Consider the following 144179-nt stretch of genomic DNA (forward strand, 5'->3'; position numbering starts at 1 on the left):
GGAGGGCAGCGTGGAGGGTAAAAATCGTAGAGGGAGACCAAGAGATGAATACACTAAGCAGATTCAGAAGGATGTAGATTGCAGAAGGTATTCGATGAGGAAGCTTGCACAGGATAGGGTAGCATGGAGCGCTGCATCAAACCAGTCTCTGGACTGAAGACCACAACAACAACCAAGGAACTAACACATTAATATGTCTTTCGAGACCATAAGGTGAAAGATGCTGAAGAATGAGGATCACTGCAAAAACTTGGATCTTTTTCACTGGAAAGTTAGCAGAAACATTATCGTAAATATGGGGTTTTATACATGTTGAAGAGCGTCAGATAATTCCTGATGTACTGTAAGGAGCGCTATAAGAGGCTTACTTACTCTGATTGCATTAATGCTCTGAAGATGGGCAGAAGTCAGTTATTACATGTAACTCACTTTATGAGATACTTGTAACAGTACATATGTCAGCTAGTTCTATTAAGTAATTTGTCAGTGAAGATGAAGACGTTTTCCTCTACTTAATCCCTTAGGTTCCATCTTAAACTATATTTTATTAGAAATAAAATTTTGTTTTGGATGCCAGAGAATTATTAAAATGTATATTGTCCAAACAATGATGACACTTGTTGTGATTTCAGTCATAGTAATTTTAAACGCGTTTGAGCTACAGGGGATGGAGAAAAATACGAAAACACCGCTAGAAATTCATGGATGGACATAAAACCAGATGCTAGCCAAGCCTGCACGTTGCGCAGCTGTATTTGAGCACGAACGGCACCTGCGCAACGTCTTCAACACGAAGTGGCGGTCGTCGTCAAAACAGTGTAGTTCTGAGTGCATAATGTCGGAGCTCAATGGATTCGAACGCGGGCAAATTGTTTGTAGACGTTTAGTGGGTTAGTGGGTGCTTCGGTAAACAAAGTAGCCGATGTGTTCGGCGTTTCACGAGGCACCGAACTGAAGATTTATACTGCAGCCAGGAAAGCGGAAAACACCATCCGTCAAGTCACAAGGCGGACGAAAGTTTGTTGAGTGAACGAGGCGGACGGTCATTGAAGAGGGTTGTCACGAAAAATGAAACGGCAGTAGCACAAGTCGCTGCAGGATTGAACGTCGCACTCGCGAATCTTTTCAGTACCAAAACAACACGGAGGGGGCTCCACAAGCAGGGAATTACAGGGCGAACTGGAAATCCAAAAACACATATCAGTGAGGTAAATGCCCTTCACAGGAAAACGTGGTACCGACGCCATAAAACGGGAACTGTGTAACAATGGAAGGAAGTTATTCAGTCGATCAGTCTCGTTCTCCCTGTTTCCAATTTCTAGTAGAGTTCACGTCCCAAGAATGAACAAGGCTGGGCTTCGGTGATGACTGGGGAAGGCATGTCGTGGTGTTTCGTGGGCCCCACAGCACCTCTGCGAGTTCGCGTTACTGCCAAGGATTAGGAATGGTAATGTGTGGTGTTTTTATATTTTTGTCCATCCCCTGTATATTGTATGTATCACTATAAAGTTACTAGCAAAGTAAATTTTTGTGTAATGTGTTAACAGCGTTATATTAACGTCCCTCTGAAGCAAGGAAGTTTGTATTTCCTTCTGTGAATGACAGGTGTTTTAATTTACGATCACATATTCTATTCAAAGTGATTCATGAAAGTACAAACGTACTCTTAAAAGCAGTTGACAGTGTCGCATACGAGTATGTATGATAGGCACTGTATCATCACGTGGGAAGGTAGGATCCTGTATAGATGTGCATTATTTGGAAAACAATGAGCCGACTTATACTTCACTCTCATAGTAAAATAGTGTATTTTATCATAATGTAATTTAATTTTAACATATTGCAACAATGTAAAGCTAAAAGAGCAACTTGATAAGCTCTGAAGCAATCCACAGCGTTACTTTGATATGATATCTTGGATCCATTCAATGTGAACGTCGTTAGAATCTCTTTTCAAGTCGTAGCTGGATGCCACTTTTAGGCATCAGTATAATGGACATAGAACTGTACTCGAGGTTCGTCACCGTTTTTTCCGTGGTCCGAACGTTGTACCTCGACAACAGGTAAGCGAGTCCCACCTTGACTTGCAACAGACCGAGCCTCATACCTGAAATAGAAAGACAAGTAACGTAAGGAGGCTGTGTATTAGGCAAGGCAACAGAGTAGTTAACTAAATCTCTATGTTATTGAAAATTAAACAAGATTACGAGAGAATTCTATTTTTGTTCCAATGCACCTGTGTATTCATGATACTGCGTATATACAAATGTTTAGAAAGACAGTTGGACAAATATCAAACACTTGAAAGTAAAACCGATAAAATGGAAACTACAAAGTCGATGACATCAATAATAACAAAAAAAATTCACCATATACAGTTACTTCATTTTAAAAGGCTTCGTAATTTCTCAAATAATGGGGAAAGTGGAGCTTGAGCTTTTCCCATCTATCGTATATCGTACAGGAATGCAGCAGGGTAACGTTCTCGACAGACGGTGGTATTTCTAGGGGTGAACACTTCGTCGTTTTCAAGGTACGAATCCTACGAGAGATCACCGTTTACTGCATATGTGCTGTGAAAACGATGCCGTGCTCAGCTATCGAAATTTGGCAGTCTCGAAGACGTTATTTGGCTGCAGTCCCCCAGGGTTACTTGAATAATGAAGGAAATGTAGGTCTTGGCCATCACCGGAAACTGCAGCCTATGGAATAGTTCGAGGAATACAGGCTGTTTCAGAGAGAACAATAAATATTTTACAATGTGGTTCTGCAGACTAATTCGAATGAAACATGTGTCCAGGTTTTATTGGTAGCAGAGGTACAGCTGTTGGAATATAACCCACACAAATATGCACAGAAGGTACTGGGCCAAGTAAAGGCAAGTGATATAGTACACATCTGATTTTCATAAGCCCATCTGCAATTTCATTGCACTTTCTAATCCTCTTGAAAACAGCACACGCTGTTTTTCTGAGTTCGTCTTGGCGTTTATTTGTAAAGGGAGCGCTGTTCGTAATCCGAACAGTTACTTAGTCTAATGTGTTTACTTTGTACACTCCTGGAAATTGAAATAAGAACACCGTGAATTCATTGTCCCAGGAAGGGGAAACTTTATTGGCACATTCCTGGGGTCAGATACATCACATGATCACACTGACAGAACCACAGGCACATAGACACAGGCAACAGAGCATGCACAATGTCGGCACTAGTACAGTGTATATCCACCTTTCGCAGCAATGCAGGCTGCTATTCTCCCATGGAGACGATCGTAGAGATGCTGGATGTAGTCCTGTGGAACGGTTTGCCATGCCATTTCCACCTGGCGCCTCAGTTGGACCAGCGTTCGTGCTGGACGTGCAGACCGTGTGAGACGACGCTTCATCCAGTCCCAAACATGCTCAATGGGGGACAGATCCGGAGATCTTGCTGGCCAGGGTAGTTGACTTACACCTTCTAGAGCACGTTGGGTGGCACGGGATACATGCGGACGTGCTCTGTCCTGTTGGAAGAGCAAGTTCCCTTGCCGGTCTAGGAATGGTAGAACGATGGGTTCGATGACGGTTTGGATGTACCGTGCACTATTCAGTGTCCCCTCGACGATCACCAGTGGTGTACGGCCAGTGTAGGAGATCGCTCCCCACACCATGATGCCGGGTGTTGGCCCTGTGTGCCTCGGTCGTATGCAGTCCTGATTGTGGCGCTCACCTGCACGGCGCCAAACACGCATACGACCATCATTGGCACCAAGGCAGAAGCGACTCTCATCGCTGAAGACGACACGTCTCCATTCGTCCCTCCATTCACGCCTGTCGCGACACCACTGGAGGCGGGCTGCACGATGATGGGGCGTGAGCGGAAGACGGCCTAACGGTGTGCGGGACCGTAGCCCAGCTTCATGGAGACGGTTGCGAATGGTCCTCGCCGATACCCCAGGAGCAACAGTGTCCCTAATTTGCTGGGAAGTGGCGGTGCGGTCCCCTACGGCACTGCGTAGGATCCTACGGTCTTGGCGTGCATCCGTGCGTCGCTGCGGTCCGGTCCCAGGTCGACGGGCACGTGCACCTTCCGCCGACCACTGGCGACAACATCGATGTACTGTGGGGACCTCACGCCCCACGTGTTGAGCAATTCGGCGGTACGTCCACCCGGCCTCCCGCATGCCCACTATACGCCCTCGCTCAAAGTCCGTCAACTGCACATACGGTTCACGTCCACGCTGTCGCGGCATGCTACCAGTGTTAAAGACTGCGATGGAGCTCCGTATGCCACGGCAAACTGGCTGACACTGACGGCGGCGGTGCACAAATGCTGCGCAGCTAGCGCCATTCGACGGCCAACACCGCGGTTCCTGGTGCGTCCGCTGTGCCGTGCGTGTGATCATTGCTTGTACAGCCCTCTCGCAGTGTCCGGAGCAAGTATGGTGGGTCTGACACACCGGTGTCAATGTGTTCTTTTTTCCATTTCCAGGAGTGTATCTGCAGTCTTTGCATTCCAACTATTGCCATAGGCATAAAGCGCTGGAACATTGTTGGTCAAAGAACTTAGTCATTTCTATCGATCTATCTTCTGCTGAATGTTAGGTTTAGATTATGTGTTACTTGACGTCTATAATGGTAGGATCGCCGTCATGCTGGAAGAGCATACCCATGCTTGCAGTCAAAAAGGATCTCTTCCAATAATGAAGGAAGCTCTCTTTCAGGGAATTCTAGCTAATGGGGCCTGTACGAGGATGCGTTAGGCAAGAGGCCCAATTAGCTGATTGTCTCTCATACCACAACACGCATATACAGAGAAGTCTTGTTGAAAATATGTCTTCAATACGGCATGTCGGCTTTCGTCGGACCACCGATGTTACTGAGGAGTGTTATTGACAGCATCACGAATAAAAGTGGCTTTAGCAGCAAACAATACCGATGGCAGTACTCGGAGATTTGCAATTAGCCAACCACAAAATTCCAATCGTCTACCTTCATCTGTTTCTCCAAGTGGTCGAATATGCTACAAATGAAAGGACAGAGTCCGTGAATACGCAGTGTCCGCCGTATGTTTGAATGTGAAACACCGATGTGTACAGAAATTCTGCGTTGGCGTGTTTGAAGGATTACGTTCTACGAGCTGAATAATTCATGAAATGTATTCGCAGTTGCCAATATGGACAACCGTAAGTTCTATAATGGAATGAAGACAGTGAAAATTTGTCCCGGATCGGGATTCGAACCCGGATTTCCCACTTATCGCGAGAGGTCGCTTATCCGAGCACGACTCACAGCCGACCCGAACTTCCATAGTTATGTCGTCAACTGAATAATGTCTTCTACTTCATTTACTCTCTGTTCATTTATATATTCAGATGAAAAATGAGTGTCGCGCGCTGCACCAGTCTCACACAGTTTAGTGAAAAGACGAGTAAACACTCATGAATGAAGTTAGGAAATCGTCTACCGTATTTCTAACAAGCAGCAGCAGTGTTTCCGTTACAAAACAATACATAAATACTACATCGGCATACATCACATTCGTGAATACGTGCAGTGTCAATCGCACAACAAATCACAATCACGAAACAATTCAAAAATTCAATTGTCTAAGCTCAAGCACAACTTTACGTTAACTTCAAAATTGAAATGAAAATCGGAAAAGGAAGTCGCAGCTACTTGAATACCGACCCGCGAAATGAAAACTTATCTCCGTAGGCATTTGTATCTCAGTAACCACTAACATTACACACATGTTACATGGAATAATGTATTAGAATTAGTCTATGTTACCAGCGTCTAAAATGTCTACTGTTCCTCATGAAACTCCCTGTATAGCAAACCGCGCTGGCTAGATCAAGTAAACCAAACAGATCCGTCCTTTTCTCATATTAAATTAGAGCACTTGCCCGCGAAAGGCAAAGGTCCCGAGTTCGAGTCTCGGTTCGGCACACAGTTTTAATCTGCCAGGAAGTTTCATATCAGCGCACACTCCGCTGTAGAGTGCAAATTTCATTCTAGATACATTTTAATTAGTTACAGTTAACATAAGACATCAAACTTTTCAATTTATTTTAGTGTTCCGTAATTCTCATAATACCGATACGTGTACCTTTAAGTAGTAATTTTCATACATAATGAACATTATATTCTTACTCTTCGTATTACTGACTTACAATTCACTAACATCATCATCATAATCATCATCATCATTATCATTAGCTGCAGCACCAAACTGGCACACAGTGCTGCATACAGGCCCGCTCTGCACTTCTTCGTGTCTTACAGTCTTCACTCACAGGCCTCTACACATTTGTGTCAATGCAGTCTGCCCACCCTACATCAGGTCGCGATCTCTACCTTCTGGCATTTCCTGCAATCCAACTAAACCGTCCGTGGTCCCTGCCAGCCGGCAGCCGTATTACTGGCACTATTTCCTACCGATCGCTATTTTGTTTCCATTACAACCTGTTCCCTGATCATTTTCTTCTCTTTACTGTCTCTCCAAGCAATCTGGACAGGAATCAATCCGTTCCGAGCTGAGAGGCACTCGGCTTTCGAATGGTTTCCGCATCTAAGCTCCATCTCTCAGTGCCATAAGGCAAAACTGCTAACACATGCTGATTGCTAACTTTGTATTACAGATAAACTGGAAGTTTTATTTTCAGAATTTTATTTAGTTTACAGGAAGCGCTTCAGATCAATTTTTAGTCTTCTGCTCTTTCTTGGTTGTGCATCCAGTCGTCTTCCTCAACAGTGATAGATACACTAACACAAAAACTGCATTATTAAACTGTACCATCTTCTTTTCGATATGCCGTTTATGCGTTATTTATGTCTTATTACAGCTGATTTTACGAACATTTTTAAACTTGCTTAATTAAGGTCTTTCATTAATTAAATGCACTAGAAACAAACTTTGCAATTTCATTAGAAAAATTAACGGTGGTTCAGTTACGTTCTATTTATCCATACTCTTTGTTTTTCTAATTTAAGGATAAGACAAGTTACTCTTGTGCTGTGTCCTCGGGGTCTTTAGCGGCTACATGACTGACGAAACTGTTCGCGGTTTAAAAGCTTCGTCATTTCGAAACGAACGGCTTGTAAGCCGAGAAGAGTTTGTTTACCCTTGCACTATTGATAATTTGGGTGATATAGCACCTCCCTGTTAGACTCCTCTTTTAGTTTTGAGCTTCACACTATTTTAATGAGGTATAATAGAAAGTGTTGCCTTAATGTATATATTCTTCAGTAAGATAACTTAGTTTGATTCAACGTCTTGTTCCTCAAGGGCTCTTAGTAGAGGTTTTATTGAAAGCGACTCCAAAGCTTACTCAAAATGCACGAATCCCAAGCGGAATCCTACCGTAACTCACACTTAGTGCCCGTTCTACAGTTTCGTTCACAGCTTCTGAATTGTCCATTGCATTACATTGATTTCTATAGTCAACTTTTTCCTTTGAGTGATTATAAAATTCAGTATTCTTTACTATACGGTTGGCGATAATTTTAACGAATACTTCGGCGTGGAGACTGCTAGGTTTCTTCCTCTACATCAATACTTCGCAAGCCACATTATGGTGTGTAGCGGAGGGTACTCTGTGTACCGCTGCCACTCCCCCCTTTTTTTGTTCCACTTGCGAATGATTCGCAGTTAGAACGATTGAATTGCACGTAATCCTCTGTGTCAGGTCGAATCTCTCTAATCTGGTCTTCACAGTCTTTTCGTGAGATACACGTCGCAGGAAGTAATGTATTGGTTGACTCTTATACGAACGCACTCTTTCAGAACGTTAACAGGAAACCGCACCGTGATACAGAACGTCTATCTCTTAGCGTCCCCACTGGTGTTCACTGTGCATTTCCGCCACGCTTTCACGCTTACTAAATGGACATGTAACGAAGCGTGCTACTCTTCTTTGGATCTTCCCTATTTCATCTATTAACCCTATCTGGTGTGGATCCCACATTGACGAGTAGTATCCAAGAATCGGTCGAATGAGTGGTTTGTTAATATTTCCTTGGCTGATAGGCTATACTTCCCGAGGATTCTAACTATGACTCTGTCTGGCATCTGCCTTACTCGCGATTAATTTTATGAGGTAGTTCCACTTTAAATCACTCCCTACTCATCCTCTTAAATATATTGTGGAAGATACTGGTTCTAGTGACTTTTCTGTTATCGTGTAGTCATACAAGAAAGGAAATTTCTTTCTGGATATGCGCAATACGTTACGTTTGTGTACGTTGAAGTCAGTTACCTCTCCCTGCGCCAAGTGTCGGTCCTCTGCAGGTCTGCCAGCATTTTGCTACAATTTTATACGCCGCGACTATTCTATACAACAGCATTAGCAGCGAAAAGTTTCATGGAACTTCCTATGTTGTCCTCTAGGTCATTTATATGTACTGTGAAAAGTAATGGTGCTATAATGCTCCCTTGGGGTACGCATGAAGTTATCTGAAGACTTCTACGCTTCCAGAATGGTATGCTGAGTTCTGTTTTAGATTAGATTTACTTTCATTCCAATTGATCCGTAGTGAGGAGGTCCTCCAGGATGTAGAACATGTCAGAAAAACAATAATACGTGACAAATATTTACAACTGAAACAAATAAGCTAATGTACCTTCCACAGGTCCCAAGTGGAATGATCGTCACTTTTTTTAATGAACACTATATGAAAGGATCATTTTACAACACTTGTTTACTAAGATCGCATTAATGCACTGAATTTAAAATGTTAAAAAAAGTTGTTTTTTGTTTATAAGGTAATAAACATATGATAGAAATACTACAGTACTTATTTAGAGTGAACACATTACTGCGCTGAAATGGTGCAGAAGTTAGATTGTACTTTACACACACACACACACACACACACACACACACAAAATGTGGAAACTCTTCAACTCAGTTAGCTGGATTCCGCATCTTCCGGAAGTCAAGGAAGACGCCTGTATATACTGCTTTCTCGTGGACGATCAGAGCGGGCTGGGTTTTACACGATCATTATTTTCAGAATCCATGTCGAATGGCTCTAAGTACTATGGGACTTACCATCGGAGGTCATCAGTCCCCTAGACTTATAACTACTTAAACCTAACTAACCTAAGGACATTACACACATCCATGTCCGAGGCAGGATTCGAACCTGCGACTGTAGCAGCAGCGCGGTTCCGGACTGAAGCGCCTAGAACCGCTCGGCCACAGAGGCCGGCGGAATCCATGTTCACTTCTACAGAACAGGTTCTAGGTCTCTGGTATTTCATGACTTGTCTGCGTCCCTTCTCAGTACATAATGATTGTTACAATACAGTTAAGTAGACTGAAAGTATTCCTAGACTGAATAGAAGAACTTTCTCACAGTGAAAGCCTTGAGCTTGGGTTTGGAAATCTGCAGTTCGTCAGGAACAGCCTTCATCTCTTGTGGGAACCTGTTGGAAATTATCGTATATGGAGCAACCAAAAAGTTTCCGTTCGAACCTAACACCTTGCTTACAAGTCGGTGCTGATATACCGACGTCGGAGTCGGGCTGGGTTGCACACACGCTGCAGCACTGCCTCCGAATGGAAAGTTTTTGATGGATCCTTACAGCAGGCCGCTCGCCGGCCAGTTATGTTTCCGGCACAGGGCCTGCTTGCAGAAAGTAGTCTGAACCACTGCTGCCGGCGCTTCTCCTCCGAAGACAGTCATTTGCTGACATTACAAATACATGAGCTGTCAAAGATCGTCGTCCTGGTGGAAAAGTTAGTGATACTTGAAGGCTCTGACTGACAATATGTCGGTTTTTGGGAATGACATTCGTATCTGTATTTGGAACGCCAGTGGCGTGCATAACAAAAAACTCGAATTACAAGATTTCATGGCCTGCCACAAAATCGAAGTGTCCTATCTGAGACTCGTCTTTGGCCGTCAGAAATATTGAAGCTTAGTAATATGGTGGACTACAACCATGATAGACCCCAGGGACGTGGCGGTCGCTCAGTGGTCTAACTTCGCCTCTCCATTAGACACCGGGAAATAGTTCTACCACCTTTACAGGACCTGGAAGCGAACGCTGTTACGGTTTGGAGGGAACAAGGCGAGGTGACTTTTTTAGTGTCATATCTTCGTTCCAACGCTCGGTTTATCGAGCAGGACCTACGAACGATTCTCACTCCTTAAGGCAAGACCTTTATAGGTGGTGACCGGAATGCTAAGCATCACACTTGGCACTCCAGTAACACCAGTTCAAAAGGACTCTAATTGCATCGACTGGAATAGGACTTAGACCTCGAAGTCTGCTGGCGTACAGAACCTACCAATATTCCGTACCCCAGACGCCAGCTCCCGAACGTAAAGGACTTTGTCATTATCTCTTTTTTATGATCACAGTTGTCTTAAAAATGAGCACAAATACCAAGAAAATGTATAAGAAGAAATTCTTTGCTTTGGTAACAATAATGAATATGAAAGCTGGCCGGCCGGAGTGGCCGTGCGGTTCTAGGCGCTACAGTCTGGAACCGCGTGACCGCTACGGTCGCAGGTTCGAATCCTGCCTCGGGCATGGATGTGTGTGATGTCCTTAGGTTAGTTCGGTTTAAGTAGTTCTAAGTTCTAGGGGACTGATGACCTCAGAAGTTAAGTCCCATAGTGCTCAGAGCCATTTGAACCATTTTATGAAAGCTGGAGTATGCACAATAAGTTTTTGTATTTAGGTGCTGAGCTGATAGGAAATACCTGAAGAAATCTTGGTTTAAAGGGTAGCTCTTGCTTACAGAAACTGAGTGATGGTAAACAGCATATAGGTAGACCTCGTCGAAGAAGTTCTCGTCACTGGCTCTTGGGGCGATGTATCTGAGCGGTAGACATAGCACCCAGATGTGATACCAGGCGCTGTGAGTTGTGTTTGCTTGAGGGCCGGATTGGAACGGATTTTGCTCAGCTTAATGAACTCAGGCGGGTAGATAATTGAAGGATAAGTAGCGGCTTTTATTCCTGAAGTTTACAGCGACATTCGCGTCCTAGGGTGAGGTCACCATCACATGCTAGCAATATGGGCCTCGACCAGGCCGTAGTCAGTCCGAACTCTTGTGGTGTACGAATTTTTCAACGATAGTATTTGGCCAGAAAGGAAGGAAATTTGGTGGTGTACAGTTTTTGAGCACCTTATCGTGCGCCAGTACTTTGAGTTAAATCCAAAATCTCTCCACAGTCTCTCAAGGTGTGAGGTCAGTGATCTTTTTGACTGTAATCAGGCCTTTGGAGGCTCATTCGTTCTTATCGAGAGTAGTAGATTCCTTTATTTATAGAAACAGAAGGTTGCATTACAAAAGAACTCAACTGTGTCTTACAATTTGTGTAGAAACATACTTCATCCAGTCAACAATACGAAGAAAGGTAGCGGTAAGACACTTCTACTAGGATCTTGCGAAGGAGATCGGAGTAGGATTTCGACTTTAGAAGAAGTTATGGAGTCGGAGAGAGAAAGAGAGAGAGAGAGAGAGAGTGAAAGAGAGAGACAGAGAGAGAGAGAGAGAGAGAGAGAGAGAGAGACAGACAGACAGAGAGAGAGACCTCTTCCAGCCACGCAGAATGGAATAGTTCACAAGGTCATGTCACTGGGCCACTACACCACCAAGGTCTTGCTGGCATTGCGTTGTTCTTATCATATCTTGTCAAGAGCGTACCGGAAGTACCTCATTTCAAGGTAAACCACAATCGTAAGAGTCTACTGCTGTGGGACTAAGCGTACTGAGGACTGGGGTCACCGACGAGTTTAATGTTAGATAGACAGAAATCAGTGCAAAAAGTCTCTCGCTAAATCAGTAACGGATAACAGGCATATAATTCAGAGCTATTACCTTGATACAGGGCAAAGAAGCCAGCGCTAAACACGTGTACTACTGCTCAAGGTAGACCACAGGGCACAGAAGCTAACAGGGAAATCCACACCTGAAGCGTTGAGGCAGGTCATCTGTAATGCTGCTGAAGATGATCCGTACATTCAGTAAGACAATGTAACATCTCCTTAATCCCGAACTGTTTTATGAAGGTTTGCTGGACACACCGTGGGCGTGAGAGCACTCGTGACTCCCCCCCCCCCCCCCCCCAAATCCCATCCGTTTATCACCGGATGATCTAATTTCAGTATTGAACAAATGTCGAACGACATTAAGCGTGATTGCCGTGCCTTTGACTGTCTTCTGAGCACTTTTCCTTCTTAGCATTATTGGTGATTCAGCGGTGATAACTGGAAGGCCCTCCAATGCCGTCGCTGTCTCTTGGAATAGAGGAGAGCGTTGTACCTGGAGGATAGAGTACCTAGGAACGCATGATGTTTGCCGGTCGGTGTTTCACAGAATCACATGATGGAGCTTGCACTAGAGACCACAATAAGCAGTTTCCGGCATTTACTACTGTATTTGTTGTTGAAAGGCATTAGTTGGTGTTCTGAGCACTTTTGTAACTATAACGTATTCCACATATATAAGTTCCGTGTAACATACACTGACGGAAGAAAATTCACAACATCATAATGTAATTAATGTAGAGTAACGTATTTCGGGACTGCATTTATCGAGATTAACGTATTGAAGTGGTTAACATTGCAAGATCACAGGTTAATAATGTAAGTGCGAGATAAGCCATTGCAAATGTGAAATTCTGGTACATTAATGACCGGAGTAACCGCCAGAATATTGAATGCAAGCATGCAAATTTGCGTGCATTATGTTGCACGGGCGCCGGATGTCAGTTTGTTGTGTGGAGTTCCATGCTTGTTGCACGTAGTCGCTCAGTACAGGAATGGTTAACGACGGTTGTGGTTGACGCTGTATCTGTCATCCGATGATGTTCCATATGTGCTCAATTGGAGGTAGATCTGGTGATGGAGCAGGCACTCTGTAGAGCTTGCTGTGTTTCAACAGCGGTATTTGGGCGAGCGTTATCTTATTGGAAAACATTCCCCAGAATGCTGTTCGTTGTTGGTAGCACAATAGGTCGAATCACCAGACTGTCGTACAAATTTGCAGGCAAAGTGCATGGTATGTACACGAGAGTGCTCCTGCTGTGATTTGAAATCGCACGTTGACCATAACTCCAGGTGTAGGTCCAGTGTGTCTATCATGAAACCAGGTTGATTGCGGGCCCTCAACTAGCCTCCTTCTAACCAACACACTGCCGTCACTGGCACCAAGGCAAACCCAGCTTTCTCATCAGAAGACACAACAGACCTCCACCCTGCCCTTCAATGAGCTCTCGCTTGACACCACTAAAATCGTATATGGCGGTGGTTTCGGGTCAGTGGAATGCATGGTACAAGGCGTCTGGCTCGTAGCTATCCTTGAAGTAACTGATTTGAAACAGTTCGTTGTGTCACTGTGGTGCCAGCTGCTGCTCAAATTGCTGTTGCAGATGCAGTACGGTGCACCAGAGCCGTAGATCGAACGCGATGGTCTTTCCTCTCGGTAGTACCAAGTGGCAATCCAAAGACCCGTCTTCTTGCGACCTTACATTCCCGTGACCATCGCTGCCAGCAATCATGTACAGTGGCTACACTCCAGCCAAGTCTTTCTGCAGTACTACAAGAAGAGCATCCTGCTTCTCGTAGCCCTATTACACGACCTCGTTCAAACCCAGCGAGGTGTTGATAATGGCGTCTTTGTTGCCTTAAAGGCAGTCTTGACTAACATCAACTCCCACTTCCAATCTCAAAGGTGACTAACGTTCACGACCGTTACAGCGCGTATTTAAAGCAAACCTCATAGTCGTGCTGCATCATCTTTCAGATGTAGAAACACGCCTACCAACTTTCGTTTACGTCGCACAATTCCTTCTAGGTGTTGCAATTTTTTTCCGTCAGTTTACTAAAGCTAGTTAGAAGATATTCTTAATTCTTCAGTTACAGAAACTTACGGTGAGCAAAATGCTGCTTATTTTTAAAACTCTTTACTTAATGTTTGGCCATATTTCGTCCATCACACACCATCTTGTAGGTTGAAACTGACAACAGAATGGTCCAATCCGACATGTCGAAACTTTCCCTGAAATATTTTATGCAGAAAGACCCTCTCAAAATTTTACCTTCTAAGAAGAATATAGTAATTCCAATCCCAAAGAAAGCAGGTGTTGACAGATGTGAAAATTACCGAACTATCAGTTTAATAAGTCACAGCTGCAAAATACTAACGCGAATTCTTCACAGACGAATGGAAAAACTGGTAGAAGCCGACCTCGGGGAAGATCAGTTTGGATTCCATAGAAATGTTGGAACACGTGAGGCAATACTGACCTCACGACTTATCTTAGAAGAAAGATTAAGAAAAGGCAAACCTGCGTTTCTAGCATTTGTAGACTTAGAGAAAGCTTTTGACAATGTTAACTGGAATACTCTCTTTCAAATTCTGAAGGCGGCAGGGGTAAAATACAGGGAGCGAAAGGCTATTTACAATTTGTACAGAAACCAGATGGCAGTTATAAGAGTCGAGGGGCATGAAAGGGAAGCAGTGGTTGGGAAAGGAGTGAGACAGGGTTGTAGCCTCTCCCCGATGTTATTCAATCTGTATATTGAGCAAGCAGTAAAGGAAACAAAAGAAAAATTCGGAGTAGGTATTAAAATTCATGGAGAAGAAGTAAAAACTTTGAGGTTCGCCGATGACATTGTAATTCTGTCAGAGACAGCAAAGGACTTGGAAGAGCAGTTGAACGGAATGGACAGTGTCTTGAAAGGAGGATATAAGATGAACATCAACAAAAGCAAAACGAGGATAATGGAATGTAGTCAAATTAAGTCGGGTGATGCTGAGGGAATTAGATTAGAAAATGAGACACTTAAAGTACTAAAGGAGTTTTGCTATTTAGGGAGTAAAATAACTGATGATGGTCGAAGTAGAGAGGATATAAAATGTAGACTGGCAATGGCAAGAAAAGCGTTTCTCAAGAAGAGAAATTTTTTAACATCGAGAATAGATTTAAGTGTCAGGAAGTCGTTTCTGAAAGTATTTGTATGGAGTGTAGCCATGTATGGAAGTGAAACATGGACGATAAATAGTTTGGACAAAAAGAGAATAGAAGCTTTCGAAATGTGGTGCTACAGAAGAATGCTGAAGATTAGATGGGTAGATCACATAACTAATGAGGAGGTACTGAATAGAATTGGGGAGAAGAGGAGTTTGTGGCACAACTTAACAAGAAGAAGGGATCGGTTGGTAGGACATGTTCTGAGGCATCAAGGGATCAGAAATTTAGCATTGGAGGGCAGCGTGGAGGGTAAAAATCGTAGAGAGAGACCGAGAGATGAATACACTAAGCAGATTCAGAAAGATGTAGGCTGCAGTAAGTACTGGGAGATGAAGAATCTTGCACAGGATAGAGTGGCATGGAGAGCTGCATCAAACCAGTCTCAAGACTGAAGACCACAACAACGACAACAACAACAAGGATCCCATACCGCACAGCAATGCTCTAGCAGAGGACGGAAAAGCGTAGTGTAAGCAGACTCTTTAGCAGATCTGTTGCGTCTTCTAAGCGTCCTGCCAATAAAACACAGTCTTCGGTTTGCCTTTCTCACAACATTATCTATGTGATCGTTCAAATTTAAGTTGTTCGTAATTGTACTACCTAGGTATTTAACTGAATTGACAGCCTTTAGATTTATATGATTTATCGTGCAACCGAAATTCAACGAATTTCTATTAGTGCATAGGTGGATGCCCTCATACTTTTCGTTATCCAGGGGCAAATGCCACTTTTCGCATCTTACAGATATCGTGTCTGAGTCATTTTGCATAGGGTTTTGATCTTCTGACCATTTTACTAGGCGGTAAATGACAGCATCATCTGCAGACAATCGAAGGGGGCTATTCAGATTGTCTCCTAATCGCTTATATATTAGAAACTGCAGAGGGACTATGACACTTTCTTGGGGGTTGCCAAATATCACTTGTATTTTACTCGATGGCCTTCCGTCTAATACTACGTATTGCAACCTTTCTGACAGGAAACCACAAATGTAGCTCCACAACGGAGACTATAGTCCACAGGCACGTAATTTTATTAGAATTTTCTTGTGTGGAACGGTGTTAAAAGCCTTTTGGGGATCTAGAAATATGGAATCAATTTGAGATCCCTAAATCTTCCATTCACCTTCAGCAACAATGATTTTGCGTGATCGTGCCATTTCATGTTGCTTCTTAGTGCTACGCAGTAACCGTAGCATGTCATTAAAAAACTACTGTCATCCAAATGTTTTTCAAGAGGTTCCAAAATAAGAATTTATGAAACTATAATCAGATCGGTATTAATGTATTGGGCACAAATATGGAGAACAGATGAGTATACAGAGAGAAAGATAAAGTTTTTTGAAACAAAAATTCTGAGCAAAATATTTGGACCAATATGTGAGAGAGGAGGATGGCGAAGAAAAGATAATGGGGGGATATATAATGAACCAGATGTTGTTGCATAAGGCAAGACAAGGAGACTGAGAATGGCCAGCCATATCTATAGAGGAGAGAAGGAGTCAAGATTGAAAGGAGTGCCAGAGGAGAAACCCAAATGACGAAGACATTCAGGAAGGCCGAAAATAAAATTGAGAGACATGGTGGCCAACGATTGTCAGATATTTGCTGTAGGGAAAAAAGACGCCAGTATCAGGAGGAGCCTACTTGACGAGGCCAAATACTGACAGCTGTTTATGGAGCCACGAGAGTAAGAGAAAGTCTTAGAATTACTCAAAGAATTTGAGGTGTTCAAGAAGTTCACCACTACTCTTGGAATCATATACTATAGGATTGTTTCTATATATTAGATGCATTAGCTCACATGTGTCCACATTTTAAGAGGCTAGCATCCACTATTGCAAATCTGAAATTTTATCCAAGTTATTCTGCCATTCCTTGCTCATTGAGTCAATATCCTCATGTTTTTTTGTAAAGCATATCTAAAACGATTGATGGTAATAAGCAGAGTTGTACTTCCGACTTGACACCAAGACTTATTCCGAAAGCTCTCTGCCTATACGAGACAAAAGCTCATGTATAACATTATTGGCTACTGTAACCGAAGAATGCAACTACATTTTAGAACTCACAATTTGAAGATTTTTACTGTTCTTCATATCGAGACACAAATTGGAACTGAAAGGAGTGAGGCGAGACTACTCACCGATACAGATGCGGGGGCCCTCCCCGAACGGCAGGTAAACGTATGGGTGCCTCTTGGCTTTCTCCTCCTCCGAGAACCTCTCAGGGTCGAAGCGCTCTGGATCCGGGAAGTACTTGGGGTCGTGCTGCAGGCCCAGCACGGAAATGGCGACCGCCGTTCCTTTCTCCAGGACGAGATCGCTGCCAGGAATCCTGTACTCTTTGTTACACTCCCTGTTCAGGATGGGCAGGGGCGGGTACTTCCGCAGTGTCTCTAAAAGAATTACACAAACGCTGGATTAAGGATATTCTGTGTAATCTACCAGACTAGTTTACAATACAATTCTTTAGAATGCTGAAGAATCTGAGCCGTAATTCACAGGAATGATAATTTTGTAATCCCTTTTAATAACTTAATCATTCTTAATTCCAATATAACACGAGTGTACAAATGTTATTATACTTAAAAAGCATACTGTTGAACGTAATTTTATTATTTTGTGTATAATTGCTTTGAAGAACAATCTGAAGATAACATGATAACTTGAAATTAACTTACAAACGTACGTTATATTTACCAAGTAACGAAATAAATCTCGGGTGAACAGCCTGGTATGAGTGTGCATAGGCCACAATATTTCGGCAATCGACCACGTTGCCATCATCAGGTGCCGCAGGTCAGTACATCAGCGTACCTGATGATGGCAACGTGGTCGATTGTCGAAATATTGTGGCCTATGCACACTCATACCAGGCTGTTCACCCGAGATTTATTTCGTCATAAAATACACATGGAGAAATTGAAAAATCACTTTACCAAGTATCTAACTGAAAAAAAATTTCAACATTTGTACGAGAACGTGCTAGAATATTAGCATCAAAATTGACTTTGTAATGAAAAAGTATTTATCTTTGGAGACTAATTATGTGCAGAAACAAATGTTATTAATTTTCGTTTTGAGAATGTACAAGGGGCGTTCAGTAAGTAATTCAACACATTTTTTTTTGTCAGCCAATTTCGGCTGAAAAATGCGGAATTTGTTTTGGGACTTGGTGGTATATTCCGCCTTCAGTCCTTACAGGTTCATAAAGTTCCGACATGTGATGACCCCATACGTAGCTTTCAAAATGGCGTTTGTAACGGACGTGCGTTCTAAGCAGAGAGTTCTCATTGAGTTTATGTTGGTGGAGAACCAGAGCATCACAGTTATTCATAGTCGTCTGCACAATGTGTAGGGAGACTTGGTAGTGAGTCGTTGGTCGAGCGTCTGTCATCATAGCAACGAGGTCGGACAGACCTGTCCTATCTGCTGGGCGCCGGCCGGCCGCGCACTACTGTGACGCTTGCAATGGTGGAACGTGCGGACACTCTCATTCGAGTGATCAACGGATCACAATCAAACATCTCGCTCCTCAGCTGCACATCTCTGTTGGTGGTGCTGACACACGCACACCAGTTGGGGTACTCAAAGATATGTGCACGCTGGGTTCCTCGCCACCTAACGGAGGACCAAAACAGCGTCGAAGGACCATCTGTGTGGAGGAATCAAAACGGAAGTCCATGTAGTGGTGTCGCACCACCCCTCCTCTGAAGAAAAAGTTCAAAGCCGTATCCTCAGCTGATAACGACATGGCGATGGTCTTCTGGGACTCTGAAGGGTAATTCTGTTTGATGTTCTCCCTCGTGGTACAACAATCAACTTGAAAGTGTATTTGCTTCCCGCAGTAAATTGAAGAAACGACTTATGTTCATACCAAAAAAAAAAAAAAATGCAAGCGTACTGGTCCTTCTCCATGACACCGTAAGGACTCACAGAAGTTAGCGCACCAGAGAAGTGCTCACAAAACTTCATTGGACTTTTCTTCCTCATGCACCCTACAGTCCGAATATCACACCTTCTGACTTCCTTTTATTTGGTCTAAAGAAGGATACACTCCACGGGAAGCAGTTCGTGGATGATGGGGCTGTTATTGATAGAGCTAGACGTTGGCTCATTCGTCAACCAGGAAAGTGGTACCATGCGGATATACAGGTCCTCCCAGTAAGGTGGCGTAAGGCCGCCGCATTGAACGGAGATTCTATTGGAAAATAGGTTTTTGTAGTCAAAAGACTGGAAAATAATACAGGATATAAGAATCCTGAATAAAACCGAACCGCTTTCAGAACAAAAAGTGTTGCATTACTTATTGAATGCCTCTCGTATTAGTTCCAAAACTCTGTTAAACTATGGTAAACATATTACTATACTCTGTAAAAACTTATATCTGCACTTTGACTTTTGTAGACATTTTAATTATGAACACGTTATAGTAATACTTTGAAATATTGTAATTGTTTTAACTCACTTATGGGCCAGCGGCGGAGCCCGTCAAGTGATTTATTTTAGAGTTCTGGAGACCTATAGACCGTATATGCACTCATCTCATTTCAAAATCCATTTTGAACTTAGTAAATGTGAAGCGATGTTATAATCTCGTACTCTTCGAAGCAATAAACAGAAAAGATGGCGCAAAAAGTTGTCTGATAATTATTTTACACATAAAATCCCAGGAAGTATTTAAGCTACACTTCCACAGAAAAGAATATTTTCAAAACTTATTTCATTGTACGTTACCACTCGCTGTTGTTTCTACACTGTGATGTACATTGGCAATATGTTCCAATTGAATCACTTACAGCTTTTAAAGCCAATTTATGTGAATGATAACGATTGCTGAGAAATATCGGATGATTACATTACAACTGCAAAATATAAAAAGAAAGGAAGGTAGTTGTTTAAAAAAGATATCGTTAGAAACGGAGCACGATTTCGTAAACGATGAAGGTGAGGGAAAAATGTGGGCGTTGTAGTGTGACATCCTAAATAATTTATATGAACGAAAGTGAACCATATTTAGTTAATTTGAAGCGTGATATTATGTACCACGACGAGTTAGTGCAGTGGCTTCTAATTCGAGAAGACGACTGTTAAAATCCCTGTCCGACCATCCAGATTTAAATTTTTTTGGCTTCCCGGAATCGCTTAAGGCAAATGACGGTATGACTCGATTTAGAAGAAAGCAGCCAGTATCCAATCCATCATCCCCCAACCCAATCCTGTATCCCTCCCCTAATGATCTCTTCATCAAACTGACGCTAACCCCAAACTTTTTTCTTAGTTTTCGAAGGAAATACCTAATAAGGCCAGTAACCAGTGAACGCCAGCTGACATGACCAGTACACCGAGTATCTCCACGACGTCGGCAACATAACGCTGCTGTCAACGACGCTGGCTTCGTAATCGCGCTTTGAAAACCGTCTTATACTGAGTGAAGCATTTAATGAGTGTCTTGGCTATAGACAGAAACAAATTATGTGCGTCTGGATTCGTAGTGAAGGTTAAATTGTCTTACCGCACACAACTTTGTCGAGGTAGGACATTTTTGAAATGGAGTCGTAGGTGATGTCCGTTCCATATTCTTTGAATACCGAGTCAATCTCCTCTTGCAGCTTGGTCTGCAACGAAGGATTGAGAGCCAGTTCGTGCAAGGCGAAGCTCATTGTCGTCGAAGAGGTTTCAAAGCCGGCTGCGAAGAAGACGAATGCCTGGGCAGCCAGCTCGTTGAGTGTCAGCTCTGCAGAAAAGTAAATACGGCTAAGAAAACAACGTAAATCTACTTCTGCATCTATACTTAACAATCCACATTACGGTTTGTGGCGGCGGATGCCTGACTTACCACTATCGTGTTCTCCCTTCTCTGATCCACTTGTGAACGACCCGTGAGAATAACGAGTGTGTACAAACCAGTTTCTCTGATTTTTTAGTCCTGATATTTAGAGGGACATACATGAGCGAAAGTAACATACAGCTCGCCAATTTTTCTAAATACACTCTGCAAGTTTCCTCTCCGTGATACAAAACGTTTCTCTTGTAAGTACTGTCAATGAAGTTTGCTGAGCATCTTCGTAGCGCTATCGGGCTTATTTAATCACTCCGTGACGAAATGCGCCGCTCCTCTTTGGAGTTTGTCTCTCTCTCTCCTGTTAATCTTATGTACACGGGAACTTTCCCAAATGTCAACAAACGATCTTGACCAAACTTGGCGGGCATATAGAAGAAGTAAAATAATCCAATACATATTTTTTTTTGTTTGCGTCCAGTTTCAATTTTAATGGGTAAAACACACCACAAAAGGTAATTTATCGTATTAGGTTTGGAGAGAATATCTTCGAAACGATTATATATAAAAAGTATTTCCCATACGAAAGCTGGTACGTAATTAACGTTCTTGAAAACTGTATAATCGAATTTCATAATCATTTGAAATTTTGTAAAATGCCCCACCACCACCAATTAATTTTGAAAAATGAAAACTTTTGTAACATGAATTAAAGAAACTTCGAAGCTACATATATCCATGTGCAATAAAGCTAGTTTCTGAAACGCCACTTTTGGAAAATACGCTACACACAATGTGCTGTCAGAGTACTTTCCACATACCATTCAAAATATCAAAACGGTCACTATTAGTCTATTTTTTAATTTACTTATCTTTATTTTATGTTTCACACTATTGTTTTACAATTTTCATTGATTTTCCTCTTGTTGTTTCTTTGTTTCTTAGTTTACCGTTTCACTTAAGGATACAGCTCAATATTATGTAAAAATCAACACCTATGTCCTTCAGGCACTACATATAATGTATATATTTTACAGATTTTTTGTTGATATCAGGCAATGCAGCACACTTTCTAAACAAATTAGTTGTGTTTTGAATATTGTCGAGCCTGCTTAGGGTTATTAAAATAATTACAAAGAAATTGATACATTTTTTCCAAAATGCTTCCTCAAATTTAGGTACCATTTAATCCAATGTAATACGTTTGAAGGAGACCAAATTTTTACCAGATATGTATGACATGATGGCTGTAAGACCTATTTAATTCCATCTGTTATGTATATTACAAGGATTAAAAGTATCACATTTTAAATTTTAATTTTTATAACTTTTTTCTAGTAAAAATTTTATTTTTTCTATAATTTAGTTGAGTCTGCAATAAAGCTTAGGTCTACTACATAAGTAAGGATTAATGCAAGTTACAGAAATAATTAGAGCAACGCTTTATGAACTTCAAGGAATATTTGTACTTGAATTCTGAAAAATACAACTTGTGGGAAACTGCGAATGAAAATATGAGTCCAGTTAGACTGTGCCTCAGTATATTGCTGAAGCATAGTCTTCATCCTGCAGCATTTCTTCATCTTCAAGCTACCTCTTGGAATTCCTTTTAGCACTTCTTGCTTCTTTGGTAAATTGAATGCACCTGTTGTCTGTTACATGCAAGCAATTGAACTTCCATATTAGAGCCACATTTTATGCCTAAATTTCTCAGGACTTCCAACCTTCCTATCATTCCATCATTGAAACATATCACAGCATCTAGTACACCAACGTTTAATGTATTTAGTCCTACAGAAACAATCTTGGGTAATCTTTCCCATATGCAATGGTTGAAACTTTTATTTGTATTCTGAGTGCCCACATGAAGACATTTACTAAGTAAAATAGGGTCACTCAGGTCTCTAAAAATTTGTTTTATTTCATTCATAACAGGCTCAGGAAGAGAATGCTTATGATTGTATATTTGACCACTTTCTTTTGCATTTTGGTAACCACACCAAGAATCTGCTCCTTTAGAGCAAAGTCCATGAACAGGGTGGTCATCTGTGGACAACTTACGAAAGCAGGTGGCTAATATAGCTTTTCTCATTGATGTAACATCATTCAGAGGTGCAGTTCGTCTAATGGCCAGTCCATAATAACTCTGAGGAAGGTCAATTTCAGTTTCTGTCAATCTGCCTATGCCAGACACATCCTCCATCAGATAGCAACTTTCCTTTCATTTCTCTTCGTAGCTTCGTCAGTCCAGCAGCCATACTCTTTTGTACATGTCCATAACACTCCAGTTTTGTTAGCAAGGTATGACTATAAACATCGATCTCATTAATTATATTGAAAGCTTCAGAGTCCCCATCGCATAGGTACTTCGTATATCTAACGTTATAAACGGGCACCGACCTCTGAAATATTTTTAGAGCTCCATCACACTCCATACCTCCTCTGTAACCATCATAATTCTTAGAACACTGATATTCAATATGTCCTTTAGTGCTACAATGGGAGGTGCGGCAGTACTTAGATAAGCACTCAACATCAACAACTTTTCCGTTCTCCAGAGAAGTAGCACTTACAACACCATTCAAGGAACGATGCCCTCGACATTGCCATGTCCCATCAAGTGCAACAGCAGTGTCCCTCGTTTCACTAATATTGACAGTTTCTTCTACTGCACGTTTCATAGATGCTTTAGGGACAACCGTCAAGGCACCTAGAAGTATTTTTATGTACGTGCTAGGACCATGTGGGAGGAGGAGGAAGCTCCATCAAATCACAAAACGTTTAAGCAGCCTTTTTTTCCTTTTCTTGTTGCACGCATTGCATACACTAACTTCAAATTCACATCATTTGAATCATACACAATGTTCGAAGTCATTTTCGAGGTAGATTTATTGCAGGATCTACACAGAACAACTAATTTTGACGCTAAACCCTTCCTGCTACTTCGTTGTTCAGTTATTTCCAGACAGCATACACCATCACATTGTTTACATTTCGCGACTTCCTTTATCAAAGAAGATGAGATGCCCACATCAACAACAACAAACCCACTACAAACAGCGTCACTGAATCACCAGGAGGCGTGCGATGTGGGAGTTTCTTCCCTGAAGAACTGATACTTGGGTTACTTTCAACAGTGTGGCTTGCTTTGTTTGTGAACTGGTCACCACGGAATTTCCTTTTATTGAATTTCTTGATGCGTGGCATAGTTCGTATTTATTGCACAGTAATGGATATGTACTTCCACAAATATATGTAGCACTTGGGCAACAAACATTCAGTAGCACTTGAACAAACTGCTTCAGCGAAACGAAAGTAAATACAAGCAAAGATAATCTCTTACAGACACTAGAAGCCTGCACTGTTACCAACATATACGATGTGTGATACTTATAATCGCTGGAAGCGGAAAGTTCACAGTTCTTTCCGCAATAATACCGGTTTCTGTAACAGAAATAAAGGGGGCGTGACGGCATACATGACTTTAACTTTAAAATTTAGTATATACAGGATACTTTTCATTTGAAACCCTATAATGTATACATCAATGTAATCAAGAAAGACTACACAATTTAATAAACTCATAAAACATTCGATTTCTCCACCATTTATAAGTACCCTGTATCCTTAAGTGTATTTTTTTAATTGAAAATAATAAGTAACTATTATTATGATATGAAACCATTACAATAATGATAATTTGTAAATAATTGATTGAACCATAAAGTTTTCTTACACCGAGCTCATAAAATTAACAAAATTTTCTCACGCAACATACACAACAAAGAACAATACAAAACAAAATTCGGCAGAACTAGAAATTGTCTCAAGTAATTTTCTAAATATTCTGATCTGTATCAGGCATATTTCAGTATACTGGTAAGCTGTGGAGAAAAGAACTGATCTTGTGATAGTGACTACAGCTTTATTATATTGATATCGAAATCATTTAACTGAACTAGGTCTGAAAATATTGTCACAAGGTTCTTCCAACTTCGAAAGCCTTATACGTACTACGAAAATACCTGTGCCAGCGAGTCCTTTGGTATCAGAAGATGGGTACGTTCCTTGTCCTCGGATATGATAGTGAGAATGGTTTCTTCACGCTGACCACCCGCCTTTTCACAGTTTTAAAAGAAACCAAGAATGCGAGAATCTCTTTTCAAAGTCCCAAACGTCCTTGTAACAGCATAGAAATATGGTCTGACCAGGTCAAAAGATATTTGTAGGAGGTTTTCATTCCCAGCGAGGGAGAAATAACTGTATGATTGTTGGATTCTCAGGGTTATCAATGTGAAAGAACAGTATAGACCATCATACCTCAGGACAAGGAGCCTGTTCATCTGATGATCTCAAAGGGCTTGACAAGACAGGTACAGTCGAGAGATGTACACTGTTTTCGATGTTGTAAGAACTGCATTAGAAGACTTAAAGATCTAGTTCTGCTGAATGATTTAGATGTCAATTCCACTTCGGAACCAATATAAATAATCTGCAGTCACATCCTACCAATACACTGAAATATGCCTGACACAAATCAGGATACATAGAGAATCACCTGTGAAAATTTGAAATCATGTTGAATTTAGTTTAGTATTGTATGCTCTGTCGTGTATATTATGTGAAGAAATATTATTAATTTTATGTGCATGCTGCAAGAAAACGTTGTTTTAGGCATTACCATTATTGTAATATTTTGTAACATAACAATGAGTTACTTATTATTTTCAATTAACAAAATACACATATGTGAAAGGATAAATTAAAAAACAATCAAAAGAAAATAAAAGAAGTAAAATGAATGTAAAACGTAAAGCAACAATTTCAAACATAAAACAAATACAACACAAATAAATAACTAGACGAATAATGAATGTTTGGATATTTCAATTAGGTATGTTGAAAATACTGTGACAGTACATTGCGTACAGTGTATTTTCCATAAATTGTATTTCAAAAACCAGCTCGATTACACATGAAGCTTTACTACGCATGATTGTATGTAGCTTGAAAGCTTCTTTAGTTTGTGTTGTAACGAAAGTTTTCATTTTTCAAATTTTCAGATTACCACAAAATAGTAGTATACAGTTTTCAAGAACGTTAATTCCACATGAACTCATGTATGAGAAACATCTTTTATATGTCATCGTTTGGAAGAGATTCCTTTCAAATCTAATATGCTAAATTACATTTCGTGGTGTGCTTTTCCCCTTAAAAGTGAAATTGGTCACAAACAAAAAAGATACGTACTAGATTATTTCTCTTCTACATACCTATCAAGTTTCATCAAGAACATTTTTTGACAGTTGGGAACGTCTCCTTGTTAGTAAGGGTCCCAGAATGACAAAAAAAAACACAGATATCTATTGAATAAGTGTTTTGTAATCCACTTCTTTCGTGGATGAGCTATACTTCCTTAACACCCGCCTCGTATATCTCAGCCTGGGACCTGCTCTTCCTATAGTTGGTTTTATTTCGCCATTCGACTTTAGGTCGTTCTTGACGGTTATTCCTATGTATTTTACGGTTGTTACTATTTTCAGTGTGTTTTCACCGGCTGTAAAATCGACGAGTAATGAATGACTTCGTCTAAGAAACAACAGTTAATACTTATATACAACACAGCTGCGTGAAGCCCTGAGTGCATGTCAAAAATAAGGATAATAATTTACGTCAGTGTGAGAGAGATGTGGTTATTTTGTTACTCGGAGCAAACAGACCAAAGCATTCAACAAAAACGTTGGTTTTACACTGCAGCGCTTTTATGGGCACAGTACTATTGGAGATGGTATGCCCTTGCTTTCCTCTAATCTTTGAGCTGACGTTATCTAGACGTAGCTGGTATTCTACAGGGTGCGTCAAAAAATGTATACACACTTTGAACTGGCATAGACAATTTATTTCCCGTTCTACAAGGTTAAATATATGTGAGAAAGTAATGTTATGTTTCTTCAACAGGTGGCAGCAGTGACAAGGAAGTAACTGCAACATGGCGGACGTGCGTTTGAGCTTTGAAGTGCGGAAGCAGATAATGAAGTGGTACTGGAAGTTTGAGAATGTAGCTGCGGTTCGAAGACAGTGGAGAAGTGAGTATGGTACAGAACCACCTTCAAGGTTAACAATTACATGTCTATGGGATAAATTCGAAATTCATGGAACAGTGTGTGATGTGCATAGAGGTCGATCAGGGTGACCTCGTACAGCTGCAATTGAAGATTCCACAACTGCGGTCTTGGAACTGTTTTAGCGTTGGCCTCAAAAATCTTCAAGGCAAGCGGCACGTGAGAGCAATGTAAGTGCTAGTAGTGTGCTAGGCATTCTGAAGAAAGGCAAGTTTCGTGTGTACATTCCAAGGCTGGTGCAACAGCTAAGTGATGACAATCCAGATCGAAGGTTAGAATTTTGTGAATTGGTTCAGGAGATGGTGAGACGTGAACCGGGATTTATGGGTAGCATAATTTGGTCGGATTAAGCCCAATTCAAAATGAATGGAACTGTCAATAGGCACAATTGTGTGCAGTGGGCTGAAGATAATCCTCACATTACAGTTGAAAAGGCTGTGAATTTGCATGGTGTAGATGTGTGGTGTGGTTCGTCTGCAAGGGGACTCATTGGGCCTTTCCGCTTTGAAGGTACTGTTACTGGAGAAATGTACCTAAAAATGCTTGCTGACACCATATTCCCTGCCATTCGTGCATTATACGGTGGTGATGAGTTTCATTTCCAACAAGATGGCGCCCCGCCGCACTATCATAGGGACGTACGAGCATACCTGGATCACAATGTGCCAGGCCAGTGGATAGGACGCAGGGGACCAATCGAGTTTCCTGCACGTTCTCCAGACCTCACGCCGCTGGATTTCTTCTTATGGGGCACAGTAAAAGATGAGGTGTACAAACGTAAACCACGTAACCTGGACACACTTTGGAATGAGATTCAGGCGGTGTGCGCAGAAATTTCATTGGACACTTTGGTATGATGTACGGAATCAGTGGTGACTCGTACTCAGAAATGTATTGATGCTGAAGGCCACCAGTTTGAACATTAATCACATTTGCAAAGTACATTTATTTTTCCAATTGGACTTTAAGCTTTTCATTTCCAGAAATTGAACATTATAGAATGGGAAATAAATTTTCTATGACGCTTCAAAGTGTGTATACATTTTTTTACGCATCCTGTATTTCCGAGTTACTGAAAAATTTCTGAACGTTCGATCAGAGAAACTGGATGCAAACATAAATGCTGCAGGACACGCGCTGCCACAGGTCCTGCGCCTGCGCTGGCCATTCTTCAGGAAAAATCACCCCTTACCAGATTTGAACTCCAAATAAGAATAGTGTTCCAGTTTATATCCACATGACACCGCAATATTTTTAAAGCTCTTGAAAGCAATACATCATTGACATAAAACTGTGTACATTTTCGAATTGTTATTGTTTATTAAACCACAGTTTATGAATTTCAAATAAATTCAAGAGTTTCGTTTCTGGTTTGCTCACTTCGTCGTAAACGAGGACTCCCTAGTTCTCCGTCGACTGAAGCCGAGAGAACTATGCCACCTTCGAGCCACGAAAGCTTTGTGTCCGGTGGCTGCTAGTATTGCAGAGGAGTACACACGTTCCGCTTTCAACCTGCCCATTCTTGCCTGTTAGTCAAGCAGGCAAGCTGCCTCACGTTATCAGCAGAATGGACACGGTGCTTTACCCACGCCAAAGCCAAGCTACGCCCAGCCCCTGCAGGCTAAAGGAAACATGCCTATCCATCTTCCCGCTGTGTTACGCTGCGCAGCATTTTATTCTCTAGGCTTACACTGCAGTGTCACGAGTAGAGGTCGGAAGATGATGAAAAGTCTTTTTTTACCCTTGTACTAGAAGATGAGGCTCAATTACATGAATATTCATTTTGGATCATTGTAGGCCAATAATGGTGTATTTCATTTGTACTTTATTTCGTTTCCGGCGTATTTCGGGCTTATTTATTTATTTTGATATGAACGTTTTTCTCTGCAACTTCACTCTTTTTCTGCCAGTCCTGGCTACTCTAAATTCGGGCAGTCATTCGGTCACCTCCAATACATGTTACCTGTAGTAAGCAGAACCGCCTCTAAAGAAGATATCCTTTGTACCCAAGAACTGAAGATCTCTATTACACTGCAACCTTTATCTGAAGTAAAGTTTTGGGAGTCTAGTTTCTGTAACCTTAGTATGTTTCAGCCAAAAAATGAGCCCAGGTATACCAATTTTAATTACTTTTTACAGGATGCGCTTTGCGGGTTCGCTGAAAAACTCTTGCTTCTAAATTTCCCAATGCATTTTAGCAAACATGAATTTCATTTTTCATTTTATGTTCGTCAAAAAACTACATATCTGAAAGAAGAAGCTCCTTTTTCATACTAAGCTTTCTTTGCACTATGTTGCATACCACCAAAATGCGGTTTTTAATATCCACTGAACCATCTTTTTTTCCTATTTCAATTAGTGTTTGCCTTAAATTTAGAAAGCCTGTATACTGCTGAATGGCCTCAAGTCCTTAGGATGAATTTCAACAAACTTATCAGCCATTAAATCTTTGTCCTCTTTCAAAAAAAATATGGAGTGAGGAGGCTGCTGGCCAAATGTAAAACTATGTCTTGACACATTCGACGTTCTCGAATGAGTGTTTGGTAACTTCTTTAACAACTTGTTTCCCGAGACGCCTATCGATTTATTAGAAGTTGCGACATAAACACAAGAAAGCTTTTAAGGGCTCTGTTTCGTGATTGGTGTATATTAGTCAATTCTTAATTTCTCATCAGTCTTCTTTAAGTTAAGTTTGTTCTGTTTGTTGCTCCCACCGTTATGATAAAGTTGCAGTGAAACTACCCACGGAAACATATACAGTAATGTTAATAGTCGGACACTATGAGATTTTTCCTTTATAAAATCATAACATTGTGATTAACAAAATAAAAAAAAATCAAGTATCAAGATCGATGTCCAGCACATAATAGTATGAACTTTTTATATAACTTTTAACAGTTGTTAAATAATACGATTTAAATAAAACACTGTTCGATTTTCACGTTACTTTAATATTCGGACAGTTGGCAGTGTAGCACTTGTTTAGATCGTTCGCGTCAAGTTATGGACTCTGGGTTAGAAGGTAGCGTTTGTTTATGAGCGCGGTCGACTGTGCAGATGGTACATTGTCACGCAAAACTAATACCAGTTTTGATATGCAACTTGCGATTTTTCATAACGCAAAAGGTAAATTATATAGACAAAGTTATGACATTCTCAGTATGCGTAAGAGCACTGTGATGTAAGTCGTCAAACGATTAAAAGACGAGGACTTTATAATCTCTACACATCAGAAGGGCCAACCAGAGAAGTTGGATTCATGTGACAAGAGGAATCTAATACGTAAAATAAAGAAGGATTCTACATTCAGTGCACCCAAATTAGCATGTCGGCCTCCGAACGAGACTGGAAAGAACGTATGTCAACAAGCCATTCACAGAGCATTGAAATATAGTGGCTACAATGGAAGAGTGGTTAGGAAGAAGCATTATATGAATGAACCGACGGAAGGAAATAGAGGATTTTTAGGTTGGAAGGACGAAGGATGGTGTGGCGGAAGAAGAATAAATTTTAAGCCGACTATAATGCATGGAGGTGGCAGTGTTTTTGTCTGGGGCTGTATATCCCCATTTTGACCAGTCTAATTAGTGTTCGTCGACGTTATTATGGACAAATATGTCTATCTGAAAATAATTAAAAACAGTATACGCGAAAGTGCTGAAAAAGTGGGAATATCAAACACATCCAAGTTCTACCAGGACAATGACCGAAGCATAAGGCTCGCATTGTGCAGGAATATTTGGTGTACAGTTGCCCGAAAATCTTACAACCATCACCTCTATCACCAGACGTCAAACGTATAGAGAATGTTGAGGAGAACTAGAGCGACTTGTTAGAAAACACCAAAATCATCCAAAGAAACTTTGAATTGTCGATTAAAAGAAGAATGGTATGATCTATGTACTGACTAATTAAAAAAGATCGCTAGCAGTATGCCACTGCTTTTTAAAGAAGTGTTACAACAGTGTGGCTACCCGACAAAATATTGAAACATATATTTAAGAACAAATTATCGTGAAATAATTAGTTCTGAGAAGTGTCTGAATACTAAAGTTGGATTGATAGTGCAACCTACTGTCAGATGCAGCAGACTGAAAGGATCCCGTGAAGGATTGCTACAGTATACTACAGAAGCTACCTGAAGGAAATGGGCATTGAGACGAATAGAAATAACACTTTAGTTCACAGAAAACAGTTATGCGAATGTCACCACCATTTCTGATGATCCCCTGGGTATTACAAAATGTGGGACATGGTCTTTAATTTTGTGTGTGATCACCACGGACAGCAATGCATGCTCTGCGAGCCGAACGCAAAAGGCTCAGTTAACTCTATCAGATACTGAGTACATGCAGGTGGAAATCATTCCCGAACCCCAAAGCCCAGTACCCACCTCTTCCTTTTTAACAAAAGCATATGCGACCCCAAGTTCCTAAGCCCAACATACTCCTCAGACACATTCAGAGATAAATCTTTGGCAAAGTTATTCTTATTTCCAGCACTGATTCCGTGAACTGAGAAGTGATTTGAAAAAGAAATGTATAGGGTGTTTGTTTTAACTTGATAGAACTAAATGTTTCGCAAACGACGCATCGTACGAAAAATGATGTAAGTGAAAAGTTAATATTAGCAAAAGGGACATCAGCCTGTTCTACAACTGGCCACCTCCTAACCACACCTCTACGAAGGTGAGGTCAGTTTGGATTTTCAAGTGGGAACCTCCCATTTTTATTGGCTATTCGGATTCAACGCAAAAAAATACTTACTGTTTACTCAAACAATTGTTTCCCATTCGTGGTAGACGGCGCTGCAACCGACAATTATCAGGTATGCCTGGTTTTGCAACTAAGAACCGACTCATTTGATAAATGTAAACCTTTGTGTTCTCGCAGTTGATACTGATGTTCAAACGTTACCTGAGTGTTGCAAATGTTATTGAACAGTTCAGATAAAATGGCTAGACATTCACGTTTCGGGCAAATAAGCTACTTGTATGGTAACGTCATTTTATGTTCTCTGTTGAATGTGGTGAGTCCACAAACCATCGGAACGCTTGATTTCGGTGTCTATGTTCGAACTCCGCCATCAGTGTGACTGATTTCGCCCTGGTTGCTACGCGGCTACCGGCGCAACACAAACGATAACCGTTCTAATAAGGTAAAATCTTCGTGAAGTAACAGTGACAGTCGCACCTGCTCACCGAAATCAAGCACCCCAATAGTGAGAGGCAAGAGGACTTACACAAATCAAGAATGAAGCTGACTCACCGATATATAGCATCCTGATGGGAGCGGAAGACTATTATATCCACGTCGTTGTTCCTGGATCACGTTACAAGTATTTTTTAACAATAAATTGAACATCTGAACATATTGCATTGTACATTCAAATATGTGACACTGAAGTAAATTTCAAACATAAATATTAACCGTTAGAACACAAACGCTTACATTTACATCGTAAATGGAATGTAAAATCAAACGCGTCCGTTCTTACTTGCAAAATCACGCGCACTTAATATTTGTGGATTACGGCGCCATCTACCACAACGGAAGACAGCGGTTTGAGTAAAGCTACGTATTTTTTGGCGTAGAATCCGAATGCGCAGTAAAAATTGAAGATTCCCATTTGAAAATACAAAGTTGGCTCCGCCCACGCAGTGGTGTCGGAGGTGACCAGTTGCGGCAGAGCCAGGTGTCCCCTTTTCTGATATTAACTTTTCACCTATAATATTTTTTTTTCGTACGTTGCGTCGTTTCCAAATGATTCAAATGGCTCTGAGCACTATGGGACTTAACATCTGAAGTCATCAGTCCCCTAGAAGTTAGAACTACTTAAACCTAACTAACCTAAGGACGTCACACACATCCATGCGCGAGGCAGGATTCGAACCTGTGACCGTAGCAGTCACGCGGTTCCAGACTATAGCGCGTAGAACCGCTCGGCCACCACGGCCGGCCACGTCGTTTTCGATATATTTAGTTGTATAAAGTTAAAACAAACACCCTGCATGTTTAATCACACATTTCATTAAGAAATAAATGTTTTGGGAAGCAGTAGTTACCTCATTTCCTTAAACAGGCCTCTGCAGGACGCTCTTGAGTTCTCACTACTTGGGAAAACATTAGCCTGGCTTGATGAGTTACCCCAAAAATCCAGCTTGATATTATGGAATAAAAGTGGTGCTTTTTAGTTTTGTATCACATGTTTCAGAGAACATCCGCACTACACACCTAGACCCGTTTAGGCACTCCAGCAGTACCGGGCATGCCCCTCATAGTCGAATCTGTCATCAAGCTGAAAAGTTCATGAGACTATACTTGATTTACTGTAACTGCAATGTTTTTCTCACCTGCAAACAAAACGAAGTTGGCATCTGGGAATGTTACTGACGAAAAGTCATTGATGTACTCAAGAAACAGAAAGGGCACTAAGATCGAACCTTAGGGGACACCACATGTGTAGTTCCCAACTGAATGAAGCCTTGTACCTTAACAGACCTTTCTTTCCTAATGGCCGGCCGGAGTGGCCGAGTGGTTCTAGGCGCCTCAGTCTTGAGCCGCGCGACCGCTACGGTCGCAGGTTCGAATCCTGCCTCGGGCATGGATGTGTGTGATGTCCTTAGGTTAGTTAGGTTTAAGTAGTTCTAAGTTATAGGGGACAGGTGACCTCAGCTGTTAAGTCCCATAGTGCTCAGAGCCATTTGAACCATTTTTTTCCCTAATGACACCTTTTGTTTACTGTCAGAGACATACGATGTGATCCCTTTTGCTGCAGTTACTGTTACAACTTACTATTGTAATTTACTTAAGAGGATTCTGTAATGCCGGCCGCTGTGACCGAGCGGTTGCAGGCGCTTCAGTCCGGAACCGCGCTGCTGTTACGGTCGCAAGTTCGAATCCTGCTTCGGGCATGGATGTGTGTGATGTCCTTGGGTTAGTTAAGTTTAAGTGGCTCTAAGTCTAGGGGACTGATGACCTCAGATGTTAAGTCCCATAATGCTTAGAGCCATTTGAACCATTTGATTATGTAATCTACACAGTCAAATAACTTCGACAGATCACAAAATATGCGAGTAACCTGTAAGTTCTCATCTATTAATTAAGTGCATTCTCGCTGTATGTGTAAATAGCCTCCTCAATTGCGGAACCCTTTATAAATCCGAATAATGACTTCGACAACGTATAAGGGGCAGCCAACAAGTTCCTGTCTGAAGGCCGTACAGGCCAGAATCGGTATGCCAGTCAGGAAAAATCACCGCGATTATTGAGGAAATCATCCCAAGTTGTAGATATCTGTTTATTAAAACACCATGTCTTGCTGCGTTAAGAAGTCCGTAACTGCCTGCCGCACATTCTCGCCCGGCAGGAATCGCCGACCCTTCAAGCCCTTATTACTACCAAAGGTGGGATAATTGCATGGGGTGAGATCAGGACTGTAGGGCGGTTGCTCGAGTATCTCCCACTTGAGTTGGCGTAACTTATGCTTTACGACATTTTCTAAATTGGGACGTGCATTATCACGAACTTGTCGCACCATTCCACGGCGATGGTTTTCGACAGACATGCTGCCCCATGAACATTCTTCATTTTCCATTGGATGTCTGTTACCGTTTATCTTCCGGGAACCGGGAAAAGAATGTCAGCACGTTGGTCCAGTTGGGACACATTTGGTAATAACGTCGGGATAACTCATGTTTCCGCATTTACCCCACGCAGTTCGGAAAGACGCCAATGTCACATTAGTCTCTTGCCCACATGCCGGTGCTTATATAGCGGGGTCGGATTCGAGCTATGTTGTATATACGTTGCAGCTGCCACTCGTTATATAATTTCTTATCAGATGGCTAAGAAGCTCACTATGTATAATCTTTTCTAAAAATTTTCGGGAATGCTGCCAAAAGTGAAACTGGACGGAAATTTGATGTTATTTCTTTATCTCCTTTCTTACCAAAGAAAGCACATTTCAGCCATCAGGAAATGTTCCACTGACAAAAGACTGGCTATACTAATAACTTAATTTGTTACTAGAATCAGTATAACCCTCTTTAGTTAACTTCATCGATATTTTATCAGAACCTCTAGAACTTTTTGATTTTAAAGATGTTGTGGTGGACATTACTTCTACTGATGTAGTTAGGGTCACATTCATATTACTGAAGTTATTTGTAACGACTGGTGTGAGATATTCCATGGTGGAATTTGATGAACCGGGCAACTCCAGCCAGTAACTCTACGGTACTTCGCGTCTCATGAAATACACGTTCCTCAGAAAAGAATTCATACGATGTGCAGATGTATCGCACTAGACAAATTACTTCATTTCCCTTCCGCAAGAGCTCGGCTGTAGCCAAGTTAGTTTGCACAGCTCCTTCTAGCAACGACTCTCGACGACTTGCACGCGGCAGTCGGAATACAGTTTTGCTTATGTCTTTGCTCGGAAATGTTGTTACCACACAAATGGCATTAATTCATAGACTAAAGACTATGCCAAATTCAGAAGACAGCACTTGTAGCTATAGAAAAATCATTGCAAATTAATGTACTTTTGTTCGTAAAACCAGCTGAGAATAATGTTTACAGAAAGTATTTTCTCAAAGCGTACTTACTTTTGGTATCGATGGCTTCATTTGTGTACCCGTTGTCCTGAGCCTCGCTCTTGTCTGGGTCAACAACTCCCTTGTTTTTGAGCTGTATAAGCAAGTCCATAAAATCTTTCCTCGTGATATTGTTCTTCTCCCTGTAGGCTACGGTGTCTGCAACCATGCGACGAAAGTATTCGCTGACCTCTGTAGCTCCGCCCTTTATCCTGTAAGGAAAATGTCCCATTTCTGAACTGGTAAGCGAAAGATGAGCAATGTTCTCATCAATTGCTTCAGAAAAAGGGGTCCTGAATGACCTGAATGCTTGCTGCAATCACAAGAATGAGTAGAGACGGGAAGGAATAAAACTACATGATAATAAACCTAAAATATAGAAATAGAAATACTCTGACGAAAATGTGAAGTACAGGGTGTGTCTGCGAAAGACGCTCGGCATGGGTCCGCGGGTCGCGCGGAACGGCTATCGGGCGCCGCCACCACATCCGCTAGCCGCCGCCTCGCCCGACTCTCGGACACTAATCTGCCGGTACCCCGACCGATTGGCCGTGCGGTCTAACGCGCGGCTATTCGGGCGGGAAGGAGCGCCTGGTCCCCGGCACGAATCCGCCCGGCGAATTTGCGTCGAGGTCCGGTGAACCGGCCAGTCCGTTGATGGTTTTTAGGCGGTTTTCCATCTGCCTCGGCGAATGCGGGCTGGTTCCCCTTATTCCGCCTCAGTTACACTATGTCGGCGATTGCTGCGGAAGCAAGTTCTCCACACTTACGCGTACACCATCATTACTTAACCACGCAAACATAGGGGTTACACTCGTCTGGCCGCGCGGCATTAGCCGAGCGGTCTCAGGCGCTGCAGTCATGGACTGTGCTGATGATCCCGGCGGAGGTTCGAGTCCTCCCTCGGGCATGGGTGTGTGTGTTCGTCCTTAGGATAATTTAGGTTAAGTAGTGTGTAAGCTTATGGACTGATGACCTTAGCAGTTAAGTCCCATAAGATTTCACACATTTGAACATTTTTTACACTCGTCTGGTGTGAGACGTTCCCTGGGGGGGGTTAATCGGAGGCCGAACCGCACAATAACCATGGGGTCGGTGTGTGGCGGCGGAGGGGTGAAGTGGACTGCGGTAGTCGTCGTGGGGTTGTGGACCACTGCGGCTGCGGCGGGGCCGGAGCTTCTCCGTCGTTTCTAGGTCCCCGGTTAACATACAATACAATACATACAATACAATCGGCCAGTAGTCGGCTGCGCGCGCGCCTCCCCTGAGTTAAGCTTAAACAATGTTGTCATCTGCTTAACTTAAGCTTACCTTTATTTACAGTAGCTGTTAAAAATGATATCCCTCTGTGGTAAGAGCAGCCTGACACCTCCTGAACACATTAGCAAACACTCGACGAATTTCGGCTGCCGAAATCTGGGGAATGACCCTGTCTTCCAACACTTCGAGCCTGTGGGGATTGGTTGTATACATCTTGTCTTTTAACATTCCCCAAAGACAAAAATCACACGGATTTAGATCTGGAGAACGAGGAGGAGAGTCAACTATCCTACCATCAAAAACACTTCGTATTGCTGTCATACACCACTGGCCATTAAAATTGCTACACCAAGAAGAAATGCAGATGATAAACGGATATTCATTGGATAAATATATTATACTAGAACTGACATGCGATTACATTTTCACGCAATTTGGGTGCATAGATCCTGAAAAATCAACCACCTCTGGCCGTAATAAGGGCCTTGATACGCCTGGGCGTTAAGTCAAACAGAGCTTGGATGGCGTGTACAGGTACAGCTGCCCATGCAGCTTCAACACGATACAACAGTTCATCAAGAGTAGTGACTGGCGTATTGTGACGAGCCAGTTGTTCGGCTACCATTGACCAGACATTTTCAATTGGTGAGAGCTCTGGAGAATGTGCTGGCCAGGGCAGCAGTCGAACATTATCTGTATACAGAAAGGCCCGTACAGGACCTGCAACATGCGGTCGTGAATTATCCTGCTGAAATGTAGGGTTTCGCAGGGATCGAATGAAGGGTAGAGCCACGAGTCGGAACACATCTGAAATGTAACGTCCACTGTTCAAAGTGCCGTCAATGCGAACAAGAGGTGACCGAGACGTGTAACCAGTGGCACCCCATACCATCACGCCGGGTGATACGCCAGTATGGCGAAGACGAATACACGATTCCAATGTGCGTTCACCGCGATGTCGCCAAACACGGATGCGACCATCATGATGCTGTAAACAGAACCTGGATTCATCCGAAAAAATGATGTCTGCCATTCGTGCACCCAGGTTCGTCGTCGAGTACACCATCTCAGGCGCTCCTGTCTGTGATGCAGCGTGAAGGGTAACCGCAGCCATGGTCTCCGAGCTGATAGTCCATGCTGCTGCTAACGTCGTCGAACTGTTCGTGCAGATGGTTGTTGAATTGCAAACTTCCCCATCTGTTGACTCAGGGATCGAGACGTGGCTGCACGATCTTTATCAAAGTCGGAAACGCGATGGTACACATTTCTCATCCTTACACGAGGCATCACAACAACGTTTCACCAGGCAATGCCGGTCAACTGCTGTTTGTGTATGAGAAATCTGTTGGAAACTTTCCTCATATCAGCACGTTGTAGGTGTCACCACCGGCGCCAATCTTGTGTGAATGCTCTGAAAAGCTATTCATTTGCATATCACAGCATCTTATTCCTGTAGGTTACATTTCGTGTCTGTAGCACTTCATCTTCGTGGTGTAGCAATTTTAATGGACAGTAGTGTAGTAACATTGGCGACGTGTGGAGTTGTTTTATCCTGTATGAAATAACATCTTTACGTTAGGTGTTAGTTAAAAAAAAGTGTCCAGTATATTGTTCACACACCTGTTAGAACTTACTGTCTTATGGGGAATGATTGGTCCAATAATTCGTCTTACACCAGTTGCGCAGCAAACTCCCTTTTTCGCATCATGCAGAGGTTGTCGATGTAACTCTTGAGGATTTTCGGAGCTCCAACGTCGATTGTTCTCATAATTTACGTACCATGACAAATGCAGCCACGCTTCATCAGAAAAAAAGCATCTCAGGATCAACTTCCCCGTCGTGCGTGGACTGTAACAACCAACCGCAATAACGACGTCGAGCAAGAGTATCTGAGTTTCTCAGTTGATGATCTACCGTCATTTTGTAGGGTTTCAGTTTCAGTTTGTTCACAGCTCTGTGAGCAGATGCTCATCACTCACCAGTCTGAAGTGCTAAGCGGCGCAAAGATTTTCTCGAACTTCTTTCCAAGGCCTCCTCTATCTCGTCAAATTTATTTTCCGTTAAAACAATAGGTTCTCTAGGCCTTCGTTTGTGTAACACAGATCCGTCTCATGAAATTTCTTCACTAATCTGCGTATCGTCGAATCATTGGGAACAAGCACACTGGGAAATTTTAATATGAATTCAAGCCGACATTCCACATACGATTCTGTTTTTGCATAGTTCAACACAAGAAACACTTCATGTATACCATGCCGAATGGACACTCGACAGGAAACTCAAAATAAAACACCCGGACACTCAATCGCACAGTATAGAAGACACTAGCACGGTGTTTCTACCTGATGACCGGGCCGAGCGACTTACGGGCAGGGAAAGCCGCGGATAGGGCGCAGTTGCAATAATGACGTCTAGCAACAATATTTGAAGCGATTAAACACGAAAAAAAATCAAAATAAGACACCATTACATTCAGTCGCGCAGTGTAGTTGGCACGCTCGAGGTATTGGTGTCCGAGATCTACGCATAGCGCCAACCGCATATGCACCGCGCGACCCGGAACCCCTCCAGGGCGTCTTTCGTGAGACACCCTTTAGTACAGAAGGAACACTTGACGCAACGCCTCCAAACTGGTACTGCAATTATTTCCACACTCTGATTAATATTTCATTATTATATGAGGTTTTTTCAGTATTTTAGGTACAGTACAAAGCCATTCATATAGATGAAGAACTGTCTGAGGACATGACGGCTATTTGATGCGTCTAACGTTATTTGAACTTTTCAGGTGGGGATCGCAATGCAGTATGCCCAGGTTTCGTGCAAGTGGAGCGTATCGTCATCTTCCGGACTTTCAGAAAGGTAGAATCATTGGGATGAGGAGCGTCAGAGCGACAGATTGCACGGACAGTGGCTGTAGAGCAAGGGCTGCGAACATGTGGTGATAAGACGGACTCAGGATGACAGTGAAAAGAAAAACAGGTACAGGTCCTTCCAGAAGGACAAAGCAGCTTGAAGGTTGTAGGACTGTTGTACTGGCTGTGAGAGCAGCCTCAGTTATCTAGAGTTACTAAGCCTACTTCACCGCTGACGCAATAACAAGGTCAACATCCAGAATCAGATGGGGCATATTGTGGCATTCCGTAGTGTTTAACGATGAGTCACTCTTCTGCTCGTGGCGGTGAGGCATTTATAATATGGGCGCCCAGTAAGTCGCGCTACACATTTTTTTTTCTGAACGGAGGCTGGTTTTATTCAGGGTTCGAGTACACCATATTATTCCCCACTCTTTTGGCTAAAAAACCGTATTTTTCAATATAATCTCCGTTCAACGCGACGGCTTGCGCCACATCACAGGGAGGGCCTGTATGCGTGGTAGCACTCTACTGTTCGACTGTGGGGCCAACGTGTTGCTGCATCGGTAACCTCCCCATCATCAGTTTACTGCTTTCCGTGGAGTGCATCCTAATGGGGCCAAACCGATGGAAGTTGGAAGGTGAGATAGCTGGACTGTGAGGTGGATAGGAAAGAATATTCCGATTAAGTTTATTAACTCCTCTAGGGTGCGCAGACTTGCATGCAGCCTTCCGTTCTCATGGACAATGAGCAGTTCGTTTGCATTTTTGTCGCGACGAAAACGCTGTATCTTCAGTTTCCTGGTGGTGCCACAAAACACTTCAGAGTTGATCGTTGCAACATGAGGGAGAATATCAAATAGAATAACCCCTTCAGAGTCCCAAAAGATTGACGCCATGACTTTAGCAGCTGACGGTGTGGCTTTAAACTTTTTCTTCGGAGGAGAGGTTTCGTGGCGCCACTCCATGAACTGCCGGTTTTGTTTCCAGGATGAACCCATATGTCATCATCTGTGACACTTTATGCTCTCTTAAGAGGCAAGAAATCCAGCGCGCACATAACATTGACTACCGCAGCTGGTGGGCGAGTGTGTCAGCACTACCACAGAGATGTCCACTTGTGCAACGAAGTTTTTGACTCTGATCGGCCGATCACCTCGAATGAGACTGTCCGCACGTTCCAACACTGCAGGAGCCATTGCTGTGTGCGACCGGCCGGGCATGCAGGAGACAAGATAGGTTTGCGTGATCTTGTTGCGATGATTACGGATCCTTCGATCAAAGGTTACCATACTTCTGTTCACTGCCATTTCTCCATAGACATTCTACAAGCTCCTATGATTGTCTGCGATGCTCCGGTTTTCCGCCGAAAGACACTCAATACCAACTCTCTTCTTGGAACGCACCTCCATTACAGGCGCTATTTTGAAAGCTACGTATAGCGCCGCCACGTATCGAAATTTCACGAAACCACATAGGTGATGGAACGGGAATGTTCCACGATGTTTGAACAAATCCAGGATTTTTTTTTCAACCAAAATTGGCCGAGAAAAATGTGCGTGGCATTACTTATCGAACAAACATCACCAGCCATTTGAGCCTTAACTATATACATAGTTAAGGCTCACCGGCCAATTGACCATCTTCTTCTGTGCGGATGCACAAACAGTGCCCGAATACTTGCGGGAATCGGCAAAAAGCCGCGAGTAATGAGTATAATGGACAGGGGCACTATGAATATAGTGCGGAACAATAAGTTGAGAGCCGGCCGGGGTGGCCGAGCGGTTCTAGGCGCTACAGTCTGGAACCGCGCGACCGCTACGGTCGCAGGTTCGAATCCTGCCTCGGGCATGGATGTGTGTGATGTCCTTAGGTTGGTTAGGTTTAAGTAGTTCTAAGTTCTAGGGGACTGATGACCTTAGAAGTTAAGTCCCATAGTGCTCAGAGCCATTTTAACCATTTGATTTGAATAAGTTGAGAATGTGGGTCTCACGGGAGGCGTGCCAGAGATAAGTCCCTGCCGTCGCACTATCCTCTGTGTATTCGGTGGCTCAGATGGAGCCGACATGGTAGCTCAGCGTGTTCGGTCAGAGAGCTGGTTCGCCTCTGTAATAAAAAAACTTAGTGGAAGAATCAACAAACGAACTTTAACGAACGTCATGTGACGTCCGCAACGACCAAACACAACGATCAACAACGAACAAAATGAAAAAAAGATGGATAGAACGTCTGCCGTGTACGCAGGAGATCCTGGGTTCGAGTCCCACTCGTGGCACACATTTTGAACTGACCCCGTTGACGTATATCAACTCCTGTATGCAGCTAGGGGTATTCATTTCACTATAATTTCAAACTAATACCGGAACATATGCAAGGTCGCAAATACGATTGGTGAAACAGTTTTAACTAGAGATATTCATAGCAATTGTATGATAATTTTTAGTATACATCGTCGAACAGCTGTAGAAGGTCATTACGTTCTCGCAGGAAATACGCCCGCGCAAGGAAACGCGCTAAATGCACCATGGAGCCAAAGGCAATAACTAGAGTAAGCAGAGAAATAATTCCTAATCACTAGCCAAAACGAAGTTTCAAAATAGCTACAGAAGAAAAGTATACATAGTTGTATACATCTGTTATAGTGAAACGATTGATTGGTGAATGCACACAAATTCAAAAGTTCACTTCATGTAGCAACTGTAACTAGGAATAGTTATGTTAATTTTTTAAAACTGGTGCAATAGCCTGCCGGGATGGCCGGGCGGTTCTAGGCGCTACAGTCGAGAACCGCGCGACCGCTACGTTCGCAGGTTCGAATCCTGCCTCGGGTATGGATGTGTGTGATGTCCTTAGGTTAGTTAGGTTTAAGTAGTTCTAAGTTCTAGGGGACTGATGACCTTAGAAGTTAAGTCCCATAGTGCTCAGAGCCATTTGAATCAGAGCCTGAGATATCACAAACTGATTTAGGGGATCACATGATTGAAAATATAGTGAAGCAAGGGGGATAATGAAATTAGTATTGCGTATTTCCTCCGTTGCTGGCTATACCAGTTGCTACACGCCTCGGCAACGCACAGTCTTCGGCTGTGTTGATGGGGTATTGCAGTCCATGCTGCTTCCACATAGTGCCGAAGTTGAATCCGGTTTAGCAGTGGGTGGTGTATCCCGGGACGCTTTCTGTAGGCGAACAGGGAGGCCATGGCAGCTATTGAACCCGAAGGGCGACGAAGAAATCTTGAACATTGCATGCCACGTGTGATAGGGCATTGCAATCTGGCCGTCGGCCAGCTCCGAAAGTATGGGAGGAGAACAGACTCGAACACTTCAGAGATGTAACGCTAGCTGTTTAGTGTACCAGCAATGGGTACAAGGGGTGTGCGGGAATGGAATCCAATACCATCCCAAACCCTAGTGCATGAATCAGGCAGGCAGCAGAGGGATTCGTCAGTAAAAACAATTCCGTTCCATTTGGTTGTTCATTTATATGGTTCATCGCACCACTGGCGGTGCAAGCGCCTGTGGTGTTGACTCAGTGGTAAACGCAGCAATCGACCTCTTGCGGATTGTTCAGTCTGCTGCAAACGACGTCGAATGGTACGCGCGGACACTCCTTTTTACGCAACAGACCGAATTTGTTGTGATATGGTCCGTAATGTGGCAGAGCGAGCCATCAGTGCCATTTGCGCAATATTCCTGCTATCAAATGGAGTGGTGCACCGACGTACGTGCAATTGGTCCCACCGGTCCGTCGTTATCTTCTGCATCCAGCGATTACAGAACCGTATCTTCGTTGCTTGGTCCCATCTGATGCAATCATCGATTTCGCTGTAGGATAATTCGCAATCCCTAGAGGTAACTATTCTCAAAAATGGTTCAAATGGCTCGAACACTATGGGATTTAACATCTGAGGTCATCAGTTCCCTATACTTAGAACTACTTAAACCTAACTAGCCTAAGGACATCACACACATCCATGCCCGAGGCAGGATTCGAACCTGCGACCGTAGCAGCCGCGTGGTTCCGGACTGAAGCACCTAGAACCGCTCGGCCACAGCGGCCGGCTAACTACTCTCCCTCGGTCGAAATCCGAAGCGTGCTCGAAAGACGCTCGTTGACGTCTGCGAGGGATACTGAAGGTGCTTATGTAAAACAATCGCACGAAAGAGCAGTTCCATTACGTCCACATGGCCATCTGTCCTCCCTTTATACAACGCGTGCAAGTGATACTACTAGCGCCCGTGATGTTGAAAGGTGGCTACACTGAGTCACAGCGCCAGAGATTGCGCCAAAGAGTATGATTCCGCCGCCTCCACTGGGGCAGTAGTAGTTCAGAGGTTGCCGAGGGCAGTGCATGTTGAGAGGATGTCGATAGCAGTACTAGTTGAGGGCATGTCGTGTGCAGTTGTTCTGTTGGGCGAGACAGCAGATGCTGTTCGATTGGGGATGTTGCAATGATCACAGTGTATTTTTCGTCAATATATATGAAGGTAACAAAAAAAATTTATTTCAAATTTCCTAAATAACAATGCCTCTTGGTCACAGGTTCAGTCAACAAAGCATCTGGCTTTTGTTCATGTATTAGACTATAATTCTGGTTTCTATATGCAATTATAGTAATTCTGGTTTTTTTAATTGCGCCTGCTCGCCATTTCTGGGTGCCACTGTTGGAGCTGTTTAAATACTGCTGATGAAATGTTATGAGATTGCTATTTGCACCTGTTGACCATTGCTGGGTGCTACTGTTGGAACTGTCAACTACTCTGAGGAGTGCTACTTGTTTATTGAACTATTGAAAAGATTTTATGTGAATATTTGTATAAACTGATTTTTTGTGTATTTACTGTTTACGAAATATTATGAGACTCTTACCTACAGCTATTCGTCATTGCTGGTGCCTTTGATTGAATGATACTTGCGTAAACATAATGTAAAACCACATGTATGCAGCATTTGTATTCCTTACTGTATTTTATATATTAGATTATTGAAGGGTCAGTGCAAAGCCAAAAAATTTATTTACTTATGTGATATTTACTTATTATTATTATCTTTTATTTTTGTCTGTATTTTTTTCGACGAAATTGGTGGTATTATCACCACCAATGCTGGCAAAAATACCATCAAATTGTAGCCCGTGGAGGAGGGGCATATGAAAGGTGGCTCCAGAGATTGCGCCAAAGAGTATGATTCCGCCGCCTCCACTGGGGCAGTAGTAGTTCAGAGATTGCCGTAGGCAGTGCATGTTGAGAGGATGTCGATAGCAGTACTAGTTGAGGGCATGTCGTGTGCAGTTGTTCTGTTGAGCGAGACAGCAGATGCTGTTCGATTGGGGATGTTGTAATGATCACAGTGTATTTTTCGTCAATATATATGAAGGTAACAAAAAATTTTTTATTTCACATTTCCTAAATAACATTGCCTCTTGGTCACAGGCTCAGTCAACAAAGCATCTAGCTTGTGTTCATGTATTAGACTGTACTTGTGCTTTGTTGTTTCGTAGCTTTTATAGTTGCTGGGGACTTAATTAATCAATTGTGTTAACGGAAATTTCCCTTCATTCTTTGTTGTTATTCTATGCAGTCAGATTGCGTACTAATACTACTCAGGGCCAACCGGTTACGAGACTTCGTAACCGGACATACATCTACGAAAAATTATTTGCATTTTATTTAATTAAGCCCCCGTGCAATGTGCGCTTGCGCTGAAATGCTAATTATGTGCATCTCTCGTGGCCGAAAACGATTGCTGCAAATTTCACCTGATCTGGTTACTTCCATCAGGATGTTGCATTTTGGGTGGCCAGTAGTGTAGATTGTCTGTAGATAACTGCTTATCTTTGGCCAACCAAATGAATCACCACCTAGATCTTATAGACGACAGAGTATCTGTACCAATAAATGGCTAAGTACCTGGTAGTCTAAATGGCTAACCAAACATTACTCGAGGTATGCACAGGCCCTGGACCAGCTTGCTCTATAACCTGATCTATCACCCATGCATACAGAAATGTGTAGTATGTGATGGGAAGACGTATACTTTCGTACCAAAATGCAGCCTGCCATCTTCAAGAGCTCAGTCAGCATGTGTTTCAAGCGTTGTAAAAAATTCGTCAGAGTCGGAGATGTTTGCTTTCCTGCCACAACGAATACAAGTGTGTGTTCGTGCTGGTGTGGAACACACTTCATACTGATGTTGATACTGAGCGAGGTGACGCAATGGCTAGCAAACTGGACTCGCATTCGGGAAGACGACGGTTCAAACCCGCGTCCGGCCATACTGATATAAGTTTTCCGTGATTTCTCTACACCGCTTCAGTCAAATGCCGAGATGGTTCCTTTGAAAGGGTACGGCCAATTTCCTTCCCTAACCCGATTTGACCAATGACCTCGCTTTTTGGCCCCAACTGACGTTGATCATCAATTCCAAATGGAATTAATGTTGAACCGTTTAATACTTGTTACGTGATGAACATCACAAAATTTGATAAATATCGGATGCTGCTTCATGGTGTAGCACTTTCCATTTACGTAGTGTATAACAGGAGACAAGGATAGTTGTACAACTCTTTGCCTCCCTCCTCAATAAAACATGCTACAAAAATATTAACTTTACTGCCTTCAGTACACAACAAGAACCAGATCAAATAAACTCGTGGCACAGGGAGAAATTGTGGTTACGAATGAACTGTGTTGTGTGTTCTTAGTTTGTCCCTACCACAAACAGTCTCTCGCTACTTACCTGTCAGCAACAAACAAACAGATTCATTCCTTTACTAGGAATGTGGGTATATCAGTGGGCGCATGATGTATACTGGTTTCACAATATCAGATTTCTTTGGCGCCCCATCCTCTGCATGCCATGAAAAGTTCAGACCCTAGCGTCAACATTCCCTGTATAAAAAAAAAAAAAGGTTCAAATGGCTCTGAGCACTATGGGACTCAACATCTGTGGTCATAAGTCCCCTAGAACTTAGAACTACTTAAACCTAACTAACCTAAGGACATGACACACATCCATGCCCGAGGCAGGATTCGAACCTGCGACAGTAGCAGTCGCGCGGTTCCTGACTGAGCGCCTAGAACCGCTAGACCACCGCGGCCGGCCCCTGTATAAAACATAACTATTCTAATCACAATAAATTTTAAAAATACATCAAAACCTGACACTCACCTGCTTCGCTTTGCTCGTTGCTTCACATATTCAGTTCGACTAAATTTGACCCGACACAGATATATTGACAAAATCGCATCTCAGTAACGACTGCCTTGGCTTTGCTATCCACAGACACTCTCTCCAAAATTCGAATAACATTTTGTACGCTTGAAAGCACAAAAAGTGGCCACGCAAAATCGCAGATGTAATCAAAGTCGGGTCAGCACTGTCACGAATGAAATACAACACGTCATTTTTCCGGATACTTTGAGGACCTGGGAATAAGAATTATACTCGAAACATTACGCAAAAATAGTTTTCCTCCATTAAGTTTCTGGCGTGCAGCCGCATAAATTCTACTTCTAATATTTGGGCCATGTACCGTTCGGCTGAAAAAGTCACTCTGAAGATGACAGAACGGTACGTGGCCGAAATATTACAAGAAGAAGTGGATTTTAATTCGGGTGCACACCCAAAGTTTAATGGAGAACTCATTGGCCCGAGAAAACATGAACATGCACAAGAATTATATTTTTTGCTTGCTACATTTATTCCAATAAGACACAAAAGCTTTTCTGCAAATAAAATACGGTGTTAAGCTATAGATATAGCTGATAGACCCTTTACAGGAACATGCATGTTGATCGTCACTATAGTTCAATGAACTGCTCGCTAGGCTTTTTAGGGAACGGGAGTAGAGGTTGGATTCAATTTAAAATTTCGATAGGGATGTAATAATAATAATAATAATAATAATAATAATAATAATAATAATACATTGATGAATTAATTGGATCATAGTCTAGCAGAAGGGCGAAGATGATCGAAAGCTGATTACTGAATCTAGACAATAGCAGCAGTACGAACACTGAAGGTTTTCTTTTGATTGTATTACTGGGAATCTGCAAATTGCTCATACTACGGCAGTACGTAAAGAAATTCATTTTTGTAAATAACTTGCGGTGTAATTAACACTCAAGGTGATACATTAAATTCTTACAATCTTCTTGACACAGTGAACTAACACCTAATACGCAGCATTATGCTTTTTTGGGTGGGGGGTCAGTCTTGTGACTGGTTTGATAGGCTCACTGCAGATTCCTCTTATGTGCCAACCTCCTCATCTCAGATTAGCATTTGCACCCAGCCGTTCAACTATTTGTTGGATGTGTTGCAATATTCTAACACTCTAAAACTCCCTCAAATACCATGGAAGTTATTCCTTGATATCTCAACAAATGTCCTATAGTCCTGTTCCTTGTTCTTGTCAGTGTTTCTCTCGTATTTCGTTCCTCGCCTAATCTGCACACAACCTCCTCAATTATTATCAGCCCAACAAATCTTCAACGTTCTTCTGCAGCACCACGTTCCAAACGCTTAGATTCTCTTCTTTTAAGCCTTCCCCACAGTCCTTCATTCAGTTACATACGATCATGAGATCCAAACGTATAGAAATGTCTTCCTCAGTATAAGTTCTGTTTTTAATAATAGAGGTTCTTTCTGCGAAGAATTCCCTCTTTTCCTTTGGTAAGCTTCATTTTATGTCCTTTTTTCCTTGGACCGTCATGTATTAGCTTGCTTCCGAGGTAGCAGAATTCCTCCACTTCGTCTGCTTCGTGGTCCCCAGTTGTGACTTCAGAGATCTGCTAATCTATTTCTAGTATTTCTCCCTACTTTGGTTTATCTTCTTTTATGTTCCACTCAATGTGTCCCGTAATTGTCCCTATTTCACTGAGGATAACAGTGTCCTCAGCATCTTATCCTCGATATTCTTTCATTCTTATCTCCTCTTTCCGTCTATGCTTTTTCAGTATATATGTTTAGTAGAACGAATAAAAGACTAGATGTTTATCTTTTACCCTTTCTAATCCGAGAACTTTCTTCACGATCTTCCATACTTATTTCTCCCTCATGGTTCTCATACACATTGTACGAGGGTCGCCCACAAAGTAAGTTCCGATTCTATTTCTATCCGCGGCAGCCCTACGATCGCAGTTCCGAGAATGCGCGGCAGTTACTCTGAATCAAGGAGAAGACATGTACGCCAGGTCGCTGCTGCCGACGTGTGCTTTGTAGTGCTTCTTTATAATGTCAGCCGTAATTAAAAATGTCGCCGCGTGTGAAATCAGATCTGTGATTCGTTTTCTAAATGCAAAGAAAGGTAAACCAAAGGAAATCCATCGGCAAATCTGCGAGGTTTACGGACAAAATGCTATGAGTGATTCAGTGATTAGAAGATGCGTCAGACTGTTCAATGAAAGACGTGATCAAGTGCACGATGAAGAACGAAGTGGACGCCCGTCTGTGGTTACTGATGAACTGGTTCACACAATTGAAGAGAAGATTAAGCACAACCGTAAGTTTACACTTAGTGCCCTTGCTATGGAAGTTCCGCAAATCTCACGATCCCTAAGTCATGAAATTGTTACTGAAAACTGAAATTTCGAAAATTTTGCTCACGTTGGGTGCCCAACATTCTTACTAAACAACACAATAAACAATGGATGGGTAGTGCACTTCAGTTTTTGACATGCTACATTAAAGAAGGCGATGGCTTTCTTTCTCGAATAGTCACGGGGAATGAAACTTGGGTATCGTACGACACCCCTGAAACAAAACGGCAATCAGTGGAATGGAAGCACACTTCATCCCCAACGAAGGTTAAGCCTTAGCAAGTCTTGACACTTTGAAAAGTCATGTGCATCGTTTTTTGGGACAGAAAAGCCATTTTGCTGATTGATTTCTTACCATGAGGCCAAACAATCAATGCACATGGTTACTGCGACACCATTAAGAAATTGCGCCGCGCAATACAGACAAGCGCCGAGGATTACTGTTAAAATGTGTTGTTTTTTCCACGATAATGCCCGACCTCACACGGCGAATGTGACCAAACAACTCTTACGGGAATTTCACTGGGACGCGTTTGATCATCCTCCGTACAGCCCGGACCTCGCTCCCAGCGACTTTCATCTCTTCTTACACCAAATATCTGTCCTTGGTGGTCAACACTTCAACAATGATGACGAGCTGAAAGAACATGTTACCACATGGTTGAATACACGGGCGGCAACCTTCTATGAAGGAGGCATACAAAAACTTGTGCCACGCTGTCACAAGTGCCTACAAAATTTCGGAAGCTATGCAGATAAGTAGTTTAACAGTTTTGGATTTTTGTACAGTAAATATTTTTTCTGTATCTGTACACGTTTTTTTTTTATATAACCAAACGGGACTTACTTTGTAGACATACCTCGTATATTACCCGACTTTCCTTATAATTTCCATCCATTTTCATGATAATTTCGAATATGTTGCACCATTTTAGAGAGTCCTAACCTTTTCTAGTTCAGCAAATCATTTTTCTTAATTGTTCCATTACCAATCTACTAACAAGGATGTGTATACTTCTGGGTTCTTGATCTGGAGATGAATAGGAAAAAAATGAAAATTAGATCAAGGAAATAAATAAGTATTTAATGAGCGACTAGTCGCACCGAACTTTATTTTTACATATTTTTTAAGAAAAAAAGGTGCACCACGAAGAAATGAAGGACTTACGAAAATATATTACAAACTGGTATTTATGCTGGTATCAACAGTAAATGGAAAATTGCAAAATGGTTAACTTTGGTGGCCGATGGATGAGTGTGTGACACTGCAGCGCAGTTTCACCGCGCAGCTCCCAAGGATAGTAAACAGGGGACTTGTCGATACCAGGGCATAAAATTTTTGCGAATTTCATTCTGCCTACTCAGTTGGACACCTAATTATGCTTTGCAGACAGGCGCGTGAACATTATATACATTTTTCAACATTTGCGAAAGACGTGTAGTTGGGCTCAAAGAAGCCAGTTGGAGAGACCGTTGAACCACTCGACATTTGAACAGGAGCGATGACTTTATTCGACGATGTTGGCAGGTATGGGTAAACCGTGGCCAGACACAGCGTCGAGAAGTAAGTGGTCGAACTAGAGGGACGACAGAATGAGATGACCGAGAAATCGTTAGAGAGGCACTCAGCATCCAGGATTCATCATTATCATCGATCTGATGTGCAACTGGGGCTTCATTGGCCACAAGGACCATTAATAGTCGGCTCAGAGGGGGCTGGGCTCACGGCTCCCCTTGCGCCGACTGCCATTGACACGAAGCCCGTTTGCAGGCTTGTCGGGCACATTAGGTCTGCACTCTCACTGACTGGAGACTGTCTGTAGACGCCCCATACAGCAGTGGGATACCAGACTGTCTGTTGCCCTCGATATGGCTCGACAATCAAGAGTGGTGGCGTTGGGTGTCATTTTATTTCATAGCATGTCCCCTTTGGTTGTCATCCTCGGCACCCTTACAGTACAGTGGTACGTCGGCGATAATCCACACCTCGTTTTGTTGGGAAAGCGATCCAGGGCATATACAGGGTGATTATACTTAAACTTCAAAAACGCTGTAGAAATAACACTACTGGTCAGAGTGACGTCAAATTGCAACGGAATATTATCGAAGAAGGGGGAAAACGTATGGCAGAAGGAAAAAAAATAGTGTGGAAATTGATCAATAGCTGGCGCTGTGTGTGTTACAATATGTAAATGAAAACACCTGTCATTCAGACGACTCATTGAAGTTCGTATAAACACGCCAGGTACACGGTTTTTCTTCCTTTCGCGTCTGCGACGTTCGCCATGACTGTCTCAATGTAGGATCGCGCTCTGCTTGTAAAGCTGTATTACAAGAATGATGACTGTGCACACGTCGCTCTGCAGAATTTCCGGACACGGAAGGGTTTGAAAAAAGTGGTTGGTCTGATGACTGCCGTGGGTCTGGAGAAAATGATTCGGAAATTCGGAAGGATGGGATCTTTTGGCGTGCAACCTGGTAGAAGGAGGAAACGAATTGATTCGACGTCAGTGGAAGCAGAGGCCAATGCAGGAGGAGACGAATGGTGGTGTTCAAACGTATAATGCACGGAGAATTGCCTGAATATTGGACATACCCGTGAGCACGGCGAGTAAAATCCTACGAAACATCCTTCTCTGCTATCCATTCAAAATTACCTAGGTGCACGAGTTGCTTCCTGTTGATGTTCCAGCAAGAGAGACCTTTCCTTTAGAATTTCTTGCTCACATGGAAGTGGACAATGGTTGGCCGTGGAAGGTTTTGTGGACAGACGAAGCCCACTTCCAACTGACAGGATATGTCAGTACACAGAATTGTCGAATATGGCAACAGAAAATCAAACTGCAAATCAACCAATACCACTTCATCCTGAAAAGGTCATTGTGTGGTGCGGCTTTACGGCATCATTTAAATAGGGCCATATTTTTTCGAAGAGACAGGTGTTTCTGGTCCTGTCACTGGTACCGTCACTAGTAAGAAATATGAGCGTCTTTTGCGCAGCCACGTCTTTCCAGCTCTCCAACAGCGAGGATGTGTGGATGAGATCATTTTTATGCAAGATGGCGCACCTCAGCACGTTACAAATCCAGTTAAGGAGCTGCTGAAGCGCCATTTCGGAAATGTAACAATTATCAGCCGCCATTTCCCTACAGCCTGCCCGTCCCGATCACCTGATCTTAACCCGTATGACTTCTGGCTGTGGCGCTATCTGAAAGATGTTTTGTGCAGTGTTCCGACTGCAAACTTAGCTGCATTGAAGGCACGCATTGCAAAACACATTCTGAACGTGACCTCAGAAACACTTCGAGCAGTTGTGGAACATGCTGTTTCTCGATTTCAACTTGTTGCAGAAAACGCTGGACAGCATATTGAACATATTTTGTACCAGTCACATGGAAATTAATAGTCCGATGTGATTTTGATTGATGCTTTTTATGCCGTTTTTCGCCTCAGTACTATTAAATACCGCAGTGATTGATGCCTTTTATGCGGTTTTTGGCCCCAGCACAATTAAAAACCTTTTTTTCCCATCCGTTGTGATATGACCTTGCCATGGTGGATGGCTTACATAACTAACAATATCAAACCTCTACACCCATGCACACTTAACGTCAAACGTACACCTTAGGCATTGTTGTATTATTCATTTGTCATTTGCAGTCGACCACTGTTAAATTATGATACGTACAGCAACCTCTATTGCTACATTTTGTAACTACTTATTTTCTTCTGCCATACGTTTTCCCCCTTTCCGATAATATTCCGTTGCAATTTGACGTCATTCTGACTAGTAGTGTTATTTCTACAGCGGTTTGAAAGTTTATCTCTAATTATAATCACCCTGTATTTAAGCAAGATAACTTCTGCCCGCACAGGCGAGAGTGTCTACTTCTTGTCTTCGTGCTTGTCAAACCGTACCTTGACCAGCAAGTCAGCCTGATCTCTCCCCAGCTGGGAATGTTTGGATCATTATGGGCAGGGTCCTCCAACCAGCTCTTCATTTTGATAATCTAAAGCGTCAGTTGGACAGACTTTGGCACAACATCTCTCAGAAGGACGTCCAACTACTCTGTCAATCAATTGCCAAGTGAGAATATCTGCCTGCATAAGGCCCAGAGGTGGACCAGCCCGTTGTTGACTTGTTCAATTTGTGAACCCCCCCCCCCCTTTTTTTTTAAGTAATGCATCCAATTTTTCTGAAGCTGCAACTATTTGTTTGTCTGTACATGTACATCACATCTACTGATTTCCGTCCCATTCGGATGATTCCTTTGTGGTGATTTTTTTTCTTTATTGCATTTCGATCCCCCCCTCCCCCAGAAGGGGGGGGGGGCGACTGGGAGCAGCAAAATACGCCACTCTGCAGCCTACAGAAAAGTTAAAAAACAGAATCAGGAGATATGAAAAACAAACAAAGCAGGCGATAAAACGGTGACTGTTAAAAACAGAAACATGGAGAAAAATATACGAAGAGAATATTAAAACCAAACGGTCGGCGATGCCGATTAAAACACATAGTAAATACACAGGCACGATTTAAAAAACACAGCGACAATCTGGTTTCTGTTTGCACGATATAAAAAACACAACTGGTGACAGTATGGTGGCTGTTCGCAATACTGACAGGGGACGCACAACACTGAACACTCACTTAAAACAGCAGTCGGCTTCTACCAGTTTTTCCATTCGTCTGTAAAGAATTCGCGTTAGTAATTTGCAGCAGTGACTTATTAAACTGATAGTTCGGTAATTTTCACATCTGTCAACACCTGCTTTCTTTGCGATTGGAATTATTATATTCTTCTTGAAGTCTGAGGGTATTTCACCTGTCTCATACATCTTGCTCAGCACTATACAGGTGACATGGCGGCAGATGGGGGTGGGGGCCAAGGACCCTGATCGATGAGGGGGAAAATGGGGGAGGAGAGCAAAAGGAAAAAAGGGGGGAGCCGACGGAGGGAGGGGACATAGGAAAAGGGGCGGCTGGGCGGATGCGACAAGGAGCGGGAAAGGCAGTGGAGGGGAGAGCAAAAAGGACTCAGGGGAGAGAAGGGAAGCAGAGAGAGGGTAGGTGGGGGAAAAATAGGATGGAACGGGGGGAGAGGGAGCCTGGGGAAAAACAGAGGAAGGCAGGGGGGAGGTGAGGATCAGAGTTGATGGGAAGGATAAATGGAGGGGGAGAGGCTATCATCCGGGAGGGGGAGTTGACAGAAGCCACCTTGAGAAAGGTGATGAAGCTTCGTGGTGTGCCATTTTTCTGTTTTATCTTACAGTGAATTAACATACAGTGATTAACATTTACCTTAAAAGTCTGGTGAGTGTGGGACTGATGAAAGAGAGGATGATGCTGATGCCCGACTTTATGGTGGGCTGGAAGATCTTGCGCCCCCACTGGCGGAACTCGTTGTCGGGGTTCCGCTGGCAGTTGCACTCGATGCCGAAGGCGACGGACGCGATGACGTCAGTGGCGTACCTGGCTGCCAGTTCCCGCACTTCTACAGTGTCGCCGCGCTCGGCCACCGCCTCCAGCACGTCTGCCATCTCGCGGCCGCAATCTGACAGCGTCTGCCGGCAACCGCAGTTAGCGACGCTGTTAACGCCACTGCTTAAGAGTTTCGCGGAGCGCCGTCGCCAAACCAGAACATCAATCCTGGAGCTTGAAAACGAACTATTTCCTTTTCTATGTACAAAAACTAATAGGTCAATATACTGTATCAAACAATACAGTTTGAAAACACGGAGGACAATGGAAGTAAGGTGTGTTCCTAAAACGCCTTAATCGGACGTCCTGGGCACGGATACCAACGAAATAAACCTTCACGACGGCACATATACAGTAGCGCTTGCAGAATGTCTACGGAGGCCTGTCAGTGAACAAAAACATCATGACTCGTTGGGTGAAGCGTCCGTCATCATCGCACAAAGTCCAGCAAACCGGTCCAATCTCCCACGTGTGGGCTGGCTGCACGCAATTGTAACGCCTCCAATGTTGGAACGTGCGGACACTCTCGTTCAAGGTCATCGATGGATTACAATCAGACACCTCGCCACTCAGCTCGGCAGCTCTGTTGGCAGCGCTGATACATTTGTCCAACAACTGAGGTGTTCAAAGGGTATGTGCCCTCTGGATTCCTAGCAGAAGACCATAAAGAACAACGATGGACCATCTGTGTGGAATTGCTTGCGCATTACAAAAAAATGGCTCTGAGCATTATGGGACTCAACTGCTGAGGTCATTAGTCCCCTAGAACTTAGAACTAGTTAAACCTAACTAACCTAAGGACATCACAAACATCCATGCCCGAGGCAGGATTCGAACCTGCGACCGTAGCGGTCTTGCGGTTCCAGACTGCAGCGCCTTTAACCGCACGGCCACTTCGGCCGGCTGCGCATTACAAGGTGACTGAAAATTTTTTGGCGTGCCCACATACGCCACCACTATCACTGCTGCCAGCGTCACTGGCGACTGATTGGGTCTAGCTGGCTACACACCAGCAGTGCAGCCCACTCTCTCTTGCATCGCTTGTGCTCTGTGAAGGTTCTACTTGAAATTACAACTGCTTGTTATGACGAGCTTGGTTGTTATCGTTTTCCCCACTGTTTCTGTCCGTGTCTGTGCAGTCTTTGGTGCTCAGTTACTGCAATGGTACAGGGTGAGTCAGCAGGCCCTAAGATGGGTTTACACAACCCGTATACTTTTAGATCCCTCCCCCTCCCCACCTCCACCCCCAAAAAAGGAAAAAAGAACACGACGATTTTTAGGAAATTTTACCTAGTTAAATTTTGCACTGAGACACATTATCGCTAGAGGCCTTAGTTTTGGATTGGACTATTGAACAGTGGAAAGACGTTGTGTGGAGTGACAAATCACGGTACACAATGTGGCAATCCGATGGCAGGATGTGTCTATGGCGAATGCCTGCTGATCGTCATCTACGAACGTGTGTAACGCCATCAGTAAAATTCGGAGGCGGTGTGGTGTTACGGTGTGGTCGTGTTTTTCATGAAGGGAGCTTGCACCCCTTGTTGTTTTGTGTGGCACTATCACAGCACAGACCTACATTGATGTTTTAAGCACCTTTTTGCTTCCCACTGTTGAAGAGCAATTCGGGGATGGCGATTGCATCTTTCAACACGATCGAGCACCTGTTCATAATGCACGTCCTATGGCGGAGTGGCTACACGACAATAACATGCCTGTAATGGACTGGCCTGCACAGAGTCCTCACCTGAATTCTATAGAACACCTTCGGGATGTATCGGAACGCCGACTTCGTGCCAGGCCTCACCGACCGATATTAATAACTTTCCTCAGTGCAGCACTCTGTGAAGAATGGGCTGCCATTCCCCAAGAAACCTTCCAACATCTGATTGAACGTTTGCCTGCGACAGTGGAAGCTGTCATCAAGGCTAAGGGTGGGCCAACACCATACTGAATCCCAGCATTACCGATGGAGGGCGCCACGAACTTGTAAGTCGTTTTCAATCAGGTGTCCGGAAACTTTTGATCACATAGTGTAGTAGGGGGAGACGATGACTTGAATGGAGTAAGCAGGTTCAAATAGATATAGGCTACTGTGATTATGCAGAGATGAAGGGGCTTGCAAAGGATAGACCAGCGTGGACAACGGCCTTAAACCAGTCTATGGACGAAAGACAACAACAACAAACAACAAGAATATTATTCCAAATTTCGTTACTATTCCGTCTTTATAGAGACACGCAAAGAGATTTATAGCGTCCATCTATCTGTAGAAATATTTAAATAAGCAGAGCTTTCGGAAGTATTTTGCAATAGTAAACTCTGAAACTATGTCATGAAAACTTTGCTTCAGCTGTCAACGACGCATGTCTTCTAAACTTATACATTTTAAAATATGATCGTAATATTCTAGGCATCAAGATTTAAAATACTTGATCATGGCACGTAACTGCGTCGAAACTGACTGTGTAACCAGACTACAACATAATTGGCAACATAACTGATTTCAAGAAAAGCAGTCGAAATTTGTCAGATTTTTTTGTTAAGTTTGTCAGACTTATTATAAGAAAAGTTTAGAAAACCTGTAATTGAAGAAAACAGCAAAATCATAGCGTTATAGCGATGTTTATGCCTATGCTATAATGCATTTAATATGTTTCTAACTAAAATATATCAACCACCGACTTAAGAAATTACAGCCTTTCCAAAGGTGACATGCAGGAAGTATACACTATGCTACAGCCACTTTGTCAAATGTTAAATTCCTCATCATGTTCTAAATGATATAGCCTTCCAACAAATACGTATTTCAATTGCCAGAAGGTACTTAAAGAACTTCAGGCCTGAAGAAACGCAGTTTTACAATGTTTCTAGAGAAACAGATTTGACACATCTTAATGAGGGATTTTATATTAAAGTACTACGAATTCATATACATGTAAAACATGTACATACTCACCTTAAACATACCCTTCAGTTTGCCAGATGTGAATGTAGGACTCAATTTAACCCTCAGTTGTCGCCACTGTTGTCCAGTGAGGGCAAACAAATGATTGTTTAGTGGCTCTTCATCGTCAAATACGACTCCTCGGTCATGGAACGTCGAGAAATCCTTCACAAGCATGTGGCGTATGATCTCTGGATCACGGATTAGAAGAATCGGTCGACAGAATCCGAAATGTCCAACATAACGCTCTCCTGCAAAGAGAAATTAATCTACAAACTGTAGAATAATAGCAGGAGCCGAATTATTAAAGTATTCAAATAACATACTGATGGTGGCCATTGCTGCAGATGGAATTGGGCCTTTTGTCCGTGTCATATAGTAGACGTGCGCTATTATTCAGTGAGCAATGGAATGAGAGAGACACGTGCTTCTCACTTTGTGACGTACCAGTTGTATGGCGCTTGAGCGATGTATGGCTCTATTAATAAATATAGCTGATTTATTTCATGCCCAGCAACAAATTCCACTCGAGTATTGTGTTTTAGTCGTGATCCTGCAGCTGACTTACCCGAGCGTTGATATGTAATGCGAATTATCAAGAAACATAATTTGAAATGTATTAAGAACAATAATAATAAATGAAAAAGAGTTGAATTCCAGTGAAGAACTGATGTACGCGAGAACAAAAGATTTAAGCTGAATGAAATGATTTATTCAATCAGAAAAAATACTTAAACTGTTAAGAATGGTGATGAACTGCAGTAAGGCTTAGTGCTAGCAGGTTTCCCATGATCAGTTAAACAACACTGGTCCATAAAGCAGAGTCTCTGAGACTTCGTCCCATATCACTCAGAAATTTTGTAAGTATGAAGAGTAGTTAAGGTATTTTTGGTCACTTGCCGCCAAGAACTTCACTTTACCTGTATCTGGATCGTTCACCCAGTCGTCACAGAGCCTTCTCACAGAATGTCTTTCAAACTGCTTCCTGGCTCCCCAGAAACAACCAGAACAAATAAGCGGCAGCCTACTCTCGCCATTGGAAACATGAATTCCCACATTATGACAGCACAGTTTAACTTAAAATCTGACAAATGGACGACCATTTGATTACTAACAAATGTACAAATTAGATATATGTTTAAAGTGACAACTCACAATCTTACGATTCTGTTGATACCAAATACTACATACTGAGAGTACTTGCAAAGTTTATACATAAATAAGGTATCAGGTTACTAACACATTCCCACTAATGACAAATACTAGTGATGAAATATGTAGAATCTATGAAATAAATGATCTTGGTGTGCTCTATTGAAGTGCCGTCTCTATTTCAGTCTGCTGATACCATCACTTCATGTAAGGACTTTGTTGTTTTCAAATTACAATTGTTTTTAATGCTGACCAAACTGACTATTCATTAAATGAATTAGATATTAGTTATCACTCTTGAGATGTTCAATAGGATAACATACAGTGTTATAAGAGACTGCATTCATTTACTACGTGACTGTGGTGGAGTTGATGATCTCACACATTTGCTTAATAAAGATATGAGATGGTAATAGCTCAATAAGTAAAACAATTATAAATGTGAGGCATTCACGAATAATAGCTGTAGTGCTAGGCTGTCATCCCATGTCTAGTTAATTAAATTTAATATGACATTTAGCAGTTATAAATTTTCTTTGACTAGCATGGCAACATTTATTTGCTGCCGACGTCTCCGATAGTTTTTGAGATATATGCAATATTAGTATTCAAACAAGCGTATCACAGTGCCGTGAGTTCGCTGATATATTTGTATTGGTACTACGTTGAACTATCACATTCATATCCAAAACTCTAACACATCTGCAACAAACCTATAGCCAAAGAGGAAAGCAGGCTTTGGCTGTTGTGTTCGTACTCAAGAAATGCCACGATTATGTGTATGGTCGACATTTCATTGTGGTGACTAACCACAATAAAACTTTTCTACCGCTATTCTAGGTACACTCAAATATTCTGGCCAAATTGGCATGTCACTTCCAGAGGTGGGCATTATTTTTGTGCAGTTGCATGTATGACTTCAGATATCATTTAAGAGCTCAACATAGCAATGACGACAGTCTCTACTGGTTACCACTGGGCCAGGGTATTCAATTCGATTCAGAACCAGAGATCTGTGGCCATATGGACACAGATGGGCGTGAAGCTGTAGCCACCCTTCCTTTGGATACAAAGGTCATCAACCATCACTCCTTGAAGAACCTAGTTACCTGGAAAATACTCAGACTGGCGCAATGAGGGTGGCTGATGGATGGGAAACAGCTGGATCTTCTAGACATCCAAGCATTCTGGCAAAGTACCACGAGTTCTCCACCCTCAGTCGAGCCCTCTTTTTGCAAGGAGAAACTGGTCGCACTCACGAAATGGTCCCTTCCACCTTGTGACACCGCATTCCATCCGTCGTACATTAGGTAATTGAGATGTTGTGTTCACGAAGAGGCTGGTGAGGGATAAATGCAGATATTGCCAGCATGGTAGTAGCATGCGAAAGCTGCCAAAGCAAACAGGCAGCATCCATTCACAGATATTTCTGTTGCATTACTGCTTCAGCGCCATTGTTGTGACTCGATTTAGATTTTTTAGACCCCTTCCTTGGCTATTCATGCTTGATCGTAATCGACGCAGGAACTGAACTCCCCTACGTTTCTCAGATGTCTTCGTCATCCTCAGCAGAGACTATGCTAGCTCTGGCATGGTTGTTCTCCATATAAGGACACCCTGAAATCATGGTTACTGACAAATGGCCTCAGTTCAAGTCTTCCATGTTGACCTCTTTTTGTTCTTGCACACAGTTTCTTTTCATCCTGCATCCAATGGATTAGCGGAATGTTTTGTTTGCACATTCAAATCACAGTTTGCAAAGCTGAAGTGCCATCATGATTCAGATGAAGCTGTCAGTTTGTTTTGGGCATCTTATTGCTCCATCCATCAGAATGACGTCAGCTCCATCTAAAAGCTCCTCTGCTGGCAGCAATGGGCAAACTCCGCATCCTCCATCCTACGAGCACTCCTTTTCCCCATCCGCGGTCCTGACGCCATCGTTATTCTGTCAAAAATGACATCGTTGCGTTGTTTTACTCCAAAAATCGCCGCCAGTGGGACCCAGCAGTGGGTCGACTACATGATGGCTCCATTTTCCACAATCATGTCACCCAGGCATGCCCGCAGAAAACAATGATACCTCCTAGCAGTGGATTGGTTTGTCACACTCTCAGTCCATACCCAGTCTAGACATCAACTCTGATGCATATCAACTTCACCTAACCAGGATCCCCAGTTCTACGGGCAGGCAGAAAGAGGCACTAGTTTCCTTTGACATCGAGATGTGCCACATCTACTCCTGTTTAGAGGGGGAGGGGGATGGGGGGAGCTGATGCCGTGTGCAGAGTGTATGCCTGACAGATCAGCAACTCTTCTCTCATCGACGGTGTTACATCAACAGATGATGGAGCTTCAATCATGCATGCTGCCTAGGCCAGAAGGAGCCAGTGCAAGTTCTGCAAGACGTCATTGGCTCCATGAACATGTTTGCATCTGCAGACCGTGTTATTGGGAACAACTGCTCCAATATCTCTATATGGTCTATGTATTTATGCGCAACAAATCGACTGTGTGGCATTCTTTACCGAAGTCTGGGACAGGCGCCGACTGCACACACAGTGCTTCAATCAGTCTGAATTGGAACATTTGCTACATACTGTGCCATGGCACATCAGCCATTGTCCTGCGAGGGAGCTCCTACTGCCTGTCTTCACCTTCACCAGGACCTGGCCTCTATGTCAGAAACAATCAGGAACTTGGTATCAGCTGTCGGCCTTCAGCAGGTTATTTGGTTCTTTCTGAGTGAATTTTAAACCTTGGCCGTTTCATCATTTCAGCGATCATCCCAATTTCGGACTTGCATAATAGCAGTGCTACTCACAAACTTCCGCAAACTACTGTAGCGATTAACTTTTCTCCAACTGAGGAGTATTTTGGTTTACGTAATTTTCAGTGCAACTGTTATACATCGTCCTCCCAGGCAGTGTTCCCATTGCACCTCGACTGGCGCGAGACTTAGTACAGGATCTTCAATAAATTTTGATCCCAATAAGCCGCTTTATTCTGTGTAGAAGTGGTTACGTTATGTCGCATTCGATGCGATGTTGATTTGCAGCAAAGATCGCTCTTCTTGTCAACAGCAGGCAACAAATTGTTTAATGAGTTTAATATGTCGATAAACAAGGCGATTCCCAAACCAATACCGGCCGGAGTGGCAGAGCGGTTCTAGGCGCTATAGTCTGGAACCGCGCGACCGCTACGGTCGCAGGTTCGAATCCTGCCTCGGGCACGGATGTGTGTGATGTCCTTAGGTTAGTTAGGTTTAAGTAGTTCTAAGTTCTAGGAGACTGATGACCTCAGAAGTTAAGTCCCACAGTGCTCTGAGCCATTTGAACCTAAACCAATAACACGTAATGTATTAGCGACGGTTAACTCAGCGCGTGATTTCGGCTCTCATTGACGTAGATACAAAGACACTGAATAGTGTTGTCTGCTACTTCACGTTAGCAACAGTTACAAATCAATTAATACAGGTCGATCTGATTTAGTTTCCACCTATTCAAGTAGTCCAACCAGTCACTTCGCCGAGAATCTTCTTACAGTGTTTATATAACACAATAGTGAGCAAAGCTTAAGGAGAAAAGCAACTTTCGCATGTTGTATCACTACCAAGTAACACAACTCGATGAAACTTGTAGCGGCATAGGAAGAACCGCTCCGGTGTAGTACGGAAGGTAACTGGAAGAAATAAAGAACGAGACGAGCAAAAATGACAGCTTTTCTGAAAGATAACAATTACACTGGAGTTACCGCTATTCGTGATGGTCCCCTAGACATTACAAACCGCGTGACAAAGTTCTTAATAGAATGTGTGATCACCACGACGGCAGTTCATGCTGTAAAATGTGCTTCCGTGCTGGGCACAAAGTTGGTAAGGAGTTCGTGTGGTATGGCGTTCTGTTCCTCCGCTAGCACGGTTTATGACTGCTGTAGGGTTGTTAGTGTATGCGGTAGTGCTGTAGTACGTCTCGCCAATGCATCCCGTACGTGCTCTATGGGATTTAAGTGTGGGGAACGGGCAGGACAGTCCATTCGCTGAATATCCCCTGATTCCAAGAGATCCTCCACCAGCCGGCCGGAATGGCCGTGCGGTTCTAGGCGCTACAATCTGGAACCGAGCGACCGCTACGGTCGCAGGTTCGAATCCTGCCCAGGGCATGGATGTGTGTGATGTCCTTAGGTTAGTTAGGTTTAATTAGTTCTAAGTTCTAGGTGACTGATGACTTCAGAAGTTAAGTCGCATAGTGCTCAGAGCCATTTGAACCATTTGAACCATTTGATCCTTCACCTGCGCTGTTAGATGTGGCAGCGCATCGCCATCTATCAAAATGACGTCATAGCCGAATGCGTTCCTGAAAGGACGCACATACGGAAGGAGCACAGTGTTAGAACAACGTTGCCTGGTGAGTGTACCGTGTACAAAGGTCTCGAGCTCAGTACCCCATGCAACATTTACCTCCCCAGATCGTAACACCTAGACCACCAATACATCCTTTCTGTAATGTTCTTGGATGCTTTACGTTATCCCATCTCTCGCCATACAAGGGAACGCTAAGCATTTGTCAGACTCGACCGTTTTGGTGGTAGAGATGTTACAGTGCAGGGAGGCATATGTTGCATGGGCGCCGGCCCGTGTGGCCGAGCGGTTGTAGCCGCTTCAGTCTGGAACCGCGTAACCGCTACGGTCGCAGGTTCGAATCCTGCCTCGGGCATGGATGTGTGTGATGTCCTTAGGTTAGTTAGGTTTCAGTAGTTCTAAGTTCTAGGGGACTGATGACCACAGATGTTAAGTCCCATAGTGCTCAGAGCCATTTGAACCATTTTGTTGCATGGGCGTACAGCGTTCCAAATGTTTGAACACGGACACAAACCGATCAGCGTTAATGTGGCACTGTACGTTTCCTCATGCGCGTGTTTTCGGGGTTGCATTCAAATATGACTGCATTTTTATGGGTGACAAAGCGCTATCGCATCGAACAGCGTAGGTGGAGGAAATCTGGGAACCAGGGGATATTCGGCGAATAGACTGTCCCGCCCGTTTCCGCGACTTAAGCCCCGTCGAGCAAATGGAGGATATGTTGGGGAGACAGACTGCAGCACATCCACATGCACCAACGACTGTCCGGCAGTTGTCACTCGCGCTGCTATAGGAATGGAACGCCCTACCGTAAGAACTCCTTACGGATCACGTTTTAGAGCATCCACTGCCGTCCGTGGTGATCACACACAGTATTAAGAACACCTTTCGCCGTTAGGAACGTCCAGGAGCGAAATTAATCGCGGTAATTTCAGCGTAATTATTGTTCGTTCGCCTCATTGAGTATTTATTTGGGTCTCATTACAGAGACTGAAAAGGTCCAAAGAGGAGCGGAAAGATTCGTGACTGGTACATTTAGCCATCGCGAGAGCATTACAAATGTTGTGACTTGGCATGACAGCCAAGCCACTATGAGGTAGCCGAAAGGCACGCGTTTAAGCTCACGCAGGCTGGCGTGAGGTCTGGAACAGTTAAAGGAGTTGAGTCTAGTAAAAAAGTACGTAGCTTCTGGAATACTTAACTTTAATCCATAATTGGTGAACATCGGTCTGACGGTACATGCATCACAAGATAAATAGCAAATGATAATGGCGCCTTGCTAGGTCGTAGCAAATGACGTAGCTGAAGGCTATGCTAACTATCGTCTCGGCAAATGAGAGCGTAATTTGTCAGTGAACCATCGCTAGCAAAGTCGGCTGTACAACTGGGGCGAGTGCTAGGAAGTCTCTCCAGACCTGCCGTGTGGCGGCGCTCGGTCTGCAATCACTGATAGTGGCGACACGCGGGTCCGACGTATACTAACGGACCGCGGCCGATTTAAAGGCTACCACCTAGCAAGTGTGGTGTCTGGCGGTGACACCACAACAAATCTCATAGAAAGTTTGAAGTGGGATACACTTGCAGATAGACGACGCTCTAAACGCAAGGGGCTACTCACTAAATTCCGAAATCCGATCCTCACCGAGGACGTAGAGCATATATTATTACCACCAACTTTCAAATCGCGCAATGATCACCATTCAAAGTTAAGGGAAATTAGAGCTCGTACTAAGGCGTTCAGGCTGTCGTTTTTCCCTCGTGCAATCCGCGAGTGGAACAGAGGGCGGGGAGGGGGGGGGGGCAATATGACTTTGGCGTGAATTGTACCCTCCGCCACACGCCGCTTGGTGGCTAGCGGAGTATATATGAAGTATATATGCAGATGTAGCTACCTTATGTACATGTTATGGATGGATGGATGGAGAGGGTTTTAAGGGCGCACGACGGCAAGGTCTTCAGCGCCCGCTCAGTAACAGATTGAGACGGGTGCCAACAAAAGACTCAGAACAATAAGATTAAACAGAACGTAAGACACAGGAAACAAGTTAGGAAAACTATGTGCCGACCCACACCGAAGCGTGGGACGAAGCATGCCGCCAGCAGTAAAACATAGACAACTCAGGAAGAAAGTGGTACAGGGAGCTAAAGCAATAAGGCAGATGGTAGTGGCTGGCTGATGGCAAGGAGAAGGGGAGGAGCCAGCCACTGTGCAGTACACTAAAACCTCCAGCCTAAAAGTTTAGGCCAGAGTGAAGACACATCACAAAACTTTAAAACCCTAGACACACACTTCTCATCATTAGCTAAAACACATGGCAGATCCCCATCAACTTGTGCTTCTGCCCTTGCATCACGGCATAAAATGCAGTCTGTTAAAATGTGCCGGACAGAGATGTGCACACCACAAGCATCACAAATCGGGGGATGCTACCGCCGTAATAGAAAGCTATGCGTCAGAGGACAGTGCCCAATCCGAAAACCCGTGAGGGTCACCTCTTCCCGCCTGAGCACCCGGCAGGAGGAACGCCACGGCCGAGTTGTTGACTTCACCAACCGCAGTTTATTGGCCGTCACCGCCAGCCATTCTTCCTCCCACAACTCCATGCACTTCCTGTGGAGTGCAGAAATGACACACTGTAAGGGAATAGGACACTGGACCACATCCTGTTCTCTGCAGGCCTCCTCGGCAGCCCGATCGGCCTGTTCATTGCCCCATATTCCTACATGACAGGCACCCAGCAGAAGGACACCTCCTTACCCCGCCATTGGAGCAAGTACAGTTGGTCATACATCAGCTGGACCATCTCCTCAGTTGGGTACAGATTCTGCAATGATTGTAAAGCACTAAGAGAATCGGAGCAGAGGAGAAATCGATTGCCACGAACACGATTCATCCGTTCCAGTGCCTTCAGGATCGCGTGGAGCTCCGCTGCGAAAACGGTATATTCATCAGGGGGGCGAATCCGGGTAACGTGACCAGGGAACACTACAGAACAGCCAATGAAATTCTCCTGTTTGGAGCCATCAGTGTAAACGACGGTAAAACCGTGATGCGCACCTAAAATGGTAAAAAACTGAGATTGGAATGTAAAATCTGGTGCACTATCTTTCTTAAAATTAGTCAAATCTAAAATAAGTATGGGTCTCCGGAGGAGCCATTGTGGAAATCTGCTCCAATCGCGACGGAAAACATGAAAACCAGCCATATCCATCGCAGAGAGGCAATCCTGCGCGCGAATTCCATAGGGCCGCGTCGCTCGTTGCCGGTTATGAAATAGCCGTGCCAGAGGAAGCTGAGCAACGGTATGGTATGCAGGTGTGTATGGTGTGGACAAAGTTTTATACGCCTGGCGCACCGTAAGTAGCCGCCGCCGCATATGAAGTGGCGATTCACCAGCCTCTGCGCAGAGGCTTGGTATGGGGCTAGTTCTGAATACCCCAGTGGCCAACCGAAGCCCTTCATGGAGCACAACGTCGAACATCTTTAAGTAAGAAGGCCTCGCAGACCCATACACCGTGCACCCATAATCGAGCCGAGATCGCACAAACGCCCTGTAAAACTGGAGCAGACAAGTCCTGTCGGCTCCCCATGTACTGTGGCTAAGGCATTTTAAAATACTTAAAGCCTTAAGTGACCGTCGTTTCAAGTCTTTAAGCTGAGGTAACCACGTAAGCTTCGAATCGAAAATGAGCCCCAGAAATCTCACCGTGTCTTTAAAAGCGAGGACAGCGTCCCTTATCCTCAACTCAAGAAAGGTTAAAATCGAACGAGAACGGCGAAAAAGAACACACACGGACTTCTCGGTGGAAAACTTAAAACCACTCTTCTGCGTCCAGTCATCCAAACGTCTAAGAGTAAGATGCAACTGACGCGTTGTCGTTGCAAGGCTTTAAGAAGAGCAAAACACAGAGAAAACATCCACAAACAAGGAACACTGGACAGGACTTTTCACTATGGAGGTGATGCTATTAATAGCGATGGCAAAGACAGTCACACTTGAAACGCTACCCTGAGGGACACCGTTCTCCTGCTCAAAACGGTCAGCAGGACGTCACCAATTCGGTATCTAAAATATCGTGGGGAGAGGAAAGACTGAATAAAAAGAGGAAGACAACCACGAAAACCCCATTCGTGAAGCTGCTCCAGGATGAGATGCCTCCAAGTGGTATCGTAGGCCTTCACGATGTCAAAAAATACACCTAGAAGGTGACGACGGCGTAGGAAAGCTTGTTGTACATCCGCCTCCAGGAGGGCAAGGTTATCGAAGGTGGAGCGAAACCTCCTGAACCCACACTAAAAGCGACTAAGGAGTTGCCGGGATTCTAACATCCAGACAAGGCGGCGTTTGACCATCCGCTCCAAGGTCTTTCCCATGCAACTAATGAGGGCAGCACTACGGTAGCTACTCGGGCTCGTGCGATATTTCCTAGGTTTTAAAAAATTAATTAAAACTGCCTCACGCCACGAGTCAGGAAAGTGACCTGACGCCCAAATGGCATTAAAAAGTGCGAGGAGGATTTCTTTGTTGGGCCTTGTGAGGTGCTGTAGGATACTGTAATGGATCCTGTCGTGACCAGGGGATGTGTCACGAGCTGCAGACAATGCAGAATCCAGCTCCCACGTAGAATACTGTAACAATTCTTCCTATGTATGGGCCAAGTTTCATCGAGCTATGATACTTGGCAGTGGCACATCAAGCAACCCCTGTCGGAGGTTCGAGTCCTTCCTCGGGCATGGGTGTGTGTGTTGTCCTTAGCGCAAGTTACGAAGGTAATCCCAAAAGTAAGGTCTCCTATTTTTTTATAAGTACAGAACTCTGTCTGTGTGGCAGTTGGTCACACTGTTATGAAGAGTGCTTCACGTGCTGTGTGTAAACATAAGTCCGCATCTCGTGGTCGTGCGGTAGCGTTCTCGCTTCCCGCGCCCGGGTTCCCGGGTTCGATTCTCGGCGGGGTCGGGGATTTTCTCTGCCTCATGATGACTGGGTGTTGTGTGGCGTCCTTAGGTTAGTTGGGTTTAAGTAGTTCTAAGTTCTAGGGGACTGATGACCATAGATGTTAAGTCTCATAGTGCTCAGAGCCATTTGAACCATTTTTTTGTAAACATAACACACCGCGGTGAGGCGCTGTCTTGGCTTGGCAGCCGTTGAGAATGGGGCTTCCGTTGGATGTTACCGCCAAGTGCGAATTGCGCGCAGTTATTCAGTTTTTGAACGCAAAGAGCATTGCGCCGATTGAAATCCATCGCCGATTGACGGAAGTGTATGATGAGTCGTGCATGGATGTCAAAAATGTTCGTAAGTAGTATAGAGAGTTTGAAGCTGGTCGGACCGAAATTCACGACGAACAAAGGAGCGGGAGACCGTCAATTTCTGAGGAGACAGTGCTGAAGGTTGAGCAAAGCATGCGTGTAAGATCTGCGGATCACCCTGCATGATCTCTGCACGTTGGTTCCTGAGGTTTCCCGAAGCACCGCTCACAGAATTTTAATGGAAACATTGAACTGTCGGTAGGTGTGCGCAAGATGGGTGTCACGCATGCTGACTGAAGACCACATACGGCAACGAGTTGATGCTTCCCTCGCATTTCTTTACCGCCTTGCAGCCGAACAGGACAACTTTCTGGACTCAGTTGTCACGGGTGACGAAACCTGGACATACCACTTTACACCTGAGACCAAGCAACAATCACGCCAGTTCATAACTTTCTGAACAGCATGGCGGCGAGCTGGTATGACATGGGCATACAAAAACTGCCACAGCGTCTACAAAAATGCATCGACAGAAATGGTGATTATGTCGAAAAATAGTTAAATATTCAAGCTGTAAACTGATGTACTTGTTAAATATTCAAGCTGTAAACTGATGTACTTGTAAAAAATAGGAGACCTTACTTTTGGGACTACCCTCGTAGTTTCAGTTAGATTAAGTAGTGCGTAAGCCTAGGGACCGATGACCTCAGCAGTTTGGTCCCATAGTCCTTACAACAAATTTCCAATTACATCAAGCAAAAGTTACTTTCGTTCTTTAGTTTTGCACACTGGTGTATTTACAGAACTGAAAATCAAAAAAGCCGATTCAGTACGAAATAGGCTACACAAAACACCCTAACTTATGGAAATCTTGCAAGCATCTGAAAATTGTCGGAAACGTATCTTTTTTCACGCTAATACACAATGAAACAGTTGGTTTTGAACGAGAAAGTTTCTGAAAAGTACAGGTTAACTTTACAACTGAAGATATAATACTACATAGTATATCACGATTACGAAAAGTACAGGTTATGTGTACAAATGATGTTATAGAACTGCACAAAATGTAACAACAGCCGCACTAGTTTTCATAAAATCAACACTAAAAAATGTATAAATTTTACGTCAAGTTTTTGGATCCTAGTTTTCTAAACGATTTTGTCTGACGCACGTGATCATACTCTTAGACAAAAGTAATAGGTGAAGTCGGCTTATATGAGCAAATATAAGTAAATAAACGCACGAATTCCACGAATTTTGTAATATAGTGATTTTGTGTCTCCTTTTGCACCAAAGTATCAAAGATGAACTTTGCAGCGTCAGTACATCTCACAGAAACGACGTGAAATATCGAGCACAACAGAATGGCCGTCTGCTTTGTGTGGCTAACCCATTTGCTCGTAGAAGGTTCTCGTGGGCTGTGGTTATGAGATATGAAACTGTGCACGTGTTACGTTTGCTTTCGACGTTCAAAGGCAACGGTACGGTACACCGTCTAGCAGATTTGGTCCTCCGCTTCGTTTGTCATTAGCAAGCCTTTGAAGACCAGCGTATTAAGGAAGGCAATGCAATGCTTCGACATATAGCTCTGGGACTGTTTGACCATGATTCGGTAAACCCTCGAAGGGAGTGAGATTAGCTGTTTCATAACGAAGTCGCTTGGTCTGAACCCAATGAGCCCATGTAGCATACTTTAGAAGAGCTGTGCACATCCTGGTAGACTGCCTAGCTAAAATATATTGAAGGAAGAGAGACCCACAAATGAATGAGACACGCGCTCCGTAATCGAATGCCTTGTCTTTCAGAAACGATGGAATTCTTTGAAGTGCAAATCGAGACTTCTACTAACTAGTCTCGCCTTTCTTACACTGAAACTTGAAAAACAGTTTAACCCTCTAACGGTAAGGTGAAGTTTCCTGGCATAAACGGTAAGGTTGGGTTGGATCAGACCCCACCCTCAAAATATAGATTTTTTGGGGTAAAATAAAAAATTAATAATGGGAAAAAGTTTTATTATCAATTAAACACATATAATATTTGTTATAACAACAAGTTTTTTATTTTTATAGTCAATAAGTAAGAATATAAAGTACTTTGGAAAAAATAGGAATTTGATTACAAAAAAAATACCTTAATAGAAATATTCTCTATATAATTATTGAAAACATAGTAAAAATCAGTAGATTCAGTCATCAACTAGGAAATTTAAAAATTCTAAAGATAGGAACTAAATGAGAAACATCTCTTACTAATTGTAGAAAATAATTATAGTGTCAGCAGTTTCGAAATATAAAGTTCTCAATAATAAATGTCTTTGTACACATAATGTAATAGGAACAAATAATAAATGTATAATGTTATCCTGGAGACGAACACATACATCCCTGAAAGTACATATTTGGCACAATTTATCACATCTCAGTTTCTTTACAGCCAGGGCACATAATAACTTTATGCTCCCCCCATATAGAACGATTACACTTACTACAAAAAGCATTCCCCTTCCTATCTTTTGATCTGTCACATAAATCACATCTTCTTTTCTTTAGTGGCTGTGCTTGGGTAGGCTTGTCTAATTCGATTGGTTTTTTTTCTAAAAGTTTTTCAATAGACGAACGGAGCTCACGGGGAAGATGTGTGTTATTCAACCTCTTTTCCATAAGAGGTTTTGTCAAAGAGAGCGCAAGATTTTTGAGAAATGATATTCTCGTGTCATTTGAAAAGCTGTCCATTTTGCCATTGCTTTTGTAAATGATAAAACTATTTATAGCAGCGATGTCTAAAATAGCATAAAAGTACCGCATGGGCCATCTTCGCGATTTTCTTTTTGTGTCCTGCTGTGGCAAAGCATATCTAATACATCGACCCCTCCTTTAGTTAAATTGTAGAACTCCACAATTTCAGGCTTATTTGATTTTTCATTTATCTCTCCAGAGAAGTTCATAGACGATATCAGTAAAACTTTTTTTATTTTTCTTTGGGGTAAATGACACCAAAGTTTTGTCGTCCTGATACATAAATGTTGAAGAGCCTACTGGAGCAGAACGCAGCGTTGATGGTGGTATTTGCGGTTTGTTCCTCCTCAATGTACCTACAAATGTCAGTTTCTTTTGGAGGAGGGCGTCAGTCACCTCCAGTGAGGAGAACCAATTGTCCGCTGTAATGTTTCTATTATAACCCCTGATAGATTTCGTCAGGCGCAAAACATACTGGGCAGGTAAAGGCAAATCTCCAAGTCTCCTCTTTATTCTGTTGTCCTTGCCAGTATATGGAATGCCATACAAAAAACAGAATGTCCTTGCGTCGCATAGTGACATTATTTTCAACCCATATTTGTCGGGTTTCGATGGGATATACGTTTTGAATGGACAGGCACCCAGAAAACTCAGTAGAGTCTCATCTACTGTGACATATTCAGATGAACTGTAATTTTTTCATTGTTAGATTCAAACATGTCCCACACTTTTCTGAAAGCCGCAAATTTGTCGTTGATTTTTCTTGCCTCTCTGGTTGCTTTATCATCGAAGCGGAGATTTTCTAGAAGAAATGCAAACCTTTTCTTGCACATAGTGCAACGGAATACCGGAGGTTCATAGGTTGCTGAGAACATCTCATCTACACTGAGCATAGAATTTTTCAGGACACCACTCATGAAGAGAAGGCCCATCAACCCTTTTCTTTCAACGCTCTCTGTTGGTGAATGAAACCACTGGACCATATTGTACTTTTGCCTAGATTTCTCGATTTCAAGATTTGTGTACAAAACAATTTTTTCTATAATTTCCGTATCTATAAATAATAAAAATATTTCCAATTCATTAGTGACCCCCTTGCTTCCCCACGTGGACCAGGGAGATGAGTAATAATATTTGACGCTGGTGTCCTAGAAAATTTTGAATGGATGGGTTTGTTGGTCCATATTGTCTCAAAGTCTTTACCTAGCTCAAAATTTCTCTCATCATCTACATCTGACTGAGAATTATCAAACTCGACTGCTCCTGCCGCACAATGAAATACATCATCCTCGTCATCAGTATTAGATAATACATCCTCGGTTTCTGAACAGTTTTCTGCATCGATATTGTCGCCATCCTCTGACTCAGCCTCCTGTCGGAGAAACTCGTTGTATATCTCCTCAGGAGTTCTAAGGAGTTGATGCGCCATTGTAGTAAGATACTAGAAGAGAAAACAAAACTTAGATGTAATGTAAACATCAATATGGGGTTGAATCCTCCCCACAAAAGAAACTAATAAGTGTGACGTAAACAGTAAGGTGGGGTCGGATCCAACCCGAGCGCAGGTAATGTTGATTTCGGATAGAGAGGGTAGCTGCAGGTCACTCACCAGACTGGCGTGGCCTCCTCGGCGTTCTCAGGACGACTGGCTGGTAGGGTAGCTGGAACCACAGCGCTCTCAGAAAAGGGAGTGGGGAGTTATAAACAAAACAGACTCGCTGGGGTCGGATCCAACCCCAACCTCACCGTTAGAGGGTTAATAAAAGCATAATGTCCAGTCCCCTTGGATATACCCGAACTGCGGGGTAAGCCATCAGTTGCCTGAGATATAAAAAGCTTTCTGTCTGCTATAAAATTTAGTAGTTATAGTACGATACGTAATAAAACTCACCGACCAAGTTATAAATGAAATGCCAGTTTTAGAGGCTTTCCCTTCCGCGCCTTCGGTGAAATGCTGCGCACTGCCGTGATTATCACACTGTAATGTGCCTGAGGCTTCTCTCCTTGTATACTTCTCAAATACTACATTCATATGAGACACAAATCACAACCATCACTACCCATGTAAAATGACTACTGGTGTTCTGCCCGCTTCCCACTCCATAAATTGTGTATTACAGACGCCAGTCTTACTTCACATTTAAATATCCATGAGACAAGGACTTCCAGTCTGTTAGAGTTTCTTAGGTTCTCTAGCTACTTCTGTCTCGAAGACTTTTAGTTTGTTAGTTGGATCGATGAAAAGCAGGGAAAATATGAAACGGACAAATTTGTCCGCAATAAGACAAATAAAGGCCATTCGTGTAATCAAAAGTATGGACCAACCAGCAAGGTGGGTAAACAGAAACAATAACAGAACAATAAAATAGCATTTATTTATCTTAAATCAACAGGACTCCGTGTCCAGTTAGCAAAATATAATCAACTTTCCGCCACCCGTAGAAAGATACTGCACCACTGGAAAAGCAATTTAATGAACATGCGCCCCTTTCCCGTCTACTGCTGAAAAATTTTATTCAGTTCTTTATTACTAGACTGCCTGACAATAAAAGTGAAGTACCTCAGAAAGGGAGGAGGAAGCGAAACGAATATAATACGGCTTGAGGCAATAGGCGATGTTATTCCAGTGATTAAAAATTCCAGACAAATTTAGAAAGAACTTGTCATGACGAGCCAACTAATCATTATGACGTTGACGTCACTCTGACCTAGATGTATGCACTGATTCGCGTAGATATGTTGTTACAAAGCCGTTGCATCCTTTCCTGATGCAAGCTGGGCCACAACTGTTGTAAGTGGCACTAGGGATCCAAGATACTGGCACTGGGAGGAAGTCCACGTCCAAGCTAGATCTTGCCGGCCTCGGGATCACCTCAACATGAGGCAGACACCTCATAGATACAAGTTCCACGTGTGAACGAGCATTATCCTGTTGAAAAACGACACCAAACTAATGTCGCATAAGAGGTAATACATCAGGACGTAGGATGTATTTGACGTACTGTGTGCCTTCAGAATTCCCTGAGTAACTGCCAGCCGTGACCTGAATGTAAACCCACCCACAGCTTTGTTACGCCAGGAGTAGCAAAGCTGTGCCTCTCCAAAACATTAGAAGAACGTAATCACCCCCAGGTCGCAGCCACACTAGCCCTTGGCATTCGGTGTGGTGCAGAATTGCGATTCATCACTGAACATACACTACTGGCCATTAAAATTGCTACACCACGAAGATGACGTGCTACAGATGCGAAATTAAACCGACAGGAAGAAGATGCTGTAATACGCAAATGAGCTTTTCAGAGCATTCACACAAGGTTGGCGCCAGTGGCGACACCTACAACGTGCTGACATGAGGAAAGTTTCCAACCGATTTCTCATACACAAACAGCAGTTGACCGGCGTTGCCTGGTGAAACGTTGTTGTGATACCTCGTGTAAGGAGGAGAAATGCGTACCATCACGTTTCCGACTTTGATAAAGGTCGGATTGAAGCCTATCACGATTGCGGCTTATCGTATCACGACATTGCTGCTCGCGTTGGTCGAGATCTAATGACTGTTAGCAGAATATGGAATCGGTGGGTTCAGGAGGGTAATACGGAACGCCGTGCTGGATCCCAACGCCCTCGTATCACTAGCAGTTGAGATGACAGGCATCTTATCGGCATGGTCGTAACGGTTCGTGCAGTCACGTCTCGATCCCTGAGTCAATAGATGGGGACGTTTGAAAGACAACAACCATCTACACGAACAGTTCGTCGACGTTTGCAGCAGCATGGACTATCAGCTCGGAGACGATGGCTGCGGCTACCCTTCACGCTGCATCACAGACAGGAGCGCCTGCGATGGTGTACTCAACGACGAACCTGGGTGCACGAATGGCAAAAAGTCATTTTTTCGGATAAAGCCAGGTTCTGTTAACAGTATCATGATGGTCGCATCCGTGTTTGGCGACGTCGCGGTGAACGCACATTGGAAGCGTGTATTCGTCACCGCCATACTGGCGTATCACCCGGCGTGATGGAATGGGGTGCCATTGGTTACACGTCTCGGTCACCTCTTGTTCGCATTGACGGCACTTTGAACAGTGGACGTTACATTTCAGATGTGTTACGACCCGTGGCTCTATCCTTCATGCAATCACTGCGAAACCCTACATTTCAGCAGGATAATGCACGACCGCATGTTGCAGGTCTTGTACGGGCCTTTCTGGATACAGGAAATGTTCGACTGCTGCCCTGGGCAGCACATTCTCCAGATCTCTCACCAACTGAAAACGTCTGGTCAATGGTGGCCGAGCAATTGGCTCGTCACAATACGCCAGTCACTACTCTTGATGAACTGTGGTATCGTGTAAAAGTTGCATGGGCAGCTGTACCTGTACACGCCATCCAAGCTCTCTATGACTCAATGCCCAGGCGTATCAAGGCCCTTATTCCGGCCAGAGGTGGTTGTTCAGGGTACAGATTTCTCAGGATCTATGCACCCAAACTGCGTGAAAATGTAATCACGTGTTAGTTATGGTATAATATATTTGTCCAGTGAATACCCGTTTATCAACTGCAGTTCTTCTTGTTGTAGCAATTTTAATGGCCACTAGTATAATATGACATCATTGATCAGCAGTCCATACTTCTCCGTCGCGACAACACTCCAGGCGCACGCGTCTGTGTTGTCGTGTTAACGGCAGCCCACACAAGGAAGTTAATTGCCTAACTCGGTTGCTGCTAGTCTCCAACAAACTGTGCGGGATGACACAGAATGTTGCAGGGAATGCCAATCGTAGGTGTGAAGGAGTTACGATGTGCTTGGTGCACAGTACAACAATCCTCCATTTGCGGTGGTCAGGTGTGGTGAAGTGGAGCCCTGACGACGTTCCCATGAAATACAACATTACCACTGTCACATCCAAATGCCCCAAAAATCTCGATATTACATGATTAGACCGATGTAAAATGTTAACCCACAATGGTGCCCCTTTAAAATTGTGTCAGCTGCTGATAACTCTCTCTCAACCGAATATACGGTAATCCGTGTTCTTCAGGGGGGTTACTCAACATCTGTTGGATCTGACGCCATTTACATACCCCACCACGCCTGTTTCCTTTTACCGACCCTCCGACTCAGACGATCCAGTTGCTGAACAGTTCAAAGAAAACATGAGTCTCATTTCAAATAGATACCGATTCATTCCTTTTTTTCTTAGTTTTTGAGTCGTCGGTCTTCTGACTCTCTTGTGTCAACCTTTTCGTCACAGAATAGCACTTGCAACTTACATCATCAGTTATTTGCTGGATATATTCCAACCTCTGTTTTCCTATACTGTTTTCACCTTCTACACTCCATCTACTATCACGGAAGCTATCCCCTGACGTCTTAGTAGATGTCCTATCATCTTGTGCCTTCTTCTCGTCGGTGTTTTCCATATAGGGCCTATTTCCTTCCCCACTGATTTTGCAGAGAACCTCCTCATTCCTTATCTTATCAGACCTCACTAATACAGAAGTTAGGGGTGACTTCAGTTTGGCGAAAATACATGTTTAAGTAAGTGGTAGGCATAAGACATTGTCCGACATCGTGCTAAATGCTTTCTCCGAATACGATTTTGAACGGCTAGTTCAAGAGCCCTCTCGAAGTCTGAGTAGTTGCGAAAACATATTTGACCTCTTCGCGACAAATAATCTTGAGCAGATAGGGAGCATCTTGACGGATCCAGAGAGTATTGGCCGCAAGATCGTTGGAGCGACACTGAATACTCTAACGTCCAAATCCGCCAAAAACAAACGCAAAATATGTCTATTTAAAACAGCAGAGAAGAATTGGCATAACATCTTGCTAAGAGACGTTCTCCATTACGTAACTGTACATCAAATGTGGCTTAAATTCAAAGAAATAGTATCAACGGGAAGTGGGCAAGTTATAAAAAATAAATTAATAGAAGATGGTACTGATCCTCCACCGCCCTCAAAACCGGTCAGAAGCAATGAAAAAAAAAGCATGCCAAACCTTTAAAAGAAAGCACAATCTCCAAGATTGGCGATGTTTTACAGAAGCTCGAAACTTAGGACAAACTTCAAAGCGAGATGCTTTTAGCAGCATCCTCAACGAAACTCTGTCTCGAAATCTGGCAGAAAATCTAAGGCGATTCTGTCATATGTGAAGTCCACCAGTGGCAAGACATAATCTATATCTATACTTCGCGGTACCAGTGATAATATTACTGATAACAGTGCCACTGGAAACTAATTACTAAACACGGTTTTCCGAAATTCTGTCACCAAAGACAGTGAATTAAATAATACAGAACTGGAATCAAGAGCAGCAGCCAAGATGTGTGGCTTAAAAGTAGATATTCTCGGTGTAGTGAAGCAATTTAAATCACCGAATTAATGCAGGTCTTCGAGTCCAGATTGTATACCAGTCAGATTTCTTTTAGAGAATGCTGAACACAATTGCTCCGTACTTAGCAATCACATATAACTTCTCGCTCGTCCAAAGACACGTATCTAAAGATTTGAAAGTTACATAGGTCACCCCAACACTCAGGAAAGGAAATATGAGTCATCCGATGATTTACAGACCCATATTATTGACGTCGACTGACAGTAGAATTTTAGAAAATATACTGTGTTCCAACATTAAGACTTACCTCGAAGAAAACGTTATGTTGATCCATAGTCAGCACGATTTCAAAAATATCATTCTCGTGAAGCACAACTAGCACATTATTCGCACGAAGTAGCGGGTGCTACTGACAGGGAACTTCAAATTGATTCCATACTTCTACATTTTCAGAAGGCTTTTTACATCGTTCCCTACAAGAGAGCTCTAATCAAACTGCGTGCCAATGGAGTAGCGCCTCAGTTGTGCGACTGGATTCGTGATTTTCGGTCAGAAAGATCACAGTTTGCAGTATTCAAAAAATGGCTCTGGGCACTATGGTACTTAACATCTGAGGTCATCAGTCCCCTAGAACTTAGGACTACTTGAACCTAATTAACCTAAGGACATCACACACATCCATGCCCGAGGCAGGATTCGAACCTGCGACCGTAGCAGTCTCGCGGTTCCAGACTGAAGCGCCTAGAACCGCTCGGCCACATCGGCCTTCTCTCAGTAATCGACGGAAAGTCTTCGAGTAAAAGAGAAATGATACTGGTGTTCCCCAAGGAAATGTTATAGGCCGTTCCTAATCTACATGCTGTTCCTAATCTACAAAAATGATTTAGGAGACAATCTGAGGAGCCCTCTTGGATTGTTTTCAGCTTATACTGTTATTTACCGTCTAGCAAAGTCATTAGTAGATCAAAACGGATCACAAAATGACTTAGACATGATATGTATATGGTGCGCAAGTGCCAGTTTGCTCCAAACAAAGAAAAGTGTGAATACTAAAAAGAATCCGATAAATTTCGCTTGCACGATAAATCACACAAATCTAAAGGCTGTCAGTTCTACTAAATACCTAGAAATTACAATTACGAAGTTTCATATCAGCGCACACTCCGCTGCAGAGTGAAAATCTCATTCTGGAAACATCCCCCAGGCTGTGGCTAAGCCATGTCTCCGCAATATCCTTTCTTTCAGGAGTGCTAGTTCTGCAAGGTTCGCAGGAGAGCTTCTGTAAAGTTTGGAAGGTAGGAGACGAGATACTGGCAGAAGTAAAGCTGTGAGGACCGGGCGTGAGTCGTGCTTCGGTAGCTAAGAGCCGGTCGCGGTTGCCGTGCGGTTCTGGCGCTGCAGTCCGGAACCGCAGGACTGCTACGGTCGCAGGTTCGAATCCTGCCTCGGGCATGGGTGTGTGTGATGTCCTTAGGTTAGTTAGGTTTAAGTAGTTCTAAGTTCTAGGGGACTTATGACCTAAGATGTTGAGTCCCATAGTGCTCAGAGCCATTTGAACCATTTTTTGTAGCTCAGATGGTAGAGCACTTGCCCGCGAAAGGCAAAGGTCCCGAGTTAGAGTCTCGGTCGGGCACACAGTTTTAATCTGCCAGGAAGTTTCATATCAGCGCACACTCCGCTGCAGAGTGAAAATCTCATTCTGGAATTACGAACAACTTAAATTAGAACGTTCACATAGACCCTGTTATGGGAAAGGAAAACCAAAGACTGCGTCTTACTGGAAGAATATTTAGAAGATGCAACAGATCCACTAAAGAAAATACCAACATGACGATTGTCCGTCCTCTCCTAGGGCACTGCTGTGCCGTGCGGGATCCTTACGAGATAGGACTGACATCGCATCGAAAAAGTCCAAAGAAGAGCAGCTCGATGTGCATCGCCACATTTTCGTGGCGCAATGACTGACGTATGAAATTTCTGGCGTGCATCCGCGTAAATACGTCTTCTTCTAATATTTCGGCTGAATACCTTCCAGCCATCTTCAGAGTGAGCCGAAGTGACTGACGCTCTAGTCAGTCACCTCGCCTCACTCTGATGATGGTTGGACGACATCCAGCCGAAATATTAGAAGAAGAAGTCGAATTTACGCGGCTGCACGCCCGAAATTTTATAGATAGGAAGAGAAGCTCGTTTTGTATTATCGCGAAATAGGAGAGAGGGTGGCACGGTTATGATAAGCGACTTGGGCTGGCAGTCATTAAAACAAAGGCGTTTTTCGCGTTCTCCTTTGAATGCGAAAATAATTAATGACACCATACTACATAGAAATAAACAATCATCACAATAAAGTAAGAGAAATCAGAACTCGTACCGAAAGAGCTAAGTGTTCATTTTGACCAAGCTATGTTCGAGAATGAAACTGTAAGGAACTAAAGGAAATAGTCTCAAGGTGGTTCGATGAATCCTCTGCCAGGCACTTAAGTATGAATTGCAGAGTAGTGCTGTAGATGTAACAACACTAGACACTAACTACGCCAGTGTTCACTGGTCGCCGTTTCACCTGTCACAGAAAATTGCAGATCTTATCATTTATATACCTGCCGCGTACATGTACGAAAATACACTGACATCCGAACATGACTGCGGGTGCTTTCTTTTGGTTTTGTTAGACAATGTGCTTCCAAGCCTCTGCCTGTAACCTAAATAATATACCACACAACCACTCTCGTCTAGTACAGAAGAATCAATTCAGCATCTAACCTGTAATTCGAACGGATGTATACCCTCTCAGCTAATTTTTTCCCGTCCTTGAACGATCGCCGGCTTGAGTGGCCGTGCGGTTCTAGGCGCTACAGTATGGAGCCGAGCGACCGCTACGGTCGCAGGTTCGAATCCTGCCTCGGGCATGGCTGTGTGTGATGTCCTTAGGTTAGTTAGGTTTAATTACTTCTAAGTTCTAGGCGACTGATGACCTCAGAAGTTAAGTTGCATAGTGCTCAGAGCCATTTGAACCATTTTTGAACGATCACCAGATTTTCACCGTCTACTTTGAAACTACCTGACCATTTCAGAATTTACAATAATTTTAATACATTGTTTATTTTTTAGTCCCAGTTGAACATTGTTTTTTACAGTTTTACTTGTTTCGAACAGCCTGGATTATCTTCAGATCTAAAAACAGATCAGGACTAAGTATGTACTATTATTTTATAAAAAGTGGAAATGTTTTGTAAATAAATGTTGAATTTACACATGTAGCTGTATCAGGAATCCGCCGTGTCAGTATCAGAACTTCACACCAGAATACCATAGTATGTAACGGCTGTCCATATTTTAAATCGGTTGATAGTGGAGGGCGGGGAGAGGGTTAAAAGGGAGAAGAGGGGAAATGCAGAAGAGTGGTGCGAGGTGCAGAGATGGGGCGGGGAGGGGGGGGGGGGAGATCATGAATTTAATAGATTTGCATTTGGTAAATATGTAAGGAACTCGTGTAAAAAGATTGTCTTACGCTAAAATTATAAAAAGTAAAATGATGTAGAATATTATCATTAACATATTAAGAGTATAGAACAGTGGAGGAGGGATGCCCTGAGTATATCTGATTTACATTTGGCCAAACGTATACTGTGTATCAAGAGAGAGTTGTCTTCTAAAATTATAAAAAAAAAATTATGTAATATTAAGAGGGTGGAACAAAAGATGTGTAAACTGTGAAAGGTATAAAATGATGGAATTATAAAAGGAGAATTATGTAAAGTAATCAAAGATGAATTTGCCGCGCGGGATTAGCTGAGCGGTCTGGGCACTGCAGTCATGGACTGTGCGGCTGGTCCGGCGGAGGTTCGAGTCCTCCCTCGGGCATGGGTGTGTGTGTTTATCCTTAGGATAATTTAGGTTAAGTAGTGTATAGGCTTACGGACTGATGACCTTAGCAGTTTAAAAAAATGAGTTAAGTATCTGAGAACATTAACAGTATAAGACTTCAGAAGTACACAAATAGAAAATGTATATATTTGGTTCTGTACAACTCAGTTATCCGCTTCTAATATTTCGAAACACTTAATTCAATTTTAGTTACTTTACTTAATTACACTTTTATGCGGTCCAATCATATTAATATGACCATCTGTCAAAAATATGAATAACCATCTTTTGCAGTGCGAACGTGCAGGACGAGACCCAATGAAGTTCTGGGAGATACCGGCTGAGATGTGGAGCCATGCCGACTCCTGCGTCGTGGCCAGCTGCACGATGTTCCTCGGTTAAGGGTCCATGGCGCGGACAGCCCGATCGATGAAGCTACACAGATTTTCGATTGGGTTTAAATCAGAGGCATCTGGTGGCGAGGGAAATACGGCAAATTCACGCTGGTGTTCTTCGAACCACGCACATGCACTTCGAGCCGCCATCTGTGGTGGTCCATATGCAGCTATGTTCGCTAAACGGTGGTTGAGGAGACACTGTCTGTAGCCCCTTGGTTTATTTGGATCGGTCAGTTGCTCAACAGTTGGACGTCTACTCGCTCGTACACATCGCCGCAACCGTCACTCACACCTGTCATCCATGGCCTGTTGAGCACCACAAATGCCTCGGTGCTGGTTTTGGATAGTACCAATTTGCCATGCGAGGTGTACTGCATCCGAACTGTTTAAAAACTTTGTTGTTTCGGAAATTTCTCCACCCTTGGCCCGAAAGCCAATGTTCACTACTGGCCAGTAAAATTGCTACACCAAGAAGAAATGCAGATGATACACGGGTATTCATTGGACAAATATATTATACTAGAACTGACATGTGATTACATTTTCACGCAGTTTGAGTGCATAGATCCTGAGAAATCAGTACCCACAACAAACACCTCTGTCCGTAATAACGGCCTTGATACACCTGGGCATTGAGTCAAACAGAGCTTGGATAGCGTGTACAGGTACAGCTGCCCGTGCAGCTTTTACACGATACCACAGTTCATCAAGAGTAGTGACTGGCGTATTGTGACGATCCAGTTGCTCGACCACCATTGACCAGGCGTTTTCAGTTGGTGAGAGATCCGGAGAATGTGCTGGCCAGGGCAGCAGTCGAACATTTTCTGTATCCAGAAAGGCTCCTACAGAACCTGCAACATGCGGTCGTGCATTAACCTGCTGAAATGTAGGGTTTCGCAGTGATCGAATGAAGGGTAGAGCCACGGGTCGTAACACATCTGAAGTGTAACGTCTACTGTTCAAAGTCCCGTCATTGCGAACAAGAGGTGACCGAGATGTGTAACCAATGGCACCCCATACCATCACGCCGGGTGATACGCCAGTATGGCGATGACGAATACACGCTTCCAATGTGCGTTCACCGCGACGTCGCCAAACACGGATGCGACCATCATGATGCTGTAAACAGAACCTAGATTCATCCGAACAAATGACGTTTTGTCATTCGTGCACCCAGGTTAGTCGTTGAGTACACCATCGCAGGCGCTCCTGTCTGTGATGCAACGTCAAGCGTAACCCCAGCCATGGACTCCGAGCTGATAGTCCATGCTGCTGCAAACGTCGTCGAACTGTTCGTGTAGATGGTTGTTGTCTTGCAGACGTCCCCATCTGTTGACTCAGGGATCGAGACGTGGCTGCACTATCCGTTACAACAATGCGGATAAGATGCCTGTCACCTCGACTGCGAGTGATACGAGGCCGTTGGGATCCAGCACGGCGTTCCGTATTACCCTCCTGAACCCACCGATTCCATATTATGCTAACAGTCATTGGATCTCGACCAACGCGAGCAGCAATGTCATGATACGATATACCGAAATCTCGATATGCTACAATCCGACCGTTATCAAAGTCGGAAACGTGATGATACGCATTTCTCCTCCTTACACGAGGTATCACAACAGCGTTTCACCAGCCAACGCCGGCCAACTGCTGTTTGTGTATGAGAAATCGGTTGGAAACTTTCCACATGTCAGCAGGTTGTAGGTGTCGCCACCGGCGCCAACCTTGTGTGAACGCTCTGAAAAGCTAATCATTTGCATATCGCAGCATCTTCTTCCTGTCGGTTAAATTTCGCATTTGTAGCACGTCATCTTCGTGATCTAGCAATTTTAATGGCCAGCAGTGTACATGCGCTCTTGCGAGTCAAACAAATCGTATCGTTTCCCCATTACGGCAACGATTGCATTTTTTCCTGCGTGGCCCGGGAAGACTTTGATTATCCTCCTCTGCTAGTGCTGCCACCTGCCGTCCATGGATAGTTATAGCACGCTGACGTTGAACGTAGCCGATAGTCACGTTGACGCGACTGGGCCGTGTGTAATTTGATTATTTTGTACCTTTTACAGTTTACACATATTTTGTTCCACACTCTGAATATTTTAACGGTAAGTTCACACAACTTTAGCAGTATGCTCTCTGTTTCTACACAGTATCCTATAATGTTTTACCATACGTAAATCCAGTATGATTTTGACATCCCTCCTCCACTGTTCTACACTCTTAATATTTTAGCGATAATTTTCTAGATAATTTTATTTTTTATGATTTTAGCCTAAGGCTCTCTCTTTTTACGCAAGTTACTTTATTGATTTAGCAAATGTAAATCTATTAAGCTCATGACATCCCACCCAGTCCTCTGCCTTCTTTCTCCTCTGGTGCTCCGCGAAAAACTTAATAACATAGAGATTCTTTTCGACTTTTTGACGATACTTACTACTTTCTTAAAATTTTATTATGATTTCTGTGTTATTATTCCTGTTTTAAGACTGAAATAATCAGGGAATAAAACAGGTTGTTCCCATTTAAAAAAAATTAATTAACTTACGACATAAACAATGTGTTCCATCCTCTTTTCAATCTCTACTTGTAAAATATGATTGACCAATGCTCATTAGATGACAAAGGGGTAGAATTTGGAGGACGGAAAAAATTATAGAATGAAAATTAACACAAAGAAAACAAAAGTATTGGCATTAGGAGAAAATAAAGAAATAAAAATTGTGCTGAATGGAGAAATACTAGAACAGGTGCAAAATTTTAAGTATCTTGGAAGCAGGATAGACACCGACTGGAAGTGCACCACGGAAATTAAAACAAGGATAGCAATGGCAAAAGAGGCATTTTATAAGAAAAGGAGAATTTTCTGCAGCGGTCTGGACAGAGAACTCAGGAAGAGACTCATAAAATGTCTTGTATGGAGTGTTCTTCTATATGGCACTGAAACATGGACTTTGAGGAAGAAAGACAGAGAAAGGCTGGAGGATTTTGAGATGTGGACATGGCGGAGGATGGAAAGTGTGAGTTGGATGGACAGAGTAAAAAATGAAGAGGTACTGAGAAGAGTGGGAGAGAAAAGACAGTTACTAGATGTGATAAAAAGAAGAAAAGGAAATTGAATTGGGCATTTATTAAGAAAGAATGACCGACTGATAAAAACAGTTTTAGAACGTTATGTAGAAGAGAAAAGATAGCGAGGAAGGAAGAGATTTCAGATACTGGATGATGTGATGGACGGTACAACATACAGCAGCCTTAAGAAGGAAGCAATGGATCGCAGAAAATGGAGAGGCAAAGGACCTGCTAATATAGCAGAAAACTAATGATGATCCACCAAAATACAAAGATTCTCAAAGTGTTTCGTCAGAGGAAAAGTTTGGGAACTCGTGCTTCCTCCTAGCTTATCTGCAGGTTCGTGTTGACGCTATCTCAAAAGGAGCCACCTGCAAGAGATGTACATACACTTCGTTTACGCTTCTCCCCAATTATTTGTTTCAGGAGGCTCCAGTTTCTTCATCTCCCATAATGTAAAGATGAGCTGCACAACAGCCATCTATAAAATCTGCTGCAATGTCTACCTGTTCTCTTTTTTTGGCCGTCAGTCAATTTTCATGACTTGTGTCCTGCTAATTCTTCCTATGTAACAGTAGTACCCAAATCTTTCAATGTATGTTTCAGAATCAGTCGTGTATTTTGAGCCAGCATCTGTGGTGCTTGCTGTGTCTATGATATGTAATGCGGCAGTCCACCCGAAAGCCAAGCATTATCTACAATTTTTTTTACGGTCTGAAAGCATTTTAAACAAATGTAAACGCATTTACTGTTCACGGATTCTGCAAAGGGTGTTTTCGTCTCCAACTATTTTTAGAAAAGTTACAGAAGTGCCAATAAGCAACAAAATACAAAAATTTGCGCTATGACACGAAGTTCTACCTTACTGCAACTCGAAAACCTGGTTCATGTAGAAGTATCTCTGTTTGTCTGAAGGTACACACATTCACACACGTTGTCGTTTTGAAAGCCGTCCCTTCATCACATCTCATACGTTTACACGATCGAGTAGGAGCTGTTAGGTTAAAAAAATCTTTACCGAAGACTTTATTTATGCTAGGTATCCTCATCATGATGTACACCGTACAAGAAGAATTTACAGTATACATAAAACTTTTGTCTAGCTTACCCTTGCCGCAGGGCTTGAAACGTACCTGGTAGCTGTTTGTATACGCGTTGTGTCGTAACACCAAGGGTCTCCTGGCCCAAAATGTTTTTCCTGAAGTTTCCGAACGGAAAGCTCGGCTCCACAAAAGGTACGCCCTTCTTCTTCCAATATTTGAAGCCATGTTCGAACCATAGGTAGATAGCGAGAGCAGCCGCGGAAACGACAAGCAGGAATTCACTAATCCACGAGTCTAAGATTAGCGCCATCGTTGCCCTGGAATAAAGAGATTGAGTTAATATCTCAAATGAACATGTATAATCCGAAAATTCGAATTAAAGTAAGTAGCTACCTAGGCGATATGTTATGCTGGTAGTGTTTGTATTACAGTATAGACGTGAAGTTTATGAAGACTATTTTATTTGAATCACAGGATCGTATGAATGAAATGGAGAATGTACTTTACTCTCGGAATTTCGGAGTACATTCACAGACTGTCATGGATAAAGTGAGTGGAGAAAATACTTGGCCTGAGAATGTTCTCGGTTAATGTAAAAGTTTGGGGGAAGATGCTCAAAGTGAAGAACTTTCTAGGATTTCGTATGAATAAAACTAGCGAGGTTTCTAAGAAACGGAGAAAATTCTCAGTTTTTGAAGTAAACTTTGTAGCGTAGTTCGTATTGTGTAAGTTCTGTTGAGAGGTTAAGTTTTACCGAGCTTGTTTTCTAGTAAAAATACCACATTTTAAACTGCTCAGAAGGTCAGAAAAAATACACTACTGGCCATTAAAATTGCTACACCACGAAGATGTCATGCTACATACTCGAAATTTAACCGACAGGAAGAAGATTCTGTGATATGCAAATGATAAACTTTTCAGAGAATTCACACCTACAACGTGCTGACATGAGGAAAGCTTCCAACCGATTTCTCATACATAACCAATAGTTGACCGGTTTTGCCTCGTGAAAAGTTGTCGTGATGCCTCGTGTAAGGAGGAGAAATGCGTACCATCACGTTTCCGACATTGATAAAGGTCGGATTGTAGACTATCGCGATCGCGGTTTATCGTATCTCGACATTGCTGCTCGCGTTGGTCGAGATCCAATGACTGTTAGCAGAATATGGAACCGGTGGGTTCAGGAGGGTAATACGGAACGCCGTGCTGGATCCCAACAGCCTCGTATCACTCGCAGTCGAGATGACAGGCATCTTATCCGCGTGGTTGTAACGGATCGTGCAGCCACCACTCGATCCCTGAGTCGACAGATGGGGACGTTTGCAAGACAACAACCATATCCACGAACAGTTCGACGACGTTTGCAGCAGCATGGACTATCAGCTCGGAGACAATGGCTGCGGTTACCCTTGACGCTGCATCACAGACAGGAGCGCCTGCGATGGTGTACTCAACGACGAACCTGGGTGCACGAATGGCAAAACGTCATTTTAGCGGATGAATCCAGGTTCTGTTTACAGCATCATGATGGCGACATCGCGGTGAACGCACATTAGAAGCGTGTCTTCGTGATCGCCATACTGGCGTATCACCCGGCGTGATGGTATGGGGTGCCATCGGTTACACGTCTCGGTCACCTCTTGTTCGCATTGACGGCACTTTGAACAGTGGACGTTACATTTCCGATGTGTTACGACCCGTGGCTCTACGCTTCATTCTGTCCCTGCGAAACCCCACATTTCAGCAGGATAATGCACGACCGCATTTTGCAGGTCCTGTATGGGCCTTTCAGGATGCAGAAAATGTTCGACTGCTGCCCCGGCAAGCACATTCTCCAGATCTCTCAGCAACTGAAAACGTCTGGTCAATGGTGGTCGAGCAACTGGCTCGTCACAATACGCCAGTCACTACTCTTGATGAACTGTGGTATCTTGTTGAAGCTGCATGGGCAGCTGTACCTGTTCACGCCATCCAAGCCGTGTTTGACTCAACGCCCAGGCGTATCAAGGCCGTTATTACGGCCAGAGGTGTTTGTTTTGGGTACTGATTTCTCAGGATCTATGCACCCAAATTGCGTGAAAATGTAATCACATGTTAGTTCAGGTATAATGTATTTGTCCAATGAATACCCGTGTATCATCTGCTTTTCTTCTTTGTGTAGCAATTTTAATGGCCAGGAGTGTATATGTAGCCCGAAGGGAAAGGGAAAAGACAAACTGTAGAACTTTATTTGGGTTTGACAATAAAAGCATTATTTGGCTGGTGAACTTCCGTCCCGAAAATGATGAAAGAAGGGCGGATGAGCTCTCAGACGAAATGATAAAAGAAGAGAGCATGAGCTTTCAAACTACGTGAAATTGAAAATATTTTTGTGCTTTTTAGCTGAGCCAAGTTTTCAGACTGGTGTGCAAGAAGATCTAGGTATACACCACAGGGCATACAACTGCGTAACTGACATTCTCAGATGGTCATCATCATGTTTTCTCACAGCATAATTCTTATATTATGTTATGTTATGAATAAGTAAGCGATTCATTAATATTGCTAACTGGTTTATTACAAATCTAGCGTTCTGTTTCTCGTATAGAAACCTCTCGGTCGAACGTTTAAGTACTCGATGCGCGAGCGGACTATTAGGCGTCATGTTAAACAAAATTATCTCGTATTAGAAAACTCTGACAGAGTTGTCGTTCGGAGCAGCTGAAAGCGTGATGTATTGTTAAAACTTTGCTCACGTATTGTGTTCACGTAAGTTCAATAACAAAAAAATATGCCACATATCGGCAAATGAGGTAACATGTAAATGTATTTTGATAAAGGAGGTAGTATCGATACGTAGTGCAACTATTCCGTAACACAGTGAAGGCAGTTCTATAACTGTACGCTGAATAGTTTGCCCGTTTGAGCGTGCTGAAGAAAACACGGATTACCATCGCCAAAGAAACTGGTATAGGCATGCCTATTCAAATGGTTCAAATGGCTCTGAGCACCATGGGACAATTTGTGAGGTCATCAGTCCCCTAGAACTTAGAACTACTTAAACCTAACTAACCTAAGGACATCACACACATCCATGCCCTAGGCAGGATTCGAACCTGCGACCGTAGCGGTCGCGCGGTTCCCTGCTGAAGTACCTAGAACCTCTCGGCCACTCCGGCCGGCATCGCGGATGAGTATGGTGGCGACCTGGCGAGAGGTTGCAGTCTTCGAATGTTTTGGGGAGGCACAGCGGTGTTATTCCTGCCATCATGGTGTTGATAGTTAGTGGGTTTGCCTTCTGGTCACGTCTACTAGCGATTGAGGGGACTCCGACGGCATAACAGTACGTTACAGACATCCTGCGCCCTCAGGTCTTATATCTCATGCAGCTGTATCGTGGTGCCATATGCTCGTGCATATATTACATGTGTCACTATGAACAGCCAACAGGATGCTGGAGTACTCCTGTGAGCAGCAAGATCTCCAGATATGTCCCCGATGGAATATATGTGGGACCATCTGGTACATGAACACCACCCCAGTGGCGGTATGGAGTACAAAGGATGATTTGTCCACAAATCCAGGGATTGAGCGATGACAGGATATGGAACAAAAAAGGTCTAACGAACTTATCTCCGCAATTCGTGGTTCCATGCTAGAGAACAATTATAAATCAAACATTGTTACAGAGATTGCGGTCTAATATGCGCTGTACCATACAGCCACAGTTACAGTATGCATGGTTTCCTCCTAGAGTCTGGTATTGTTCCTCATACGTTAAGCTCTAACGCCCTCCCCTGCCATCGTAATTGGTTATGTTTTGTCTCATTCATTTCTGCTGCTGTTTATCTTGTAGTGGATAAGATGCTGCGTCGTACTCAGTGGTTCCGTATTGGAATCGAGAGCTTGCCGACATGGTGTTTACTTACGGAAAGGCAAATGGCAACGGTGGGCGGGCAGCGAGGGTGTATCAGGAGACCTATTCCTGCCGACAACAACCACTGCATTCAATGGTTGGAACAGTGTTTCGCCGTTTGCCTGAGACAGGGTCCTTTTAGGAAGCAGGAACTCATGAAATGTTCGGACGCCAGACTTGGAGGGAAATGTGATTAGCACTGTGGAAGGCGACCGCCGTGTCAGTACCAGGTTGGCTCTGAGCACTATGGGACTCAACTGCTGAGGTCATTAGTCCCCTAGAACTTAGAACTAGAACACAAACATCCATGCCCGAGGCAGGATTCGAACCTGCGACCGTAGCGGTCTTGCGGTTCCAGACTGCAGCGCCTTTAACCGCACGGCCACTTCGGCCGGCATCAGTACCAGGCAGTTGGCCCTTCAGTACAGGGTAAGCCAGACGATAGTGTTTAACACACTCTATGAGAATTGTTACTACCCTTATCACTTACACCCCCGGCTAGCAGGGCAGTCTAACGTGCTGCTTTCGAGCGGGAAGGCGTGCCGGTCCCCGGCACGAATCCACCTGGCGAATTAGTGGCGAGGTCCGGTGTGTAGGCCAGCCTGTGGATGGTTTTTAAGGCGGTTTTCCATCTGCCTCGGCGAATGCGGGCTGGTTCCCTTTATTCCACCTCAGTTACACTATGTCGGCGATTGCTGCACGAAGACTGTCTCCACGTACGCGTACACCATAATTACTCTGCCATGCCAACATTTGCGGTTTCACTCGTCTGGTGTGGGCCGTTCCCGGGATGATCCACTGGGGGCCGAACCACACAATAACCCTGGGCTCGGTGTGGGGCGGCGGTGAGGTGGGTGGACTGCTGTGGCCTGTTGTAGTTGTGACCCACTGAGGACTACGGCGGGACGAAGCGTCCCTGTCTTTTCTAGGTCCCCGTTTCAATGCACACTTATCACTTACAGGGTGTTCAGGGCTTACTAGTGACAGACGGTTTTGTCACTGGTTTCTTCACCAGGCAACCTCTATTCCGGAGTTTGTGTCATCCATCCTATTCACAGGTGAGGGCAGTTTATGCGTAGTGGTAACTTCAACTTTCATAACAGTCATCTGTGGAATAGTATGCAGATGACAGGATGACAGCGAATCATCAGCATCGGTGCATCCGGAATGGCCGGGATAATTGGTGACCGTGTTTTGGGACCAGTCTTCCTTCCACGTCGCCTGACAGCCGGAACTATCGGCCTTTCTTGCGGGTGACTGACTGCCGTGGCATACGGTATACAACCGTTGTCGGCGACCGTAACTCAGGAGCGGATAAGAAAGAAAAATGACATCCTTCCTTCCTTCTGTGCATGCATCAAGGCTGGACGGATTGCAACGTAATGCTAATAAATGGGCCCATATTGCCATCTTCTCCATAAATCTGATTCGATGTTCTGATCATTGAAATACTATTAAATGACCTCATAATCCGTGAAATTTCATTTCGTTTTCTCGTCCCCTACCGGTTGCTTAACTTTTTGTCAGGCAGTGTTGTTGCTGTGAGTTTACGTTGTTACCATAAGATGTAGTGTATTTACGTTGGCTAAATATTCATTTCGACCAGTAGTTCCTAATCAGTTGTTTTGACCATAAAGGCATGGGACACCTTGTATGTACACGATGATCATTATTGCAATCTAACGCTTGCAACAAAGCCGAATATCGAGAGAGGTGTGGATACAGCGCGAGACAATACACATAATAATGAAAAGCACAGAAAATGAATCTCATTTCAGTATTGGAACTCAGGATGTTATTCAATTTAGTCCAGTAAATACGGTCGAAAGGTGTTACTGGGCAGTTTTGAATGGTAGTAATGCAGATCCAGAAAAAAAGGAATCATCGTAATTATCGGAACCATATGAAATACAGAGACAGTTTTGATTGAACAACTACTATTTATTTTTTATTTTTTCTATTATTTAGCCTGACCGGATTAGGGCCTTAAGGCCCTCTTTTACATCTGACCAGGAACAACACATACAGATATATTCATGAAAATGATAACAATCTTAGAGACGATAATAAGCTTAATAACAGTAATAATAATAATAATAGTTGACAATAATGAAAGTAACGATAAATGCCAATAATAATAGTAATAATAAAACAAAGAGCATTAAAAATAATATAGACTAGTTTAGAACAACTTACATCATGTTTAGTATTGTCAGAAACAAAAGGATGAAGAACAATAAAATTGGAATGACAGTAATAGTGGCTGTTAGGAGAGGACTTGATTTAAGTGGATAATTCTGTAAGCGAGGAGAAGGGAAAAGTTGTAGCGGGTGGGGATTGAAGAGTGAGGGCTGCAGACCAGTATGTGAGAGAGATAGCTATTGCAAGAGAAGGTGAGCCATTAGCTGCTTTTTGAAGCCTGGAAGTGATTTAATTTCTCCGATATTTTGAGGAAGATTGTTCCGAAGTCGGGTTCCGGATACAGAAAATGATTTCGAAAACATGACGGTGTTGTGTGGTGGTACTGAGAGGATCTTACTTTGTTGAGGACGAGTATTTCTGCTGTGCTATGCAATGGCTGAAGGTAACTAAGAGGGAGTCTGATGATTGAGAAGACGATGGAGTAAACATAAAGTATGGTAGTCCCTACGTTTAGCAGCACGTCGCCACGATAATTGTTCATAGGCTGGAGTGATATGATCATAATAACGAACGTCACAAATATATTGTACGCAAGCATTCATCGCCAGTTAAAGCCTGTGAGAGTTTTCGTACGAAAGTCCTTGAAGAACAGCATCACCATGGTCGAGAATAGGGAGTGTTGGAGATTCTACGAGCTTCTTCGTAAGCTCGAATGGAAATACTTTTTTATATTTCTGTAGACAATGAAGGGATGCAGAAACTTTCTTACAGACTGCAGTAGTGTGTTCAGTCCGGTCTAAGTGGTGGTCCAGGATTATCCCTAAGTTCTTTGCAGAAGGAGAAAGGTTATTTCGGTGTCATTTAAAATTAAGCATGGAAGAGATTCTCCTTGCTGTGTTGTAATAAGTCTTTTGTGGGCGACTAAGACTGCTTGAATTTTGGAAGGTTGTTGTTTGAGACCTAAGTTCTGCGACCATTCTGATAAAGCAAGTAAGTCAGCATTTACATGATCGATGGCTGTGTACAGGTTTGCTGGACTTGCACTGAGATATTACTGAAGGTTATCAGCATATGGGTGGTATCTGCAGTGGGAGAGAATAGTTGACATATCATTAACATACAATGAGAAAAGTAATGGGCCCAATACTGTTCCTTGTGGGACCCCTGATACAGTATCCTACCACTGCGACCTTTTAGTACCTACCATTACACACTGCTGGCGGGATGTAAGGTATGAGGGGAAACATTGTACATCTTATTCAAATTATGATTTTTTATACTCTGGCTTGTGCAAAACATGGTTTATTTCTTTTTCCTGTCCTTTTCCCAAATATGTATCTTCAGTTCGTCTGGTTTCATATATAGAAATTTTCGCAAAAAGTACCTGGTTTGGTATTGCGCTTAAAAACTGAAACATGTTCTTTTTTGTTTGTTTTGATTGCTTACCCAAAACTACAATCATTGTGAAGTTGGAATTGTACAGTCTCGCTTGCTTTTATGGGTTTTTATGGACTGACAGCAAGTCATCTGAAAAGCAGTTGGAGAAATTTGCTTAAAGAACTATTATTTTAAGCACTTTTTCCGTCACTCTCTCCTGGCATAATACACTCCTGGAAATTGAAATAAGAACACCGTGAATTCATTGTCCCAGGAAGGGGAAACTTTATTGACACATTCCTGGGGTCAGATACATCACATGATCACACTGACAGAACCACAGGCACATAGACACAGGCAACAGAGCATGCACAATGTCGGCACTAGTACAGTGTATATCCACCTTTCGCAGCAATGCAGGCTGCTATTCTCCCATGGAGACGATCGTAGAGATGCTGGATGTAGTCCTGTGGAACGGCTTGCCATGCCATTTCCACCTGGCGCCTCAGTTGGACCAGCGTTCGTGCTGGACGTGCAGACCGCGTGAGACGACACTTCATCCAGTCCCAAACATGCTCAATGGGGGACAGATCCGGAGATCGTGCTGGCCAGGGTAGTTGACTTACACCTTCTGGAGCACGTTGGGTGGCACGGGATACATGCGGACGTGCATTGTCCTGTTGGAACAGCAAGTTCCCTTGCCGGTCTAGGAATGGTAGAACGATGGGTTCGATGACGGTTTGGATGTACCGTGCACTATTCAGTGTCCCCTCGACGATCACCAGTGGTGTACGGCCAGTGTAGGAGATCGGTCCCCACACCATGATGCCGGGTGTTGGCCCTGTGTGCCTCGGTCGTATGCAGTCCTGATTGTGGCGCTCACCTGCACGGCGCCAAACACGCATACGACCATCATTGGCACCAAGGCAGAAGCGACTCTCATCGCTGAAGACGACACGTCTCCATTCGTCCCTCCATTCACACCTGTCGCGACACCACTGGAGGCGGGCTGCACGATGTTGGGGCGTGAGCGGAAGACGGCCTAACGGTGTGCGGGACCGTAGCCCAGCTTCATGGAGACGGTTGCGAATGGTCCTCGCCGATACCCCAGGAGCAACAGTGTCCCTAATTTGCTGGGAAGTGGCGGTGCGGTCCCCTACGGCACTGCGTAGGATCCTACGGTCTTGGCGTGCATCCGTGCGTCGCTGCGGTCCGGTCCCAGGTCGACGGGCACGTGCACCTTTCGCCGACCACTGGCGACAACATCGATGTACTGTGGAGACCTCACGCCCCACGTGTTGGGCAATTCGGCGGTACGTCCACCCGGCCTCCCGCATGCCCACTATACGCCCTCGCTCAAAGTCCGTCAACTGCACATACGGTTCACGTCCACGCAGTCGCGGCATGCTACCAGTGTTAAAGACTGCGATGGAGCTCCGTATGCCACGGCAAACTGGCTGACACTGACGGCGGCGGTGCACAAATGCTGCGCAGCTAGCGCCATTCGACGTCCAACACCGCGGTTCCTGGTGTGTCCGCTGTGCCGTGCGTGTGATCATTGCTTGTACAGCCCTCTCGCAGTGTCCGGAGCAAGTATGGTGGGTCTGACACACCGGTGTCAATGTGTTCTTTTTTCCATTTCCAGGAGTGTATGTTTTATGCATAAAAACTAGATTTAGGAATAATTTATGTTGCCACAGGCATCGAGAGATGCTATGTAATTGACGCTACTCACTTGTTCAGCGTTTTGTATTTTGTCCAGTATAGCGCGAATTTTGACTGTTTGAGGGAGTTTTTGCGGTCATACAGCCGCCGATTCCCTCAACACACACACACGTACGCACACACGCACGCACGCGCGCGCGCACACACACACACACACACACACACACACACACACACGCACACGCACACACACTCATACACACATACACACACACACACACACACACACACACACACGCACGCACACGCACGCACGCACACACACACACACACACACACACACACACACACACACACACACACACACACAGACGCAAACACACATGAGATTACGAGACTATGGCATGCGGGGTGGAAAGAGGTGGTGAGTGTTTTTAGCGGCTGGGGTTTACTGGGTAAACGGAAATGACTAGCTTGTCGAAGTGCATAAGAAATGCAGGCTGTGGCTGGCCAAAGTATTATGGGTGGATAACTTTGTTTGAAATGAAACACGGAACAGCAAATACACGAGAAATTTTGCAGTGATGAGACGAGCTCATTGCAGTTTTAAGTATAATTCTAGACCCAATATTTCAAAGGTTATAGTACGCTTTTACTTACAATAGTTTATAAAATTAATAACAAATGAACCACTGAATCAGTATCTTTATATGAGGCGTCATATGAAAGTTGACGATGATCGCAGCTGCACAAATAAGTGTGTAAACAATTGCAGACGATTTATTAAATGTTAATGTGAAAATTCTCCATAGTCGCACGTAATATGAAGGCAGCATGAGCTCCCCACTTTCTTAAAATATTCATAGTGGATGAGTGATAACAATTTGTTATTTTGTATGAATTAGTAATGTTTCTAAAGGTTTAACATATTGCAATGCCGGATGCAGGCATTCGTGAAGTTTATTAATAACTTGTTAAATACTATGGCGATATTTTAGTGAGAGGTCGCAAAGCGACCGTAATAAATTTCTCTGTGTTCTAGCATGTTATATATGTATGTAATTGTCTTTAACACTGAATAATTGTCAATATTTAAGTAATTAACGGGAATTCAGTAGTGTGAGACGCCACAGAGCATTCAATTGGTCGAGGAAAGGCGCGCAGGGGCTCGTGTCAGCAAGCTTTTGTCGCTCCTGTTGAGTGTGTTATTGTCGGGAGGATGTGCGGCCGAGGAGCCGTGGTTAATGGAAATACTTCAGAATGCCATGACAGTAAGTTACACGCTCTAACTTTTTACACGTGACTTAGAATATTTGACTATGAGTTTTTTGTTTTGGTAACTGATTTTGCGAAGTGAAATTTGGTTTACGGGATTGAAGGCAGCTGTGAAGTGCGAATATTCCCTGCATTTATTATTTCTGTTCTGTCTGATGAACTAGCTGGATGTTTTCTGCGCGGTGATTGTTGAGAACTTTCCCCCTGCAGTGGGAAACTGAAGTTTCGAACTTTGAACATTTCTTGTTCTTTTTATGAATTAATGTGCAGTTAGAAGTACTTTGCTCTCACGTCTTGATGTGCAGAATGCTCTCTTTGCATTACATAACAACATACTTTGCGCTACATAAAGTAATCATTATTTAACGGTTTTTGTTTGTATCTGCAAATCCATGTGAGGCCAACATTCTCTTTAGTTTGAACTACAGCTACATGGTTTACCTCAGAATATTATCCTGAACATTTTATCCAGTTAATTCACATTTTCTTCAGTCTCTTATTAAACCATACTAGACAGGCACATTAACAAAAGCTAAAGACATCTTTAACTATCACTAAAGTCACTGTCTACTAAATAAGGGTTTGAGGAATATTTCTGTATTTAATATTTGGGGTTTAAAGCATTGGTGAAACACCGACCCATCCGACAACATATCGAGTCAAGACAACAGATTGTGTATTGTTTATTGAACTAGGGACATAGAAACGACGGAGAGGCTTCGTCCCGGCGTAGCCATCAGACGTTCACAACTCCACAACAGGCCACAGCAGTCCACCCACCGCACCGTCGCTCCACACCGAACCAGGGGTTATTGTCCGGTTCGGCCCCCAGTGGACCCCCCAGGAACGTCTCATACCAGACGAGTGTAACCACAAATGTTTGAATGGTAGAGTAATTATGGTGTACGCGTACGTGGAAACAGTGTTTGCGCCGCAATTGCCGACATAATGTAACTGAGGCGGAATAAGGGGAACCAGCCCGCATTCGCCGAGGCAGATGGGAAACAGCGTTAGAAACCATCCACAGGCTGGCCGGCACACCGGATCTCGACACTAATCCGCCGGACGGATTCGTGCCGGGGACCGGCATGCCTTCCCTCTCGGGAAGCAGCACGTTAGACCGCGCGGCTAGCCGGGCGTGCTAAGACAACAGATATTACAATTTGGTCGTGCATTGCCCACACAGATAGCGGCCTACACAGCTGCCAGTGCAGACCGAAAAGTTTTCCGCAGCAGATACACCACATATATACAATTTTGGATGAGTAGTAAAAACAAAATATACTTATCTGGCCTAAAACATAAAACCAGCACTAACTTTGTGTAATATTTTTACAAAAATAAAACGAAACACATTAAAGTTGAGACATAGGTGCTGAAACTTGTTGAAACAGTCAGGCTGTTTCATTTCTTTTTTTACTTAACACACTTATCCATCCGTATGATAGGTCTAATTAATCAATAAATTCCGCTATATACGCAGAACAGTGGTATTATCCGCAACAGTGGATGATGATTGTCAAGAGTTTCCTTCAACTTGTCTTAATTGTAAAGTTGCACACTGAATTCATTCTGTTAATTAGTGGGGAGTAAAAACACGGCCTCTACAGTTTCTGTCGCCTTGGCTGCCTTCAGTGGGCGAGGCAGCTGCAGCATGCGCGCGGGGGAGCAGCGGCGGCTACCCGACTCCTGTGAGCGATCGCCCACTATCGCATTCACTGCGGCAGAAGGAGGCGTGCGTCTTTGACAGAATTATCAACGCTGGAGGAAGAATGCATTTGGGTGCTGAGTTCAGCGAACTCGCACTGTCCTCGATGCTTTGCGAGTATGAATGCATGGGTTTCTTCGAAGGACAGAACACCCACGAAAACGGCGTGTCCCGTGCGGTAAAATCGCAGTATTGAGCAGTAACAACGGGGCGCCTCCACAAGTGAGTCTTTTGTCTAGTGCCAACGGGCCGCTGACGTCTTGAGCGTAAACATGGAGAAGACAAGCTTACATAAAGTTTTTGATGGGACACAATCTGATAGGTTGCAGTTTGGAATCTTTGGGAACGCTGATGCGTCATAGGACGGCACTCGCAAATTTCTGAAAGGAGGAGTGGGGTAGTTTGGCGTTAGGAATCTTCCAAAAAGCGATGCCACATCTTCCAGAACAAAATGGTAAGGACGTTTCTGACTGGTGGAAAAGAGTATGCGGTTTCAGACTGGACAGAATGGCAGTTTTGGCTGGCACGCACCGGGAAAGGACCGGGAGCCATAGCAAACGCACTTATCCGCCTGGAGCCACAGTACATACACTTCGACATTGATAGAAATAGAGCACAGAGTACTTCACCGTGAGAGGGGCAGTTTATTCACGAGCAAATGGGCTGCATAATTCACTGCCGCCTGAGACTTCACCGCGCCTCGTCTCCCGTAAATGAGGGAATTGTCGCAGCAATGGGGTACGAAGTTCGTACGTGATGATAGGCATGTTAGTTCAGATTAGTAAATCACTCACAGTGTGGTGTCCTTTCGGCCATGATTTTACTCTTTGGGATTCTATTTCTCTTTACTCATTAACCTTGCAATACAGTCTTCACCAACACTTCAGTCTCGCGATTAGAAATTATTTAACGCACTTTTATTTAACACCGTTTCTTGTTCGTTCGGCCTGTTTTATGACAACTTTCTCAGTTCTGTCCCCCTGAATATCCACAGTTACAAAACGCTCCTGTGTGCGTATGCACTCATTCTCCTGTGATGATACTTGATCCTTGTTTGTCAGGGACAATAACTGAATTCATAACCAATAAATGTACATAATTTGTAAACATTACTTCTTTACAGTTGTTGGTAGTCCTCGTCACTACTAGAGTAACTATTTTTTTAAATGTTTAATCAGGCCACACAGCTACAGTCTATTTGTTAGAGCCAGCCCTTTCCTTTAGTATCCTTGTGCACAGTTTCTTTACATACACCTGGAGCGTAGTGAGGGACCTGCACCTCGAGAGGGGATACTCAGAGTATGCCAGTAGCAAAGGAGATTGATTAGAACTTTAACCCATGGGAGCCTTGCAAGATAAAGAACTGAAAACAGAAAAAAAATCGTGTTTTACAGAAGATAGAGTTTAAAAAGCCCACAGTTAATTCGCAAACAATGGAAAAACTGTAAGCAGGAGGTTACAATCTCAGCAAAACATTTTATACAGCTTATGAAAGTCTCAGAAAACGTAAGCACTGACTAGAAGTACGGGCTGACTGAAGACGTACAGGGGAAGGACTAAACAGAAACAAATTTCTCTCTGGTGGAATGAGATAAGAGACAACACCTGGGAAGCGGAATACATTACTGTAGCTGTAGGTGCTATGAACAGAAGCAATTAGTTTAATATTTTGAGGAATCAGCCACAGTTGCACAAATTTTCTGGTCTTTACCAGGTTTCTGCTAAATAAATCTAGCCTTCTTCAGAAGCATAAAATTACTATAACATGCCAGAGTAAGGCAAAGTCAGCATTAAAATTAAAACCTATATTACCGTGGTGTCGAATAAAACTACTTAGCTGAAGTCCAGCCTATGCGGTCACTATGCGGTCGGTTGGCAGCGGCAACTAACGTTTGCACTGACCGTTGCACGCGGAATTGCACTGAGGACATAGCAACTCGTGCGCGCGCGCGCAAACGGAGAGTCAAGGCTGTATATCGTTGGCTGTCTGTATATCACGTGTTGACAAGTGATAACCGTAATTGTAAGCAAACTAGGCATTATGTAGATGAAGTCCCTCTGAGTATTAACTACATGCAAATTGTATTAAATGGTAGGAAATTTACTCAGTTGGGTATATAAAGTTTAAGGATAACCTTTACGACTTTCAGCAGATATGGTCATCGTGTAAAGTATCCCCACGGAACATGCCTTACTTGTCTCACTTATTTAAAACCTTAATCATTATTAATAATTTAACTAGGGTGTAACTGGGCGTACAACGCCCCTGTCATCACACTTAACTAGTATTGACCGACATAGGTCAAGCGTATTAATTAAAATGTGTCGGAGGGTACAACGTCTCCGTCATCACGCTTATGTGCTATTGACCGACATACGTCAAGTACACTAAAATATAGTCTACGATGTACGTTAGACGGGAAATATTTTCTATAGGTAACATTGTGAGTAACGCGATAAACGTGTAACGTTATCGTTATCATTACAAGGGAAAATTTAGAGCAGCTAAGTTCAAGTTTACTTTTCTGCATAATTGTTAAATTCATGTATGCTAATGAGCGACATAGGCCACGCATATTAATTAGAGTGTGGCGGAGGGTACAACGTCTCCGTCATCACGCTTATGTGCTATTGACCGACATACGTCAAGTGTACTAACATACAGTATAATCTACAATGTACTTTTGACGGGAATATTCTTCCACAGGTAACATTGCAAATAACGCGATACGCGCGTAGCGGTATCGTATCATAGAAAGGGGAAGTATTTAAAGCAGCTAAGCTTTACTTACTGTGCTGCATAATTGTTAAATTCGACTATAATGGCGTCCAAACTCTCGTGAAAGAGTAGTGGGCCAAACTTAAATTTAAAGATAAGCGTGAGGCTTGATGTCTGAACATGGTATGCGGCAACCAGGAGAGAAATATGGTAGTCAATGTAACAGGGATAAATTAAACCAACCGTAACAAAGATTGGAAACCTTCGAAAAAGTTTTTATTTCTCAGCAGCAGCTGATCGTTCAGAAGGTTTTCCTTATCGGATAGCAAGTGTTTAAAAATGTGCATCTCCTCTAGAATATCTAGCCTTGTTCCTTTTACCTCACAGTGCAACAGCTCAGTATTAGTTGGAGGATTGGTTGCATGGGCCATTTGGACGAGGTGCTCGGTGAAAGTCGAACCCCGTATGCCGTCACCACTTCTCGTTGGCACATGCTCCTTATATCTTGCTGACAGCGCTCTCTCTGTTTGTCCGATGTAAAAGCTAGGGCAGTCACCGCACCTGATTTTATGTACCTCAGAGAGAGATAGTTTGTTCTTAGCTACTTTTAAATAATGGATTAAATTTTTCATATGGCTGTGGGGGATACTTTACACGATGACCATATGTGCTTAAGGTCGTAAAGGTTATCCTTAAACTTTATATACCCAACTAAGTAAATTTCCTATCATTTAATACAATTTGCATATAATTAATACACATAGGGTTCAAAAATGGTTCAAATGGCTCTGAGCACTATGGGACTTAACTTCTGAGGTCATCAGTCCCCTAGAACTTAGAACTATTTAAACCTAACTAACCTAAGGACATCACACACATCCATGCCCGAGGCAGGATTCGAACCTGCGACCGTAACGGTCGCGCGGTTCCAGACTATAGCGCCTAGAACCGCTCGGCCACCGCGGCCGGCTACACATAGGAACCTCCTCTACATAATGCCTAGTGTGCTTACAATTACGGTTATGAGTTTCCAACACGTGATATACAGACAGCCAACGATATACAGCCTTGACTCTCCGTTTGTACACGCGCACGAGCTGCTATGCGCTCAGTGCAATTCCGCGTGCAACGGTCAGTGCCAAGGTCAGTTGCCGCTGCCAACCGACCGCGCCGTGGAGAGATGCCGGGGCTGGACTTCAGCTAAGTAGTTTTATTCGACATGGTACCACGGTACTATAGGTATTAATCTTAATGTTGACTGTGGCTTACCCTGGCATGTTATAGTAATTTTATGCTTCTGAAAAAGGCTAGATTAATTTAGCCAAAACCTGGTAAAGACCAGAAAATTTGTGCTACTGAGGCTGATTCCTCAAATATCAGTCTATCGCAGTTGCTGACGGGGCCGCAATATGCTAAAAATTCTTAGCAATTAGTTTGTTAGAATTTCAAGAATGACAGCAAGACAGCGAAGCAGTTTCTTGTTTGCACAAAATTAAGAGACAGAGTAAGGGGATTTTTGTGCTGTTGCTGGGGTCGTACTAATGTGTCCCCGCATGGAAGCCCACATTACATACTGAGATGGAAGTTTACTATCCTTTACTTCTAGAGAGGCGTAAACGTCAGGAATAAAGTTCCGGACGGTATACTATTCAGTCGGTTAGTTATTTTCATGTCACGTGGATTTTTTGTGTGATAAATCGTAATGATGTGGAACTTGTCATTTTACATTCATCGCAAATTAATTTGCGTCTGTGGTTACATATTGAATATTTCTAAGGTTCTTTTTCTTTTTAAGAAACAAGATATACAGATGTGCATTAATAATTGCTACCCACCAACTTTTATACATTAAAATAATAGAAATACTTCTACAGAATAGAAAGAGTTGTGAAGAAGAAACTTTTTCAGTTTGTTTTCAAATTTTGCTTTGCTGTCTGCCTAACAGCTGTGGCCGCCAACAGTAGTACAACAATCCCCAATTCAAACGTGTTTTTACTGCGTACTTTGTTGCCAGACCTACAAAGGAGCTTTATCGCTGAATTTTTCTCATATAGATGATGTATTCTGCCGAAAAAACAGAAGAAAACATAGTTCCTTTAACAACTGTATCTCAGTGTTTAATAAATTTGGGAAAACTTGTCTTTATTTGATGATCCTTGGCGGCTAGTCTTCACCCCATAATCAACAACCATCTTTCACAACTGGATAAAGTTTTATATGCGATGAAATGAAATGAAGAGTAGAAATTGAAGCCGCTCTAAGTGCGAAATCTAACATTTGCTGGAAGAATGAAAAATCAAGGTACCTATGTTTCTGTCAAAAATATTGAGAAGTTATTCTGATCCTACAGAATTATACTGCCTGTCCCATCACCACATAAAAATGATACAAATTAGGAAACAAAGTTTGTTAAGAACTTTGTAAGTGCCATACTAGGAAACTGGCTGGTTCTAAGTGCCAATAAGAAATTTTTTACATGTTGTGTCTTGCAAAGAAGCAAACAGTAACCATCCACAATGAATAATGCTATTTATTGACATAAATAGCGTTATTACCTGTTCAGAATCGACAGGCTTATTTTCAGATAACTGTTCACGTTTGTATTACATTTATTGCTGTGTACATTAGTTGTTGCTCGTTTTTTCCATCAACTAATGTAAGCAGCAGCAGGTGTTATACAAACGTGGACAGCCATATGAAGATGTTGGTTCTAATCCATGAACGGGCACTTTTCGTGTAAATAAATAGAATTATTCACTGTCGCCGATTGCTATTCTCTACATCTACATCTACATGATTTCTCTGCAATTCACACTTTAGTGCCTGGCAGAGAGTCCATCAAACCATTTTCATACTACTTCTCTACCATTCCACTCTCGAATGGCGCGTGGGAAAAAGGAACACCTAAATCTTTCCGTTCGAGCTCTGATTTCTCTTATTTTATTATGACCATCATTTCTCTCTACGTAGGTTTGTGTCAACAAAATATTTTCGCATTCGGAAGAGAAAGTTGGTAATTTAAATTTCGTAAATAGATTTTGGCGCAAAGAAAACCGCCTTTGTTTCAGTGATTGCCGCCCCAACTCGCGTATCATATCAGTGACACTCTCACCCCTGTTGCGCGATAACACGAAACGAGCTGCCCTTCTTTGCACTTTTTCGATGTCCTCCGTCAATCCTACCTGGTCAGGATCCCATACCGAGCAGCAATATTCCAGCAGAGGACGGACAAGTGTAATGTAGGCTGTCTCTTTAGTGGGTTTGTCACATCTTCTAAGTGTTCTGCCAACAAAGCGCAGTCTTTGTTTCGCCTTCCCCACAATATTATCTATGCGGTCGTTCCAATTTAAGTTGCTCGTAACTGTAATTCCTAGGTATTTAGTCGAATTGACAGCCCTTATATTTGTGCGATTTATGGTATACCCAAAATTTATCCGATTTCCTTTAGTACCCATGTGGATAACCTCGCACTTTTCTTTGTTTAGTGCCATGCAATCAGGCGGGCGCTGTGGTAGCTGGTCCTGCGCTGCTATGCATTTGTTTCGCATGGGTGTGATCCCCAATCACTGACTGACTAACCCGACCATCACACATTCATGGTTTCATAATTATGTAGTGGCACCTGAAGACGAAGCTTTAAGCTTCGAAACAGGTCGTGGAATAAATGAAGACAATTATTAGCAGCTGAAGCGGATTTCTATTCTATGTTCCCCAATTGAGAACGTTCACCTGATCAAATATTTTGCACACTGGTTAAGTTTAACTCGTAGGTAGTTATCGCATTGAGGAGAAACCAGCAGCATTTCACCAGTGCAAAGCAAGTGTAACGCTTGAAAGCGTTCGGTGAGTCGCAGAATACACAAAGTGAAATACCTTCAGCCACTTACTTATCAGTAGACGGGTACCGTCAGTGTTCCGGACGACGTATCCTACTGCGCCGTCGGCAAAGTAACTATTAAAGACGCTGTGAATGGCGCTGCAACTTATATGACTCAGCTTTCTGGAGGCTGAGATACCGGGCTTTACCACGAGGTCTTTGGTGACGGAAAATAACTGCGCCTGCACGTAAGGTCACCTTGTCTCACAGTCTCATCTCCGACATCTGCCTATCGGGCAGCCTTTCTGCGCAAATATGCTGCCGGAATATGCTTGTGCAGAGTCGTTTCATGCCGATCCATCACTTTCTTGTGAATTTCTGTGATACTGAACTTCGGTCTGAAGCTGTTCATCATCTAAATTCCATTATACGTATACAGCCAACGTCTTCCTTTCCACTTAGGAAAAAAATACCACTGACTGCAATGACAGTAAAGAACTGTAAATCTATCAGGCGTGTAAAAGAATCTACTGATACTCGAAACTGTTTTCAAGACATAGTGGAATGCGTGAAGTTCTTTCATCGTTTCGAAGAGTGCTCGTTACACAATTCCAGCGAAAATACTCGTATACTCCTGTACCCACAACTCAGGAGACATCTTTAAGTAATCGAGAACGGATAAATCATGTCAAATACACGTGCTGCAAATGGTAGTATTAATATTCAGACGGCGTTTAAATAATTTTGCTTTGGCCTGTAACCGTGAGTCTTATTAACTTATAGCTAGATGACGAATGAGTATCTTGTTGGTACACTGCGTCCTTGCAGCTGTTATCAAGCGATAACTCAGTCTCAAAATTAGTCTGAAGAAAATATGATGTTCGTAAATTTCCTTTTCGTTACTCTTCCATTCGACTGTTGAAGTATTTATTAATGAATCAGTTACCGCAGAATACTACTGTGGTTACAGGAAGCGATTTAAATTTTAAATGTTTTTTCATTATGTATAAGTGGCTTGTACCTACGACTCTGAACCGTCTGTAAATCTTTATTGTACGCTTATGAGTAAGTATTGACTGGAATACTCTCTTTCAAATTCTGAAGGTGGCAGGGGTCAAAACAGGGAGCGAAAGGCTATTTACAATTTGTACAGAAACCAGATGGCAGTTATAAGAGTCAAGGGGCATGAAAGGGAAGCAGTGGTTGGGAAGGGAGTGAAACAGGGTTGTAGCCTATCTCCGATGTTGTTCAATCTGTATATTGAGAAGGCAGTAAAGGAAACAAAAGAAAAATTTGGAATGGGAATTAAAATCCATGGCGAAGAAATAAAAACTTTGAGGTTCGCCGATGACATTGTAATTCTATCAGAGACAGCAAAAGACCTGGAAGACCAGTTGAACGGAATGGATAGTGTGTTGAAAGGAATTTGGGAGAAGAGAAATTTGTGGCACAACTTGACTAGAAGGAGGGATTGGTTGGTAGGACGTGTTCTGAGGCATCCAGGGATCACCAATTTAGTACTGTAGGGCAGCGTGGAGGGTAAAAATCGTAGAGGGAGACCAAGAGATGAATGCACTAACCAGATTTAGAAGGATGTAGTTTGCAGTAGGTACTGGGAGATGAAGCAGCTTGCACAGGATACAGTAGCATGGAGAGCTGCATCAAACCAGTCTCTGGACTGAAAACTGCAACAACATGAGTAAGTATAGGTAAATATAGTGAAGCTGTGTATCACAAACATTTTTGATCCAGACGCCCTCAATTTGTCATAATTTTTCCATGATGCCAAAATATATCTATCTAAAGCAGATGAAGTGAGCAGTTGATGCGATTAGATTTGTTTAAAATGTAATAATAAATGAAGCACGCAATTTACATTAAAAAGCAAGTGATACAACAGATTTATCATTAACATAATAGATGGGAAGTATGTGCGTGTTGTTAACCACTCAGCTTCTCAAATCATACGCTGCCAGCCTCATTTATTGTTGGACTCGACATTTACTCCACACACCACCTGGTAAAAAGCATATGGACAGCCATATGAAATTTAGAACTGATCACTAGATGTCGCAAGAGACGGACCCGCCAGTATAAAGAGAGACGGGGAATATGGTTGTGTTACTGGGGAAGCAGTGGCAGCAGAACTGGTGTAACGGGAGAGCTCGGTGACTTCGAAAGTGGACGAGTCATTCGATGTCACCTGAATGACAGATCCATCAGAAACATCTCAACCCTTCTACAGCTGCCCTGGGCGACTGTTGGTGATGTGACTGTGAAGTGGAGACGCAAAGGAACAACCAGAGCTAGACCAAGACCAGCATTTCTCACGTACTGACGATCAAGGAACCGTCGAGCATTGAGGAACGTGGTTGTAAAAAAATCGCTCGAAATCAGTGCAAAGATCCGCTTGTGATTTTCTAAGGGCTAACAGTAGTCCAGCTAGAACAATGACAGTTCAAAGGGAGTTAAATAGAGTGGGGTACGACGGTAGAGCAACTCTTCATAAGCGACACATTTCTGTAGTGAACGCTTAGCGACGTTCGAGGTGGTGTGACGTCACTGGACAGTGGATGACTGGAGTGATGAACCACGCTGTGCCCTACGGTAATCTGATCAAATGGTTTGGGTTTGTCTAATGCCTGCACAACCTTACTTCTCATCACGTGTAATGCCAAACAATGAAGTATGGAGCAGGTGATCCTACAGTATGGGGTTGTATTTTATCGTTTGGATGTGCTCCCGTTATTGCGATTAAGAGAACCCTGAACGTGGAAGAATATGAACACATTTTATGGCACTTTTTACTACGTAGAATAGCGAGTGACGATGATTGTATAAGCATCACAATGTAAACCTGTCATAAATCAGCATGTGTCAAGCAATGTTTTATGGACAATAACATACGTGAAATGAACTTGCCTACCCAGAGTACCGACCTGAACCAGATGGAACACCTATGCGATGAGTTCGAAAGTGCTTGTCACTCCAGACACCAGCCGTCAACATCACTCACGTCTCTGCTTTCGGCTCTTAAGGAAGAAAGAGCTGCCATTCTTACAAAGGCTTTCAGACACCACATTGAAGATGTTCCTAGCAGAATCCAAGACGTCATAAAGACTAAGAGTGGACAAACACATATTAATGGCCACTAATACGTGTCCGGATACTTCTGATCAAATAGTATATTTCATTGACCGCCATAAATCTAGCTTTACACAGTTATGATGCTACAAATGGAATTAAATGTTTGTTGAAGTGCACTATTTTCGAGTGGATATCCCAAACCTTGACTTAAAATTTCTGTCGCAAGACTACAGAATCAAATTTTCGTCCTCTAAAGAACGAAATTTAGATGAATCTTATGCGTAAATCCATCTGAATTCATCGATATTATCAAGTTGGCAGCTGGAGCGTAACTGCAATCTTCAGAGGCTCGGACCAAGTTCCTAAAGTAAGTTCCCTCCTTATCCCCCCCCCCCTCCACCCCCTGTAACGCACCGACTGGCGGTACCCAATATTGAACTTACAACGACAATACATCGTACTGTACCAACGTCGCTATGCGTTAATATATGGCTTCCCGCCGCGCAAAATACTTGGGCGAACCAATCGACCACTACAGCTTTAATTAGTTACAGTTTTTAATTTCACAGTCTATGTTATGACTGCGGATCACTATCTGATTTTAGAAGATTCCAGTCGTAGTGGAGCGCCTGGCGACTACTCGAAGTCTAGCTTGTACCGTAATCGCACTCTTAAGGAACATATTGAAGACAGACCAACCTTAGTATAATTACTACTGCGGCAACCTCAACCACTGACTCTGCAGGCGGCTCGAATATCGAATAATGAAAGACAGCACCCTTACATTACACATTGTCGTTATCGAACAATGACACGATTACACTACGAATAGAAACATCCTAACATTCGAATGACAGTCATAAACCACAATTACGAGATAAGCCAATTGAGATAACTCTCGTTATCTAAACAACTGGTCAAATCAAAGCAACAAATCTCTTTAAATACAGTACCTATTTATATTATGTCATGATAAATTTCATATGTAACTTGCAATTGTTCTCCCACACAACGAAATTCTCACAACGCAGTACATTATCTCTGGAAAAGACTCGTAACTTTTCAATTACCTACAAAATTCCTATTCCATATATCGTCGTGTTATGACCAATTTTTATTAAGTCGCTTTTACCGATATCTATATGAATTAAAATAGTTTATGCTACCACTAACTCTCTTTCCGCTTAGCCCAGCGTTGCTACGTAAATAACAAGACGTCACGTACTCCACCGATTTACCAATCTTAGTTATAGGTATAATCGTTGACTGTTACGTAATAAATTACGGCAACGTCAATTCTACTTGCATTTACTGATGACACTATTTCCATATATAAAATCGTTTTAACTGTTTAGATTTTTTTTTTCTTTATTGAATTTCAATTCCCCCCGAAGGGGGCGGGCTGGCAGCAGCTTACCACTGTTTAGAATATCTACCTTCTATATATTCATCGTGAATTCACTCAATCAATGAACTTTTGATAAGGTAACCTTACAAATACCAGCATATACTTGTGTCCTGCAAAGCAGTATTAAGATCTCTGAATTTCAACCTTTTCTTTTCTCGTAAAACATATACAGGGTGGTCCATTGATAGTGAACGGGCCAGATATCTCACGAAATAAGCGTCAAACGAAAAATCTACAAAGAACGAAACTTGTCTAGCTTGAAGGGGGAAACCAGATGGCGCTATGGTTGGCCCGCTAGATGGCGCTGCCATAGGTCAAACGGATATCGACTGCGAAAAATAGGGACCCCTATTTTTTATTACATATTCGTGTAGTACGTAAAGAAATATGAATGTTTCAGTTGGACCACTTTTTTCCCTTTGTGGTACATGGCGCTGTAATAGTCACAAACGTCTAAGTACGTGGTATCACGTAACATTCTGCCAGTGCGGACGGTATTTGCTTCGTGATACTTTACCCGTGTTCAAATGGACATTTTACCAATTGCGGAAAAGATCGACATCGTGTCGATAACTGGCTATTGTGATCAAAATGCCCAACGGGCGTGTGCTATGTATGCTGCTCGGTATCCTGGACGACATCATCCAAGTGTCCGGACCGTTCGCTGGATAGTTACGCTATTGAAGGAAAGAGGAAGTGTTTAGCCACATGTGAAACGTCAATCACGACCTGCAACAAATGATGATGCCCAAGTAGGTGTTTTAGCTGCTGTCGCGGCTAATCCGCACATCAGTAGCAGACAAATTGCGCGAGAATCGGGAATCTAAAAAACGTCGGCGTTGAGAATGCTACATCAACATCGACTGCACCCGTACCATTTTTCTATGCACCAGGAATTGCATGGTGACGATTTTGAACGTCGTGTACAGTTCAGCCACTGGGCACAAGAGAAATTACGGGACGATGACAGATTTTTTGCACGCGTTCCATTTAGCGACGAAGCGTCATTCACCAACAGCGGTAACGTAAACCGGTATAATATGCACTATTGGGCAACGGAAAATCCACGATGGCTGCGACAAGTGGAACATCAGCGACCTTGGCGGGTTAATGTATGGTGCGGCATTATGTGAGGAGAGATAATTGGCCCCCATTTTATCGATGGCAATCTAAATGGTGCAATGTATGCTGATTTCCTACGTAATGGTTCAAACGGTTCTGAGCACTATGGGACTTAACTTCTGAGGTCATCAGTCCCCTAGAACTTAGAACTACTTAAACCTAAGTAACCTAAGGACATCACACACATCCATGCCCGAGGCAGTATTCGAACCTGCGACCGTAGCGGTCGCGCGGTTCCAGACTGAAGCGCCTAGAACCGCTCGGCCAGTCCGGCCGGCCCTACGTAATGTTCTACCGATGTTACTACAAGATGTTTCACTGCATGACAGAATGGCGATGTACTTCCAACACGATGGATGCCCGGCACATAGCTCGCGTGCGGTTGAAGCGGTATTGAACAGCATATTTCATGACAGGTGGATTGGTCGTCGAAGCACCATACCATGGCCCGCACGTTCACCGGATCTGACGTCCCAGGATTTCTTTCTGTGGTGAAAGTTGAAGGATATTTGCTATCGTGATCCATCAACAACCCCTGACAACATGCTTCAGCGCATTCTCAGTGCATGTGCGAACATTACGGAAGGCGAACTACTCGCTGTTGACAGGAATGTCGTTACACGTATTGCCAAATGCATTGAGGTTGACGGACATCATTTTGAGCATTTATTGCATTAATGTGGTATTTACAGGTAATCACGTTGCAACAGCATGCGTTTTCAGAAATGACAAGTTCACAAAGATACATGCATCACATTGGAACAACCGAAATAAAATGTTCAAACGTACCTACGTTCTGTATTTTAATTTAAAAAACCTACCTGTTACCAAATGTTCATCTAAAATTTTGTGCAATACGTTTGTGACTATTAAAGCACCATCTATCACAAAGCGAAAAAAGTGGTCCAACTAAAACATTCATATTTCTTTACGTACTACACGAACATGTAATAAAAAAAATGGGGGTTCCTACCTAAAAAAACGAAGTTGACATCGGTTTGACCTATGGCAGTGCCATGTAGCGGGCCAACCATAGCGCCATCTGGTTTCCCACTTTAAGCCAGGCAAGTTTCGTTCTTTGTAGAAGGCCTTCCCTTCTCGACCCACACACCAACCATTACCAAACCACTTCAACAAAACGTATAACAACCCAATTACCTCTGGGCGAGCCGCGACCACTAATCCCACAACACGGACAGGATAACGGTTCCACAGATTCCCAAAAACTCTGCACCTACAATCTACTTCTCTCTCTAACCAGGCTCATGGTGGATTTACCACAGCAAACTTTACGACAGAAACTGTCCACAAGACGACAGTCAATTGATAGCTCGTGCACTTAAATTCGCTAGAACTAGTGTATCACCAGCGACTATACAGAAAATCCCACAGAATCTCTGTGTATTCCGTTGCTCAGCGCTGGGAGGAAACAACCGTCGCAGCCACGTATATGAGCAGGGGCCTAACAGACTAAATAGCCACGCGTACTCCTTTTCCTTCTTCATTTTCTGCAGTTTTATATTTTCTCTTTACATCAGTTAAATTCAGTCTCTCCTCTGATAGCCAAAGATTTCTACTAGACCTTGACTTTTTACATATTTGATCCTCTGCTGGCTTCACTGTTTCACCCGTGAATGCTACCCATTTTCTAGTCCATTCCTTTCCCTTGTTTCTGTCTATTGTTGTCTAATGCTCCCTACGAAACTGTCAACAAGCTGTGGTTCTTTCAACGTATCCACATCCCACCCCTCTAATTTCCTACGTTTATACAATTTGTTCAGTTTTAATCTACATTTGATAACCACCAAATGGTGGTCAGAGGCCACATCTGCTCCTGGGAATGTCTCAGAGTTTAAAATATGGTTCCGAAATCTCTCTTACAATTATAGACATTTCAAAAAACGTTTTGCATCACCCCAGTTCTCAGAACTCCTGAAGATAGACGTTGCTGTGAGTATTGTATCACTGACACCGTTCCTTTGACTGTTCAGAGATGTCACTAAACGCGCCAAAAGATGTAAACAACCATGCATGAGCAGTGCCTATTAGACGGAGTGGGTCCGACAGCTGATCAGTTCCAGTCATTCCACCAGGAAGGAGGTACACGGCTCGTGTTGCCTGTAGTTCAATCATGCCTAGACGGTCAATACCGCGGTTCGATCGCGTCCGCATTGTTACTTTGTGCCAGGAAGGGTTCTCAGCAAGGGAAGTATCCAGGCGTCTCGGAGTGAACCAAATCGATGTTGTTCGGAGATGGAGGAGATACAGAGAGACAGGAACTGTCGATGACATGCCTCGCTCAGGCCGCCCAAGGGCTACTACTGCATTGGATGACCTCTATCTACGGATTATGGCTCGTAGAAAACCTGACAGCGACGCCACCATGTTGAATGATGTTTTTCGTGCAGCCACAGGACGTCGTGTTACGACTCAGACTGTGCGCAATAGGCTGCATGATGCGCAACTTCACTCCAGACGTCCATGGCGAAGTCGATCTTTCAAACCACGACGCCATGCAGCGCGGTACAGATGGGCGCAACAACCTGCGAAATGGACCGCTCAGGATAGGTTCAAAAATGGTTCAAATGGTTCTGAGCACTATGGGACTTAACATCTGTGGTCATCAGTCCCCGAGAACTTAGAACTACTTAAACCTAACGAACCTAAGGACATCACACACATCCATGCCCGAGGCAGGATTCGAACCTGCGACCGTAGCAGTCGCGCTGTTCCGGACTGCGCGCCTAGAAACTCAGGATAGGCATCAGGTTCTCTTCACCTATGAGTGTCGCATATACCTTCAACCAGACAATAGTCGGAGATGTGTTTGGAGGCAACCCGGTCAGGCTGAACGCCTTAAATACACTGTCCATCGACTGCAGGAAGGTTCCATGCTGTTTCGGGGTGGCTTTTCGTGGGGCCGACGTACGCCACTGGTGATCATGGAAGGCGTTGTAACGGCTGTACGATACGTGAATGCCATCCTCCGACCGATAGTGCAACCATATCGGCAGCATATTGGCGAGGCATTCGTCTTCACGGACGACAATTCACGCCCCCATCGTGGACATCTCGTGAATGCCTTCCTTCAGGATAACGACATCTCTCGACTGGAGTGGCCCGCATGTTCTCCAGACATGAACCCTATCGAACATGCCCGGGATAGATTGAAAAGGGCTGTTTATGAACGACGTGACCCACCAACCACTCTGAGGGATCTACGCCGAATCGCCATTGAGGAGTGGGACAATTTCGACAACAGTGCCTTGATGAATTTGTGGATAGTATGCCACGACGAATACAGGCATGCATCAATGCAAGAAGACGTGTTACTTGGTGTTAAGGGTACCAGTGTGTACAGCAATCTGGACCACCACCTCTGAAGGTCTCGTTGTATGGTGGTACAACATGCAATGTGTGGTTTTCATGAGCAATAAAAAGAGCGGAAATGATGTTTATGTTGACCTCTATTCCAATTTTGTGTACAGTTTCCGGAACTTTCGGAACCGAGGTGATGCAAAACTTTTTTTGATGTGTGTATTTTCAATCGGAAACCTCCTAGTGACTTTAGGACTCTTCCATGTTCACAACCATCTTTATGATTCTTAAACCAACTGTTTGCGATGAATAAATCTTGCTCTGCGTAAAATTGTGGCGGGCTAGTTCCATTTACATACCTTTCCCCCTGTTTATAGTTTCCGACTACCTTACCTTGTCTTTCTTTTCCAACTATTGAATTCCAGTCTGGACTGTGTGGAGGTTCGAGTCCTCCCTTTGGCATGGGTGTGTGTGTTTGTCCTTAGGATAATTTAGTTAAGTAGTGTGTAAGCTTAGGGACTGGCGACCATAGCAGTTAAGTTCCGTAAGATTTCACACGCATTTGAACATTTGAATTCCAGTCCCTTGTCACAACTAAATTTTCCATCTATTAAGTATCTGAATAAATTCTTTTATCTCATCATACATTCTTCCAATCGCTTCATCACCTGATACGCTAGCTGGCATATAAACTTGTTTCGATGGCGGTTGTCGACTTCGTATCTGTCTTCGCTACGATAACATTTTCACTGTACCATTGTGCTCTTCATAAAAGCTTACCAGCATTTCTGTTTTATTATTTATTATTAAAGCTATTCCCGTATTAGCCCTGTTTGATTTTGTTTTTATGAACCTGTGCTCACCTGAACAGAAGTCCTGTTATTTCTGCAATCGAACTTCACTTATTGCCATTCTATCTAACTTTAACCTACCCATTTCCCTTTTAAACTTTGTAACATGCCTGCCTGATTAAGATATGTAACAGTCCACGCTCAGACCCGTAGAATGCCAGTTTTCTTCTTTCTGATGACGATTTCCTCCTGAGCTGTCTCCGTCCCTATCTTCCTACCGGAATATTTTGTCCAAGAAGATGCCAACATTATTTACCATACAGAGATCTGAATGCCATCGGGAAAAATAACGGCTGTAGATTCACTTTGCTTTCAGCAGTTCGCAGTATCCCTCTCGGCAAGGTCCGTGGTTCACGGCCGTGTGCTCCGCTTCTAGTCACCCCGTAGTCGACAGTAAAATACCTATACTTAGATTATATGATGGTTCTCCTCCAGAACAGGCCATGAAGCCCCAATGGTACCGACCGGCTTCCGTGTCATCCTCAGCCCACAGTCGTCACTGGATGCGGATATGGAAGGACATGTGGTCAGCACACCTTTCTCCCGGCCGTATGTCAGTTTACGAGACCGGAGCCGCTACTTCTCAATCAAGTAGCTCCTCAGTGTGCCTCACAAGGGCTGAGTGCACCCCGCTTGCCAACAGCGCTCGGCAGACCGGATGGTCACCCACCCAAGCGCTAGCCCAGCCCGACAGCGCTTAACTTCGGTGATCTGACGGGAACCGGTGTTACCACTGCGGCAAGGCCGTTTGCTTATGGTTTTACTTAGTCAGATTTTAAAGTGGAAAGTGATTTAACCTTGTGATCTTTCCAGTTTCTTGGTGCTTATTTAGTGCGATTTGTGCTTATTTAGCGCTATTTGGCTATTCTATTTATTTCTGCGGATTCAGTAGCATTTAATCTACAGGCGTTACTTTTTAGGATGTTTCTTTTGAAATCTATTTTAAATAATGTTCAAATGGTTCAAATGGCTCTGAGCACTATGGGACTCAACTGCTGTGGTCATCAGTCCCCTAGAACTTAGAACTACTTAAACCTAACTAACCTAAGGACATCACACACATCCATGCCCGAGGCAGGATTCGAACCTGCGACCGTAGCAGTCGCACGGTTCCGGACTGCGCGCCTAGAACCGCGAGACCACCGCGGCCGGCTTTAAATAATGTATTGTATTCTTTAGTCATGTTAGGTATGTTCTGTATTTCCTTCCAGTCTAAACTTCACAAATATATCTTGAAATCCTCAATTTCGTAATTGCCTTGGCCTCAACATTTGCTCACATCTAGTCCCTTCCTGTCTTCGTTTGTTTACCAGTTTGGCCGTAATTGCTTAATAATTACTGAAAGTATTTTAAATACGTCTTTGTCACCAAACGCGTTTCATTTATGTAAATAAAACATCATCAGTGGTATGTAATGGAAGTTATTTACAATTTCTCTTGTTTTTCAGATAAAAAAAACAATTTCCTAGAAAATTTCTTGATTTTGCTTGTGGTATTTCATGCCTAGTTCTCGCTTATACGAGAAAGCGCCGCCTGCTTGCACCTTTTTCGACATCTACATGGATACTCTGCAAATTACATTTAAGTGCCCAGCAGAGGCTTCGTCGAACCGCCTTCACAATAATTCTCTATTATTCCAATGTCGCAGAGCGCGCGGAAAAAATGAACACCAATTTCTTTCAGTGCGAGATCTGATTCCCCTAATTTTAAGATGATGCTCGTTTCTCCCTATGCAGGTCAGAGTTAACAAAATATTTTCGCATTCGGAGGAGAAAGCTGGTGACTGAAATTTCGTGAGAACATTCCACCTCAACGAAAAACGCTTTTGTTTTAATTATGTCCACCCCAAATCTTGTATCATGTCCGTGACACTGTCTCCCATATTTCTCAATAATACAAAATATGCTGCTCTTCCTTGAACTTTCTGGATATACTGATTGAATCCTGTCTGGTATGGGTCCTAGATTTCGCAGCAGCAGTGCAAAAGAGGACGGACAAGCGTAGTGTACGCAGTGTCTGTAGTAAATCTGTTACATTTTCTAAGTGTTCTGTTAATAAAACGCAGTCTTTGGTTTGCCTCCCCCACGACATTATCTATATATTCTTTCCAATTTAAGTTGTTCATAATGGTAATTCCTAGATGTTTTGCTGAATTTACGGCCTTTAGGTTTGATTGATTTATCGTGTAACCGAAGTTAAGCGGATTCCTTTTGGCACTTATGTCGATGACCTCACACTTTTCATTATCTAAGCTCAATTGCAAACTTTTGCACCCCACAGATAACTTGCCTATATAGTTTTGCATTTGGCTTTGCTCTTCTGACGAGTTTACTAGGCTATAATCGACAGCATCATCTGCAAAAAACCTAAGATGGCTACTGAGATTGTCTCCTAAATAGTTTATATAGATAAGAAACAGCAGAGGGCCTATAACACTACCTTGCGGAACGCTAGAACTCATTTCTGTTTTACTCGATGACTTTGCGTCAGTTACTACGAAGTGTGACCTCTCTGACAGGAAATCACGAATCCAGTCACATAACTGAGACGTTATTCCATAAGCACGCAATTTCACTACAAGCCGCCCGTGTGCCAGAAGCCTTCTGGAAATCTAGAAATACGAAATAAATTTGAAATCACTTGGCAATAGCATTCAACACTTCGTGTGAGTAAAGAGTTAGTTGTGTTTCACAATGACGATATTTTCACAATCCATGTTGATTGTGTGCAATAGATCATTCTCTTCGAGGTAATTCGTAACGTTCGAACACAATATAAGTTCCAAAGCCCTGCTGCATATCGACTTTAATGATTTGGACCTGTAATTCAGTGGATTACTCCTGCAGCCTTTCTTGAATATTGGTGGGACCTGTGCGACTTTCAATTCTTTGGGTACGGATATTCCGTCGAGCTAGCTGTTTTAAATGATTGTTAATTATAGAGCTGTTGCATTAGCATACTCTGAAAGGAGTATTCCTTCATTTGGCAGTGTCTATTCTGGCCTAGTCCCACGTTGCCTTGCAAAAGTATGCATTTCTTGATGTGAAGCACAACATGATGTACACCACTACTGACTGCATATTTCTGGCTAAATATGTCACGTGTGGATTGTAGAAGGTTAACAACTTTACCGCTAGTTTTTCCTTTCATCTAAAAATGTTCTCTTTCTCTGCGATTCGTCGTATGTAAGTTATGTCGTTTAATTATGTTACTATGCATTTATTTCATGTCAAAGAGAAACGAAGGAGTAGTGATGGAGTTGGATTTCTAAATGGTGAGAAGATGGGAGAGAGCCGGGAGAGGAGGGCCAAGATGCGTGAACAGCCAATCCAAGTCAGTGGAACGAGTAAGTTGGAGGAAAACGGGTGAGGAGCAAGAGTTGAAATGAAAGGGGGGAGAGGTAGAGTGAGAGTGAGGAATGCTAAAGAAAAAATGTTTTTTTCTCATTACGTTATTTTTAAAAGCTTTGAAATAATGTTTCGTTTCCAATATTTTTCAAAACATTGAGTAACTTTTTAATTTTTGTTTTGTTATGTGTATAAACAACTTAACTTGAAACTTAACTATTGTGTTTGTATTGTGGTATTCCTGTTTTACCGTATTTCCATGCTCTGATGTATTCTTTCAAAATCAAATGTGAGTGAAATCTTATGGGACTTAACTGCTAAGGTCATCAGTTCCTAAGATTACACATTACTTAACCTAAATTATAATAAGGACAAACACACACACACACACACATGCCCGAGGGAGGACTCGAACCTGCGCCGGGATAAGCCGCACAGTCCATGACTGCATCGCGTTAGATCGCTCGGCTAGTCCCGCCCGGCTGATGTATTTTTTACACCTTGTGCTAAATGTCCTGCCAGTCATCACAATGTACATTCTTTCACGGTCCCTGGAACTGAGCTGGTAGATATCAAATTGTTGGTATCTGTCTGGTTTTGTCTTCAGTTCAAGGATCTGTTTCTGTAATTACTTATTTGTTTTTTAGGCAACGTTTTTTGAATATATTACCTATTATGTATGTGAGTTTACTGTGGTAGGTCATTGTACGCCACTTTCTTGTGTTGATGGTGTTTGTATGTGTTGATGTGATTTGGTTTTTTTGTTTTATTATTTATGTCGTAATTTTTCTGTTACGTTTATCTGCTAATGTGTCTTTTTTTTTTAATGTTATCATCTTTGTAGCGGTAATGAGACGCGCATAGTTGAATCTGATTGCGTTTGTTTGGCATGTATCTGACCGCAGCTTGTTTGTGATTCTGTGGGGTTTGAACTTGCATTTATTATTGTGTCTGTTGTTATGGATTTTCTGCGTTCCGTTCTATAGGTCTTAATAACTGCTGTGCAAGTCCAAATGCAACATAATTTTGGCTTGAGAAAAGGAGGTACATGATACGCATATCTGTCTCAGAAGGACTTCAAATACCAGCTATGTTTCTATTAACACAGAGCAATACTTCACTAGGCTAATTGATATGAGTGATTCTTTGTATTTTAATTACTCCTTGTTTTTCCTGTTTCAGTCGGGTGCAAGGGACCCCTTAAACTCGGTGGTCCTGTCCAGCGCCTGGGTTGCCTCAGCCTAGTTCGCCCCTGCTTGAGGAATATTTCAGGCCATCTAATAAACTGTGATGGGTGATGTACAACAGACTTTATAACGTGTGGCAAATCAACCAACGTCTTAGAATATTACCAACTTTAGCGACAGCGGTGATCAATCTTCTATATTATCTTCATAATTTTATTCTGGAGTTGTTATTTTTTTTTAACCTGAAATATTCTCGTTAATTTCAAAATGTGGAAACTGCATTCTTTGGGTAAGAAGAGTCAAACACATGTGATTTTTCAGAGATGTCCTACGAATATGGTACGTTAACAAACTATTCCATGTACACAAAGTATTTAGCAGACTCGATTTTATTTCTTCTTCAAAAGACATGCACATTTGCTGACGTAACCGTAACATAGGGCAGATAGTACTGCCACAAGAGACCCACTAGCAGTAGTAAAAAGTAAAATAAATACGTGTGTTCGGTTCCTATACCCCTGTACAATGTTTTGACAGATCTTGCTCATAACTGGTCAAATTTCCTTTTATGTAGCATACAATATTCGACCGACAAGACTAGATTCAGCGGAGGGCTCAAATAGTTTGCTGTGAGTACTTCTCTTTGAAAGACTCAGTGCATCTTCACTGAATCTAGAACATTGTTTGGAATGGCAACCAACAAAAGCAGCCAGACATCCAGGTACAACAGTCTGTACTATCACCAATTCATTTTTCCCACTCCACTTATTTTCACTCTGTAAAGTGTTTAGTATCTCGAACAAGCATTGAGATTTTGCGGTTGCAGTTATGTTCTTACAAAAGAGACAATTCCCCACAACACAATTACCATGTAAGATCAAGTGTGAACCCTTGTTATTAAATATGGCCTTAAGGAGCTGAAACATGAATTTCCTTTCTCTTTTTCAAATATTTGTGTCATTTAACACAGTTTTCTCGTCAACTCGCCAATCGTGAATTTTAATAACTGTGGGATAATATACGCGTGTTTGTTGTTGAAGAGAAAAATATCAATTTTGTTTTTTAAATGAAAGGAGAAACAGAACTGAATATTATCTAATATCACAGCAACTCAACCCCTCAGTCTCACTACTAAAGACTTTAATATAAATCTTTGAACATAGCTACTAAGGTTCAGTGACCGTGTCAGAATTATATTGGAACAAATAAGCCCTTGGTCACAAATATTAAGTCAAAATTGACCAGGTTTCGACGCTACTATGAGCGTCGTCTTCAGAATTAAACTAACTGTTCTAAAACATATTAGGTATATAAGACATTAATAAAATTAAAGTTTGTACTGACTGGAAAGAGATGCAGTACTTAGAAGTATGTTGCCTTCTCTACTAATAATAATTTGAAGAGAAACTTCATTCATAATTTGAAATCCATTCGCTCCCCTACAGAAAGTTCTGGCGTTTATAAGATCATCTGTGATACCTGCTCCTCCTATTATATAGGGCAAACTGGACGTGCTTTCACCATCAGATATAAAGAACATCTTTTGAGAAAGAAAGGCACCAGTCCCCCAAATTCATCCTTTGCCAATCATCTCTTAATTACTGGACACATGCCTAAAGCCATAGGTGATAGCAATATTCTGCATACCGAAAAGAAGGGGCGTAGGTTAGATGTTTTAGAGGAATTGGAGATTTTCAAACATCTCTCTCGTCATGATGGCTTCATTCTCAACGAACAGCTGCAGCTGCGAAATAAAAACTTTTTCGACTGTATAAAGCCATTGATTGATCTTTGATTCAGATTTCCTCATGCAGTTTACCGAAATGTTGTTTTTCTGTTACATCTTTGCCGTTTTCTTGAATGTCATAACTGACGTTTTTTACGTTACAAAATGTATCTCTGTTTAAAGCAGATAAATATATAACTTCATCCTATTATTATTAGTGCTTACGTTATGTCTGAATCAACTGCATCACAATTTCATGTGTCTAAGTTTGAATGTACAGTAGCCTAGTTGATTCTGCGGCTACTAGATGGCGCTTGTAGCAACACCACGATTACTTGCCCACACTTTCTAACGTGGGAACCTCAGTCTTGTTGCAACCCTTGTTCACTCAAATACAAGCAGCCCTTAGCGGCTCGCCATCTTATTTACAACTATTCATGACGTCGCCTTTCCGGCTTAGATTTTTTAAAATGTGACTTGTAAGTGCTACATCTCTTTCCAGTCAGTACAAACTTTAATTTTATTAATGTATTATGTACCTAATATGTTTTAGAAAATGGTTCAAATGGCTCTGAGCACTATGGGACTCAACTGCTGAGGTCATTAGTCCCCTAGAACTTAGAACTAGTTAAACCTAACTAACCTAAGGACATCAAAAACAACCATGCCCGAGGCAGGATTCGAACCTGCGACCGTAGCGGTCTTGCGGTTCCAGACTGCAGCGCCTTTAACCGCACAGCCACTTCGGCCGGCAATATGTTTTAGAACAGTTAGTTTAATTCTGAAGACGACGCTCATAGTAGCGTCGAAACCTGGTCAATTTTGACTTAATATTTGTGACCGAGGGCTTATTTGTTCTAATATAAGAATTATATCTGTTTCGTCTACTACAATAACTGCAGTACCACGTTACAGTCAGGGAATAATCATCTATTTCCGATCATGAGCGTGTAATGTGCTCAAAACAATTTCAACTCGTTCCACAGAGTTAAATTATACCACGTGCAAATGATATGTTGGAATAAGGATTTTCGAATACTTTGTTTTTTAACAGTGACTTACTTTCTTCTATCACCGGATTTCAATTCAAATTGCATTTGAGATGCTTTAACAAATGCAAGTAATACTGAAGTCCACACAGTCTCCTATAATTATATTTATCAGAGAAGTAAAATTAACGTACTAACGGTTGTCGTAGGCGAACAGCTACAATAATACGGCAGAATTTGTTAAGTTCGGGCTTAAATACAGAGTGTTTCGATGTCCTTGCATTAAACGTCTAGGCGTGATCGATCACCTCATGGGGAACAGCTTTTGATAGACACAAATATTTGCTTACACTTTCCGCAGACAGTCATTCGTCTGCCTTGGGACGACGAGATGTCACCGAAATAGCAGGATCAACTAATCAGCTCTACTGCGTCTGCATACTGCTTACCCCAGTAAACTGATACAGTGATTTTACGGCCTATACCTTTTCAGGCGGAGCATGCGTCTGGATTATAAACACTACTCATTGTATAGATAGGTCGCAGATTGCCTAAGGTCTGCTGCGTCGCTCGGGCGTAGTCAGTGATATGATAAGACACTTGGCGTTACTGGGAAGAGTCAGCGAACATTTTAACTCTCACGAAAGTTGTTCCTCATTACGTAACCTGTCACACCAAGAAGTTTGATGCAAAGACTTTGATTACTCGGTATGCATCATCAGTACCTGTAAAATGTAAGATATTAGCTTGGTCACTTCGTTTGGTGAGCGGAAGTTGCTAGTTTTTTGTACAGGGTATAGTGCCTTTAAAACGTACTCTCATCCCTACTTTAACCCTCATTAGTCAAGAATTTTCCTGGTCATGGTACTCCCTCCTATCATTCTACCACTGCACTAAAGTTTGTGACTAGACGAATTATTTCCCATAATTGACCATTTTTAGTCTTCATTAGGCTATTACGCCACCGGCTTCGTCGGTTGCTTCGTTACCATTATTAATTTAATCTTTCGCGTGAGACTATTGACAGAAAAAAGAATTCTGTAAACATGATGCGTAAGCTCATTACGTTTACATTTCGATCTCAATTTAACGCCTACAGACACAATGGTTTCGCAGTGTGAAGTCCAGACAAACAAAACAACTTGTCGACTTTATGCTGTTAATGTCAATACAGTTATGAGGTAATTTTACACTAAAGTCAATTTTACAATTTGTAAGTGTACGACTAAGGCGATGGCGTAATAACAGCCCAATCAATGAGTAAAAAAGGTCGAATATGGGAAATAACTCGTGTAGTGACAAATTTTTGTACAGTGGTATTGTGATAGTAAGAAGTGCCTTGAACAACATACTGAAAATCCTGACCGGTGGAGCGTGAACGTCGGATTGGGTATGCATTTGAAGGCCACATTCGTACGTTTTTCTTGAATAATTCTAAAACGGTGATCTGTAACGAAAACGTGCCCCATACAGAATTAAACTACGTCAAATTTGCTATAAAGGTCACATTCATTCTGTCTCCAAGACCAATACTTTCCACTGAGAGAGCGAGAGAATTCTGAAGATCTCGCACACCGCGCATGCGCTGTAACTTAGGTTGACTTTGTAGGTCCATTTGTGGTAGTTGATGGACCACATGTGTTTTGTATGAAACTGTCCGTGTAGACGTCCTCTGCACCGCTGTGGTACTTTGGAAACAATTATATCTGCGATTGCACGCAGTTAAAGCTTCTTCAAGTGTGGCAGTATGGCTCACTTGGTTTAGTTACGAGTGTTACTAAGCTCAGATGCAGGCCTGGATGCTCAGCTTTCAACTGAGACGAGTAGTTGTTCGATACACAGAGTGAGATTACGAGTGAAAAGTACTGTTACCATCAGAAAAACCGAAGGCAGGTCCGTATTGAATGGCATTTTAATACGAAGAGAGATGACGCAAAATAAATTGAAGCATATCTCGACTGAAGGGAATGTGCTTGGAACAAGTAAAGCTTCATTGGGTCGCAAATGTAGTTTTAAAAACGTATTTATTTCATGCTTCTGGTATTGGAAGTTACCTGGTTGCGTAGAAAAATGTACACTCGTGGAAATTGAAATAAGAACACCGTGAATTCATTGTCCCAGGAAGGGGAAACTTTATTGACACATTCCTGGGGTCAGATACATCACATGATCACACTGACAGAACCACAGGCACATAGACACAGGCAACAGAGCATGCACAATGTCGGCACTAGTACAGTGTATATCCACCTTTCGCAGCAATGCAGGCTGCTATTCTCCCATGGAGACGATCGTAGAGATGCTGGATGTAGTCCTGTGGAACGGCTTGCCATGCCATTTCCACCTGGCGCCTCAGTTGGACCAGCGTTCGTGCTGGACGTGCAGACCGCGTTAGACGACGCTTCATCCAGTCCCAAACATGCTCAATGGGGGACAGATCCGGAGATCTTGCTGGCCAGGGTAGTTGACTTACACCTTCTAGAGCACGTTGGGTGGCACGGGATACATGCGGACGTGCATTGTCCTGTTGGAACAGCAAGTTCCCTTGCCGGTCTAGGAATGGTAGAACGATGGGTTCGATGACGGTTTGGATGTACCGTGCACTATTCAGTGTCCCCTCGACGATCACCAGTGGTGTACGGCCAGTGTAGGAGATCGCTCCCCACACCATGATGCCGGGTGTTGGCCCTGTGTGCCTCGGTCGTATGCAGTCCTGATTGTGGCGCTCACCTGCACGGCGCCAAACACGCATACGACCATCATTGGCACCAAGGCAGAAGCGCCTCTCATCGCTGAAGACGACACGTCTCCATTCGTCCCTCCATTCACGCCTGTCGCGACACCACTGGTGGCGGGCTGCACGATGTTGGGGCGTGAGCGGAAGACGGCCTAACGGTGTGCGGGACCGTAGCCCAGCTTCATGGAGACGGTTGCGAATGGTCCTCGCCGATACCCCAGGAGCAACAGTGTCCCTAATTTGCTGGGAAGTGGCGGTGCGGTCCCCTACGGCACTGCGTAGGATCCTACGGTCTTGGCGTGCATCCGTGCGTCGCTGCGGTCCGGTCCCAGGTCGACGGGCACGTGCACCTTCCGCCGACCACTGGCGACAACATCGATGTACTGTGGAGACCTCACGCCCCACGTGTTGAGCAATTCGGCGGTACGTCCACGCGGCCTCCCGCATGCCCACTATACGCCCTCGCTCAAAGTCCGTCAACTGCACATACGGTTCACGTCCACGCTGTCGCGGCATGCTACCAGTGTTAAAACTGCGATGGAGCTCCGTATGCCACGGCAAACTGGCTGACACTGACGGCGGCGGTGCACAAATGCTGCGCAGCTAGCGCCATTCGACGGCCAACACCGCGGTTCCTGGTGTGTCCGCTGTGCCGTGCGTGTGATCATTGCTTGTACAGCCCTCTCGCAGTGTCCGGAGCAAGTATGGTGGGTCTGACACACCGGTGTCAATGTGTTCTTTTTTCCATTTCCAGGAGTGTATATTAGATTAGATTAGATTCAATTTTAGTTCCATAAATCCAAAATGAGATGTCTGTGGGTGTGGAACATGTCAGAAGGTATAAAATAATAAACAAAGAACATGTGAACACTCACTTCCATGAACATTTGTCAGGAGATTGTCAAAATATGTGAATATTTACAGAATTAATACGCTGCCAGAATTAAACATAGTTATGCACTTTTAATAAATAATAATAAAATATTCATTTATAAAGTAGAAGAAGTTGCCTACCAAAAAGTCTTTCAAACTCTGTTTAAATTATGCATTATCTGAAACCCAGCTTTTAATGTTTGCTGGAAATGTACTGAAAATGTGCGCTCCTGAATACTGGACACGATTTTTGACCATGGCAAGTGATCTGAGGTCTTTATGTAATTCGTTCTTATTTCTAGTATTGGTACTACGTATTGAACTATAGATTGGAAATAGAGCCATATTACTTGCAACAAATTTTACTTGCAACAAATTTCATTACAGAATAAAAATTCTGAGAATCAGTAGTTATAACACTGTTTCTTGAACAGGTTTCTACAAAATATTCTTGAATTTACACGACAAATGAGTCTTATTACCCGCTTTTACTCCCTAAAATCTTTTTCTCAGTTTGACAAATCGCCCCAGAATATGATCACGTATGACATAATACTATGAAAGTAAACAAAGTACACAGTTTTTTAAAATATTTATATCTTTTACATCTGACATCATTCACATTGCAGGTACAGACTTATTTAGGCCCTTCAGCATTCTGTAGAGTGCCCTTCCCAACTGAATTTATTATCGAGTTGTAATACCAGAGCCGGCCGGAGTGGCCGTGCGATTCTAGGCGCTGCAGTCTGGAGCCGGGCGACCGCTACGGTCGCAGGTTCGAATCCTGCCTCGGGCATAGATGTGTGTGATGTCCTTAGGTTAGTTAGGTTTAATTAGTTCTAAGTTCTAGGCGACTGATGATCTAAGAAGTTAAGTCGCATAGTGCTCAGAACCATTTGAACCATTTGTAATACCAGAAATTTAACAGTGCCAACCCCTTCTATCTGCATATCTTCGTATGTTATACACATGCTGGAAGGAAATCTCTCACAGTTTCTGAAATGCAAATAATGGTTCAAATGGTTCAAATGGCTCTGAGCACTATGGGACTTAACATCTGTGGTCATCAGTCCCCTAGAACTTAGAACTACTTAAACCTAAATAAGCTAAGGACATCACACACATCCATGCCCGAGGCAGGATTCGAACCTGTGACCGGAGCGGTCACGCGGTTCCAGACTGAAGCGCCTTTAACCGCACGGCCACACCGGCCGGCTGCAAATAATGATTCTTTCCGAAGTTTAATGTCGGTGGATTAGTTTTGAACCATTTATTAATTTCAGTGAAAATTTGATTAGCAGCCATTTCTAAATCTGTACTTGACTTGATATTTATTGCAATGTTTGTATCATCTGGAATCAAAATAAACTTAATATCTGGCAATATAATGGGTGAGAGGTCATTAATGTGCACAAGAAAAGCATTGGGCCCAAAATGGAGCTTTGAGGAACACCTCATAAATTAAATTTCAATCAGATGAAAACTGATTGTTTACTCCACAGGTATTTCGCAACGTCACCGTTTGTTTCCTGGCAGCACTGCCAGTGACACCATGTTATTCCAATCTACTTACGGTAATGCTGTCAAAGGCTTTAGACAGATCACAGAAAATGCCAGTAGCCTGTAATTTGTAATCTAATGAATTAAGTACATTCTCACTGTATGTGTATGTAGCCTTTTCTATATCCGAACCGTTAACGAACCCAAACTGAGACTATAACAATGTATTATTTGCATTCAGATGCTGAAGAACACTCTTGAACACAACCTTTACAATTATTTTGGGAAAAACCAGAAAAAGTGAAATTGGTCGATAGTTTGGATGTATCCCCTTATCCCTTCTTGTAAAGAGTATAGTTTAGTCAGTCTAGTAATATTCTGCCTATAAGAGATTGATTACAGAAATAACTTATGCTAGAACCCAACTCGCATGAAGACCTAAAAGATTAACTTCTTTGACATGTTATCATAACCAGTATAATACTTCGGTTTTTAGGATTTTATGATAGAGATTGCTTCTTTAGGAAATGTGTCATTTCCGTTTTACGGATGTTATCTGTAGACTGTCTCAGATGTTCCATTGCACTGTTTACTGAACCTGGTAACCCAAAGCTGTCAGTAACAGCAACAAAGTACTTGTTTAAGAGGTCTGCAATATTACATGCACTTATTAACAATGCCTACTGTATTTTTGAGCTATGTGTTCCTCTTCCTTTCTGGCATCACCTGCTCTGCCTTCAATATATCCCATACCGTTTTTATCTTGTTGCGTGATGTAATAATTTTTTTCTCATAACAAAGCTGCTTAAATTTCTGGATTACTTGCTTCATTATTTCGCAGTACTCTTTATAATGCATTAGAATGATAACATCAGAACTGTTCCTAGATGCAGATACAGTTTCATTTTTGTTCCACATGATATCTTTATTCCTTGTTTGATCCCCGGTCTATTTTTAGACTTCTCTTTGATTTGAGTAACATTTAAAGGAAATCAATTTTCAAATGAGGAAGTAACTTTATTAATCAATGCTTTGTATTTTCCAACTGAGTCAGAAATATTGTAAAGATTTATCCAGTTCATGTCTCTGAGCAATTTCCTAATTTCTCAATTCTTGACTGTTTTATTCCCCCCTGTTCTCAGATTTAATAGATTGTTTATCCTGACAAGTTTCAAAATTTAACATAAGATGCTACAGATCATGTCCAGATAGCCAATTAACTACTGATTTTGTGATATGACTTTCTTCCCTAGATTCGTTTACAAAGGTATTATCAATAACAGTCTCTGAGCATTCACGTAACCTAGTGCAAAATTGACATTAGTAATTAAATTGAATAACTGTTACTGATTACAATAATTATTCACTGACACAGCTTTTCAATAAATCGCCATTAAAGTCACCAGCAACCACAATGTCCCTGTTTTTTACTGTGAGATAGTGTAGCGAAACAAGCGCTGTATCATTTGATACAGAGGAGAGCGAGTGTCCCAGTTCATTGCTAGTAGTGCCACGCCACCATAACGCGTAGTACGCAAGCATTGCACCATAATTAAGAATGAAATTAAAAGCTAAAGTTGCTTTTTCAAACGTTGTGAACAATGCTTTAGTGTAATAATGTTTAAACAGTCAAATATCAGATTGATTAGGTCAAAATTTTACCTAAATGCATTGTTTTAAGAAAAAAAATAAGCGGCGCTAAATAATATAGCTAGGAAGCCATAAACTGGCCATAATGTGCAGATGTATGTCGAAATTAACTGGTACAAGTCTCAATGTGATTAAAACAATATTCTGGCCAGGATCCACGGTTTTAAGAAAAATTGAAGCCGCTAAATATTAGACTTAGAAATGTTAAAATTTGTATGACGCTTCAGCTCAACATAAGAATAATAACTACGTGACCCCCTTTACGCTAGCTCTAATAGTATTCGAGTAATTTACTGAAAACTAAATTTGGAACAAAAACATTCTTATTTGTAGTAGATTAAGTATCTGTTATATTAATGTTAGGAAGTTTTGGTTACAGCAGTGATGAAACCTATTAAATAACACAGCTATAAAAAGTTTCAGGACCTTGATGTTAATAACAACTAATACAAGGCCTCTTAAATTTGTAGTTCAGAAGTAATGTTCTACTGCCAGTTCCGTTCTAAAAATTCTAGAAAGCAAAGTTTTAATGCAGGCGTGCTAAAAGTTTTTCTGTGATTGTAATCAACTTAACTACATGCATGCAAAAATTACGAAGATTCTAAATTGATCCATAACAGTGTTATTAAATACTGTGTGTCCGAGAAAGCAGCCGTTTAGAGACTGCTACAGCGTGCATAGGGCGGATGACAGCCGGTGTTCCCTTGGCAGTCCGCTAAGCTACATACAGGGTGTTTCAAAAATGACCGGTATATTTGAAACGGCAATAAAAACTAAACGAGCAGCGATAGAAATACACCGTTTGTTGCAATATGCTTGGGACAACAGTACATTTTCAGGCGGACAAACTTTCGAAATTACAGTAGTTACAATTTTCAACAACAGATGGCGCTGCAAGTGATGTGAAAGATATAGAAGACAACGCAGACTGTGGGTGCGCCATTCTGTACGTCGTCTTTCTGCTGTAAGCGTGTGCTGTTCACAACGTGCAAGTGTGCTGTGGACAACATGGTTTATTCCTTAGAACAGAGGATTTTTCTGGTGTTGGAATTCCACCGCCTAGAACACAGTGTTGTTGCAACAAGACGAAGTTTTCAACGGAGGTTTAATGTAACCAAAGGACCGAAAAGCGATACAATAAAGGATCTGTTTGAAAAATTTCAACGGACTGGGAACGTGACGGATGAACGTGCTGGAAAGGTAAGCCGACCGCGTACGGCAACCACAGAGGGCAACGCGCAGCTAGTGCAGCAGGTGATCCAACAGGGGCCTCGGGTTTCCGTTCGCCGTGTTGCAGCTGCGGTCCAAATGACGCCAACGTCCACGTATCGTCTCATGCGCCAGAGTTTACACCTCTATCCATACAAAATTCAAACGCGGCAACCCCTCAGCGCCGCTACCATTGCTGCACGAGAGACATTCGCTAACGATATAGTGCACAGGATTGATGACGGCGATATGCATGTGGGCAGCATTTGGTTTACTGACGAAGCTTATTTTTACCTGGACGGCTTCGTCAATAAACAGAACTGGCGCATATGGGGAACCGAAAAGCCCCATGTTGCAGTCCCATCGTCCCTGCATCCTCAAAAAGTACTGGTCTGGGCCGCCATTTATTCCAAAGGAATCATTGGCCCATTTTTCAGATCCGAAACGATTACTGCATCACGCTATCTGGACATTCTTCGTGAATTTGTGGCGGTACAAACTGCCTTAGACGACACTGCGAACACCTCGTGGTTTATGCAAGATGGTGCCCGACCACATCGCACGGCCGACGTCTTTAATTTCCTGAATGAATATTTCGATGATCGTGTGATTGCTTTGGGCTATCCGAAACATACAGGAGGCGGCGTGGATTGGCCTCCCTATTCGTCAGACATGGACCCCTGTGACTTCTTTCTGTGGGGACACTTGAAAGACCAGGTGTACCGACAGAATCCAGAAACAATTGAACAGCTGAAGCAGTACATCTCAGACCGAGCGGGGTGGCGCAGTGGTTAGACACTGGACTCGCATTCGGGAGGACGACTGTTCAATCCCGCGTCCGGCCATCCTGATTTAGGTTTTCCGTGATTTCCCTAAATCACTCCAGGCAAATGCCGGGATGGTTCCTCTGAAAGGGCACGGCCGACTTCCTTCCCAATCCTTCCCTAATCCGATGAGACCGATGACCACGCTGTCTGGTCTCCTTCCCCAAACCAACCAACAACAACCAACCAACCAGTACATCTCATCTGCATGTGAAGCCATTCCGCCAGACACGTTGTCAAAGGTTTCGTGTAATTTCATTCAGAGACTACGCCATATTATTGCTACGCATGGTGGATATGTGGAAAATATCGTACTATAGAGTTTCCCAGACCGCAGCGCCATCTGTTGTTGACAATTGTAACTACTGTAATTTCGAAAGTTCGTCTGCCTGAAAATGTACTGTTGTCCCAAGCATATTGCAACAAACGGTGTATTTCTATCGCTGCTCGTTTAGTTTTTATTACCGTTTCAAATATACCGGTCATTTTTGAAACACCCTGTATATAAATACAACCCGAGAGGCAAGACTAGGTTTCACTTCGCACCCAGCCACTGTAAGATCGCGTCTGTCGAACGCCGGATTGCGCGCTGCCTCGGGTGACGTCAGGACAGGTTGTTACAAAACTCTTATTTTCAGTAATAATAGAAAGTGAACTCGCGAGGACTGTACACCCTCCTAGATCGCTTAGATTTCACTACAGTAACTGTTAGTGTGCCGCCCCTAATGTTAACAAATCCGTGTGGCAAGTGCTGACGACTATTTTCCACTTTTGGGGCGAGCATTTACTTTGACTATCAGTAGTCAGGAATTTAATAGGAACTTACCGTAGAGGACGCCTCTGAACTGCTCATAGTGCTGTTTAGGATAGAGTGATTTACTGTCAGTATGAACATAATGAATATTACAGTGTTGAGTGTGTGAAACTTTACCAAATATATGTATCAATTGCCGGCCGAAGTGGCCGTGCGGTTAAAGGCGCTGCAGTCTGGAGCCGCAAGACCGCTACGGTCGCAGGTTCGAATCCTGCCTCGGGCATGGATGTTTGTGATGTCCTTAGGTTAGTTCGGTTTAACTAGTTCTAAGTTCTAGGGGACTAATGACCTCAGCAGTTGAGTCCCATAGTGCTCAGAGCCATTTGAACCATTTTATGTATCAATTATGGCTCAAAATCTTCATTGATAATCGTAGTTCTAGTACTCATGAGCAAATAGAGAATAGAAACATTTCTTTCAGTGGGCTGAACAAGAATGTGGACTTGCAGACTGAGAACTATAGTCAGTATGTTCTCCATAGTTGCCAGGTTCTCGTAAAATATGGCGAACAATATTTACAACAATTCCAATTTCCTCGTATGACTAATGATTATTATTATGAAAATAGCTTCAAGACTTTTTTATGAAGAGGTTAATGATTCCTGAAGGTACTCTGTTGTATAAGCTTCTAAGTGCTGATCTGAGGAAAATTTATTAACACCAATATTATTGAAATTAGAACATTTTTGGCAGATGTGGCAACTCCTTCTGTCTCCATATTTTCTCTACAGAAATGCGAGGCTGACTTGAATCCTGTAACATTTAACTTATCTGTAGGGTGGTTACATGATGTTCAGAGACGCAGAGTATAACATCAGTTTTGCTCAACTCTAATTCTTTAACACAAATAAGCAACTCTTTAAGCTTAACCATGTCATCGGATATTCTGATGCAGTAAGGGTAAATGATTTTGTGCAATGGCTGAATTGCAACTGGATGAATCTAATTTTTCTGTCGATTTATGAGCATCACCAATTTCAATTAGAGGCTTTCGCATGAGCTGTGTACATTAAAATGTGTTTTCTGGCTGCCTGTTTTATCAATGTGAACGTAATTTTCATCCTGTCTGTGAGTATCTTTTGTTCCTGCCCTCGAAAGCGCATAGTGCTGTAGCTGTGGAATGAATGTTGTTTACTGTGACTATAAAGCTGGTTCATGGTTGTGCCACATTTGATAATTATTGTGTCGTCATATAAGGGTACATGGATTTAGTAGTTTTGTATGTGTTATTGAGATACGTATTCAGTGTTGATTTAAGAGTAAGACTTTTTGAGGCTTGCTTCGTACCAACTGATTAACATTGAAATGGGCGAGCTAGAAAGTATTCAGACTTTCCTCACTAAATGGGCAGAAGAAAAAGGCAAGATGGAAAAAAGCCAAGGCATGGAAGAGAAAGGGGAAGACGAGAAGACGGGAATAAATTCAACGATTTTTTGAATATTTCATTTGTTTTTGTTGTAGTCTTCAGTTCAGAGACTGGTTTGATGCAGCTCTCCATGCTACTCTATCCTGCGCAAGCTTCTTCATCTCCCAGTACCTACTGCAACCTACATCCTTCTGAATCTGCTTAGTGTATTCATCTCTTGGTCTCCCTCTACGATTTTTACCCTCCACGCTGCCTTCCAATATTAAATTGGTGATCCCTTGATCCGTCAGAACATGTCCTACCAACCCATCCCTTCTTCTAGTCAAGTTGTGCCACAAACTCCTCTTCTCCCCAGTTCTATTCAGTACCTCCTCATTAGTTATGTGATCTACCCATCTAATCTTCAGCATTCTTCTGTAGCACCACATTTCGAAAGCTTCTATTCTCTTCTTGTCCAAACTATTTATCGTCCATGTTTCACTTCCATACATGGCTACACTCCATACAAATACTTTCAGAAAAGTCCTCCTGACACTTAAATCTATACGCGATGTTAACAAATTTCTCTTCTTCAGAAATGCTTTCCTTGCCATTGCCAGTCTACATTTTATATCCTCTCTACTTCTACCATCATCAGTTATTTTGCTCCCCAAATAACAAAACTCCTTTACTACTTTAAGTGTCTCACTTCCTAATCTAATTCCCTCAGCATCACACGACTTAATTCGACTACATTCCTTTGTCCTCTTTTTTGCTTTTTTTGATGTTCATCTTATATCCTCCTGTCAAGACACTGTCCATTCCGTTCAACTGATCTTCCAAGTGCTTTGCTGTCTCTGACAGAATTACAATGTCATCGGCGAACCTCAAAGTTTTTATTTCTTCTCCATGTATTTTAATAACCTACTCCGAATTTTTCTTTTGTTTCCTTTATTGCATGCTCACCACACAGATTGACTAACTTCGGGGATAGGCTTCAACCCTGTCTCACTCTCTTCCCAACCACTGCTTCCGTTTCACGTCCCTCGACTCTTATAACTGCCTTCTGGTTTCTGCACAAATTGTAAATAGCTTTATGCTCCGTGTATTTTACCCCTGCCACCTTCAGAATTTGAAAGAGAGTATTCCAGTCAACATTGTCAAAAGCTTTCTCTAAGTCGACAAATGCTAGAAACGTAGGTTTGCCGTTCGTTAATCCATCTTCTAAGATAATTCGTAAGGTCAGTATTGCCTCACGTGTTACAATATTTCTACGGAATCCAAACTGATCTTCCCCGAGGTCAGCTTCCACCAGTTTTTCCATTTTTCTGTAAAGAATTCGCGTAAGTATTTTGCAGCTGTGAGTTATTAAACTGATAGTTCGGTAATTTTCACATCTGTCAATACCTGCTTTCTTTGGGATTGGAATTATTACATTCTTCTTGAAGTCTGAGGGTATTTCGACTATCTCATACATCTTGCTCATCAGATGGTAGACTTTCGTGAGGTCTTTCTCTCCCAAGGCTGTCAGTAGTTCTAATGGAATGTTTACTCCTGGGACCCTCGTTTCGACTTAGATCTTTCAGTGCTCTGTCTAACTCTTCACGCAGTATCGTATCTCCCATTTCATCTTCATCTACATCCTCTTCCACTTCCATAATATTGTCCTCAAGTACATCACCCTTGTATAGAAACTCTATATACTCCTTCCACCTTTCTGCTTTCGCTTCTTTGCTTAGAACTGGGTTTCCATCTGAGCTCTTGATATTCATGCAAGTGGTTCTCTTTTCTCCAAAGGTCTGTTTAATTTTCCTGTAGGCAGTATCTATCTTTCCCCTAGTGATATATGCCTCTACATCCTTACATTTGTCCTCTAGCCATCCCTGCTTAGCCATTTTGCACTTCCTGTCGATCTTATTTTTGAGACGTTTGTATTCCTTTTTAACTGCTTCATTTACTGCACTTTTATATTTTCACCTTTCATCAATTAAATTTATTATTTCTTTTGTTACACAAGGATTTCTACAAACCCTCGTCTTTTTACCTACTTGATCCTCTGCTGCCTTCACTACTTCATCCCTAAAAGCTACCGATTCTTCTTCTACTGTATTTCTTTCCCCCATTCCTGTCAATCGTTCACTTATGTTCTGCCTGAAACTCTGTACAACCTCTGGTTTAGTCAGTTTACCCAGGTCCGATCCCTTTAAATTCCTAATTTTTTGCAGTTTCTTCTGTTTTAATCTACATTCAAAACCAATAGAGTATGGTCAGAGTCCACATCTGCCCCTGGAAATGTCTTACAATTTAAAACCTGATTCCTAAATCTGTCTTACCATTATGTAATCTATCTGAAACCTTCCAGTATCTCCAGGCTTCTTCCATGTATACAACCTTCTTTTATAATTCTTGAACCAAGTGTTAGCTATGATTAAGTTATGCTCTGTGCATAATTCTACCAGGCGGCCTGTGTTTCATTTATTACGCCCCAATTCATATTATGAATTTGGAAAAAAATCAATAATAGTATTAATGAGCGACTAAAGACAACGGGTAGACAACAGGTAAAATGGAATGTTTCGGTCGCAGAACTAATTGTTAACCACTGATCACGTAGCCTATTCCTATAGTACATAAATACAGATTATCCTAAATTTTACCCATTTTTGTTACGCTCATAAAACATATTGCACCAAACTGAAGATACAGGGGATAACTCAAAACAAAAACATCTCTTAAGTATTTTCTTGCGTTTTTAGAGTTTTTATTGTCTCATTTACAGCAGTTTGTGCACAGATGCGCTCGATATTCTTTGCAATAAGCACTACGAACTACTTTGCAATATGTGACTGACATTCTTTTTTTAGAAGGGAAAATGTGACAAACAGTTCTCTTGTCAGTGGTAAGTTGTTCTTGCGTTTTTAGTGGTGACTCTTTAGTTATTACACTTTGTACGGCTACACGAAGGTGTGTTAGTGGACAGTGAGTTTCTAGGCTCTTCATCATACAAGGTTTAGAGAGTTCTTCACCCTGGCGAATAAGGAAGTCTTTTCGTGGATATCTGTTGCCTCTCTTCTTGCTATGAAACACAAGTAGTGGCCATCTTTCTGGTTCCGCGACTACGTGAATAGGTGCTGCACCTAGGGTCCATCACGTCTACTCCAAATTTGGTAGCGTTATAATCCTCTAGTATGTGTTGTTTCTTACTAATGCTACTGACAGAGGGATGACCATGAGCAGTTGACAGCAGAACAATCATTTTATTTGGTTTTGATTTTTATGAAACTAGGGTTTTCTTCTTTATCAGAGCAAAACATAGACGTACCTACCCCCTGGTTTTTCGTGAACAATAGCTGTGGGCGTGTTTCAAGTTTGTTGGAGCGAATAGTGCCGTCCAGCGCGAGTTTATCTTTCAAAAGATCACCTAAACCAGTTCTCTACTGTGATATTTCTATTTGACTCTCGAAGAATCTTGGTCATTTCGTTTACATACAATGCCTCGAGGATCATTCCATTGTGTCTGTGCATATCCTAAGTAAGGAGACGCGTCGACTATGTACCATGCTTTTGAGTCAGAAACCATTACTACACTGAAGCGGCAAAGAAACTGGTATAGGCATGCCTATTCAAATACAGATATATGTAAACAGGCAGAATACGGCGCTGCTGTCTGGCACAGTTGTTAGCTCGGTTACTCCAGCTACACTGGCAGGTTATCAAAACTTAAGTGAGTTTGAATGTGGTGTTGTAGTCGGTGCACGAGCGATGGGACATAGAACCTCCGAGACAGCGACTAAGTGAAGATTTTCCCGTACGACCATTTCACGACGAGTGTACCGTGAATATAAGGAATCCTTTTTTGTTTTTTTTTGTTTTTGTTTTTGTCATCAGTCTACTGACTGGTTTGATGCGGCCCGCCACGAATTCCTTTCCTGTGCTAACCTCTTCATCTCAGAGTAGCACTTGCAACCTACGTCCTCAATTATTTGCTTGACGTATTCTAATCTCTGTCTTCCTCTACAGTTTTTGCCCTCTACAGCTCCCTCTAGTACCATGGAAGTCATTCCCTCATGTCTTAGCAGATGTCCTATCATCCTGTCCCTTCTCCTTATCAGTATTTTCCACATATTCGTTTCCTCTCCTATTCTGCGTAGAACCTCCTCATTCCTTACCTTATCAGTCCAACTAATTTTCAACATTCGTCTATAGCACCACATCTCAAATGCTTCGATTCTCTTCTGTTCCGGTTTTCCCACAGTCCATGTTTCACTACCATACAATGCTGTACTCCAGACGTACATCTTCAGAAATTTCTTCCTCAAATTGAGGCCGGTATTTGATATTAGTAGACTTCTCTTGGCCAGAAATGCCTTTTTTGCCATAACGAGTCGGCTTTTGATGTCCTCCTTGCTCCGTCCGTCATTGATTATTTTACTGCCTAGGTAGCAGAATTCCTTAACTTCATTGACTTCGTGACCATCAATCCTGATGTTAAGTTTCTCGCTGTTCTCATTTCTACTACTTCTCATTACCTTCGTCTTTCTCCGATTTACTCTCAAACCATACTGTGTACTCATTAGACTGTTCATTCCGTTCAGCACATCATTTAATTCTTCTTCACTTTCACTCAGGATAGCAATGTCATCAGCGAATCGTATCATTGATATCCTTTCACCTTGTATTTTAATTCCACTCCTGAACCTTTCTTTTATTTCCATCATTGCTTCCTCGATGTACAGATTGAAGAGTAGGGGCGAAAGGCTATTGTTGTGTCGATTCCCTAAGGTCTCGACACAATGAGTGGCTAGGTGCACGCGAACTAACGCAGACGGGCGTAAATTCTGAAACAGGAGACTGGATGAAAAACTATAAAGAAAAGAAGAGAGATGGTCATCTACTTAACTTTTAATGATGTTCTTCTTGTTGAAATACATCTCTTGCATAGTAGTAAGCAATTAGCAATGATACACATGGCGCCTTGCTAGGTAGTAGCGATGGACTAGCTGAAGGCTATTTAATCTGTCTCTCGGCAATTGAGAGGAATACTTGGTACGTGTGGTCGCAAGCTATGTCGTCCGTACAACTGGGGCGAGGTCAAGTCCGTGTCTTGTGACCTGCCCTGTGGTGGCGCTACGTTTGCGAATACACAGTGGCGACACGCGGGTCCGACATGTACTACAGGACCGCGGCCGATTTAAGTTACCACCTAGCAAGTGTGGTGTCTAGCGGTGACACCACAGCTATAGCCTTGTCTTACACCCTTTTTAATACGAGCACTTCGTTCTTGATCGTCCACTCTTATTATTTCCTCTTGGTTGTTGTACATATTGTATATGACCCGTCTCTCCCTATAGCTTACCCCTACTTTTTTCAGAATCTCGAACAGCTTGCACCATTTTATATTGTCAAACGCTTTTTCCAGGTCGACAAATCCTATGAAAGTGTCTTGATTTTTCTTTAGCCTTACTTCCATTACTAGCCGTAACGTCAGAATTGCCTCTCTCGTCCCTTTAATTTTCCTAAAGCCAAACTGATCGTCACCTAGCGCATTCTCAATTTTCTTTTCCATTTTTCTGTATATTATTCTTGTAAGCAGCTTCGATGCATGAGCTGTTAAGCTGATTGTGCGATAATTCTCGCACTTCTCAGCTCTTGCCGTCTTCGGAATTGTGTAGATGATGCTTTTCCGAAAGTCAGATGGTATATCGCCAGACTCATATATTCTACACACCAACGTGAATAGTCGTTTTGTTGCCACTTCCCCCAATGATTTTAGAAATTCTGATGGAATGTTATCTATCCCTTCTGCCTTATTTGACCGTAAGTCCTCCAAAGCTCTTTTAAATTCCGATTCTAATACTGGATCCCCTATCTCTTCTAAATCGACTCCTGTTTCTTCCTCTATCACATCAGACAAATCTTCACCCTCATAGAGGCTTTCAATGTATTCTTTCCACCTATCTGCTCTCTCCTCTGCATTTAACAGTGGAATTCCCGTTGCACTCTTAATGTTACCACCGTTGCTTTTAATGTCACCAAAGGTTGTTTTGACTTTCCTGTATGCTGAGTCTGTCCTTCCGACAATCATATCTTTTTCGATGTCTTCACATTTTTCCTTCAGCCATTTCGTCTTAGCTTCCCTGCACTTCCTATTTATTTCATTCCTCAGCGACTTGTATTTCTGTATTCCTGATTTTCCCGGAACATGTTTGTACTTCCTCCTTTCATCAATCAACTGAAGTATTTCTTCTGTTACCCATGGGTTCTTCGCAGCTACCTTCTTTGTACCTATGTTTTCCTTCCCAAGTTCTGTGATGGCCCTTTTTAGAGATGTCCATTCCTCTTCAACTGTACTGCCTACTGCGCTATTCCTTATTGCTGTATCTATAGTGTTAGAGAACTTCAAACGTATCTCGTCATTCCTTAGTACTTCCGTATCCCACTTCTTTGTGTATTGATTCCTCCTGACTAATGTCTTGAACTCCAGCCTACTCTTCATCACTATTATATTGTGATCTGAGTCTATATCTGCTCGTGGGTACGCCTTACAATCCAGTATCTGATTTCGGAATCTCTGTCTGACCATGATGTAATCTAATTGAAATCTTCCCGTATCTCCCGGCCTTTTCCAAGTATACCTCCTCCTCTTGTGATTCTTGAACAGGGTATTCGCTATTACTAGCTGAAACTTGTTACAAAACTCAATTAGTCTTTCTCCTCTTTCATTCCTAGTCCCAAGCCCATATTCTCCTGTAACCTTTTCTTCTACTCCTTCCCCTACAACTGCATTCCAGTGACCCATGACTATTAGATTTTCGTCCCCCTTTACATACTGCATTACCCTTTCAATATCCTCATACACTTTCTCTATCTGTTCATCTTCAGCTTGCGACGTCGGCATGTATACCTGAACTATCGTTGTCGGTGTTGGTTTGCTGTCGATTCTGATTAGAACAACCCGGTCACTGAACTGTTCACAGTAACACACCCTCTGCCCTACCTTCCTATTCATAACGAATCCTACACCTGTTATACCCTTTTTTGCTGCTGTTGATATTACCCGATACTCATCTGACCCAAATCCTTGTCTTCCTTCCACTTCACTTCACTGACCCCAACTATATCTAGATTGAGCCTTTTTATTTCCCTTTTCAGATTTTCTAGTTTCCCTACCACGTTCAAGCTTCTGACATTCCACGCCCCGACTCGTAGAACGTTATCCTTTCGTTGATTATTCAATCTTTTTGTCATGGTAACCTCCCCCTTGGCAGTCCCCTCCCGGAGATCCGAATGGGGGACTATTCCGGAATCTTTTGCCAATGGAGAGATCATCATGACACTTCTTCAGTTACAGCCCACATGTCCTGTGGATACATGTTACGTGTCTTTAATGCAGTGGTTTCCATTGCCTTCTGCATCCTCATGTCGTTGATCATTGCTGATTCTTCCGCCTTTAGGGGCAATTTCCCTCCCCTAGGACAAGAGAGTGCCCAGAACCTCTATCCGCTCCTCCGCCCTCTTTGACAAGGCCGTTGGCAGAATGAGGCTGACTTCTTATGCCGGAAGTCTTCGGCCGCCAATGCTGATTATGTATCAAAATTTAGGCAGTGACGGGGATCGAACCCGGGACCGACGACGTTTTGATTATGAATCAAAGACGCTACCCCTAGACCACGGTTTCATAAGGAATCCTTTAAAACATCAAATCTCCGACATTCCTTCGGCCGGAAAAAACATCCTGCAGGAACGGAACCAACGACGGCTGAAGATAATCGTTCAGCGTGACAGAAGTGGGATCCTTCCACAAAATGCTGCAGATTTCAATGCTGGGCCGTCAGCAAGTGTCAGCTTGCGAACCATTCAACGGAACATCATCGATATGGGCTTTCGGAGCCGAAGGCTCACTCGTGTACCCTTGATGACTGCAAGACACAAAGCTTTAGGGCTCGCCTGGGCCCACATTGGACTGTCAATGACTGGAAACGTGTTGCCTCGTCGGACGAGTCTCGTTTGTCGAGCAGATGGACGTGTACGGGTATGGAGACAACCTCATGAATCCACGGATTCTGAATGTCAGCAGTGGACTGTTAAAGCTGGTGAAGGCTTTGTGATGGTGTGAGGCGTGTGTAGTTGGAGTGATATGTCTAGATACTACTGTGACAATGACATGTGCGTATGTATCCTGCATCCATTCATGTCCATTGTGCATTCCGACGGACTCGGGCAATTCCAGCACGACAATGCAATACCTCACACTCCAGAATTGACACAGAGAGGCTCAGGAACATTCTTCTGAGCTTAAACACTTCCGCTGGTCACTAAACTCTCCATACACGAACATTATTGAGCATATCTGGATGCCTTGCAACGTGCTGTTTAGAAGAGCTCCTACTCTTACGGATTTAAGGACTGCTCTGCAATATTCATCGTGTCAGTTTCCTCCAGCACTACTTCAGCCATTAGTCGAGTCCATGTACGTCGTGTTGCGACACTTCTGCGTGCCCAAGCACAAGAAAGTCTTGGGACTGCTACGACTCATGTCAATATTTGGCCCAGAAATATCTTAACGATCTGTATCAGTCATTGCTATTTAAAAAGTAATCATTATCAATTTCTTCGTTAGAATCAGGATCACCGTCAAGTCTGAATTAATCAAGCATTTTCGTAAGCTGTTCTTCAAAATTTGGATCGTCTGCAAGCAGAATACTCTACTAAAATAATATAAAATAAAAATTCAGATACTAGCCGGCATATATTATAACCGTTACACCATGGCATAAACTAATTGAAAAAATGTTAATGATTGAAATAGTTCCTGTCGTTGCACTTAGCTTATGCAATTCTGAACATGTAGACACAAATTCCCCTAAATATTAGTATATAGCATTCAATACCGCTGAATCATATAACCGAATTTCGACAGTGCATGCGCACTGATCGACGACTTCGAAAGCTGGAAAGCTTCAATGAAGTAAGTAGTCTTGCGCTAAAACCGTAACAGACAAAGAAATGACACCAACCGTGCTTCGTTAAAGTGACGACGCTTGCGGTCTACGGTTAAGGAATCGGAGGACCGTAACGAAAATGAAAATTACAAAAAGTTATAACCCAGTAATAGTCGACAATCTATTCAGAAAAAAGACCTCGCTTCACCGGATACTAATCCTAATGTAGTGATAATCCCTTTCGTAGGAAATCTTTCGAGCTAGCTAGCAGAACGTTTTAAGAAACAGTGGGTAGACGTTATTTTTGCTTCGGCCAACAGCCTACAGAACCGTTATATTCACAATGAACAGCCGTATAGATATAAATTTTCTGGTTCAGGGCTGTATAATATCAGTCGCAGTGTATGTGATGCATCATATACAGGACAAACAGGTAGAATATTCAAGACTAGATTTAATGAGCGTTTACAGAACAGAAAAGGGTAGGTGAAACACCATTCAGTGTTTGAGGAGCCCTTAAAATCTAGTGGCCATCAGCCGCCGACGCTAAGCAGTTTAAAAGTACTCCATTCAGCCGAAAAGGGAAAAAAGCTGATCTCGTTATAAGAGGTGGAAATTGCTACACTCTCATGTGAACATAGTGCTTATGACACATGTCATAAGGCCCTTCCCTTCGCTTCAATAATTTGTTGATCGTCGTATTCTTTTTTTTTTCTTACCTAGACCTATTCAGTATGTACCATTGGTTCTGGACCTTCTATTTTCGTATTTTTGTATTGTGCATAATGTTTTAATCCCATGATATCCAAGTAGGCACTAAAACGTTAAATTTTTTATTGCTCTGTGTGAACGTACAATACTATTGTGTGGTATTCGAGCGTGAATTTAGTAATGCAGTGTTATAGTATTCTGCCCCCTCATACAGACACCAAATTTTTTTAACGCTTTTAAGATTTGTAAAAGTTTTATTGCGGTTTTGTAGTTGGTTTATTTGAATGTTCAAGGACGCTGCTTTTGAACGCTTTATCCATGTCGCACCTGCTGGTTAACTTTTAACATTACTATCGTTTACCATTCTAATGTTTACCTAATATATACAGTAGCATCGCTGTATTGCACGCGATTTTGATGGCCCATATTACTTGTTCAATAACTTAAATCTTCATTACATTTTAACTTAAATTTTAATGTAATTAAGTCATTCTCACTAAGTATAGATTAACCAGTCTCATATTAGCCGCTTCTGTAGCTTACGTTCCTAGGGCTATCTATTGTGCTTTTGCTGTATTAGCGCGGCCATATGCGGCCACGCGCTGTTTAGTAATTCTATTGCCGCTGCCGGTTAGACCGTCCAGCTGTTTGACAACCAAGCTTACATGTACACGTGGCTCTTCGGGCGCTCTACTTGATGCTGTAGCACTTCAAAGGTATCTGTAGTTCTTTGTTGATTTTCTGTATTAGATGGTCAGACCACTTTCCCGCTGTGGCCTGTGGGTTGAATCCCGAAATTTTCTGCGCAGGTTCCCACAGTTCGTTTTCGTTGTTTTGACAACCGTATTTTCATCCAGACGGTTTTATGTGTGTATGTGGTTGATGTAGCAGGTCGCAATGAACTTCACTTGACAGTTTTACGCGAGTATTGTTTGCAGTTTTGCATTAAATGTTTAGCGCAGCTTAGCACCGTGCTTTATAATGTTTATAAGATAATTGTTTAATTAGTCTCCGTTTTCATTTTAGATAATCTGACGATGCCTGACCACGGCGAAACGCATTATCTTTAAATAAAAATAACTTTTCATCCGTGAGGTTTTACTTTTAATATAATGCAAAAGGCGTAGAAAGAAGCTTAGTTGGCAGAACACGCTGAAGAGTCAAAGAAATTGGTACACCTGGCTATATCGTCTAGCGCCCTGTCAGCACGCAGAAGTGTCGCAACTGAAGTAGTGTTGGCGTGAACTGAAACTATGAATCCTGCAGGGCTGTCCATAAATCCGTAAGAGCACGAGGGGTGGAGATCTCTTCTGAACAGCACGATTCAAGGCATCCCAGATATGCTCAATAATGTTCATGCCTGTGGAGTTTGGTGTCCAGCGGAAGTGTTTCAACTCAGAAGAGTGTGCCTGGAGCCAATCTACAGCAATTCTGGACGTAAGAGGTGTCGCATTGTTCTGCTGGAATTGCCCAATTCCGTCGCAATGCGCAATGGATGTGAATAGATGCAGGTGATCAGGCAGGGTGCTTACGTACGTGTCACCTATCAGAGTCGTATCTACACGTATCAGGGGTCCCATATCACTCCAACTACACACGTCTCACACTATTACAGAGCCTGCACGAGCCTGAACAGTCCCCTGCTGGCGTACAGGGTCCCTGGCTGCATGAGGTTGTCTCCATACCCGTACACGTCCAAGCGCTCGATACAATTTGAAAACAGACTCGTCTGACCAGGAAACGTGTTTCGAGTCATTAACAGTCCAATGTCGGTGCTGATGGGCCCAGGTGAGATGAAAGCTTTGTGTAGTGCAGTCATCAAGGGAACACAAGTGGGCCTTCGTCTCTGAAAGCCCATATCGATGATGTTTCGTTGAGTGGTTTGCACGCTGACACTTATTGAATGCCCAGCATTGAAATGTGCAGCGCCGGCCGCGGTGGCCGTGCGGTTCTAGGCGCTCCAGTCCGGAGCCGCGCTGCTGCTACGGTCGCAGGTTCGAATCCTGCCTCGGGCATGGGTATGTGTGATGTCCTTAGGTTAGTTAGGTTTAAGTAGTTCTAAGTTCTAGGGGACTGATGACCACAGCAGATGAGTCCCATAGTGCTCAGAGCCATTTGAACCATTTGAAATGGGCAGCAATTTGCCGAATCCTTGCACTT

General features: G+C 42.9%; 1 protein-coding gene and 1 pseudogene across 3 annotated transcripts; both read right to left on the reverse strand.

Annotated features, from left to right (window-relative positions):
* Positions 1-1827: 1827 nt before the first annotated feature.
* LOC126262538 (cytochrome P450 6k1-like) lies at positions 1828-104515 on the reverse strand. 3 transcript variants are annotated; one of them, XM_049959219.1, is made up of 8 exons: positions 99656-99729; positions 85872-86098; positions 57582-57820; positions 54443-54705; positions 35492-35691; positions 20495-20716; positions 17124-17375; positions 1828-2107 (listed from the first exon to the last, which is right to left on the reverse strand). In XM_049959219.1, the coding sequence occupies exons 2-8, from the start codon at positions 86089-86091 to the stop codon at positions 1941-1943; spliced, it is 1563 nt and encodes a 520-aa protein (XP_049815176.1). In that variant the 5' UTR covers positions 86092-86098; positions 99656-99729; the 3' UTR covers positions 1828-1940. The 3 variants fall into 3 exon arrangements, with proteins under 3 accessions (XP_049815176.1, XP_049815175.1, XP_049815174.1); XM_049959218.1 differs by having other exon boundaries at positions 99677-99727; XM_049959217.1 differs by lacking the exon at positions 99656-99729 and adding an exon at positions 104450-104515 and having other exon boundaries at positions 1829-2107.
* Positions 104516-114799: 10284 nt separating this feature from the next.
* Positions 114800-114917, reverse strand: LOC126263966 (5S ribosomal RNA; annotated as a pseudogene).
* Positions 114918-144179: the final 29262 nt, after the last annotated feature.

This window comes from Schistocerca nitens, chromosome 6 (assembly GCF_023898315.1).
Source record: "Schistocerca nitens isolate TAMUIC-IGC-003100 chromosome 6, iqSchNite1.1, whole genome shotgun sequence".
NCBI lineage: Eukaryota > Metazoa > Arthropoda > Insecta > Orthoptera > Acrididae > Schistocerca > Schistocerca nitens.

Bases quoted from the DNA above. Each gene is read 5' to 3' on its own strand.
- LOC126262538 (XM_049959219.1), bottom strand. From the start codon at position 86,091: ATGGCGCTAATCTTAGACTCGTGGATTAGTGAATTCCTGCTTGTCGTT. The intron at 20,717-35,491 runs GTAAGTACGCTT...ACTTTTCTGCAG, and splicing joins TGAAGCCATCGATACCAAAA to AGCTGACACTCAACGAGCTG. The intron at 2,108-17,123 runs GTGAGTAGTCTC...TTTCTATTTCAG, and splicing joins GGGCCCCCGCATCTGTATCG to GTATGAGGCTCGGTCTGTTG.